This window comes from Dryobates pubescens, chromosome Z (assembly GCF_014839835.1).
Source record: "Dryobates pubescens isolate bDryPub1 chromosome Z, bDryPub1.pri, whole genome shotgun sequence".
Classification (NCBI taxonomy): domain Eukaryota; kingdom Metazoa; phylum Chordata; class Aves; order Piciformes; family Picidae; genus Dryobates; species Dryobates pubescens.
Window position 1 is genome coordinate 16024933 of NC_071657.1, and position 107572 is coordinate 16132504.

Here is a 107572-nt window from a genome sequence, read left to right on the forward strand (position 1 = left end):
TAGTTTTGCACACACTTTTCAGGATATAAACTGGTTTAGGTCCTGTTTCTTTTAGTCTCTGTCTCAGTACAAACCTTCAATGTAATTTGCAAAACGTTTGTCTCTAGGCTATTTTATGTATACAGTGCTGTCAATTTTTTTGCCTAGATATAATTTAGTGCTATACAGACTGACAGGTCTGCTTAGGTACTCAGGTGTTAGACCACATCCTTTCACAGTGCCATGTCTACTAGCACTGGTCTTTTGCTCAGCTTTTCCTGAAATGTAAAACAGAGACATGTAAAGCTTAATCACTAGTCATTGTTTCCAGAAGGAAATTGCCCCTAGATTCCTTGTTTGCATTCTTTATCAATGCCCAGGGTATTCCTGTCTCTTAAATCAAATGTCCCTTTCTAGCAGTTTATGTCTTATGGACAACTAACAGATGTTATTCTCTTCTTCTCTTCTTCTTTTCTTTTTTTTTTTTCTTTTATTTTCCTTTTTTGTTTTTGTTTGGTCTGGTGTTTGTTGTGTTTCTTGAAAAGACTGTCAAAATACTGGTTCATGCCTCTTTGTAGGTTATACTGTTTTGAATGATTTATCCAGTTAAGTCCACTTAATGTCAGCATCTATTTTCCAGAATGTTTTGAAATTTTCTGAGATATTTCAGTAAGTGATCTAACTTTGCTCAGGTAGAAAGTGAAATCTTAAAAGACTACATAGTGAAATTTTAATTACATTCTTCTTGGGTAATTTTTTTTCCAAGATTTGTAAGAATATATGAAATATTTTGGGTTTATTTAATAAAAGGATAATTTTAATTAGTTCACTAATCAAGCACTTGAGGTATCAAATAATAATGATTTCTTTTGAAACAGACTTCATGTGGGAAACTGTTTAAAATATAGCTTTTAACTGGCTTTAACTATAGTGTATTTAAGGTTGTATTTTTCATTGTCTCAGATATTTTATATTGCATTTGTTCTGGCTTCAGTGCAGCCAGTCCTGAAAATCTAACCTGTGTTCTAAAAGCAAATCTGCTTTTTTTCTGATCACACCATATAACAGATAATAAAGATTACAGATTCAGAGGTTAGCTAATAAATCTGCTTATCTTACCTAAATGAATAAGTATCCAGCTCATTCTCCCACAGCTGTGCTGATTCTATGCAACTACCAGGAATTAAAAGTGGTAAAGAACATAGAAAATAGAAGGAAGAGCAGCTATGACTCAATACAGACCAGGCTGTTGGAAGGTGCCATTTTTATATAGTCACTTTGCTGACCACAGTCACACTTTGATTTTAAGCAAATACAGTTGTACCAGTCTTGGTGAAAAAGGACTGGGAGTTGCTTCCACTACAGTGTAGACTTCCCACTGAATAGGCTGATATTAAGTATGCCTGAAGATAACCACCTTTTTGAAATTCTATCTTGCAATTGTTTATTCAAGCTAAGGGGAGGTGACTATATTTATCTAACTAGTCTTTTTGTCAGGTATTTGATGTTGGTCATTTGTGAATATGTTCCAAAATTCTAATGTATATTAAACCAGATCTCATAAATCCAGTACCATAATCCGGTTTATGCAGACTGTGTTCCTTTTGGCTGAACCTTTAAGGATTTCCAACACACCTCTTAGGATAAAAAGGTAACATATCACCTAACAATCAGATTAATTTCCAGAATCCTGTATCTGTCGGTATGGGCAGATTTTAACAGGAATTAATGGAGAGAAGTGTTTTGTGAATCAAGTTCAAGCTATATTCAAGGAAGAGTATACTGCCTACACACACATCAGTATACTATTTTTGTATCTGGAAAATTCTCTTATATAAACAGTATTACAGAAAACAGCCATAGAAAGCACTCCATGGAAGACACACTCTGCAAATCACGTCTTACAATGTTTCATTCAAAGCCTAAAAAGGCTTTGTGGAAAAACTGAATTCTCCTGATGAACATGAAAGAGGTTCTCAGGTTACCCTGAATTCAATCTGTGAAAGTTATAGCCCTTTGTAGATGATTAGGCAAAGTTAAAAGAAGTAATAGTGATTCTGTCATTTTTTCAAGTCATGTGGCTTTAGCTAAGAAATCATTTTCCCTCTAAATCAGTGTTCAATGGAATTACTGTAGTGCTGAACCATGGCATAAATCTACATTAAAATTATTCTTACTGATTTTGTCTGATGTGATCAAAGAATGTAAAATGTCAGTATTTTCCAGCAATGGTGAGAAGAACAACAAGTGCTTCATTTAAGAATGGAAGCTTTGACCTCTGTGTATTCAATAGGGTTTTTATTATAGCACTTGTCCTACTAAGATCAGGAGGACTTGGAATGTGCTGATTGCTTGATTTTATTGTCTCTGGCTTCACTTCTCAAAATTCACACTTTGTCTTTGCTTAACATACTTACTTACTTCCAGCCCAATTATTTTTGCCTTCAAACTATTTATATAAGCAAAAAATAAATACTTTAATGTAACATTTTTATGGTCTGTAGTACTTAAAGTGTTGTGCATGTGCAGAAGGAAGTATCATGCTATAGTTCTGTGTTAAATGTTTAAAGACTTTGTTTTGAGGCTTTACAATATGAAAGAATTAAGAGGTGCTCAGAAAAGCATCATCTATTCTTTTTTCCTACACCCCTTATACACAACTTCGGTGCCTTTACATTTCTTGATGCTTATTTCTGAAAGCAATAATTAGGAACCCACTTGCTGGCTGCTCAGCTCTTCTGCCTCTTCCATAATTTTTCCACAAATTTGAAGAACTCTTGGGAAGTTTAATGAAAAGCAAGACTGAATGGTGGGCAACCAAATTTAGTCAAAATGGCAGGACGAATACATTTTGAAAGGTACATGTCAAGGTTACTCAGGGAAAGGGAAGTTTAACAGAGCACAAGAGTAAGATGAAGAGTGTACCTGCTTTGCCTTCTTGAGATGTAACTAAAATCCATTGGTCATGAACAGAAAGAACAACAACTGGGCAACAGAGCAGGTAAGCTTATTTTTTGCTAGAATCAGCCTTAACTTTAAAAATGCTACAGGTTTAATTTAGATGGCTAGGACAGGCCAGGGTTTAGATAAGTTGGATTTGTGCAGTCCATTTGTTTCACCTCTGTAAAGGAGCTCGTTTGTCCCCTAAGTGAGTAAAAAGTATAAGCTAAGATGCTGTTAATGTTTTGACACAATCAGTTGGGTTTAGGGCATTTCACCTTAAATAGTGCCATTGTATTGAAGTGTCTGGCATGTTTTAATAAGCTATGTAGATGCAGAATAGACAGGAAAATATTTGAAATGTAGATTTTTTCAATGTCAGAAGACACCAGGTTAATTGACTTGTCTGGTACACATTAAAAGTCTGTTCTAACAGAGAATGGGTGATTTTATATCAAAAGTAGTGATACCAATCCAGAATGTTATGAATCTGGTTCAGATAAGTAGCACTGTAATTCATCTCTGTAGTTTGGTTGTGTATGTCTGAAAAGAAGCCATATGAGTAATGATTAATCTCAGTTTTGGAAAAAAATCAACTGAACTGCATACACTACTTGCCATTTAAGTTCCTAATCATACATTATAAGGACAGCCTGACACCGAATTTCTTGTATTTTCCCTGAAAATATAAATGTACTAGGTTGAAAATACTGACTTCTGGAAAATTAAAAATCATAAAGGCTCTAGTGGAAATAATAGTCCTTACCAAGAGCTTCGCAGTAAAAGAATAAATGCATTTATATTACTAATTAGCCTAAAATGGGGTAGCAATAAACAAATTTTCAAGTTTAGTACCAAGCACATTCTGTTTAATGGATCTTTTGTTAGAGAAAGAAATCTTAAAAATAATCCCACAAGCCTTTCTGGTAGAGTGATAGAGGTCAGTTTTCCTCCTGGACCCATCTTCTATATGTGACCCATCTTCTTCAATGTCACACAAAGAGCATACACAGAGAATTTCTTCTTGATGTAGGTGTGTGTGTGAAGAAATTGCCAGCTATGGTTTGTTTTTATCATCTGACAGCTAAAAATTACAGCATTTTCAGCCAGCACAACAAATCATGCAGAAGGTCCCTTCCATTCAGCTCAAGACTAGGCTTAGGCTTAAGGTTAGGGTTAAGGTTAGGGGTTAACCTGTCTCTAAGAATATTTTACATTAACCTGCCTGATACTAAATGAATAAGGATGAGATTCCTTCTCCTACTTATGTCTGAAAACAGTTGGTCTCTTCTCCCAGGCAAGCAGTACCAGAACAAGAGGACACAGTCTCAGGCTGCGCCAGGGGAGGTTCAGGCTGGATGTTAGAAAAAAGTTCTATACAGAAAGAGTGATTGCCCATTGGAATGGGCTGCCTGGGGAGGTGGTGGAGTCGCCATCATTGGAGGTTTTTAGCAGAAGACTTGACGGGGTGCTTGGTGCCGTGGGTTAGTTGCTTGGGCGGTGTTGGATTGGTTGATGGGTTGGACGCGATGATCTTGAAGGTCTCTTCCAGCCTGGTTTATTCTATGTATTCTATGTATTCTAAAAAAATTTATTAGTAATTTTAGGACGATAGTTTATGCTCTGAGTACAAATTCTGAAGCAGAAGTGTAATCTATGGTTAGGTTATCAAAATAAAAAACACCTGTACCTTACTACTTACATATTGGCCTACAGATGCCCTGTATGGACTGTTGAACCTGTTTTGAAATGTGCTTTCTCACAGTGTAAATTAAATAACCAACAGAAAAACAAATTCCGTAGTTTGAATACTCCAGGACCTTTGGTCTATGCTGTTGTGAAGGTATGAACACTGTGTCTTGAGGTCTCTGTAGTGGGCTTTTCTCACTGGAACAAAAGCAGCAATGGTAGACCTTTCCAGATTTGTTGAAAGGATGCTGCTAGATGACCTGTTTGTGTAGCAGAAGTGGTGTGAGAGAATGAGTGTTCCAAGGTTTGCTCTCAGCTTTGGGAAGGAATCAAGGTCTTGTGATCACAGTAGTGGCTGCAAGGGATGAATCAAGGGTATGGATTTGACACTCTTGAGAGTGAACAGGGTTTTTACAGTTGTTCTAATATGTGTGGCTTGTCTACAGTGGCTATGAGGCAGAAACTTAAACTCTTGTCCAGGCAATTTTACCCAGTCGTCTACATAGAACCCTCACATGAAGTCCAATATCAGTATAGACTTAATGATCTTTGAGGTCTTTTCCAACCTTGTTGATTCTATGATTCTATGATTTTGATCAAGTTCCTTCTGCCTTTCACAGCCAGGAGCTGTTCTATAGGCACTTTGCACAGCAGGGACAGCAACTGCTTATGTCTTTGCTGTTACTCTGCACAGTTTGTTGCCAAGAAGTCAGACAGAGTTTTATAGTTTGATGGAGTTTTATAGCTTGTTGTTTGATTCTTAACCCTTTGTTTTCTTCAGTGGTTATTCCAGACTGCCAATACAGCTGTTACCTGATACCAGCTGCTATAGCCTAGCTTGCACTTCCTTTGGACTTCCATTATATCTACATATTCACCATAATGGGGTAGTTGGCCTTGTTTTTTCTTACTTTTTCTTGATGCAAAATTGTGTTCTGGTAAATTATTTGCATTTGTCTTTCTTTCAAACACTGGAAATTGCTACGAGCATACTAATGTGCTTATTATCTTGGAGGGTTCTCAGTTTCTTCTGCTCAAGATTTTCTTTGTTTATGAGATAAAACTGACTCATATGTTTTGGTCTAGTGAAACCTTTTCCTGTGGTTACCAGTAACTGCTAAGGACATTTTCACTTCCTCTGTTCTGTGTGGGACTTTCTAAGGTCCCCTGTGAATTTTCACTTAACCAGTTCCTTTCCCAGCGTAGAGGCCCTTGGCATCTCCCATCTTTCCCTGTCTTTACCTATGGTATATTGCGTTCTGAGTTTTTTTTGTTTTAGTCTTTAATACTAGAAATCTCAAGTTTGCTATGTGTTATTTTGAGGGGGAGCAGGAAAGAGTAGGTCTCTTACAACTTTTTTGAATGTTTTTTAATGATTTGCTATAATGGTAGCAATCTGAACTTGGTGCCAAAAGTATTTCTTTCCTGTCTATGTCTTCTTTCTAAACCTCAGAATTAGTATTTGCATTGCCAGTGTAGCAGAACACCTAACTGGTCCAGCCAAAATACAGAATAGCTCACGAAATCATGTATCAGTAAGAGCTTTGGGGTTTAGGGTTGTCTTTTTTTCAATGTCTGTTCAACTGGGTAGAGGCTAAGTACCTGTGACAAGATACAGAGAGCCTGCTTGTTTTTTCCAAACAAGAGAGTTATCTCCCAGTATAGGTTTAGCACAGACAAACAAGGTGAAATAATAAAGGCCCGTCTGGTTGTCAGAAGTCAAGCAGGAAACTAGAAAAACTGCTTCTTGTTAGTGAGAAAGGAAAGGAAGAATTCAGGATTTCACAATGGGGTGCTTAGGCAGGTTTCTAGCCTAAAGTGTCTGGTTATTCCATATATTTCCACACATCAGCTGTTCTGGTTTTGGCTCCCTTGCCATGAATAATTTACTCTGGAGGATGTCAGAGAGTAAGCCTTGCTGCAGAAAATTGCCAACTGCAGTATGATTGCTCTATATTGAAAAGCCAGTTTTATCTATGTCATTTATTCTTCGAGAAGCTGTATTTCTAGACTTAGTTCTCTACTTCAGTTGCCATGAGCCCATAGTTCTATGTAACATTATGAGAAGTACCTAACTGCACAGAGCTGAAACAAACTTTTGTTCATTAAAGCATCAGAAATTTAAATAGAATAGAATAGAATAGAATAGAATAGAATAGAATAGAATAGAATAGAATAGAATAGACCAGGTTGGAAGAGACCTTCAAGATCATCGCGTCCAACCTATCAACTAATTCAACCCACCTAATCAACTAAACCATGCAGCCAAGCACCCTATCAAGTTTCCTCCTGAATAAATAAAGTAAGTGTTGTGGATTGACAAGAACTCTACTATTATTAGTGAGTTATTTCAATTCTTTATTTACATATTCCTCCTTGAGAGTTCATCTTCATATCCTGTTCAGTTTTATTTATTTGTCTGGTAAACTCCATTGGTCATGAGATGCTATTTATTAATACTGCTGCAGCAGCCTAAAATTTTCTATTTGGTGCTAAAGATGTGACTAAACATTTTTCACAGTAGGCATGGTATACACCACACATCTGTTACAAAAGAGCTATTACCCTCTCCCCAACTCCTTTTCTACATAGGAAAGTTTGCCAAAATAGCTATTCCTCAAAGATTATATCAGAATGAATACTTGTATTCCAAAATTTTACTTACTGAAGTAATGGGCTTGTTTTAAGCAAAAAATAATCTACCAAAAATAGTCCAGCAAAAAATTAAGCACATGATCAGGGCGCATATTTCAGACATGTTCCTGCAATCTTTTGCTACATAGTACACAAAGCAAAGGAAGACACAATACTTGCTTTGAACTTGCTGTCACTCATTCCTTTTCCCCTTGAATAGATTTACTGCTAATTGATGATGGAGACCAAAAAAAAAGGAAAAAAAAAAAAAAAAAAGGCGGGGGGAAGAAAGGCAGAAAGGGAAGGAAGGCAGGAAGGAAGGAAGGAAGACAGGAAGGAAGGAAGGAAGGAAGGAAGGAGAAGAAAGAAAGAAAAAAGAAAGAAAGAAAGAAAGAAAGAAAGAAAGAAAGAAAGAAAGAAAGAAAGAAAGAAAGAAAGAAAGAAAGAAAGAAAGAAAGAAAGAAAGAAAGAAAGAAAGAAAGAAAGAAAGAAAGAAAGAAAGAAAGAAAGAAGGAAAGAAGGAAAGAAGGAAAGAAAGAAAGAAGGAAAGAAGGAAAGAAAGAAGGAAAGAAGGAAAGAAAGAAGGAAAGAAGGAAAGAAAGATTATCAGAGCATAGGCCTATAAAAATCTGTTGGAAAAGTATACATTGTGAAAAAGCAGTTAAGGGGGAAACATAAAGTGTGAGGTTTTTTGTTAAAAAACATTGAGCCATTATTATGACACTAAGCCAGAACTCAAAAAGAACCCCATAATTTCCATTTATTTCTGCAAACATTATGGTAAAACCATAGCCTTCTCATGGCAATACTAACTGTTGAAATGCTACTATTCTTGAGTTTTGTCCAGACCTTATCATTTTCATGTCACATGCAAGCAATCATTTTTAATAGATTCCATATTTTTGAGAGTTATTTTTAGATAAAGTACAGGAAAACTCTCTAGACTGTGTTTTGCTGTTTGAAGTAGCCACCCAGTGTTACTTGAGCATTCAGACTTTGAATCACTTCATTTTGGAAAGTTTGACATCAGGGATTGTAAAGGGGGTCTGCCATTCAGGGTGCTTCCTTACACTATTTCTGAAACCATGGTGAATTAACTACATGCAAGCCATGCAGGAATCGGAAAAAATCACAAAGGCTGTGCTTAAAGATGTCAGATGCACATTTAATCTTGTTATCTGGTATAACCCAGAGAACAGATTTTAAATTGTATAGTCCTATCCATAAAACCATCCTAATACACTGCATTAAACGAGGTCTTTGGTTTAAAAAAAAAAAAAAAAAAAGGCAAAAAAGCTGAAAGACAAACCCCAAACCCCATATCTGAATGGTAAATTTAATTCTGAAATAACTGAGAAGACTTTTGGATGGGCTGTGCATGAAAGCAGCAAATAAATGTACTGAGATTTATCGTGTTTGAGTTAACTTTATTTGTACCCCAACCTGATATGTTTTTACTTGGTCTTTACAGCTGAGTAATTCTTCCTCTCAGCCTATCCACAGTGTGCAGTTTGGAGCAGTTTGTTTTGTTCAGGGACATAAATATTTGAATCTGTCTGGGAGGGGAACTTGGTGGCTGAGGGAACTGGCAACAGGCTATAGAGCATTTCACCTCAAGGGTCACTAGTTCACAACCGTTATCAGGTCAATAGTGGCAGAAAGTCATTATGCATCTGGCTGGCATCTGCTCGGTGCCATGGCCAAATCGTTTAATAATCTTGCTCCGATCCCACGTGGCCAGGTGCTTTCTGTTCTCCTCAAAGCAGACCTCCTCGGCCAGTTTCTTGCTACCTCCTGCCAAAGAATGATCCCGATCTCTCTTTGTGAGGGTCTCCGTTCCCCAGACACCTCAGCGCGCTCAGCAGGGACCAAGTCCTTCCCAAGGCCTGACTCACATCAACACCCCCAAAGAGAAGGTTACAGGAGCTGCCTCAACCGCGGGGCAACTGTTCTCTTTGCCATCCTCCGGCCGGGGTGGGGGCGCATGTGTGGTGGTATCCCTCGCAGCGACATCTCCAGGAGCCGCCCCCAAGCCCCGCGGCGCCTCCGTCCCGGCCTCGCCCCGACGCCGGGAGCGTGGGCGCCCTCTGGGGCCCCTCCCTGACGCTGCATGGCCCGTGGGCCGGCGCGGCCGGGCTTTCGCCCGGGGGCAGCGGAGCACCTCCTGGGCAGCACTGGCACCGGCCGCGCGGCACCTCCTCCGGAGTTCTCACCCTCCTCCCGCCGACTCTTCCCCACGCGGGACACCGGCCGGAGCGCCAGCCGTGCCGAAGGGTGGCTGCAGGGTGCTCTCCTTCACCTGTGACAGCTCTGGCCGCGGGGCGAGCCCGCGGGCGTCGGGAACGCGCCTGGTGCCTGTAGCGAGGAGAGAGCGCAACGCACTGCCATCCGCGAGTCCGGGCTTACGGGAGCAGGACCTTCTACCTCGACCTTGTCCCGATACACGGTGTTTACCACCGTCAGCCCGAAACAGCCCTTTCTGCTCCACAACCTTTGCCAGGCCCTGGGGGCGTGCTGTCAGTGACGGGCGGGCGTGGGGAAACGGCTTTTTTTAGGGTTTGTCCGCTCTCGCCACGCTTTGATCGCTTTCCAGTTTCGAAGAAGGGGAAGAGCCTGGCTTCAGTTCAGGGAAGGCTCGAAAAGTGGCGAAGACCGCCAAGCCACCCCGCCGCCCGCCACTGTCTGCAGAGGCCAGGGGCGCGGCCCCGCTCCGCAGCGGCGGCAGCACAGCGTCGGGGCCGGCAGCAGCGCCGGCGCCGCTCGGCCTTGTGGAGTTCCGACAGGTACACTGACCCGCCCCGGGAGGGCTCTTGCTGAGGGTACCACGTTCTAATCACGTGTGTAGAAATAGGTCCGTGCATCGCGTAGAGCTTTCCTCCACATCCCTTCCCCTCCCCCTCTTACTTCCCATAGAGGGAAACTGAATCCAAAGGATGGGATGTAAGAAAGCGAGGATCCCCGTGAATCCCATCTGAATAAATGTCTATATTAATGAATTATTAACTCAGCCGCTCATGACCTTAAAACTGAATTGAGGAGACGCCTAGGGCAAGAAGGAAAGCTGCTGAATCCCTTATCGGACTCCTGTCAGAGGTAACCGACCATTTGTCTTCTCCAGATCAGGAGAATTAATTAATATGAAAGGCAAACTTTTTAATTGTGTGTCAAACGAAATCAGATAGGGTGTCCCCTATTCAATCCTTTCTTTAGAAGGGTTTAGCTCCCTTTTCTACCCCCATGTCTAAAGTAAAACCTTCGAGTTTCCAAAGAGACGAACATCCTTCCTAAGGGTTATTTACAAAACAACAAACACACACACACACAAAATCTCAGAGAAAATGATGAATTTGGGTAGTTAATTTATCGATCTTGGCTCCTCTTCCCGCTTGTTTTATTTTAGAGGTCATTAATCAATGAAGAAAAACACTACCGTGTTCCCCCTTTGCATTTAATACGTTTACCTTCCTTATTTATTTCTTTTGAACAAATTCCTAGCAAATATTCACCAATCGATTTGTAGGCGATGGATTTTTATAAAGGTTTGATCGCTTTCTAAGCGGTCAATGTGATTTGTTTCAGTGCTCGTCTTCTAAATAATGAAAATGCCTGAGACAAGGGGATGGAGGAGGCGGTAGTTAAGAACTCCTGTCTGTATCTTTACACACAGAAGTCACAACAAGGAGGAAAAATTGAAACTAAAACAAACGAACGAACAAACAAACCCAACAAACCACAACCCAAACAAATAGCCCCTAGGTAAAGTCGGGGTAGACAAAAGGGTCGCACACCAACCGCTCTGCCTGGGAAAGCGAGACCAGAGGTCAGGGCTGGCTAAAGCCGTCCCAGGGAGGGGCAGGTTCAGCCCTGCTCCCAGATCTGCCTTTTTCTGAGCGGGGCAGAGAGGCCGGGAGCAGAAGTGTTTTGGAAGGCTGAGACCGGAGCTGTTTTCTGTCCCAACAGGACATGTCACTCCCTTCCTTGTCAGCGCTCTCCCCGCTCTCCCCTCGGCACTGACACAGCCCCTGCCCCTGTGCTCACGGAGCTTCCCCGCCGCTGCTCTCCTGCTCTCCCAGCGTGGATCGAGTGAATCCGGGGCAGAGAGGGTGCTTGCCGTTCAAACGACGAAGCTCATGTGGTTCGCCGGCCTCCGATGCCCTCCCCCGAAGGACAGGGAGCGCCGGCGGGCTCTGTCCGGTCGCAGAGTCCCCGACTCTGAGTACAGCCAGCGGCGCGGTGCCGAGCTGCCCGCAGAGACCGAGCTAACCTGCCCGCTGGCTGCCTCTTGCCCTCCGGCGCTCTCTGCCCGCTGCCCACTCGGCCCTGAGGACTGCCGAAGGCGGCGAGCCTTGGACTTCTTTCTGCCTATTTCCTCCCGACTAGGCTGGGTCCCAGCGTGTCGCGGAGTCTACACATTTTGTTCTACTACCTTGATCGCTCGAAGCGCTGCTTTTCTTTAATATTTCTGTTAACAACTCAGGGCAAGTGCAGATATCGACAATGTACTTAAGCCTATTAACTACGAGCTTTCCCCAACTTCATCAAGTTTTTCCAGCGTGAAACGAATTTTCAGAGATTACTGCCACTAAAATCAACTCGGTAGTTTAAAATTATGTCATGTAAGGAAAATTGCAGTAACGCAGGAGTAGCAGTTTAAAAAATGAAAAAAAGTCGAAAAAAACGTGGAATGACATTGTGACCAGGAGAGAGCTGGCCAAGGACGAGGCACTGAACCGAAGGGGAAACAGAGCAAAAAAACCGCGCCCATCTGCAAGCGAGTGAGCCCAGTAAGTCTCTGGCGAGTGTGTAGACAGACTCCCAACCCGCACCTACATCCCTCATGTGAACGGCACTGATTCAGAACTTCAGAAAGTGGATTAATACAGCGAGAGAGCTGAAAACACATTATATGTTGCACAATGGAGTTGATCAAAGACATAAAGAAGGTCTTTATAGCCAACTTTATAACCCATAAACATCGAGGCTTTTTCCTACTATGTTTGCCTTTAACTTAGGTGTTATCAATCTATACAGCAGATGACGGATGACCTTGTCAAAATGACGCCAGTCAAAACAATTTTTGCCCTTAGCCCTGCTTAAATTTGTGTTAAAATGTCCTGCCTTAGACACAGACAAAGTCTAAACAGCAGCAATTTTCCCAGGTTTTGAGTAAATGAAGGGCGAGAAAGAAATAAACTAGAAACAGGATGAGAGGAATGGCAAGAACAGTTTATAGGCGCAGACGTTATGTTTGTAAGCAAGTGTGCGCTTAGTGATAGCATGACACCTTACAGTGGGGGTTTTCTGATGCTGGAGAGATATTCTGGTGACATAAACACTTAGTGTCAATATTTTCTCTTAAATGCATGGGATACTATGTACATGCATATACCTAAGAGACTGTAGTTCTCGTCTAGTTTTTCAAACGGTGTAGGAAAGAAACTGAAAACAAAACAAAACGTAAAATGCTCACTGGTATGTGAGCTCAACAACTGAGTAGTGCGGGAGGAAAAGCCAGGTTTTAAGCCAAATAGAGGGGGAAAGTCTCCGGAGATGAGAATTGTCTCGCCACAGGTTGTATCTTCCTCTGCGTACTTCTTGCCCTGTGTTGTGCCCGAGTATAGAGAGCGCGAGAGAGACGCGCTGGTGGACGAGGGGAAAACGTCTCCGGAGAGAGAAATTCTGGGGTAGTGAGTTGCCTAATCTGTGTTTGGGACTTTCTGGGCATGTCTTAGGTAGCCAAGGGGAGCGGAAGACCAGGCATCACAGGAGACAAGTAAAGTAGACTCGACAGTATCAGGACAACAAAATGGATCAGTGAGGTCTCTAAAACCCACCTTAGCCCCCGAGGAGCAAAGGCAAGTGAGTCAAGGCCATTCCTCCCTGGGACCCGGCAGGGTGCGAGGCGATCCCCAGTTTAGGTTCCCACCACTGATACACAGTCCGGCGCTGGGGACCACGCAGCAACGCGGATCTCTCTCGGGGCCGCTCTGGGCTATCGCTCCCCTTCCGCCAGGATGAAACCCCTGCTCCTCCTGGGGCACCGTGCACCTGGGGCTGAGGAAGGGGAAAAGAGAAAGGAAAGGAGAAGGAAAGGGGGGCGGGGGGGGGGGAGGGGGCAAGTGAGGGAGGAGGGAAAGAGGAGGGAAGAAAAGAAAGGGACACCTTTAAAAGTTGAGCGAGGAACAAAGTGGGGGAAGTTGCCAAAATTTAAAAAAAAAAAAAAGAAAAAAGAAAAAAGAAAAAAGAAAAAAGAAAAAAGAAAAAGGAAAAGCAAAAAAAAAAAAAAAAGGCTCTGTGTTCAGGCTCGCTGGTAACTTCTCGCTCCCTCCCCTCCCTCTCGTGCACACCACACACACAGACTTGTATTTTGCGCTGTCGTAAAACCCACGTGTCCAGCCCGGAGTCTGCCAGAGCCGAGCGAAGAGCCCGGGCGCGACTGCGATGCGCAGCCACGGCAGAGGGAGCCCGGAGACTCGGAGCTAGCCGGTCCCCGGCACCTGGCAGTTAATCAGCCCACTTTCCTGTGGACAAAGACCAGGAAAGTCATTCCTCTCAACCTTCCTCCGGCTTGGAGGCTCCCCGGGACTGCCTACACCTCCGCACGCCGACCGCGCCACAGACCTTCAAGGCGCACGCCTCTCAGGTAAGGCAGCTGCGGGACCGGTCGACCGGCGAGGCGCATGACCCCGGCCCCCCCGCCTCTCCCGGCGCAGTCAGCCCGGCCGGCGACGCAGTGGGTATGTTTGCCCGGGGGCAGAGTACTGCCGGGCCTTTTCCTCTTCCTGCAAACGCTTGTGTGGAAATCAGAAGAGGCTGGAGAGAAAAGACTCTCGCCAGTGTGCGTGGGGCTGAAGTTTTCTTCTCCTCCTCCCCGTTGTCATCTTTGAGAGGCGTTTTGCTCATGCGGGAGAAGGGAGGGAATTAAAGGGAGAGACACAGCCTGCTCCGGGGACTGGGAGAGCTGCGCTCCTTTGGGGACAGCGGGCTCTGCGACCGCGGGTGCGAGGGGCCCGCCGCCGCTTCGCCCTGTCCGTGCTGCGGGAGAGGCAGAGGGGAAAGCCTCGTCGTCTCCCCGGACAGCACACTTCTCTCGTGTCCGCCGTGGTGCTTATCGGGCTCAGGTTCTCATTTGCCACGCGTGACAGGGGAAAGGAAGTGGAAGGGTTACGGTCTCACTGCCCACCCCGGGCAGCCGGCACGGGAAGTCTAGGGCCAGCGTGTCGGAGCGTTGGGAGCGCTGCGGGGTCGAGGCGGCCCGGCTGGGGCGGGGCGGGGGTCTCACGTCTGCTGTCCCCTTCCTCTCCGCTCCGCAGGCAGCGCGATGCTGAAGCCCGGTGACCCCGGCGGATCCGCGTTCCTCAAGGTGGATCCCGCCTATCTGCAGCACTGGCAGCAGCTTTTCCCGCAGAGCAGTCAGCTCAAGAGCAGCGGGGCCCTCGCCCAGCTCCAGCCTCCCGAAAGAGCCGAACCTTCGGCCGATAGTCTCCGCCAGCGCCCGGCCTCCCTTTCCTCCTCCTCTTCCTCATCTACTCCGTCTTCCTCTTCCACGTCCTCTTGCGTCGCCGCCGCCGCAGCTTCGCTGGCCGGCCTGGCCTCCCTGCCGGTGACCCAGCTCCCGGTCTTTGGACCACTTCAGAGCTCCGAGCCCCCGGCCGGGGGAGCGCCCGCTCCCCTACAGGGCAAGGACTTGTGCGGGGCCGGCAGCGGCGGCAGCAAATGCGGCGAGCGCGCTGCCGCTCGGTTCCGGTGCACGGCCGAGGAGCTGGACTACTACCTGTATGGGCAGCAGCGCATGGAGATCATCCCTTTGAATCAGCACACCAGTGACCCCAACAACAGTACGTATCGTGTCCCTTCATGCACTCCCCGAAGTCCAGCCTTCACCTCTCTCTGTACCGTGTCAGCCTAGGGACCGCAGTCAGTGCCTGTATCCCTCTCTCCATCAGGGGCATCCTCCGATCTGCCCTTCCCTCCCTTGAGCTGATTTTGCGTGGTTCCCAGTGCTTTCAGGAGGTAACCCCGTGGTATCAGCCTTCCTTGTCTGAAACCCAGTTCATTCCCTGAAGGCACACTTCCTGGGGAAGGATGCTCTGGAGGTAAATTTCTGTTGGAAGAATGCTTAAGAAAATTGTTTCAGAAATGGTTCAGAGAAACTTGCTGTTGCTTTCTTGCCTTTCTTGTCTCGCTGGGTTAATGCCTGGAAAGCCCGGGCTTCTCTGAGTATCCAGTCCTCCGAGCTGGGTAGGGGAACAATTGCAGTTTTCATCAGATGGAATAGGGCAGTTTTCCTCTCTCTTATCTCGGTTTTCCTTTCAGACCTCGTTAACACCTCGCTGTTTCTAGTTTTCACCCCTACAAGAAAGTATGACATGGTCATTTAATAAGAAAAGACGATTTTCTATACAAAAGAGGTCCTCCAGATGAGTGTTCAGAATTCACATAGGTCTTGGTGGTTAGAAAATGTTTAATACTGCTGTTGCCAGTTACAGTGTTTTGAGGGTAGAGGTCCATCCCTATTATTAATCATCTGTATCAACTAGAGGTTTGTGATTTTAGAATTTGGTTCTTCCTGTCTTTTGTTCCTGTATCTGGCAATGCTACATGACCAAGGAACTTTACAGGTGAAAATAAGTAGATGAACTCTATTATTTAATCAGATTCATTGCTAATATTCAGATCACACAGATGAACATTGGAACAAAACTTCAGCACGTGCACTTTTCCCTTAATGTTTCTCAAAATTCTACATGGTCCTTCTCCTTTCCCCTCTCTCCACCCCCCCCCCCCCCAAATGTCTGTTTAAGGAAGGCTATTGAACAGACAGCTGATACCCCAGAACAGCAATTCATAACCATATGTCCAAACAAAATGCAGAATCATTTCATTTCAGATGTGGAGTTTGTTTTGGAAGTTTCCATAACTCTGTTGTGTATTAATTAAACTGCATGAATACTATCATAGTCTTAATTATTTTGCCTATGTCTTAAAAAGCAGAAGGAAAGTTGATTCTAAATTTGATGGGGATTCCTCCTCCCCACCCTCTCTTTCAAACAATGCAAATATTGGATACCAACTTTGTTCTGAGCGACCTCCTTATGCTTAGCTTTACATCGTTGTGAAACATGTTAGGATATTTTTTATTTTCGGGTGCAGAAAGCATAATTTCACTTAATTCCACTTAATGGAATCTGAAATGAACTTTTAATCACCAGGTGAACCGTTCAGACAATACATGTTTTACTTCTCGGCGCAGCTCTGTAAATCTGCAAGATAAAGGTTTTAAAACGAGAAGGAAAGATAAAAAAGCGATTTGGTGGGGGAAAGTTTTTAAGGAGTGAGTGGAATAATAGCACGCTGCAGAGTCCCAGGTGAAGCCTGCAGGGTTTCTTCTCCACCGTGATGTTCAAGGTGGACTCGCGAAGCAAACGGTCGATCGCGGGGAGGCCGCGCGTGGGCCGCGTCCGGCTGGGACAGGGCAGCGCTCACCATCTGAAGGTCGGGGCAGCGTGCTGCCACAATGATCTCTCCCGTTTCTAATGCAACGAGATCTGAATAGTCTTTTAATTGAACCAGTTTGCAAGGCAAGTTTTGCTCCAGCAAAACTTTTTAAGCTGACAGTTCAGTCTTCTGTGTTCACTCGTTCTTAACGCGCACCAAAAAAAAAGGATAACTGTGAGGAAGGGGCCCGGGAGCTGCGGTCTGTGCCGTGCCACCCACTCTGCCCACACGCACCGTGCGAGGCGCAGCAGAGCAAGATGCGGGGAGCGGCCTGGCCACCCCTGCCCGAGCGCCTCGGGCGTGACACAAGGAGCAGGACTTTCAGCTGCTGTGACTCCGTCCTTCACACCTCGTTCTGTACCCGAGGAGGTGGCCTTTGGCGGGAAAATAGGTTGGGGTTGAGGGTGAGAGAAGAGAGCGAGAATGAGTTATACTTGCTTGCTGTCTGAACTAGTTCCAGGCAGTCCCATGGAAACTCCGAACAAACGGGGTTCGCAGCCTGGCACAGAGACCCACCGCGCAGGGTACGATGCCTCCGCCTTGGCCTCGCCCGGTTGCATCCGCCGATTTGTGATTGCCGTCAGGGCCCTGGCTGCCGGCTGTTTAGCGGCTATTAGTTTTAGACGTACTTTCTGCGCGAACCGAGCAAGAGCCCCGTTCCTTTTTCTTTCCCTAGTGCTTCCACTCTCCCCCAAGCATCTCCTTCTTCTCTGTGGCCGATCACATAACCCACTCACTCTCGCGGCAGTATAAGCCCGTCGTGCTCACGCTCTCGGGAGAGGCGCCCGTAAATTTCGTTGGTGTCTTCGACCGCTCCCCGGGCGCCCGCCCCAGCGTCGCGGGGCAGAGGGAGCCTGGCAGGCAGGCGGCTTCCGATGGAACTGTGGCGGAGCGGCCTTCTTTCCCGAAGAGCTCGTAAGGCACCGGGGCTACCGGCTGTTCGCACCCTGCCCGCTGGGCTTCCCAGTGCCTGGACCAGCTGTCCGGCTCTCAGCCCAGCTCCGCAGCGGCCAGCCCGATTTCCCAACGCCCGACCCGGCTCCTCAGGTCCCGGCTTGGTTCCCCAGCGCCCGGCCCGGTTCCCCAGCGCCCGGCCCGGCCTGGCGCCGGGAGGCCGCCGTGGGAAGACGGATGGGCGGCGGTTTCCCTATACACGCCTTGATCGTCATATATCTTTGACTATGGCACTATCTTAGGCGAGGGAGGGGACGACGAGGGCCGCCAAGGAGCTGTGGGTTAAGTGTCTGTATGTAATTGTTTTAAACTCAAAGAGGGTAGAAAAAAAACCCCAACAAAACAACCAAGAAACAAACCCCTAATTAGGGCCCTGCAGCCTTTGCTCCCAGGATAGTAAAGGGGATTATGTTAAACCCCTGACAATGCGTCAGCCAGCTGGGGACCGTTCTCTTCCCAGGTCTGAAGCTGGAAGGCTGAGGGTGCTTCTGGGCGCCGGAGGAGGGGCGCTTGCGACGCCAGAAGCTCTTCTAGGGTGAATTCAGGGGGTGTGAGGCGAGCTTCCTCCCGTGTAGATTTTCTCTCTCCCCCTGGGTGCTGAAGAGAGGCTTTTGCCACGGGAAATCTGTGTCTCCTTTACCTTCGCCAGAAAGCGCCAACCTGCCACTTGTAATAAATACGCTGTGTAAAACAAAACTGTCATGCAAGCAAGCAGTTTGCACGCCTCTTCCCATTCAATTTACCGGGAGACAGTGTATATATAACATGTCGTGAGGTGGATCGGTGTGGGGAATATTTTGACTTTTTTTTTCTTTAGACTGCTGGTAACCTGTATGATTTAGCTATTTTACATCATTAGTTACCCAGCACCCTTAAACATAGCAGATAGCCATACATTAGATTGAGGTTAGAGAAGGTGGTGACTGTTTATTTAGGGTGATAAAATGGTCCATCAGCAGTAATCTCCATCGATATGTGCCACCAGGAGATGAAGGATGAGGGGACAAGCCACAATTAATTGCCCTATAGTTTTGTAGGAGAGAGTGGAGCTGGTGCGGACTGAACTTCGATCTCCTCTCCCTGAGCCTATTCATCATCTCTACACGGTATATGGGGGTCTCTCAGGGGCAGGGGGTGGCAAGGTTTATCTACACACAATATTCTCCTTCCCTTTTAATACCTGACACAGAAATTTAATTCATTCATACCTTCAGTCGAAGGCAGGGAAAATCAAACTCACCTCCTTCAATCCGCCCCTCACCCGCCTCGCGAAAATAACCCGAAAGCCGCACGGCGAGCGGGACGGTGCCCCAGAGCCTCCGTTCCACGGTCCAGGATGTCACACACTGTCATCCTCGGGGAAGCTTACGAGGCTGTGCCTGACCCCTCGACCGGGGGGCGTGGGGTTCTTTCTGACTGACCTCCCGACCGGGGGGCATGGACCCTGCGGCAGTTCTTGCGCCGAGGCGGAAACGCTGCTTGGGGCAGAGCAGTGGGGCCCAAGGTTCGTCTCCATCTCTCCGCGGTGGCGGCTCCACTCCGGCCGGGATGGGGCGGGGCAGTAAAAGCCCGGGGAGGAGGCGGTCCGGGACCCGGGAACGGTGGGCAGAGTAGGGCCGGAACGGCTGGATCGCGGTGATGGCCGTGGCTCTGCACCCCTGCGCCTAGATGCGCCCCCTGGGGCAGCGGTTTCGCTCTCCGCAGCAAATGTTTAGAATGAAAAAAAAAAAAAATTACATTAAAGGAACCCAAGGGGAAAGTGCATCTGTGTTTCGTTCACTCGAAAGCTTGCCCTTAAATCAGGTAGTTTGAGAAATCCTGTGATTTATTTAGTCGAAAGAAAGAGGTGCCAGCTCGTCGATGAGGAAACTGAGGCATGAAGAGACCGTGATCCTTAAGCAGGCTCTGGACCGCAGGAAACGAAAGAATACTGCCTCGCTCAGCCTGCCCTCTGTTTTAGCTAGGTACTTGGGCTCAGGCAGGAATGAAGGGCTAGCTGCAGTGATTTATATTTGCAAATGACTAATACCATGTGAAATGATGGCCACTTACACTGGATACCTGCATGCTTCCTGTGAATTATGAAGCAGAGGGTCAAGAGGCCACCTTCTTTAATACCAGCAAGCTGCAGGTATCCACTGTAACTGCACCTTTGAAGCGTATTATTGCCAGGACAAAAATGTATTTCTTTCATTTATTGTTACAGCTGGTTTGCTGGTTAAAACACTGTGTTGAACCCTACCTTTAACTGACACAAGCTTTCTCCCCTGAGATTTCCTTTAAAATATGCAGTATAAGTGTTACTTAGGTCAGACAATGCTTAGAATTATATTTTGGGAGCAATGATATGTCTTATCCCTTTTGCTTAGGTTTAGTACTTGTAAGTGTACTCATGTGGTGTTACAGTGCTAGCATTACACTGTGTTCACTTTTATGGAGGCAAATAAATGATAACATATTGCACTCTCCCAAAAGAGCCACATGAAATAGCTCCACTAGGATTTTTTTTTCTTGCTTCTTCCTTGCTTTAATGCTCCCATCTATAGAGCATGAAGACATAACGTGAGAAAATGACCTCTTTCCAAAGAGTCTGGATGCATCTAGGCCTGCAGTGGAACAGTCACAATGACCTTACTTTCTGCATGTCCTGATCTTAGTAGAAGACATTCTGCTCTGGCTGCAGTCCTTCTTGCTTTCTCCAGTTTCCCCCCATTTCTTGCTTCTTGTCTTGACTTGGAGCTCAACTGATGTTATTACAACAAGTGGAAGTATTAATTTCAGCAGTGATTGGAGGCCTGTATTCACACAGGCTACTCTGAGGCTGAAATAGAAGGAAGGGCACAGTACATCTCTCCTTATTGCCCTGTGTGGTAGTCCTCTGGAAAGCTCTTTCTTGTCTCACCACATCCTTGTTACCTGAATTCCCCACACATGTGTGGGTCTTGATGGTTGCCATCCAGTTTGGAGACCCTAGTGAAGTCAGCGGGCCATAGCACTCTTCTACTCAAACTCCACTCTTCTATGTACTATTAAGCAAGTTGATTATACCTGGAAGTATTCAAGAAGATGATATTATCGATCTTTTATGTGAGAGAGAATAGCGTGCAAGTCTTGAAATGCTCCATTTTTTCCATTGTCTGATACTAAAGATTTCATTCCCCTGTCCTTTGAGGCAGACTGATCCACTACTTATAGTGACAGTCTTTAAATGGGTGACATACCATTAGTGAAAGCGTGCTTGGGTCAAAGTCTTTGATATATCATTACACAAAACTTTTAGTCATGAAAGAGAAAAAGATGATAGTAACTTTTTATTCAAGGCATGGTGAAATATATCTAGCAGGGATTCCACTCCTTATAACATTTATGGAGGGTTTTTTTTTTTTTGTTGGTTTGTTTTTGTTTTTTTTTTGTAAGTTTTACTTGTACAGTTTCAGAAAAACTAAAATTAGATGTATAAAGTATTCAAGCAAGACAAATCTAATTACTGCTTAGTATTAAAGACAGATCCTTTCCCTCTCATTAACAAGCTATAAGCCAAGCACTTTCAGAAGATGTCCACTTTTCCAAATTTTCACCTTTGGCAGGACAAAGGGAAAGGAACACAGCAGGAGATTAGATACTGCTGCTGCCAAGCTTAAAGACATTACAAGTGTTTTTGGATAGCAGAAAATAAATATCACCATGTTTGACTTGATTTCTGTAAAGGACAGTGACACAAGGTTCATTTATGCTCTTCATCAATGTCTTAATTTCTCTTCCTTAAAAAGGTAGAAATAAAATGCTTTATCCACACTCATGCACACATATTGCCAGGACAAAGTGAAGAAATCCTTGTTCTCAGAAGATAATAAAAGCTGAGTGAGTGAAAAATTATGCATGTGTGGTGGCAGAATGCAGGAAGATGACCCTGAAATTGCCTCAGTTGAGTCAGGAAGATGCTGTAGTACATTTCATGTAAGTTGCTACAGAGACAGGGTGTCTCCAAGAAAGTAATTAATAATTGGGTAGTTGGGAGCAGCATTACACGTCTAGAAGATGGTGTCATACAGTGTAAACAGGAGGGTTCATGGTCCTGCTCTGCCTTCTAATTGTCATCATGGTTAGATATTCTCTCTAAGCCCTCAGTTTTCCTGTTGGATATTTTCTGTTTTTCTAACTTGCATGGTAAGACATCAGACTTATTTAAAGTGTATCACATACCAATCTGTTTGGGGTTGTGTTCCCCCCTTTTTTTCCTATTAGAGATCCTTTCCTATAAGATCAATGCTAAACTCCAATGCAGCCAGCCGCTGAGGTCTCTGGATAAGCCAAAACCACAGGGTTTTTTGATGCCTGGTTTCCAAGAGGGAAAAAAAAAAAAAAAAAAGATGTTGTGGTGATACCTCACTTTCCAAACCAGCTGTGGAAATAACAACAATTAAAAAAATAAAAAAAGGCAAACAAACAAACAAAAAAACCCCTGACATGTACTTGCTTCTTTTTATTCATCATGCTTGGGAATGGTTGTAGGAATATCTGCCACATAATAATCTTCTCTCAGAGCTAACCAGAAACCTTTTCCCTGGAGTCCTGCAAATTTCATCCTCCAGCCACCTCTAATTGACGTGGCTGAATGAGCAAAACCCCTCTGCAGTTGCGGCTTAACCCAACAAAAGAGTCATTCTGCGACAGGGTTTATATTGTTAAGGAAAGGCTGTAACCGTCCAGCCAAAAGCACATTTTTGGCCAGTACAAGCATGGTCCCCACCAAGGGGCTTGTCCTGCGGCTGCTGGGGCATGCTGTCATACCAGCAAGGGCTCTGTCTCCTCTGTGTAGCATTTTGTGGATGGCATGGGGTGAGTTCCACACACAGGCCTTCTTCTGTAGGGACACCATCAGGATAATGCACAACTCAGGGCTTGCTTGCTTGCTTTCTAAGACCTGTGAACAATGTTATGGGTAGAGAACTTGGACAAATAACCACTGAGTAAGGACACATACATTTCCTGCAGGACTGGAAGGTGTAACAATTTTGAGGGAAATTATCTTCCACATGTAACTTTCAAATACTGTCTTATTGCAGAATGCATCTGTTTTTATGGCACAAATTAAAAGAGGATGACTGGACATAGTGCTTAGAAAGTGTATCTAAACTTGTAGCACAAAAATAGAGGCTGTATGTTGAAGACGCAGCTTTTATTACCTGTTAGTAGCTTTTTCTGAATAGAGAGGAAGGCTTTCCTTTGAAGGCTCTGTAGGAAAGAAGACTACATAATGCATAGTATATCCACCTCTGAAGAAGAACAGCTTAGTCAGTCCCCCTGAGAATTGAAACTGGTTACAGGCAATCTAGCAAGCCTAAATATGTGGCTTAGACCAAGAAGTTCCAGCTTCTGTGGTGAATACTGTGCTTTAGCGTTATAAGAATGCGTATAGGCTGTAGAAAGTATTAGGGGAAAGATCTAGGACTTCCTGCATGAGTACTGTGGTATAGTTATTGTTTTTCCTTTGTATTTCTGGAATAAATGTATATGAAAACCTTTACTGTGCTAAAAATCTGGACTATGCAGAAGATGGTAACCTATTTAGACACATTTATTGTTATGTTAACTCAACATACTTCCAGAGAAATGGCTATCCTGAGCATGAAACATTTTCCAGGAAGTTGTGTATTCATGGCAGACATGCAAGTGTACAGTGGAAACATTTAACCAGTATTTTCTTTGCTCAGAAAAGAATCACAGTAGGATCTCCCAAAATAGAGAAATATCATCCATTATTAAGAGCAGCTAGGGAAATTACCATTTTTACAAACTGGCCTTTTTCATGGGAGCTGCTCACAAAACTAGACATCCTGTTGTGTTTGGTTTTTTGTTTGTTTGTTGTTCACACCCCCCCTTAGCATCAGCTGTATGTAACAAACTGAAAACATGCATTCACATTCATTGAAAATTTTCAAATCTAAGGTAGAAATCAATAATATTTGCTACATAATTTCAATTTAAAGGTTAGATTCAGCTACAAGAAAGTAAATGTCCATGCACACTCTGTTTGTCATTCACGAGGTTCTTCTTATTTAATTTTTTAAACAGACAGTCATGCACATGCATGTTCACTTAAAAAAGAAAAGTAGAGCAAAAGTTCATTTTAAATAAAGTTGACATTAAATTCTGTTCCAGTTAAATCCTTGGGCTGAAACGTGGTAAGGCAAATAAGTGTGTCTGTAAGGCATTATGAGTATGCTTTAGAATGTCCCACCACAATGCACTGTGATGTTTTAAACGGGTTATTTATATTGTCAAAAAAGGAATTTTTAAAAACTGTGCTAAAATAAATGTCTTGGTAGGTGTGTGAACACACTGGGTTTGCAGATTGTCTACAGGGTTTCTTCTCAGCCTTTGGGATTTCTTATTAAGGGCTTTGGTGAGATTAGGAAAGCCGTCCTAAGTGGCATACAAAAGGGCATGTTGTCTATGAATGCTGAGCTGCTATGAAATGATAGGAAAAGTAGAGGGATATGCATGACCTTGTCCATTGCAGTGATCCTGGCCAGCAGCACCATATTGAGGGTGTTTTTTTCTCTGTGTCCCTTAGGATGTGATATGTGTGCTGATAACCGCAACGGTGAGTGCCCCATGCATGGGCCCCTCCACTCCCTGCGCCGTCTGGTGGGCACCAGTAGTGCTGCTGCAGCTGCCCCTCCACCTGAGATCCCAGAGTGGCTCCGGGACCTGCCCCGGGAAGTGTGTCTGTGCACCAGCACAGTGCCTGGGCTGGCCTATGGCATTTGTGCAGCACAGCGGATCCAGCAAGGTACCTGGATTGGGCCCTTTCAGGGAGTCCTGCTCTTGCCAGAGAAGGTTCAAACGGGAGCCATCAGGAACACTCAGCATCTGTGGGAAGTAAGTCATCATTTTCCCTTCCTTGTAAAACTTCATTGTTTTGAAGTAGGCGCTGAGCATAACTGTATTTAGTACTAGTACTGGTCACTAGCTGTGAAAAAAACAAAACAAAAAAACCCCAACTTAATTATGCTAACCTTGAAGAGCAGAAAATGTAACCAGTGCAAGCAAAATCCTGGCTGCACTAGAGGTAGCCAGAAAACCAACAGAAAACTAAGAATTTCAATTGGTTTGCATAGGAAAGTAGAAACAGATTGTTGCAGGTACTGTAATGCAGAATAGAAAGATGTGGCCAGAGATGGCTTAAAGTTGCAACATACTGCTCTGAGTTATAAGCACGCTGATGGAGCTCTCAGCTCACAGTTCCAGCTGTATCATCTTAGTCTGTGTAACACATGTGGATTGGAGTGGCATATTGTATCATTGTTGTGGCCTGCAGACAATCCAAGAAAGCTTCTGAATCAAATGCAATGTCCTACAGCTCTGCTGTTTGCCCATAGTGGTTGTACACAATTTAGTTCAGCTCTGGTCTCACACTGACTGTACATTGTCTTAATGATTCTTTCAGTGCTTCTGTGTGAAAGCTGCTTTCAGTCCTCTATATTCTTTTATGCATTTTTTGCCATCTTAGAGAAGGTAGCAGTGCTAATTAATATGAAAATATTCAGGCTGTGATAGTTTGGTTTGGTTTGTGACGGACACTGACTGTGGTATGCCAGAACAGATCACAAACCTGTCACTGTTTTCCTTTGGCTGTATAGGGACATTCATGTCTGTCACTGTTTGTAACCACGTACATTTTCTCCAGTGAAGCACTGGAGTTTTGTGCTTTGGTATAGTTTGTGTGCAGATGATAGCAACAGCATCTTATGGTAAGTTAATTTAGAAAGAAAAGACAGCATATGCTGATTTTACAAACAGATCTAACAATAATTAAGGGGCATATCTAATAACTGTATGTATCAGCTACTGTCTACCTCATCTTTTCCCATTAATTTCTTCTTTGCTTTATACTGGAAACCATAGTTTCTTAGTTCTGCTTAGTCCTTTGTAGATGCAACTTCAGCTCACCTCAAGACTAACTGCTACAGAGTCAATAGAAATGTGCCTGTAGTTCTGCAGGTGACATTTATTCATTTAGATTAAATTTGAATCTTCAGAATGTAAGGGGGATGTGCTTGCTGTTTAGAAACCTGACAAGGATCCCATAGAATCATAAAACTGTTTGGACTGGGAAAGGCCTTTAAGATCATTGAGTCCAACCATTATCTAACTCTACTAAGTCTGCTGCTAAATCTTAGCACCATAACTATGTGTCTTTTAAACACCGCCAGGGATGGTAGTTCAACCATTTCCCTGGGCAGGCTGTACCAGGGCTTGACAACAATTTCAGTGAAAGATGAATATGCAAAGAGTGGTTTTGGTCTTTTCAATGGGTATACAGTAAAAGTGAAAGGACTTTTAAAAGATATTTGGTGTTGTGGAGCTAGGATCCTGTGTATAGAACTTGTTCACTGCAAACTTGTGACTATTTCGATTATCAGAACTTTAGGACTGATTATTACCTTTTCTAATAATCATGTTATATTTTTGCATACCATCCAATACACGTGACTTCCTTCTGTAAGAGCTCCTATGCATTTCCTATATGCAAATGAATAGTAAATAACACATCAGGGTCTTTGCTTCAAATAATTAACTCAAAAGAATGATTATGGCAAGAGGGAGATTTTCACATGAAAGACTCTCAGAGCACACCTAAATGTACTCAGTAAACGGAATGACTTGCAATCATTGGGGAGTTCTGTTGTTGCTTTCAGTGGGGATGAAATCTCTCTTGTATACCAGATATTCATAAATTTGACTTAAATCTGTGCCCATTGGAACCCAGGGGTGTTATTAATATATTATTTTATACTTTTTAATGGAATAATGACTCTGGAGGCTTCATTTTTATTGCTAAAATGGTTTTTAGGATTTAAACTATGCTAATTAACAGAACATAAAATAATACAATGAGCTCACCTGATCATCAAGCTACACAAACCATTGAAATTTATCTTTGAAAAAGAAGGAATTAGAGAGTTCCACATTACCCTTAAATATTTACATTATAATTTATTTTTTTACTTTTTTTTTTTTTTTTGCAAGTTAAGTTCCAAATACTGGTAATACTTCTTTGAAACAAACAAATTTTTTTAGCTTAATTTCAGGCAAACTTAAAAAAATTGTTTAAAAGCAATGAAAAAAAGAAGGTTGCTGGGGGGAAAGCCAAAAGCAAAGAAGAAAAAGATATTGAGTAAAAATAAAAATACCGATGTGTGCCAGACTCAGGTCATTGATGGCTGTCTGCTGAGGTTTTGTGTGGGTTTGCTCTTCTGTTCTTAACACAGATTTCCTGTTGGCTAAAAAAAAAATTAGTATGTGTATTTTAAAGTAATTATCTTTAAAATAATTCAGGGGGGGTTGGGAAGATATTGTGAGCAGCTCATGGTTTTGGGTTATTTCTACTACTGGCAAAAATTGGTGGCAAGAATTGTTAGTGAAAAATTGCGTGCTTTCAGCCTTACATAGAAGTTTTGGGCATTTACAGTTTCTTTTGTATATCAAGTTACTATGTTTTATCTAATAGAGAACTGATGTTTAATAAAGAAAAATGTACAGCAAAAGAATAATATAAAGTGCATGTGATTTTATAAAGTTGATCTATGAAAACAAAAGAAACTGAAAGTATGCATCTTAACAGTCTGTATTCTTTTAGTCTGTATGGCATAGGAGTGCGGATTAAATACTTGTAAACATTAAAGGACTATCTCATCATTGTCCCTTTGCTTTAGTCAATTGTCTTCCATCAGTCTGTCAGACAGCTGCAAATAAGTTACTCAATGTTAGGTCTTGGTGGACCTTGCAGAGAGAACTTCCTTTTCTTAGTTCTGTAGATAGTATTCAGATATTTCTTCTCTCGGTGCTGCAAAGTAAAGTTGATAGATATTTGTTTTCATTTACAGTTCTTTGTTTTCAGTGTACAGCAGATAAATAGAAGGGCTGTTACAGAGGCTTTGATGCATAGTTACTGATTTGGTGGCTTTTAAAATTCTCTTTGTTGTGGGAAACATCAGAAGTATTGCATTTGGTGTATAGTTCAATGCTATGGAAATATGCTTCAGTCTGTCTGCACAAATGTTCCTGCCATGCACTCAATGTTTGCTTTGTATGTAATCCGTACAGCAGAATGTACAGCAATTCAGAGTAAATTACATACCAGTCCATTACCTCACAACAGGCCTTGACACCTATGGGCGTTCATGGGAAATGATAGAGTTCTCTTGCAGTCAACCAAGATAACTTTTTATAACTTGAAGAAATATCAGCCCTTCAGAAAGCTAAAAATATTAGCAATTCTTAGTTGCAGTTCTTTATTTTCCCCTTTGGCCCACTTCAATCCAGAGTTTGCTCATATTGTATAAAAATACAATAAACTCTGATTTTTTTTTCCCCCTAAAGCAAAAGCAGGGCTGGATGTATTAAGCAAATACCCTCTTTGGTAATACAAGCATTTATTCCAGTGCTGCTTGATAATATTTCTGATTTTTTAAAAATCTTCTTCTGTTTTATTTTTTTTTCTTAAGTAATGAGAACAATCCTTTTGTTATTGCAAAGAAAACAGAGACTTTCTCAGCAATTAAGTCTCACTGATGAGAATGAGATAATTTTACCCTAATGTGTTTTCTAATAAAGAAGTGAAAAGGCACACTCGATTCCAACATATATGAAAACATTATCTCAATTATTAATGTGTCCTTGCTCCCTGGAGATAAATTAATCTGGTTGCACATGTTTTCCCCTTTCTGTTTAACATCAAAATTTAATAAGAGTAGACTTCAGGAATGTATGCTATATACACTTAGATTCTGTTAGAATAAAAGACAGAGGTTTTAAAGGCTTATACATTATAGTATTAGAAGTTTTTCAGGCTCCAAACTAAACCGTGAGTCCTGGAAACAGCTAAGTTGTAAATGGACTTTTACCATGCAAATTCAGGTTGGCTGAAAAAAGCTTTACTGATAGACATATCAAAGATAGAAACTAAAAGCTTCTTTTATTCATTTTTCTGATAAAAAGTTTGCTGTCTCTCTTCATTTATGTATAGCAGGGCATTCATTAATAACTACAAAATGCTAAACCTGTGTTACTGATTTTTCCCTTAAATGGGTAGGATTAACTGGCACTTCGAGAAAGTGTGCATGCCATTTTAATAAAGTACCACTTGCTGGTTTTTTTGTGCCTCATCTGAAGTCAAAGAAAACAGTACCTTTGATTTCATGATTTCTTCTGGACCACGAAGAGGCATTTTGCTGGGACACAGGCTGGCCTGAGGCCATGCGGCGGTACTACACGTTTCTGTACAAATTAATATGCAGAGAGAATCCTTATCTTTCAAACAAAGCACTCATTCCAGTTATGGTGATAGAGAGGTATTCAGATTGTCTTGGCTATTCTTCTGGACTAAATTCATAGCAAAGCACTGGGGGATAAAGTTTTTTGCATGTTGTAGTTCTATGAAAGTGAAAATTATGTTTGTCAGGACTCCATCATCTAGTATTCTAGGCTGCTTGTGTTTCAAGTATGTCACGTTCACTAAGTTCAAATAATTTTGTCTTGGAAAGAACCCTTAGTTATATTACTATTATGCTATTATATTACTACTATATCTTAAATTATGGAAAGTAACAGCTGGTGCCATTCTTGTAGTTTCGCCTTTTCTGAAGATTTTGTGTAGTGTACCGCCTTTGCATTTATTTTCTATTAGAAGACCCAAATACAATACTTTTTACTTTTACATGAATTTTAATATTACATACTGCCTACTCGAAATACTACTTACTTGAAGTCAATAAAAAGTTAGCTTGATCCCAAATAGAAAAACTACTTTGTGTTTGATGGTTCTTAGAAAAGCTAAAATAAACCTTGATTTTTGTTTTAGAAACCCTGTGATACTTTTCACACCTTTCCTTCATGTATCTCTGCGTCTTTGGCATGTTTATTCCATGTACATGTAGTATTTATTGTACGTCCGAACAGATAAATTAGCCTAAGAACACAAGCAACAGAATCTATCTAATTTGGCATGGGAGCCAATTCTTTTCCTATTTAACAAAGTGAAGTATGGAATAAACTGTCATGGGGAGTAGGATATAGCCCCAGAATCTAAACAGTGTTACTGAAAACAATAGTTTTGTGGACTGCATGGAATGTGTACGCATGCAGACACATGCTTTTCCCACAAACCCCCAGTAAATTCTAAATTGCCAGATCACGCAGGCACTGTCTGTTTTCCCATGGCATGTAATCTCACCTTGAAGATTTTATTATATAATATGCAAAAGTACTGAAATGGGGCACAAATAATTAAAAAAAGCTGATTTCTGTTCTTATTTGACCACTACCTTTCCATATTGCTGAGAATTGATTCAATCACCAATATTACACTTGACTTTTTTTTTTTTTTTAGTGCCAATATTACACTTGACTCTTTTTTTTTTTTTTTTTTTTAGTTAGTGGAATCAATTTCCAGTGTTGGATCAAATCTAGTTTGTAAGGCCTGAAACTACTCTTAATTTATGATACCATTAACAGTGAATTATTTCTATTGACTTTTGATTCAGAGTGGGTGAATAAAGGCAGTATTTTAATGAGATATATGGATAATCAAAATGTGTTGCTTACCTGATGCCAATAATATATTGGTTATAGATTTGATAAGCTGGAACTGCAGCATTTGCTTTTGGTGGTGATGTTCAATATTTTGCTGAATTGTCTCAGTATCTGCATTATGTGGTTTGGTCTCCCAGGTTTCATTGAATCAAACATGCATGGACTTTAAAATGCAAACTTTTAAGTAGCTGCTTACTATAAAAACTGAAAATTCAGCCCAAGGTACAATTTCCTTCCATGGCTTTGGCACCTTTTCCAGATAAGTTACAGAATTCCATTATCCAAATTGTTACACATGTGTGACAGAGGTTGACCTTTAGTCATGTCAATCCTTTTTGTGTAGGCCTCGGGCTCCAGCCTAATGGCTCAAAGCCTGATTTACTCACTGTAATAAGGGCAGGAGGTCGAGCAATTGTCAGCTTCCCTGCTCCTACTCATCTCAGAGCCTGGTTGAAGGCTGTTAACACAAAGCTTTTCAAAGTGAATTTACAACCACCACCACTGACAGAGGCCAATCAGTACACCATAAATGTCAGGTTAGTGAGATTGAGCAGTAAGTAAAGTACTGGCAGCCCACTATTGGCTGAAATCAATTGCTTAAGGTTTAACTCAGAGTAGCAATCCATGTATAAATACATCTGCAGAACTGACTTAAGCGTGAAGAGCAAGTTGGTGAACGTATTAGGTAGAATTACCCACCAATAACAGCCATGGCACCAAACCTTGCATTTGTTCTCCTTCCATACAAATAGTGCCTGCACTGAAATGATATTGGTCAAAAAGATGTTTGACCTGCCTCTTAGTTACAGAAATAAGATTTCTTTATTTTATATAAGGGAAAAATAATGAAAAAAAGGTAAATGAGTGTGCTATCTTGCCTGGACAAAGAAAGCTAGGACATTTTTTAACATATTAATTTAGTAATACTCAATTATCTTTAGTCATTGACTTCAGAGAATGCTTTTCATAGGGAAGTTGTGGCTTTTTGCTGTTGACTTGTAACTGGAAACTATCACAGAATTCACTAATGAGTGATTATGTACCTGATGGTCTGAATATCCATGAGATGTAGTTACCCACAAGACTGAATGTTTTTGTCATTTTGTGTAGTGACAGCTTGGACAACAATTCATTTGGCTTTGAAAGCATCAGCATTAAAACATGGGAATCCATTAAAATTCTGTATGCCAAGATTTATAAATTAGGCAATTTCCTTGATTATTGCAATCATTTACAAAATTGATTGTCCCAGTGTGGTATAGGCAGATTTCAGCAATGATCACTGACAACAGCACATCCTCTAATATCTATTCTCATTGTTCCCTAAAAGAAAAGCCACTCTATTACGAGATTATTCTCCATCTCAAGGTCAATTGTGCATTGAAAAAGTCTACTAATATAGAAGAGCACGTATCTTTTAAAGGAGAACCACATCAGCTATTTACAGACCATAATGATAGTCAGAACACTTTTTTTCTTCTGTTTGTAATTTGTTTGCTGATGACCAAGGCATTCAGTTGAGTCTGTAGTGCATATTCTTTTTTGATCTGTTATTGAAAGGTAAATAATTCTGGCAAATTGCAGCTGTAAATATTTATTTGATTGAGGATTTAAAAGTCAATACTGTGTTTTATTTGTTGCATCTTAAAGCTCTAATTAGCCAATAGATATAGCGTATAGTAACTTGATTTGGCTCAATTATTTCTGCAAGACATAATAAAGACATTATGTCACAGAGCACATACACTCTAGAAGTTTTCTTATATTAAATCATACAATAAAGCCTCAATAGGCTAGCCACCAACCACAAAACCACAGGGCTTTCTGCTGTATGTACAATATGTACACTAAAAACATGTAAATGCTAAACCTTAAAATGTAGAGGACTGCATAAGAATCTTTTTGCAAACTGTAAATGAGGTCCAGTCATAGCTAGCAGCAAGCTAATTTGTATCAGGCCTCATGAAGATCATGAGCCTCCAGGACTTACTGTGCAGTTGCTAACCAGTCCTTGCTCAGGCAAGCTAGCCATTGATGTCACTAGGAGCTTTGATTTAAGGAGGTCTTCAGGCATGACTGAATAACACAGTATCACTTTAATCACAAATCTTAAATGACTTTTTTCCAAGATGGGCAAACTGTTCTTTCAGATCTGCAGAGCCACCTGTGTGTTGTCTGCCACTGTCTACACAACAGTCATGCACAGTTAACATAGAGTCATAGAATCACATGGGTTGGAAGGGACCTCTAAAAGGCATCTAGTCTAACTCCCCTGCATAAGGTACCCGTGTATAAATTCATTAATTTCACCTGAAGATAGTATTTTACTGTGAAGAAAGGGAGGACTGCATTGCCTGTGACTATGTAGTGGAGCATAGTACTTAGTTAACACCAAAGAAAAACAATGTTTTGGTATCTTGTAAAAAAATCTCTGACTCATAAATATATTGTTTGTACTATATTGTACATCTGCTGCATGGATTTAGCAAGATCTATGTAAACAATTCCCTATTTTATCAGTAATTCAACCTGGTACTTTCTATGTAGGACCCAGTGGTGTGTAAGCAAGCAAATTTATTGACCCCAGGGCATTTATAAGGATGTTTTGATTTAATCTGTGGAACTATAGAGAAAAGTGGATATCTCATGAGTACAGGAACATCGTACTGAAACAGAGGCCATGTGAAAGCTCTGTTCTTATTATTTTCACCTGTAACAGAGCCCCAGATCTGGAAATAGAGCCATGATCAATATTTGCTACAGTCCTAAACCGGGAAAAAAGTGTCCTACATTAAGTGAACTGTAAGGTTTAAAACAAGTAAAGCTAGCAGATCCAGGGTTCACGATTTTTTGCCTAGGCTAATCAATCAGATGTGCAAAGGAGAGTATTTTTAAAAAAATAGTTTATATGCGCATTTTGCCTGATGCCATGTCACCATTCAGTATGGAAAGCAGTGTATTAGTTTTCATCAGTCTGTCAAAAGAACTTCTATAGCAGTACCAGTTGGTGGTTGATTCTATTTTTAGACCACCATTAAAAAAAAAAAAAAAGAAAAAAAAAGAAAGCTTACCATTGAGGTAATATTAATAATTAAAAAATGTTCTATTTTCTATATGCTATTTCTATTTTAAGTTGTCTTGAATTCTGTCCCCATCTCTGTTGCTGCAGAAAAAGGAGGTAGAGATGCACAGTGAGGAGGATGTGGGTGTATATTTTATTTGTAAGCTCAGTTGTAGTAAAGCACATCTTATGTTCCAATGGGAGATGTGAAGCTTTGCTGAGCTACAGATATTTCCCTGGCTTTCTGTTAATTAATTTGATTACAACCATCAAGATTTCAGGGTCGGTTGTGGTAGCAAAGTGACATTTGTCTACCTCTAAAAAAAATTAGTTGTCTTTAAATGCAAGCATTCTGAGAAGGATTTGACATTTGATGGGAAACAAACGTAACTTAAAGAAAATAATTTCAATCTCATCTGTGACATGGGGACCTTCCTCATTTCACAGCAGGAAAACTGGTGTGTAGGTCAGTTAGGTGACTCTAGATTGAAGGCATTTGGAAAGTTCTGGAAGAAACACTAACATTTCTTCAAAATAAATGTCTCTGTAAGTAATATAAAAATATAACCTGAATACTTTAGTAAAATGGATAGATTCCTGAAAAGACGGGGAAAAAAAAAAGAGGTTGATTTTTAAAACAGTATTTTTCATGGAGAAAAGAGGAGGCTGCAGATAATTTTTTCACCAGCTCTACTAGAAATGCACAGAAAGTTACAAAGCCTTACAGATTTCACTTAAAGCTGCTGTAACCCATTGGGGAGTTGGTGAGATTTATCAACCAGTACCTCATCTGTGTTTTCAGCAGTATTCTCTTTTTCATCATCCTAAACCTGCAAACACTCTGACTCTGGCATTTTGCTGGTGAGAAATTTGAGGTCTTGTTTCCATGTTGCCACCAAACTTTTCACCTAGCTAAATCTCTTCTGTTGTTCATGAACAAACAAGTGGAGCTTAATTTTCTGTAAATATTTTAGCATGTTTGGCAGTCAAGTAAGGAGTATAGCAAGCTCAATTTCTGATGCAGTTTTATCACAAAGATGGCCAAGGTGAAGGTGGACTTTGATATTTCCTTAGACCACACACTAGTCTTGAAGATGTTTAAGAAAAAAAGGGTACCATATTGATGTCCAGATCTTTGTGTCAGTGTTATCTTACCTGAAATTATTTTCTCATCAAACCAGGATCACATTCAAGTTACTTGAAATATGAAGTAGTCTTTAGGAACATTTACTAGCTTCCTTGTTTGTCCAGGATGCTACCTATTGTATCTTCAGTCTAGGGATATTGTGAATTTCCAGCAGTGAGAGTTCTCTAGCAAAAACTGCATGGGCTGGTTCAGGGGGTTTCTCTAGACCACCATATGGTGGAACATGCATTAGAGCAGGCTAAATATCTGAGCCTGGGTGGGCTCAGACAGTGACTCTGTCTGAGTAGCTATTTGACCTTGGGGTCTGCCATTCCCAACAAAAGATGTCTGAGGGTCAGAATGAAGTCTGCAACCTCCCTTTCCTCAAAAGACTACATTTGTCTGTCTCTTTTCTTAACCTTTGTAGGTTTTTGTTTATTTAATAAAATGTTAATTTTTATGCCCTAATTACCAAGAAGTGACATGTCCCAAAGGCAATAGTATTGCTGAAGTTTTACTTTGTTGCTTGAAATAGATTTTTCCTTTACTTTTGAAAGGCTAATATGTGTACATTTTCAATATTTGCTGCCAAGCTAAATTAGAAGGCTTCTTTTTTAAAGATCTGGCAACTGTCATGTTGGATTACCTTAAGGACTTTGTAGGATCTTAATCTGCTTAATCCTTCATTCATTTATATTTTTTCTACATTATTACTTCCCTCTTCTGAAATCTCACAGGTCTGCACACTATATGCTGTTCATTCCCATTCTATGCTCTGCGTGTCATAGTGTCTGTATTTATGATCAGAAATAGCTGGCAATCTCTCTCAGGACCCTATCAATCACAATTTTAAGTAACAGCGACAGCCACTGAAGAAGCCTGCACAAGGCCCTCCCTCTCTGAAGCTGACCAGCACACTGCTGCTATATTGCATCCAGCCACTGGTTGGTGGGTCATTCAGGAAAAATACTTTTTCTCTGTCATATTTGACTTTCAGGTCATCTATTTTAAGGGATGGAAGATACCAAGAATTTAAACTTGTTGCTGCACCCATGGAGAAAACAGCTGGCTACAGTGATAGTTAAGCCAAGGCAATTCCATGTCTTGGCAGTAATTTATGATTAGAGCCAACCTGGTGAAGGTATGGACCACCACGGTGTTTTACTATTTATCAATTCTCATTTTAATTTTTTTTTAACCTTTAAAATAAAATTCTTGTTTATTTTATTATTTATTACTCTTGACAGTCTTACATTAAAAATGCTTTTGGTGATTTCTGAAAAGATAAATGTTTGTCTCAGTGCTTTCTACTAAAAGAGAAAACAGTCTTGTATTTCCTTTCGGTGAGGGAGGTGATTTAATTAATTTGGAGAATGAAGAGTAAGTTTGCTGTTGAGAGCATCCATTTCTAGTTCTAGCCATCTTGCATTAACTGTGCAAGAAAGTTTTCTCTTTCACAGACAAAGCTGGACTGAATGTATATTAGGATTTTGATAGTTAATTCCATTATTTTAATAATGCTACAGTCAGTCACTGCAGCTTTATGTTGTCTTCTATGATAAATATCTAAAAGAATAGACGTTGAGGAATTTGGGTGTAAGAAAGACTTTGTAATACAGAATCCAAATTGCCTCAGACTGAAAGTCTGGCTGAATTACAGAGTTAGCAAATTTGTGTATCTTTGGAGGCTGAAAAAGTACACCTTTAGATCATAGGGGACATTGGGGCAATAGACAGATGCAGGCAGCTGAAACAGCATGCTTGAAGAAGATAGAGAATAGCAATATAGTCTGGAGAAAAAACTAGGGCCTTCTTAGGCAATGACTTGTACAAGACTACTGCCATTCTCTCTCTTTGTTCTTAAAGATCACAGATAATTTTTCCATGCTCTCGCAAACCGGGCTAGACTTGTCTCAGCATTACAGTTACAAATCTACTTATTACTCAGTTTTTGAGCTGGCACTATCTGATGATGAGTTGTGACTATCCCACAGAAAATCACAGGCAAAACGTTGAGGAAATTTGGAATTAATAATTTCATTCCTCATGTTCTCATGGCTTTCTGCTCTGGTTTTTCCCCATTCTCTGTTGAGTAATTTAAATATTTTATCTAGTTTAAGGATTAAAAAACTTGAAAGTGCTATAAAAGGTAGCTTTGTGAATACTCTTGAACATGCAAAGCAGTTTTGAGAGATCTTTTAGTGTCTTTAGCGTTGGACTAGGAAACACAGTACCATGCCAAGGATGGACCAAGAGCAGGTGCAACAGGGCACAAACTGGCTGGCTGTGGTCTGTGCTGAACAGATAGAAGCCTGGAAGCCAGGGAAAGAAGTCCTAGCAAGGTTAATTGTCTTGTGGACCTCTGTGCCTTCTGGGGCTAATTTTTGTGACTATTTGAGCAACATTTTACTAGATTTTCTGAAAACTTACAGGCATCCACTTTAGCTGCAGGTGATTTGTCCTAGCAGTAATAGTGGCAGTCCTTCTCAGTGGCTCCAAGTGAACCAATGAGCACAGAGTGCAGTTGCAAATACCAGAGAATCATGTGCTTTACAACAGGGCAAGTTTGCACAGACACACAAGCCAAGCCAGTGCTTACATTTTCTAAAACTGCTCACAAATCATGTGGTTGAAAGTTGAATAGTTTAATATTTATTACTTAAAGTCTTGTAAATGTCTCTGTTTAAACAAAAAATCAGTTGCTGTGCCAAATTGATCAGTTGTGTAAGGCTATTCTCTTCCATGTATGAGAGCTATAAATAGTATAAATGGAGGCCTGGGTATGGTAAACTCATACCATGACACAATTGCACATTTCTGACCTTTCATTTACTTTCTTCAACCTTGCTGTGAGCTGTTGGTGTTGAGGAGCTTTCAGAAAACGTGGAGCAGCTGTAAAATCAGGACTCCTGAGATTTGTTGCAGTGTCAGAATGCATGATTTTTTAAGTCTTTAAATTTTCTGTTTCATGGTGAATGTACTTGCAAGTAAATACAAGGACTCCAACACTCCATCCAAATAAAAATATCAAGAATTTCAAAGAGGGCATGCATTAGTCTCTTATACTTTCCATATTGGTGGAATCTGTTGGAAAGGCACCAGAGGATGAAGAGAGAAACATTGCCTTTGTGCATGAGTATGGTAATTTTTGTTTGATCCACCTATATGCATTATAGCATTTAACTCTCCAGCAGAAGGGTTAAGTTGTATAAATGGAATAATGTCATGTGACTAAAATAGCATTCAAGAGTTACCTTGTGTCTAACGTTCACAACCAAAGAACTGAGGGAAAAGAGAAGAGAGTACGATGTGGCTGTGGAAGTGATCAACTTCTGAAAAAAGTCTTTGAATTGAATTCTTAATGGCTCGTAATATATTTGTCATTATTATAGGGAGCTTAAAGTTGATTTCAGTTTTTTGTATGGGCACTTGCACATGGAAAAGACCCAAGTCAGGCAGGAGGGCTTTTCTACTCAGAAAATGAGATGGGATACACACAATACCACAGCTAGAAGCTCAAGTTAGAGACAAAATGCATCTCAAAATGAAATAATTCTGTTTTGCAGTAGTTAAACAAGGGAATATCTTACTAAAAGTATCAGATACCTTATTTCGACTCTTTAAATAATCATTAGGCGTATTAAGGTTTTGTATGAATGATCTAAGCCTCTGTCTTCATGATCTGTGGACCTCTAAATGCTTTGCTTTACATCCTGGGCCATACATGAAGAGACAAAGACTGTCTGCATCTTCCTTGTAGCACTCTACATCAGGGGCTCATCTTTGCTGGTGCACTTCCTGGGAACTTCTTCTCTCAGCTGTCCAAGTAGATTCTACTTTCTCTTGTTTTATTGTGGGGCTAGAGAATTGCCTCAGGGACTGGGCCAGAATAGTGTTTTCAGGGGTCAGTCTCTCATTTCACAACTAGAATATTGATGCTTTGTGCTGCCTGGCATTGACATTACAGTTTTGTCATGATTTCTGCAGCTTCCTGATTCATCTGGGCATTTCTTACCTTAGAAATTCTCTGTCATTATGAAGTCAATATGTACTCATGGCATACTGGTCCTCTCCCATTTTTCTGTGCCTTTTCCTGGATAGAAGCTAATGGCCTATGAACTATGCTCTGCAGCAGATGATTGAACAGTCTCTTCTGGCTTTAAAATCCATGGAACTAACAAGAGAAGTTACTGTGTCTGTGTAAACCTTATCAAAACTGAGCTCTGTTCATTCTCCCAAGAAAGAGTTTTTGTGCTTATAAATTCCTCTTAGCCTCCTTTTCTGACAGAGTGCAGCACATCAGAGGAATTGTCTGATAAAGAAGGGACGAGAGGAGAGGGATTATTATAAAAGCCAGCCATGTGTGCATAGAAGTCTGCATATTTCCTTTATACATGAAGTGGTGCATACAGACTACAGTTTAACCCAGAGCTGTAGAGAGAAATAATATGGAATAAAAAGAAACAGTAGTTTTGAATTTTATTTCGATGATCCTACTACAACAACACTGGATGGACATGCAACCATATACCACAACCCCCACAGCTGTCACTTTGGCAAACCTTTTGATGAATTGGATCTTGATATTTACAGAATCTATTAAAATACAGCCCATCATGTGTTTGTTTATATGTTGACAAGATGATGTACATCCTGCAGGTCAAGGGTGATGTGAACTGTTTTGGTGTTCTTGTCAAAGCAGCTAAAAAAAGAGCATTTAAACAATTTTTGTAGAATAATTGCCTAAGAATGAAAAAAGCAACATACAGAATTCTTACTTTGAAAAAAAATCTCTACTGATCTGACACAAAAATCTGAGCTTGTTATCAATCAAAAAGACTTTCCTACTTCTTCTCTAATATGTTAGAAAATTGGCAGCTAGATAGAAAAACAAATAATGAAATTAAACAGAAAGGAATTGATTTAACTCCTTGGGTGGTTTATCCAGTACCATATAAAACTTTTCACTTGGACTTGTCACTTATTAATTTTTTTTTCTTTTAACAAATAAGGCTATAAAGCACATACAAAATCTTGCATCTGATACTCTCATAAAGCTAATCTGACTTAGTAATGTCTTTGAACATTGTTCCTACATTTGATTTTTCCTTGCAGTTATGTAGAAAAAATGCTGTCTGAAATTCAGTCATTTCAATATAGTTGTCCTTATATATATGCCTTGTAAATCTAAATGTGGCTGTATCAAGTATGTTACCTGTGAAAAATTTGACCTCAGACTCATACGCTGAAGAATTCCAGCACCTTCTCCCAACTTCACTGTATTGTTATTAGATCATATTAATATAAAGTGAGCTAAATGCTAAGACAACTTATTGCAGAAGAATCTCTTTCTATCTCACATATTTGTTGCTTGTTTTTTCCACACCTTGGAGGCATGTGCCACCAAAATAAATAATTCCTGTCCCAACATAAAGCTAGCACATGGTCATGTCAGTGTTGTAAAATAAATCACAGAAGAGTGCAGATAAGGACAGAGTTTCAAAGGAATAATAAAAAAATTAAATCCATATATATTTCCCAAATTTGTTATACATGCACTGTCATAATGTTGAGATATCCAAATCCTTGTCTGTTTTAGGAAGGAACAGATACATTTGGAACTCAGAGTGGAGCTGAGGTGAAAAGCCTGAGAGACAAGAAGAATGTGTGAAAGTGAAAAGGAAAGAGTGAGTGGTTACATGGGGAAAGGAAGACTAGGCACTGTGGGAGAAGAGGGATCAGAATTATTGTGTGTGAGGATCACAGGGTGACTTCTGGACATGAGCTGTCCTGATACGTTGTGCTGAAGAAGTGGTAGTGTTTGCCCTTATGTTCCTTTGAGGAGAGGGACCTGAGAACAGCTTTTGCAATCTTTGGGTTCCCTCTCCATAAATGGAACAGGCTGTGCTGGTTCAAGTCTGGTGAAAGCTTATTCCTGGATCCTGGAGTCTCTTGATCAGGTCTGGCAAAGGAAGCACAGCCTCCTCTTCTTTTGCTCTTATTACGGAAAGGAGATTCAGGCCTTTTCCGAGCTGAAATACTGCTAGCTTTTTTTTGTCTTCTTTTGTTATATATTTTTAAGACTGTTCTGGCAAACTAAAAGTGCTTGTAACTTGTTTCAAAATGAAAGCCAAAACCCTCCTTCATATATCTGGGAATTTCTCTCTTCCTCTCTATTCCATAACTTGCCTTAACCTTGTTCCAGAAGCATTACTTCAGACATTTTTTTCCTTTTTCACTCTTTCCCCCTTGACTTTTCTGTAGTGATTGCCAATAATGAAGCAGCTAGAACTAGTTGTGAGATTGCAGCCTGCAGATACTTTCCCAGATAGAGCTGAGCTGACACCTTAAAAAGTAAAAACATGTTCATGAGATCATAGAATCAGGGCATTGTTTTGGTTGGAAAAGATCTCTAATATCATCAATTCCAACTGTCAACCTAACACCATTGTGACCATTAAACCATGTCCTGAAGTGCCTTGTCAGCGTTTCTTGAATACCTACCTCTAAGGATGGTGACTTCACTACCTTCCTGGGCAACCTATTCTAGTGCCTGCCCAACCAAGATGCTACCACCCTTTGGTCAAAAAGGATCTACCTACCCTCTACAATGAGATGCTAGGCTGGGATACTTCTGAACAAGGTACTGCATCTGGATAGCACCATGTAGCTGAGTTTTGAATACTGTAAGGTCTGATGCATCATTGCCATGTGTCCAGGTGTGACACATTGGGCTGCATAGTAACATATTGTTAGTGAAGGCTGAGATTCTGTTCCTGAAGCCACCCACATGAGCAATCAATGATCTGAGCAAAACTCCATGGTTAGACTGAAGACAAGATGTTAGTGTCCTAGGAAGGAAAAGCAAAGTGTCCAAACTTGCCTGTTGCACAGAGCTGTTTATTATTATGGTTTCTAATTAGATTCCATAGATCTTTCAGACATATGGTATACACAAACTTCAAATTTGAAAATCTGAAACTGGATAGTGGTGCTGATGGTGTGTTTTTTTGTTTTGTTTTGTTTTGTTTTGTTTTTAAAACCTAATTTTGAGTGTTAAACTCACAGCAGAATCAGCAAAAAAATTATCATCAAACAGATGGCAAAACTTGTAGTTACCTTTCTGGAAGCTTACATTAAGTTTCTCTATGTAACATGCAATTGTTTAGGTTGAAAAAAAATTGCAGACCATCAAGTTCAACCCTTAGCTTAGCATTACCAAGTCCACTACTAAACCATGTCACTAAGCACCTCATTTACACATCTTTTAAACACCTCCAGGAATGGTGACTTGTTCAGTCCCTTGGTCAGCCTGTTTCAATGCTCAATAACACATTCTGTAAAGAAATTTTTCCTGTTATCCCATCTAGACCTCAGTTGGTGCAATTTGAGGCCATTTCCTTTTGTCCAGTACCCACCCAATGACAGTCTTCTTTCAGGTAGTTGTAGTGAGTGACAAAGTCTCATTTCAGCTTCCATTTCTCCAGGCTAAATAACTCCAGCTCCCTCAGCTGCTGCTCATAAGACTTGTGGTCCAGACCCTTCAACAGCTTCTTTGCACATGTTCCAGCACCTCAATGTCTTGTAAGAGGGACCCAAAATTGAACACAGTGTTCAAGATGCAGCCAGTACAGGGGCATGATCACTTGAATGTGAATTGAAACCAGAGATGTATGCAAAAAGAAACCCCCAAACCCTCACAACCACCACCCCACCCCACCCCCCAAAAAAGATAAACAAAACAACAAAACCCCACAAACACTCCCCCCTCCAAAAAACCCACAAAAAAAACCCACAACCCACCAAAACAAACAAACCAACCCAAACAAAATGAAACAAACAAACAAAAAAATCCAATTATCTTAAATTTTTTTCTTTTTTTTTGGTAAAGAGCTCATAAGGGTTAGAGTGAGGTTTATAACCCTGTAAACTGGAACATGAATTACAGATAAGTGTCACACTCACATTACATTTTCCAGATTTTCCAAGTTTGTCAGACTGAATGCTCTTTGGACAATGTTTCTGACAGTTTAATTAATTATAATGGAAATAAACCAAAAATGCTCATGCTTTAACTGTATTCTTTGGCAAGTATTACACTTTGTGGAGAACTTCATAACTCTAAAAAGGAAAGAATCCAATATATTAGTTAAGCTTTTTCATTTTTATTAATGATCTTTGCTATGTGCTTTCTTATGTGGGAAACAGGCTTTCAGGCAAGAAGAATGAAAACAAGAAAGAGCCAAAGAAATGCTCCTTTTAGTGTCATTCTAATGGTCTCTCATAAGCCCTATGAACAGATTGGTTCCCATTCAGTGAGTGTACTTAGAACTAAGGAGTTACGGTACAGGACTTAGTCACTGGTTATAGACCCTTGGTGTTAGGGTCAGATGCTAAAAAACCCCAAACAAACAGCCAAATTGCCTACTCCTAACTGTTGTTTCTTCCACCAGAGGCCACTGAGCTGTTGTCCATGGCTCCCTGGTGGTCTGCAGGACCTTGCAAAATGTTCTGCAGATTACAAGGATGACTAAGTTCAAAGGAGTCTCACTAGGTGGTATAATTGTGATCTGTGTTTCAGCACAATCATGACAGATGATTTCCCTGACACAAGACAGGACATGCACCATGCTTGGTGTTGGCATTCCACTAGAATTTCCACTTACACAGTTAAGGATGTCCATGTGCTCCTCAGACACTTGCTTGCAAGTGTCATATTTGTGTAGGCAGTCACTCAGTTTGCCTGTGAAATCTTGTCATAGCTGAAGGCCAAGGGTCAATATGGAGTATGGTCACATCTCATTTCAAGTGAGTAAAAGCTGGCCTTCTGTGTAGCTGGTGCTGGATAATAAGATTATGGCAAGAGTCACTAGATGACACTGTTACATAGTTTCACACAATCCTTTTTCTTAGTGACTGTGTTCAGTCTTTGAAGATATGCTGTACTGTCTCTTGTGTTGCAGTTCATGCTTACAGTAGTGCAAGCACCAGGACAGTTTTCTGTCTGATTAAATCTTTCTAACTCAACTTTGCAGGAGAACAGAGTTGGCATTTCAATTTGGACAACACTGAATATAATTTGCATCCCCAAAACACCATTTTGGCTGCCATGACTCCCTGTTAAGAAAAATCTGTAAAGACCTCTGACTTGGAGGAAATCAGGAGATACTTACTTCTACCAGGGGTCAGGGTTATGGTGGCAGAGTCTGCTGAGTGATCTCACATAGTGTCTTTTGAGAAAGTAGGTCAGCAAGGGGAGCTCCCAACTGCTTTACTGAAGCCCACCTGTCCCTGAAGTTCAACCTGGGTCCACCAGGGTGTGATGAGCTATTTGGAGCCACTGTCATTTCCATGTCTGGAAACTATTCTTTCCCTTGTACTTTCTCTTGGTGGAGGGGTAAGAGCCTATAATCTGAAATAAAGCCATTTTGTCTTCTCCACTGAATAAGGCTGAAATAGTTAGGGGTCTATATTTTTTGTGCTGTCATTTGCAGCATTAAGATTTTGCTGCAATGCAAGCAGTGCTGTGCAGTTGTTGTCAGGTTCCAGACATATTTATGTTTTTGCCACTTGCATGTTATCTCAGAGCTTCCAGCGAATGACTTGAGGCATCTCAGCTAGAAAAGTCTTGAAATTAAAACTGAGTGGAAGAGGCATGCTTTTTCCCCCCCTTCTGCTTCCAGCCCCCCTCCCCACCCCCTGTACTTTTAAGCATGTATCTGAAAATCTTTCCCAACACAGTAGTTTTGTAAGTAATATGACAGAAGGTGATGATGCTTTTTTTTTTTTTTTTTTCCTTTTGAATTGCCCTGCCAGAATAATTTACTGGGTAGGAAAGGTCATTTTAGGGAAGCAGCTTTCAGCAGCATTACAAGGGCAGCTCTAAAAGCTGTGGCTCCTATTCACTGTACAAAAAAAAAGAGAATAAAATAAAATAAAATAAAATAAAAAAGAAAAGAAAATAAAAAAGAAAAAAGAAAAGAAAAGAAAAGAAAAGAAAAGAAAAGAAAAGAAAAGAAAAGAAAAGAAAAGAAAAGAAAAGAAAAGAAAAGAAAAGAAAAGAAAAGAAAAGAAAAGAAAAGAAAGGAAAAGAAAAGAAAAGAAAAGAAAAGAAAATAAAATTGTTTTTGAAAGATAGCTGAAATTAAGAAAAAGGAAAAATGAATTATATTCCTTGCATCATTTCTCCTGACTGGTTGACAACATGATTTTGTAGTCTAGTCATAATGAAGGCTAATAATTTTTAAGACTGATGCAATGCTACTCCTTTACTTACAGTTGTATATATGCAATGACACTATTCTAGTTTTGCTAGTCAACAATGCACTATGGTATTCACACTCAAGTGTTAAGATGATAAAATTTATTTGCATGGGGTGTTATTATTTTTCTTAAAAAGAAAAATAAAAACAATTAAAAAAAGATGACTTGAGTTTTTCAACCACTAGTCACAGAGTGAGCTCCACCCAGGATGTGGAAATTTGTAGAATGATATTTGCACACTCAGTCATGAACATTTAGTATCAGTAAGATAAGTATCTGGTCTTAAGTCAGTCAACCTCGCTTATGATGTGTTGCCCTCTGATGCTGCCTGCTTCTCTCTGTTGTCCCTACAATGTCATTGGACAATAGGGTTAGGTTAAATGCTTAGCCTTAGTTCCTTAACATTATGTGAAATGAATCCTACCTTTAAGACACAAACAAACCTCCTTTTACACTGTATGTGAACAAAGGGAAAAATCAATAGTGCCCCAACATTTATTATCAGTTCACTACGGGCATTGTGTTACATTGTAGTCAAATTTTTGTCTGCACCTCTGGTCGGATACAAGACACCTAGCTTTAACTGAGGAAATTGTTTCAGCCTTATAAATAATGTAATAGCAATACTGAGCTTACCATGGGATGCAAGACTCACAGTAAAGCATGGTAAATAGCCTTAAGTACCTCCAGTACTGCTGTGATTGTCCTGCTGTGGTGACTCAGCTGATTTACACCTAAAGAACAGGTTGCATCAGTTGCAGTCACTTTGATTGCAGTGTAGACATGCTCTGTATCAGTAAGATTTTAAATCTGTGATTATAACTGATACATATGAAAGCAAAACAGGGTGGATATCTTTTCCTATGCAATGGATTTGATATATCTAAAAGCAAAGGCTGCTTAATTTAAGCATTGTCTGTTTTGCAATTGCAGAGCCACAAATATTTTCTTGGATAACATTTGTTCCCAATTGTAACCATCAGAAGGTCAGAAGTTCAGAATGACATTATGGAGTTTATTTGTTTGGAAAAATGATCTGGTTATTGCCATAACAAATTATGTTAAATTGTTTTGGTTGTATGATATAGGGTTTTCATATTAATGACACATTTAAAATGTATTTATAAAACAGTTGAGCTTTGACTATTGTAGTTCAGATCTGTGCAGTTTTATAATTGAGATATTTGCAAATTTGCAGTTCAAATTATTTTGGCAGAGACCGAACATAGGTGCATTTTACAATAAAAACTTTGTATAATTGCATCATGATGGATCTTTTGAGCCCTATTCATTTCTACTCCCAAAGATATGAAATCAATACAAATCTCATGACTGACTGTATGCAATATGTGAATGATGTTTGTGATGAGCGTTGGATTTTTTTCTCATTTATGTGCACAGTATATGTAGATGTGCCATTAAAGATCTAGATGAGGGGATTGAGTCCATCATCAGTAAATTTGCAGATGACACCAAGCTGAGGGCAGGTGTTGATCTGTTAGAGGGTAGGAGAGCTCTGCAGAGGAACCTTGACAAGCTGGGCAGATGGGCGGAGTCCACCGGTGTGAGACTTAACACATCCAAGTGCCGAGTTCTACACACTGCCACAAGAACCCCATGCAGTGCTACAGGCTGGGGTCAGGGTGCCTGGAGACCTGGTGTCTGGAGGCAGAAAGGGAGCTGGGGGTACTGGTTGACAGCTGGCTGAACATGAGACAGCAGTGTGCCCAGGTGGCCAAGAAGGCCAATGGCATCCTGGCCTCTATCAGGAATAGTGTGTCCAGCAGGAGCAGAGAAGTCATTGTGCCCCTGTACTCAGCACTGGTTAGGACATACCTTGAGTCCTGTGTCAAGTTCTGAGCCCCTTAGTTTAGGAAAAATGTTGAGTTGCTGGAATGTGTCCAGAGAAGGGCAACAAAGCTGGTGAGGGGTTTGGAGCACAAGCCCTATGAGGAAATGCAGAGAGAGCTGGGGTTGCTTTGCCTGGAGAAGAAGAGGCCCAGAGGAGACTTTATTGCTGTCTACAACTACCTGAAGGGAGGTTGTAGCCAGGTAGGGGTTGGTTTCTTCTCCCAGGCAACCAGCACCAGAACAAGAGGACACAGTCTCATGCTGTGCCAGGGGGGGTGTTAGACTGGATTTTAGGAAGAAGTTCTTCATGGAAAGAGTGATTGGCCATTGGAATGGGCTGCCCAGGGACACAGTCTCAAGCTGCACCAGGGGAGGTTTAGACTCGAAGTGAGGAGAAAGTTCTTCACTGAGCGAGTCATTCGTCACTGGAATGGGCTGCCCAGGGAGGTGGTGGAGTCACCGTCCCTGGAGGTGTTCAAGAGGAGATTGGACGTGGCACTTGGTGCCATGGTCTAGTCATGAGGTCTGTGGTGACAGGTTGGACTTGATGATCCTTGGGGTCTCTTCCAACCTTAGTTATACTGTGATACTCTGATACTGTGTTGGAGTCACCATCACTGGAGGTGTTTAAGAAGACACTGGATGAGGCACTTGGTGCCATGGTTTAGTTGATTAGATGGTGTTGGTTGATAGGTTGGACTTGGTGATCTCAAAGGTCTTTTCCAACCTGGTTAATTCTATTCTATTCTATTCTAGTCTAGTCTAGTCTAGTCTAGTCTAGTCTAGTCTAGTCTAGTCTAAAGCTGATAGTGTTTAAGAGAGTTGCAATGTTAAGGGCATGGTTTACTTTAGGTGTACAATGGGCATTGCAGCACATACCTTTTGTAGCATTACAGTTAAACCATGCTATGATTATTTCTTATGAATGAGGCAAGGTCTTTCTGCTCTTTCTATCACATTGCCATAATAATTTATAAATCTGCCAGCGGCCTGCATGCCTGCTGGTACTGTAGAAGGACATACACTGTAATTAAGAAACTGAAGCATAGAAGGCCTACATTGTGAAGCATGATGTCTTTTAACTCTATTTGTAGTCCTTGTGTGGAATTTTCTGTGTTGAGTTGCTCTTGTCAGTATTCTTTTCAGGCTGATTCAGACCCTGTTTACAACATTAAAAACTTTACTAGACTCTGAGGGGTTTACTGATTTTGGCCATTTTTAGAGAAATCAACTTTTAAATTGAGAAAATGTGTTGCCAAATATGATATTTAATTTTGATGATTATGAAATGTGGCTACAACTAAGCAATGTTATTTATAATTATTTATCTATAGTGCTTGGAACTATTTTAATTCATAGCCATAGCTGTAGTCCAAGAAGACAATGACCCCTCCTTCATTTTAGCTAAATTTCATGTAATAGCTGTATAAGTTAAAGTTCCTGAAATATGGGAGAAGTAGCAAAAAAGTAAATGACAACAGGAAGTGCCATCTTCTTCTTTCAGGACTGCCAGGCATTCTGTATAATGCAGGATACCCTGTATATGTAGTGAAGTCAAACATGAGAACATATAAGGCACACTCTTTGCTGGACTGTGACGGCAATTGTGTTTTTCCACACATGTAGCAGATTAAATTTCCAGAGATTCTGTAGAACAGCAACTGCATCTGGATCTATTGCCTATCCAGTTGTCCTAAGTTTGTTGTTCATGTGCAAACTGTACACTGTGATTTTCTGTCCAGCACTGTTTGAGATTTCACCTTCATGCTAATTCACATTTCATGACATGACTTCTAAAAGTAGTCATATGCTTTTGGGGTGCTGTCAGTAAGATTATCAAAGATGCAGGAGGCTATTAATAGAGATCTGCAAAGGTCACTGACCCAATCTATATCTCACTGTCAAGCAAAAGTCACTGGGTGTTTTGGTGAGCATTTTTTTATCACTACTATACCTCTTCACTACTTACACATCACAAAGCCAAATACCCCAGAATGCTGTTCCTCTTGCATCTGCAGAGGAACTATATATTTTACTTTTCTCTGCACTAAAGCTTCACTGACATCAATGACAATGCCTAAGTGTGTAGTAACTGAAAAATATTTGGATATCAGTGTTATACACCAGAGCTGGTGTAGAAGTGGAGATTACTACAGCAGTGAGTGTTCTGGGGACAAGGACACACACGAATACCAAACCCAGGCTTCATTAGTCCTGCTCACGGAGCAACTAGCCTTTAAATTATGGAATGCTATTGAATGTACCTCATTATTGAGCCTCTGGTAAGTGTCTTTTCCTCTTAGTCAGTTTGTTTATTCACCCTTGATTCCAAGGATTTGCTCAATTTTCTAGTAAGTATAATATATTTCCTATCCAGATGCCACATGGGATTACTAGACAATTTACTTATCTGGACAAAATAAATGTCTTTGCTTTGAAGCCTGGAGTAACTCACATCCTTCTCAGCTCTCTACTGGAGAATGAAAAGTCTTTGTGAATAAGAAGCACAATCTTCCATGGTGACATACTATCATATTCTGTTGGATGATCCTTGGTATTTTTTGACAGAGTGAGTTGGCAGAGGCTAGAATCATAGTGCATTAACCTCTCCCATCTTACTCTTCCCATACTCCCAGTTTCTTGGAGAGTTTTTAGACTATTTTGAGCAGACTAAAATGGCAGTCTTGGGACTGCAGCAGCTGTTGAAGTTGTCTCAGTATAGTATCTTATCTAAAGTCGGTCGTGACTCTAATAGCAGTGACTCCCTAATGCCAAAGTACTTTTTCATCTTCTTCTCTCACCTTTTACTTTGATTTTTGGCTGAAAACATTGGCCTCTTTAGTTTACTGTTGTTAGGTGGAGTGAGTTCAAGATACTAAGCAACCAAGGGGCTTGAGTTTAGGAATGTTTTCAAAATAACTATAAAATATGAAATTTATGTTATTCACAATATGCTGGAGGTCAGTTCACCCTCAAAACATAGTGTCTGACAATTGTGCTTTCATAGTGTGGGTTAGAAAAAGAATATAGTAGACTTAGGAAAACATCATAATTTAAGAAGTGACACATTTCAACAAAGACATAAAACTGTAGGCAGTACAGAAAAGAAGCAAAACCTTAGGAAACCATTACTTCATTAGGACAAATATTTTATGTCTTTTAAAAGACTCCTTATTAAAAAGGGTGAGCTCTAGGACATTCGTGTTTGCATGAAATCATAAAACTGCCCTTTGAGAACAAAGGGTGCTTCTTTCTATAACTAAATTGATTTTTTATTGCAATTTCATCAGATTCTTTGAAAACAGTCAAACTGAGTGTATGACTTAGAGCCTGCACACAGTTATTTTTAATATTCTCTTATCTTACAATTATAGTGGTCAAGCCAGTCAGGAAAGTCATCACCATACAGCAAGTACACAGTCTGTGAAGCATAACAAAGAAGCGGAACAAGGGCTCCTTTTCTTGTTATTACCAGGAAGGTTTTCATTTGCCCTATGCCACAGAACCTCATATTAAATACACAAATGTACTCTTTTATTTCACACATTGCTTAGCTTCTCCCACCCTTTCTTTGGCATGCCTCTCCTTTCTGCTCAAATGTATGGGCTAATATATATGACTTAAAATTTTCTACTTTCCCTATGAACTGGAAGTCAGGGGATACTAGCAGAACAAGAAAGGGTTTAGATTTCAATGTGGCTGCATGTAGATTCAGGATTTATCTTCTCTATGAATGGGAGGGGGCTGGTAGAACTCTGTATACTACGTGAAATACCAGGGCTTTTCTATTATAGCAGAGAAATGTGGCAGTTCCTGCTTAGCTCATGAAAACTGTGAAGTCTCATTCCCTATTAATACCCCTGAATTTCAGCAGAGAATTTTTGTGATTATGCCTGAAGGAGAAAGAGGCAGGAAAGGCATGGGGAAAGCTTACCCTTTTGCCAAGCTTTCTGGGTCTCCAGATTCATTTAACCTCATCTGTGTATTTTAGATTGCAAGCTCTAAGGTGTCATAAGCCATTTTATGTATGCCTTTAACCCATCACTGGCATACAACATAACTACTTACAAATTGTTGGCATTTTCCAACATTTTTTTTCTTCCTCCCCCTCCCCCCTCTTTCTTTCCAGAGAATGCTGAGAAACTAAAACTGTTTGCATAAAGGTGTCAGTTTCAAGGAAACTACTGGTGAATGAAACTTTGGGGAAAATGGTTCAAAAATCTTCTAAACCTGTTTTTCCTACATTTTCTGAACAGAAAGTTAATTTCTCAGTTCAGAACCACTTTCAGTTTTAAAGCTCAGTACGCTTATAATGGAACATTTTATTGTGTTTTATAAAATCTTGAAATAATCTAAATGACATTTTAAAACCAAAACAAAACAACTTGGTTCAAAACATTTTGTTATTGCTTTACAAACAATGTGAGATTTTGGCTATACCCAGTAAAATAATTTTGCATGCAGCTCTGCTAAGCATTGATTAATTTCCCCTTTGTGTTAAACTGTGAGAATGGTGGGAAAGTAATCAAAATAACTGGTTTATTTTGCTTTGGTTTTAGAATTCAGACTTGAGAAAAAATAAACCCCATTTTGAATGAATCACTTTACTATTAGATTTTTTTTGGCATGGATTTGAGTTCTGGTTCTAATGGTTTCTAATTAATTAATTAACTGACTTTGAGTTACTGTGTAACAAAGTTTACATTTAAGGCTAGTACACTTGCTGACCACGCTACTCTCCTATTTCTAAAATATACCTGCTCTGTCTGTTTTAGCATACATAAGATGACTAAATATTTTCACTTAAAATTGTTTTGAACAAAAAATGCCCTTTTACCTAAAACTATTTTGGCACAGAAAGCTGAGTTGAGAAAGGCTGTAAGGGTAAAGGTAAGCTGCATGGTGTTAAAGTTGAAACAGAAAAAGTGTAGGGTGGAATGTAGAAAAAGACAAACACAAACCTTTGCAGTCACTTCTTGGTTTTCATTCTCATGAGACACTCCTGGGTGTTTTTCTGCTGCCTTGATAAAATAAGAGACAGAAAAAAGGAGCATGCGAAGATAGTGGCTGATGGGAGAGTAGAGAGAAGGAGATTTTGACTAGAATCGGTTATATATGGAAGAGAAAGTTGAACTTAATAGTAAAAAAACCCAACCCCCCAAAATCTTAATCTATTTAGAAATAAGGACAGAGAAGAGCCATGAATAGAATAAGTGATATTCTTGTAACTAGGTGCTATACAGTTGTGGAACAGCACAATACATAGATCCAAACGTAACCATTTATGAAGCATGTATGTGTGTTGTATGTGCTTTTATGTGTGGCAGTGTTGGGTTCACTTCAGAAACAAAGACACATTTTGGATTGCCAACACTCTTATTGCCAGCATCTCCATGTTGCTTGGGTATCTCCAGTCCTGGTATTACTTTTGTAGGGTACCAGATAGCTTTAGAGAACAGACTGAAACCTTGTGGCTCTGTGCTCACCTCTTGAAGAGAGGTTAATTTATATTTATTTGTAAATCCCTATAATTTCATAATTTTAAAAACTGAGTTAATGAGTTAGATCTAGTGCCAATGAAGAACAGGCTACATCATTACTGCTTCTTTCTGGATGAAATCTCTCTGGAGTGCAGTTTCTCTTAGCATGAATCTAGAATGTGGATAACTAAAGGGGAAATGCTTGGTTTTTGTTATCATCTCTGTAATTTTCCAAAATAAGTATTTCCATTATCATCCATTGAGGCTTTCAGTCAGGTTTTAATTTTCACAGTATGAAGATGTGATGAGTACATGAGCAGTTACTCAGATTTGCTGATCATAGTTTGATGTTAATTACCAAGCATAGATCTGCAGCAGTGATGCAGCCAAAATCTATCAAACATTGATCCTTTTCCATGTCAGCAAATATGGAAATGAAAAGGAAAAAGGAAAGCTTGAGCTGAGGAGCAGTTGGAACCTGTTGCGTTTCATGTACTCCGATAGATAAGCAAAACACTCCAATAGATAAGCAAAACACTGCAATGATGAGTCCACCCTCTATTTACAGTATACACAATTCATGACAGTGTTTTTTATAACTAAAAATTACACTTAATAAATATGAAAAGATACAGATTTTCCTGATTACTTAAACCTAAATGTTTATTCAAGCTTTCATGAGAAGTTTGTCTTAATTTAAACAGAGCTAGGGCTGCTGAACGGTTGCCATTTTTTTGATGTGGGCTCAGTACACATGAAACAAGTTTTAATAACATCCACACTCACTTAACTGGTAAATGTATTCTACAGAGGCTTTGCTTCAGCAGAGTTTGCCTACTGAAATCAGAATGAAAACGAAGTCGACTTTTTATAGGTAGATTGTATTTAAAGATTTTATTCTTTGTTTCATGTAATAAAATGAATGATTGCTGGCTTTATTAAAAAAACCCAACCAACCAACACCAAAACCCTCAACAGAGGAAATGTGTATAAATATTGCTGCTCTAGGTCAGAGCAATGCAGTATTACTTGTATTTTCCCTTTTAGTGTTGATGTTATGTAGAAGTTGGAGACACTAACACATTGTGGATATTGCTGCTGAGAAGGAGAAAGGAAAAAGATAGGCTTGAAACACAGCCTGTGAGATGGCACCAAGCCAATGCACTGAAAAATGGCAAACGTCACATTTAACAGCTGGACGCAGAAATATTTCTCTTTAATTTGGAAGGAGAAAATTTTTTTCACAGCAGGGCACTCTCAAAAGAGCACAACATCAAAGAGGGTGGGTCTCTCCAGTCAAACATCATCTGGCTCCAGTGATGGAGCAAAATGAATGAACTGTCAGGACTTTTTTCCAGTGTGTATGTTTTTGCCAAGTGAAAAGTAAAAGGTTCAGTGGCTCGTTCTGATCACAGACCAAATCCTGATAATGGAAAGCTGATTCCCTAAAGTCTTCCTCTGATCAGCTGACAGGCAACCTCTGAAGAAGACCCCAGATTGATTGATGGTCCACTTTGTATTGATGGCCCCTGCCAACCTTAGAGATAAGTGAGATATGCCAAATGCTTAACAGCTCTGGAGAGCTGCTGTGATTGTGACTCAAGCAATGTTCTGAGCTAATGTTATAATCCTCACAGAAACAAACTCTCTTCCAAAGAAACTTAACATGATACTTACCAATACCAGGCCTGAACTCTGGCAAGAAAAAAACCTATTTCACATTCTCCATTATGCATCTACTAGCAAGACCTGCACCACTCCTTAATGAACTCTTTCATCTGCGTCTTGACTCTGACTTCAGCCCTGAAGCAGATGCAAAGTATTATCATGCTAGTTTTCTGACAATCCAATAATCTTACAAATTTGAAGGAATAATACAACACAGGCATATTTTCAATATAAAAACATAGCAACACAGTTTGTACAGCCATTACTCATTTGTTTTATGAGGAATCTCAGGCACAGTTTATCATATACTTTATTACTTGACCTTTTAATCATCATCTGGGGAATTTAGCATTCCAGACATTCCAAAATATTTCAAACTAAAAATATCAGCGTGCCTCATTATTTAAAACTCACAAAGGAATTAAGTATACTTTTTAAAATATGCCATTTTTACTGAAATTCCTCATTTATGGTGAGCCTTAAAGAGATGTTTAAAAAACGAATTGAAAGAATTATCTGTGGAGTTCAGATTACGGCAGTAAATGGGTGTTTTGTTGAGATAGATGTTCTGTGCATTGGAAAGAGTTCCTACACATATTTACTTACAAACTCAGAGTGAAGATAAACAAATGGTGCACTTAAAAAAAAAAAAGGTATCAAAATCCTGGTTTTCTGTAGTCAAGACACAAATCAGTACTTGCTGTTATGTTACAAAACTTTTTGCAGAGCAAGAGCTGAACCCAGCCATCTGCAGAGCAATTAAAGCGTCTGAACAGAGGTTCTTAGTGCCATGTTAAATCTTGGAAAGTATCTATGACAATACAGAGCAGGCTGACAGGTAAGGCAGAAACTGGGGAGATCTGCCTGCCTTCTGGAGCAGTCACCTGATGCTCAGTGGGATACTCAGGGCCATCAGAAACAGCAGAGGAAACTTACACTCATACACTGGATTATTATTCCCAGTTCAAGAGAGACAGGGATCTGTTGGAGAGAGCCTGATGGAGTCCAAGGATGATTGCAGGGCTTGAACAACCCTCCTGTGAAGAAAGACTGAAAGGATTTGAGCTGTTTAATCTTAAGAGGAGAAGGCTGAGGGGGATCTTATCAATGCCTATGAATATCTGAGAGGTGGGTGTTAAGATGAAGGTGATAGTCTCTTTTCAGTGGTGCCCAGTGATGGGACAAGGAACAATGAGTACAAGCTAGAACACAGGAGGTTCCACCTCAGCATAGGGAGACACTTTACAGGGTGCTGAAGCATTGGAACAGGCTTCCCAGAGAGGTTGTGGAGTCCACTTCTCTGGAGACTTTCAAATCAACCTGGATGCACTCCTGTGCAGCCTGCCCTGGGTGATCTTGCTTTGACAGGGTGTTGGACTCGATGATGTCTAGAGGTCAGGTCCAACCCATAACATTCTGTGATTCTGTGATTATTCTTTGCACTCTAGTCCAGCACCAAACCCTTATCAGTTGGTCACAACCATGACACTAGGCAGCTATGCTTTTGCCAATATTCTTGACATTGCTTGAAAATGAGGTCACTTGTGGATAGGGTTTCCTTTCATTTTTTTGTTTGTTTATTTGTTTGTTTTGTTTTGCCTTTTTTAAATAACGTAACTCATCTCTGAATTAAGGTCAGGCTTTTTTCAGTTCCTTTTTTTCTCTTACAATGATCATGAAATATTAATCAGGAATTTCAAAGTGAAGATGGTGGAGGTCATCACTGTCTTGTGAGCTGACAAGATGATCTCCAGAGATCTCTTCCAACATCAGTAACTCCATAATTCCCTCAAGTGTTCCTGGCTTCAAATGAGACCATACCCTCTCATGGAACTTGCAGAAGAAACAGAAAAATTTCCTGTCCCAAGACAACAAGTCTTGCTTAGTAAGTTAGAACAAATTATGGCTGCCCTTACCTGCCTAAAAATCAGACAGTATGTAGGATTTCAAAGCGTCCAGGTTAATAGGAACTTGACCCTCACTGACTTCAGTGACAGTTTTAAGTCTAACTTGCTAAATGATTTTTGCCTGCTTTATTAATGGATTGAGAATGTCTCTAGGAGAGATGTGCTTAAGAAGATAAGTACAGGAGCGATGTGCTTAAGAAAATAAGTACCTTGGAAAACCATTCCTTAAATCTTAGTGGGTTGTGGCATAGGAAATTTAAGAAGTCCTAAAATTAAATAAAAGGATGAGAAGCCTTAAATGATTCAAGGTGAAATCAAACAAAATCCCTGGTCTAACAAGCTTCATTAACAGAATGATAGCTGTGTCATGTATTCTATGTGTTTTACCTTAACGTGTCTGAAAGTGCCACTGGGTATTGAGGTTGGTAGGTATTACTAGATATTGCTGCCTCCTTGGAAGTGCTAATTCACTTGTGGATTGACAGTGTCATGCACAAAGATATGAAAACACAGTTTTTAACTATGTTTTGATTCTCTCAAGAGAAATTACAAGATTGAGGGATCAAAAAATGGTTTTCTTTTTGTGCCATCAGGTTCCTCCTGGTAAGCAGTAAAGTAAGCCCCAAGACAGTCACATTTGAAAAACAGACCTTCAGTGCTCTCTCTGCAGCTTCCTTCCACCTCCCATTATTAGAATCAGGGCAGTTTAGAATGATTTCTATTTATAAGTATCTTTTTGTCCTGAGTGTTTTCTCTAAGGTCACTGAGTTATCACTAAGTCACCTTACAAGCTACATACCCACTGACTTGTGTCAGCTACACTGCCCCGCTTGATGTTGAGTGATGAAATCTGCCAAAACTTGGTTTTGCACATGCTGCTTTTGAGTTCTGTCTTCTGTCACATTCTGTTCATGGTTAGCTATTCTACCCTTTTAATTAATTGTCCAGCTGCAAAAAAATGGCCAGAGCTCTGTCATTACTTTGCAAAGAAACCAGTAATGTTTTCAGAGGTACAAGGGTAACAAAGATCACCATAACTGTCTTGATTCTCTGTCTCAAGAGTATCATCCTAGGAGGTTTATTACTCAGAAAATTCACTGAGGCTTTCCAGATGAGTGAGGGTTTTCAGCTTCAGGCCCTTACAAGCTCCTTGAAGCGTCTTCCCTGATATGAATACTGGAATATACACCTACCACCCAACTGATGTGAGTCTTCTCTTTGGGTTATCTCTGCTTTGATCATTTGCCTCCCTTCTTCTAACTGTCTTTTCCTTTTTAGTCTGCTTTTTATCTGATCTCTTTAGATACTGAACCTAGATTGGCAGCAGTTTTTCTCTTCATGCTCCATATCCCACATAAATGAGACTGCAGAGGACAACTTCAGTCTGTTGCCTCATGGTCTTTTGCTACCAGGGCTGCACAGGAGTGTAATGTAGTGAGCAGGGCAGATATACCAATGCCAATCAAAAATGTCTCCATTGCAGAATGGTCCACATCTGAAGTGCTACTGCTTTTTTGTTCCTGTCTCCTATCAGGAGATGCAAGAGCACACACTGACGACACCATGTTACATAGTGGCTACTGCAAGAGAACCATCCCTTTACATATTTGATGCAAGTGTGCAAGTTCCCAAATTTGTGTGTGTTTTCTTGACTTCCTTTTTTTGTCCTTCTGTTGCATAACACTGGTTTATGTTATGTGCAATTTTTCCCTATTCCAGAACCTCTATAAGCTAGTGTCAAAACAAACCATTGAGGCTTGACTTAGAAAAAATAATTTAATGAAGCCTACATAATCAGCAGGGCATTGCTCTTGTGACAGTTTTTGGAGTAAAGCCTCAATCCTCCAGCCGCTTACACAGATGCTTGATTTCACACACGAGTAGTCCCATTGAGATCAATGGGGCTACAACATGTGCGTAAGTGTTTGCTGGACTGGGGTCTAAGTGAGAGATGAAGACTTTCACCTAGCACAGACAGTTCAAAACAATGTTTATAGTTTCATATGCTATAATCCTTTGAGAAACATTAAAACTAAATAGCTTTTAATATTATTTGGCAAGTTGGTGTTTTGGTTTTATTTTTTTAATAATAAAAATCTGCTAGATGCCTGGTAGATTAAAGAGAAGAAACATTAAGCAGATACTGCAAGATGTTCACTCCATATCAGATATGGCTAATTGTAGAAAATTGCTTTGAATAATGTGAACAGTTAAAGACCATTGGCTGTCAGGATATATTTCTGTGTATTTTCACAGAGCTGTTGTGTTGCAGGGAGATTATTGCCAACAAATGCTGGAGAACATTTTAGTCTGTTTTTAACCAAAAAGGCCTCCTGATGTTTCCTCATTGCTCACTTATTTCTGATTTATATTCCAGTAAGAGTTTGCAACAGTTCAAAACCCTACAGTACAGTTAAAAACATTTGAAAACATTCATGCTGATACAAAGTGCAAAGAAATTTACACCATTTTTCATGTAATACAAAGACTACAGATAAGAAAAAAATCATTCTCTAAATGAACTGTTGTGTTTTCTGCATGGTAACAAAACATTATCCAATTATGTAAAATATAGAAGCAAGTTATTGACATGGATCCATTTCACATACATGCAAAACCTGTAGGAATCAGCCTTCATTATCTGCATAATAATAAAAAAAGACAATAGCAGAGGTGCCTGAGGACTGGAAAAAAAGCCAGTGTCACTCTGGACTTCAAAAAGGGCAAGAAGGAAGACCGAGACAACTACAGACCAGTTGTCCTCACCTCCATCTCTGAAAAGGTGATGGAGCAGCTGATTTTGGAGGCTGTCTCTAACCACATGGAAGAAAAAAAAGTTTATCAGGAGTACCCAGCATGGATTCACTAAGGGGAAATCTTGCTTGACTAATCCGATAGCCTTCTGTGAAGGCTCGGTGAAGGGAGAGCAGTGGATGCCATCTACCTTGACTTCAGCAAGGGTTTTGATGATGTCTCCCACAACATCCTGGTAGGTAATCTCAAGAAAAGTGGGTTAGATCACTGGACTTTGAGGTGGATTGGAAACTGGCTTAACAACAGAGTTCAGAGGGTTGTGATCAATGACACAGAGACCACTTGGCGGCCTGTGGTCAAAGGTGTTCCTCAGGGATCAGTACTGGGTGCATTTTTGTTCAACATCATTAACAACCTGGATGAAATTCACTGATGACACAGAACTGGGAGCAGTGTATGATACACAGGAAGGCTGTGCTGCCATTCAGTGAGATCTAGGCAGGATGGAGAGCTGGGTGAAGGTGAACGTCATGAAGTTTGATAAGGACAAGTGTCCTGCATCTGAGGAGGAATAACAGCAGACATCAATACAGACTAGGGGTCACCCTAGAAAGTGGCTCCATGGAGAAAGTGGTCGGAGTCATAGTGGATAGTACATTATCCATGGCACAGTAATGTGCCCTTGTGGCTGAGAGGGCTGATGGTATCCTGGGATAAATCAAGAAAAGAGTTCCCAGCAGGTCTAGGGAGGTTCTCTGCCCCCTCTACTCTGCCCTGGTGAGACCACACCTGGAATATTGTGTCCAGTTTAGGGCTTCCTGATTCAAGAGAGACTGGGATCTGCTGGAGAGAGAATCCAACAGAGAATTAAGAGGATGTTTGTTGGACTTGCACATCTTTCCTATGAAGAAAGACTGAGAGACCTGGGGTTGTTTAGTCTTGAGAAGAAAAGACTGGGAGGAGAGCTTATTAATGTTTATAAATGCCTGAGGGGTGGGTGCAAAGATGAGGGCAATAGTCTCTATTTGGTGGTTCCCAGTGGTAGGTCAAGGAATAACAGGTACAAGCTAGAACACAGGAGACTTCACCTCAACATGAGGAGAAATTTCTTTACTGTGAGTGTGATGGAGCACTGGAATAAGCTGCCCAGGAAGATTGTGGAGTGTCCTCTGGAGACATTGAAAACTCTCCAGGATGCATTTGGTGTGGTCTTCCCTGGGTGATCCTGCTTTGGCAGGAGGTTTGGACTAGATGATCTCTAGAGGTCCCCCCCCCTCCAACACCTAACATTCTGTGATTCTATGGTCCTATGACTGTATGATTATTATTTTTTTCATAAGCCAACAAGCTTAAATGTTATCTGTAGCATCTTTGTATCTTCCATTCTGATATCTGTCCATAAGGAATATGAAGGCATATTTTAAGTAATGAAACAAAACAGTCAGTCTATTGAAGCAGCAGTTTGAGTGTATATGAGGCATTTATAACTAATGCCTTCCTGAAATAGTCTCCGTACAGATTAATAGGGAACCTGTCCAAAAATTTCCACTTACAGTAGAATGACATTGCTGACATGCATACTGCATTTTTCTTCATACTGGTTTTATGTGTGTAGTTGGTTATAACAAATTCAGTAATATTTATTAGGCAACCAAGTTACAGTTATCATAATGTCATAAATAGATATTTCTTTGTACTGGCTAAGACTAATTTGCCTGTTTACTGTGTAGGTAATGTAAAAATATGTCATTTACAAAGAATGTCAATGTTTGAGATACATTCTTTGTAAAGGATGTGATTATGTTTCTATTATCTATCAACACCAGTGTTTCTTTTTATTAAGTTACATTTGGAGACTTTTCTGTATGTTGCAGTGCAGTTTGCTTCTGATTTTCATTATATTTAATACTTTCTTTTATATAGACAGACTAAGACATTTCCTTGAAATGTTTGCTGAACAGCCTGCTTTGTTCATCAAGCTAGTGAATGAAAGGAGAAAGATATGATGGCTAAAGGCGTGATTGTTTCTATGCAGCTTTCTTATTTGTTGTGTAACAGGGAGAAGACACATACTCAGAATCATAGAATCACTAAGGTTGGAAAAGACCTTTAAGATCAAGTACAACAGTAACCCAACTACCTGACCACATCTCCATGCTTCTTGAACACCTCCAGGGATGGTACCTCCACCATCTCTCTTGGCAGCATGTTCCGATGCTTGACTCAGTAAAGAATTTTTTTCCTAATGTTCAATCTAAACCTCTGCTGGCATAGCTTCAACCCATTTGCTTTCATGATATAGCTAGTTTCTTGGGAGAAGAGAATGCCACCCATCTCACTACAACCTCCTTTCAGGTAGTTGTAGAGAATAATAATTTCCCCTCCTCTAAATTAGGTGACCAGCTCCTAACGTTAAAGACTTTTAACGTCTAAAAACATTAACTACTCTTCAAACATTTTTTTTTCTTCATTGAACATGAACCCTTCTGTAGTTTGATTTTTAAGCCTAAACTATATTCCTTAAATGTAATCTACTCTCTTTCTTTCAGTTTCTACAACATCTTAGGAATACTTCAAATATTCTAGATAAAGAAGTCCTGTGACAATGTGCTGAGCTGAAATGGATCTAGGCAGCAATGTACTATAGTGAACCCAATTTAAATTATTAAGTTACCAAGTTAGGGATACAATCCTGCTTGGTTTCAATCTAACATAATTCAAAACCATATAAAAGAAATAAGGTGCATGTTTTATAATAAACACTAGCTCTCATTGGCATTTTGCTTAACAACCACTGCTTTAGGCAAGCCAAATCACTGATTTTACTGGTGACTTTCCTGTGTTGAGTTTCTCGGACAAATGACTGCTTTATGGAAGAGCTAACCTTCCTTTGTCATTTGTTAAGAGCGTTGTAGAGCTCTGTTCCACCAGTAATGCCTCTGAATATTCTCCACCAAGCTATCAAAGGTTAAGTGTATTCAACTCTATTTACAGTATTAGTTTATTCCAGGGGATTAATATAATGCTGCAAAGCAAATAACTGAAAAAAAAAACCTAACAAACAAAAAACAGATTTAAAATATGGCAATTTCCATCAAAGAAATAATTAAATAGTGGAACTAGCCCTGAAAGACCACAGCAGACACAAAAATATGGGGCTTTTTTCCCTGTAACTTTCTTCTCCTGTGGCTTTTCTTGTCCAAATGAACAAAGAAACATGGCCTGAGTGGCTGAAGTGTTGTGGGCCTTAGAGAGGAAACTGGTCTCCAAGGTTTGGGATGTATCAGAAGGATTATATCAGCCAATGGGTCTCTCTGGCTTTGATAAAGAAGTACCAGGGCTGATCTCTTTAGCATCAAGCAGGCTGTAATCTTCTATAATTGAATATCTTTTACAGACTGCCAGGCAAGTACCCAGGCTTGTAAATACTGCTCTTTTTGGCATTGTTTTCAACTTTTGTTTAGGATACAGTCACCTGGAGGTGATACTGCCAAAAGGAAGGTCTCATGGTAATGGCATTTGCCTAATGTAGAGATTATTCAGTTCTGACATCCAAGCCAGAAAAGGAAGAAGCTTTCTTTATTGCTTCTGCTTGTAGGTTCATATATTGGGATAGAAACTCCTATGTATAACATTATACCTGACATATCAGTCTGTTTCATTAGAGTGCTACAAGCTTTTCCTATGCATGTCCAGTAGTTTAGAATACATCCATGGTTTTTAAATGCACAGCTGATCATCTACCTGAAAGGAGGTTGAAGCTGGGTGGGGATTGGTCTCTTCTCCCAGGCAACCAGCACCAGAACAAGAGGACACAGTCTCAAGCTGTGCCGGGGGTGGGGTGGTGTGTGCTTAGGCTGGATGTTGGAAAGAAGTTCTTCACAGAAAGAGTGATTTGCCATTGGAATGGGCTGCCCAGGGAGGTGATAGAATCACCATCACTGGAGGTGTTTAAGAGGGGACTGGATGAGGCACTTGGTGCCATGGTTTAGTTGATTAGATGGTGTTGGGCGATAGGTTGGACTCGATGATCTCGAAGGCCTTTTCCAACCTGGTTAATTCTATTCTATTCTATGAACTCATCAAAAGTACTCCTTGCTGTCTTGACTCTTCCCACTCAAGACAATGGTAGACCTCCTTGTTGGAAGAAAAGGCTGATGGTGGTGTGAAAGTCCTATGATCTTATGCATGTGATATCAATAGAATACCAGCAAACAACAGAAAGAAAGGTTCTCTAATAATGGTAAGAATTAATTATTGAATATTTTTGTTTTCTTCATAGCTCTTTTGATGTCTTGCAACATAGAAAATTATTCTGATAATCACTTTTACATTAAAAACGTGCATGCAAAGAAAAAAATTCCATGTCTTTTCTTCTTCTGCCTGCAAGGAAAATGAGAGGTCAATTAAATTGTATGCTAATACCCTTTTTTATTTGACTACATGAAAAAATCAAATGCAGTCAGAATTTTCAGGGACAAAATTCTTTATCAGTCCATGGAAGAGAACAAAGGAAAGCAACAGACAGAGAGGAAAGAACTCCAACAAACTAACCATTTTTGCTCTCCATGTTTTCTCTGTGAATTTGCTTTATAGCTTGGCTTTCTCGGCAGCTGTACAGAGAGTTCCTTTATTCTAAAGTTCTGTGGCATTTATGCCAGATACTGGAACAATGTTTTGTGTTGGACTTACATTTGCCCCATCTACCCAAGTGAGCAATACTATATTGGTACTGAAGAAATTGAGAGTTCTCAGAAGGCTCTTTAGCACTCCGCCTTATCTGTTAGTACTACTTAAATCTTACATGGTCCTACCTAGACTTAGTATGTTGCCAGAGTTGCAGATGTTCCAGCAGCTGTTGTTTATTTTACAAACAATAGTTATGGTCCTTCATTGACTTTAGAGCTTCACTTATGAGATGCTGTGTGCTTGAGAAATTATATTATTGTTGAGATTATGTGGTGCTATTAGCATTGCGATTATAAGTTTCAGTATCTACAGCCTCCAAGTGATTATTAATACCCAATCCCACAAAAAATGCATCCAGTCTTTCATGTTCCTTTTATATTTGCACACCAGTTCATGATGAACCATGGCAGTACATTGGGATCCTACCTGCTTATTCCCATTTTCCCAGTTGGAGTGCATGCATAAGTCACAAAGAATATCAGTGGTACACCGTAAGAAATTTCATCATATACTTCATACCTTTCTGCATTTTGATAATTGAGTAAACTGGTGTTTGTAAGGAAATGAATAAATAATGGAAAAGGGAAGACATAAAGTGAATTGTTTACACTTTGGACTTGGTTGAAAAATGAAGCTGTTTCTATGTATTCTGAATTTAAAGGATGGGATTAATAGCATAATAATAATATGCTTCACGTTCTTAGTCCCTTGATATGTAACACACCAGAAAACTATCCTGACATAATCAAGAACCTATTAAGAAGTTAATGAATTATATGGGAACTGCTAAGGAGAAACTGAAGGTGTGTAAACGAGAATATGACTTTGGTTTCTACCAGTAGTTTGGTGCATTCCTTAATATTGGAACAGAACACAGAGAAACTGTAAAGCTTTAAAGCATTTAAAGCAAAAGCAAAAAACTCCAACCAAACTAACAACAACAACAAAACCCACTTCACTACAAACTCTTAGAACTCAGCAAAAACAACAGTTAACAAGTACTTAGGGTCAGAAGAGGGAAATGATCCAGTAAGCAGTTGAGGTAACGTTTCCAAGTATAATCAAAGTAGAGAAATGAAATAACTGATTTTGTCTCCACTGCTTAGATCAATGACTCTTGTGAGATATGGAGGAAAACAAACCATGCATTCTTCATAAGGACTTGGAGAAATGGTATTCTACTTTGTTACGGGGCTGTTGATATATGTTTAAAATTATGCCAGCGTAGATATGTGCAGTGATCCAGAGATACAATCAAAGATTTTCAGTAACATCAATTTATCACAGGATTCTGCAGTAATTTTTGTAACAGATATATGAGTGTGTAAGTATGCATGCATGTGTAATACAGAGGCAGGTGAATATGTGCATCCCTATTGTTTGCTGCAATATCTGGGTTAACAACTTGTGCTACAAGTTTGTATTTCCTCTGTTACGACCATGGTTTGCTCCTTTAATGTGGTTTCCTCAGGCAATTATATAGTGGTTGCTAGTCGAAAGCCATTTTAAAATGACTATGAACTTATACCCAAGGGTAATATGAATAATAATAACCATATCAGTTATTTTTTCCCCCCAAATTTTAGCCTGTACCTTGCAAAGTGACAAGTAAACAGATTTGCTATTTCTCTTCTAGGGTTGGGGTTTCTGCTTCCTTACAGCTGGGTTTTCATTCCTGTGAGAACAGGGGGAAGAGTGCCATGGGATGGATTCTGACTGTGCAACTTTATTTACAATATCAGTAATATTGCCCTAGGAAAGGAGAGCATAATGTCACTGATACATTAGTACTTGCAATAATAAACTATTTGAAAATATTTAGTCCTGCTCATAGAGCAGGCCTTTCTACTCCAGATCCAGGCCTGCAAGAGGTCCAGTCCTTCATTTTCATGGCAAGCTTTTGCTTAACATCTCAGCTCATGGCTTCCATATACAGAAAGTTCTGAGTAAAGCTCCCGTGTGTCCAGATATGGCTGTCAGTACTGACTATAGCAGTCTTTGTCTTTCCTGTTTCATATCATCTGGGGATTAAGAAGCTACCAGCTTTTTATGTGTGGGAATTGTTTTTGCCTCATGTTAAGCCACACATTTTTGTGTTAGTAAGCCCCATGTAAAAGAACAGATAATAAACACAGTACTGAGCCTGTTTGGATAGATACTGTCAAAATGGTTCCAGCTAAACACTGTTAGTCATTAATTTTTAATTATTGTCCTTTTCCTAGGCTGGTTTCCTGTAAAAATAACAGCGACTACAAAACCCCCTTCCATTTCCACTACAAATTTTTATTGTTTAGCATATTTTTCTGACATATTTGACATACATCAACAAGTATACATAAGAACAGGTTCTTACTGATAACCAACAAGCTACCATATATAAAAACCAGGAATATTTGTACTGGAATATTTGTTTGCCTCTGAGGATTCCTTCTGAGTTTTCTTTATTCCTCCACTCAGCGCATGTCGGGGTAGCACCTTACTTCTCCAACCCAGGAGCATCTGGCTGCGTTCCACTTGGTTCTTGTCACAGTCACTCAAGAACAAATTACAAGGATCTCTGCATATGCTTGATTTCCCTGCTGCTCATGGTCTAACAATGGCTATATTGCTCCTGATTACTCCCAGTCCTTCACAGTTAAAAGCAAAAGCTTCTGAATTTGAGATTTTTATGTAGTGGAGTAAGGAACTATATTCTGATTCCTGTGTATGTTTTGTGTGCATTGTAGGAAACACTTTTTTAATAAATCAGAAATATTCAATATTACCACACCATTTCTAGGATTATTTTCTTGATATTGAGCTAGAAATGCAAGATTGTTAATTTCCTTGCTTCAGAAATGTTCAATTCAGTGCAATATATGTGCTTCCTCTTCAACTAGCAGAATTAATGCTTTCAAGAAGACATCAATGTAAGCTCATACAATTTGAAAAGGGATTACATTATTGGGGTAGAATTATTAAAGTGTACAGCATCTGTGGAGGGGCAAAAGACACAAAGACCAGATTTGATTGAGACAAGCACCTACCACAGGCATTTCTGAAGTTTACCAAGGCAACTGCATAACAAGGAAAAATCTTGTGAGACCACCATATGGTGGATCATCACTGCATAGTTAACAATTTCCAAGCATTCAGGACAGGTGTGCATGGAACGTGTATATTTTATTTCAGAGCCTCCAGAGCAATTTTATTCTTTGACTTTAGAGGCAGCACCAAGTTCCAAATGGAGACATAGTTTTTTTTTAAATTACCATAACTGACTTTCCTGTCCTTATCAGCGATGTCATGTTTAGGAAAACCATGATTGTCTTAGGTCTGATTTCTCATTTACTACTTCAAAAATTATATGTCTCAAGGGAGACATCTTCATCTCTTTTTTCCTTCTAGTCTCATTTGTTTTGGTATTATGGATCTTACAACTCCCTAATTTATCATGTGAGGTTGCTGAAGTACATACTGTTTCTGCAATTGAAATGTGAAAGAAAGGATACTTGTTTAGGGGTTGTTACTGCCCCTTGCTCAGATGTTCCAGCCATTTCAATGCAGGCTTTGCATCCAGATTTTCTTGTTTATCTGGCAGTTCATTATTTAAGGCCAGCCTGTCAAAATAGGTTAAATATTCTTTGGGAAACATGGTCACATCTTTGAGACACCAGAAATATGTTTGATACAAGAAGATTGGCTTGATAGAAGAAACATGATTAACTTGCATCCCCCAAAATACTTTTCTGCTATTCAATGTAGATTTCTAAGACCATCAGCACGTAATGACAAATCTCATGGCAATAAATTCCTGGAAAAGGCACAGAGAGACACCAGAATAGCAGTGAAAATGATTGTTGATGATTTGTTCTAACTACTTGACCTTGTGACATCTCCCCCAGATATATGACCAAGATGGGACACTGCAGCACTTTATTGATGGTGGAGAACCCAGTAAGTCAAGCTGGATGAGGTATATCCGATGTGCAAGGCACTGTGGGGAACAGAACTTAACTGTGGTTCAGTACAGGTAAAGTGCCTTTTGATTTACTCAATGCAACAAAATAAAAATGTCTTTGGTGAAAAGTTAGACTGTGTCACCAGTACTATTGCCTTTGATTGCAGTGACAGTAGTACGACAGTGCTCATTCTGGGCAATGCAAAAGTTGCACTGTGTGGTAAAGATGGGTTTCACTTTATTTGTCCTGAGCTGAGGCCACTGTAGTAGGCATGCTAGACCCAAGAACAAGTACAGCCCACTGTCACCCATGTTACCACCACACTGCACAGAGCCTCTGCAAGTTTTCAAATGGTCTGATTGGAAGCAAGCCGACACAAGCAATCTTCTACCCTTAAAGATTCAAGTGCCAGATGAGGCAGAAAAACAGCAGGCGTTTTAAACCCAAAGGCTTTGTGAGAGTCAGTCAGTCAACATACACACATCTAAAGCTTATGCATTGAGTGCACCTGCTAGCCAATGTCACTGCACAGAGAAGGTCAAAATGTTAGGAAAAAATGTAAAGAAATGGTGGTGCATTTTACTTTGTACTTGCAAACATACCCAGAAAGCCCAGACAACCCATTACATAAATACATGATCTCAGCTATAAACAAACATTTTGCCTCAGAATCAGAAGCAACTGCTTGGCCTTATTCAATGTGGTAGGAAGCACATCAAAGAATGCCCGAGGCTTGCCAGTTGCAGTGAGCAATCCTGGTTTTTGCTGGTTGCTTTAGAGAGTAGAGTTTCTTCTCTTGAAGGAGAATCTTAAATTTATTTAAAATACCTTTAAAATTAAAAATAAAATGTACAAAAGAAAGCTAAAATGAAATATATATAAAGTTTGATTACACCATAGGGTTTCAATTTAACAGTGGTAAAATTGTTCAATTGTATTTTCAGCTTTTTTATTCTTTGGCCAGTTGACTAAATAATGCCCTGTTAAAAAAATAACAATCCTATTTATACTTTACAAATCTTTTATTATACCCTTAAATATCTGATATCTATAGCTAAAATCCCACTGGAATTTAAATAAACACATGGGATAATGAATAAATATTGCTATGATGAAAGAGTTTTTTGTAGGTATTTTGTGAACTATTTATCAGTGTGGTGGTGTGTGCATGCACATGTATATATATATGAGCATGCATGGGGGGTGTGTGTGCGTGTGTGTATATATATATATATACACACACACCAAGAAAAAATCATACATGCATATATATAGAGAGAGATATGGCGAAGCTAAATGAAAAGTGAGCATGAGAAAGTCATTACACATCTGTCAGTATTAAGTGGATTTTACAACTCTCCTTTCATGATGGAGTTTTTACTTAGAGTTCCCTCTGTTGATCTGTTTTCGATTACTTCAGATCTTTATAAAATGAACTACAAAAACACAATTTAAAAAACTGGCATCCATCACCAGTGACTGCATCCAAGTGTAAGAAAATAGAAAAGTTGGACACTGAAAAACTGGTCTAATTTTTATTGTACATGGATGTCCTCCTCACAGAAAGTCAGCTGGTTTAAATTCGTTCTGTTATGATTTGTAATATCTAAATGGAATTTTCTTCAAAGTGCTCTTGATTGATTGACCCTTAGCTGAACGTTTTGTTTTTATTTTGAGGCTGACAATAATGTTTGTTGGCATGTGTTCTGCTTCAACTGTGTTGGGACGCCATGAAGCTATCTTTATGAGTCATCCAACCACAATACTAAATACATGTCAGCAAAGGAAATATTATCCGAAAAGGGAAAAATCCCTTTGATGTACTTCAGCATGCAGAGATTTCTGCGAGTTTTGGAAGCTCTGTACGCTTGTAAGGGACGGTGTACACTTACACTTTTTTTTTTCTCTGCCTACTCCAAGCCTCACAGACCACCCATTGCTCAAAAACAGTTCTGCTCTTTCAGCGGCAAAGTGTGTCATTTGGTTTTAGCACATTCATTTGCTGGGCTGCTGTGTTTATATTGAGGGAAGCCAAACTGAGAGATGAAATGTTACAAGGGTGAAGTACAAAGTAGACTCAATTTTTCTCAAGTTAGGAGATGCTAGTAATTTATAGCATGGCTCCAATTTTCATTTTTATGTAACAGTGGAAAGAATTAACAAAATGTGCAGCTCTGGGAAGAAAGAGATGGAGACGATGAGAGGAGGAGCAGGGAAGGAGAGGGGGAGACACAAAGGGGAGAGTTTTTGTCAGATATTCATAGAAGGGTAGGAAAACCATTCTGCTTAGCTAGCAGTGCCCTCCTGAGACAGGGTGGCAGCAAGCGAGGAAAATAACAAGATAAATGAAATTTTTGCAGCTGCTAGTAAAATATTGAGAATCTGCACTTTTTTATTGATCTTTATGATCCTGTTGCCAAGAGCCACTTTGCGGTGACAAAATATGTTGACAAGTGCATATCTCACTGCCATGAAAAATGTGGTAAAAGATTCTCCTTATGTCTGCAGTGTTATACAAGGAACAAATTGCATTGCTACAGCCAATTCTTTATAGAAAGTCTAAATTTAAGACATACCAACCCTAAACACTTTTATCTTGAACTTCAGGCTAACGTTTGTAGCAATTCTTCACTCAGAAAACCAGTTGAGGCCTAACATTTTTTTTTTTTGGGTCTATAGATGCTTTTCTGCCTTACATAAGCTCTCGTAAAAAATGGTCATTTCTTGGTACTTTGACTGTATCATTTTGGTATGTAATCCTTCACCAAGAGTAGAGTGTTCTTGTATATATTGAATTTCTATCCATCTCACAGGAGTATGTTTTACTGTTACATGTGAAGCCTAAGGGAAAAGTCACTACAAACTGATAACATTTTTATTTTATCTTGTGTCCGATTCTAATCTTACGCAGTTTTTGGCCCCCATGTAAATCTGTTGACTGTAGGAGTATCACTCTGAAGCTATTTACATCTGTGCAAGATCAGGACAAGGCTCTTGTTCTTATGCTAGAGTCTCCAGGATTCCCCCGACCGTCAACTTTCAATTCAAGTAGTCTAGGAATATCTATAGTCTTTTCCCACATAGTGACGTGATGAGATAGCACATTTATGGTAGCATTAATTTGTACTTACTGAAGGATTGTTGACATTACCCTCATGTTCCATACAGGCTAAGATTTTATGGTTGTGTATTCATATTAAACCCCTTTCTAATTTTCCCTAAACCAAAGTCTGCTTTACTCAACACCCCATGATCTCTCTTTTGGTGGTGTGTTGCTGTAATGAAAGGCCACGCCATGCTACTTCAAACATCTTGTTAAATTAACTTATTCAAATGAAAGAACTGTTGTCTATTTACCCCTAAAAAGTTGTGCTAACTTTATCTTAGATAGCAAATGTGAAGCTGTTGACTGAACTGCATGCATCATTCTGATGCCTGTACTGTGTGGGCAAAATGTAAAATTTCTAAAGTCACTTGAAGAGGGACATTGCAAGAAGATATCTGTCTTTTAATAAAATCTTGGTGTTTGTAAAATCTTAGTGTTTAAAATAGGTTAGGTAGAAAGTGCCTGCAAGTCCTGTATTACCCTGTGCTACAGAAACAAATTCCTTCCCTAATGATAGATTTAATTTTAAAATAATCAGAAAGTTATCATTTACTTGATTGCAAAAAAAGCTTTAAAAAAATAAATAAAAGGATTTGTGTTGTAATGCTGTGTCTGAGAAGAGGAGAATATTCTGTTCCTAAATTAGGTATTTTTATTTTTCTTTTGATTAGGTCAAATATATTCTACCGGGCTTGTATAGACATCCCAAGAGGCACTGAACTGTTGGTGTGGTACAATGACAGCTACACATCTTTCTTTGGCATCCCTCTCCAGTGCATTGCACAAGATGAAAACTGTAAGTACTTCCTTGGATTTCTGCATGTGTAAGCCAGCTATACTCCTGAAGTATTTTAAGACAAGTGAAAGTGGTTGTATATTTAAGGTAAACTTGACATGCACAAAATAAACCCCTGACACTGGTACACTTAAGCTGTGCAAAAGCATGGTATGCTTACCTAAATAAATGGAGGTGTTTGGAAGTGTGCAGGTACATGCAATTAAGTAGCAGATTTTCCACCATATCAAGCCCACATAGCTGGGTAGTGTGAAGAAACACTCTTCCTTATAAATTATTTATTCCTTGTGTATTCTTAACCAATTTTCTTGACCCTATCCACTGTTAGATCCCTCACAAGACACTGTCTTGATGAAACTGCAATGCATTGCAGGTCCATGAGGCCTATGGTAATGATTTTTCATTCTGTTACCACTGAATATGTCAAGGAAAGCTTTCTCTGACTGTTGACATGAGATCCTTGTGGTTAAAAGGTGAAAGACAGTTTCTCCATAAAAAAGCACAGTGTAAGTAACCTGAAATGGCAATGACCCTCCATTCCATCATGGCCATCCCAGTTTACACCTATTCTACCCGTTCTCAGTATTTTGGTTTTAGTTTGCTAGAAATTGTCACAAAATTGTAGCTTGTAACATAGATCCAGCACGATCCAGTGCTTGATATCTGTGTCTGTAATGGTTGTGGGTGATCCAAGCACCCCCTTTAGTTTCACTGTTTGTGTGTGGAACTTGATTAGAGCTTGCATCAAAGACTTCCCTTCCATTTTGACAGCTATGTGTATCTACGTGGTGGAAAAAAGCAATAATGGATGCCTGACCGACTTTGATCAAGTCACCTTGTGGCTGTCCATGCTTACTCTATCGCATATTAAATATATTTCTTAGGTCAAGCACTTGGATTCTTAAACAACAATGCTAGGATGAACTTGTATCTCATAGCAACTTAAATACTGAACCATGCAGCAATAAACTAGCAAGAGAGCAGGGATTAAACTGTCAAAAATAAACATCCTTTTTCATCTTGAGTTTTCAGATCTGTTGGGCTTGAGAAAAGCTTAAAAGAAACCTAATTACCAGCAGTAATGTTTGCTGATAAAACTCATGCTCTGCAGTGTACAATATAGAAATATTATTTTTTCTTTCATGAGCTGAAGCTTACAAAACATTTATTTTAAAAGCAAAGCATTATGGCTGAAATCTCTAAATAGTGTCACTGCTGTGAGAGAAACCATACTTTTATCCACAGAGAGACTGACTAAGTAGATGAAATTAATGTCTGAGCATCGAACCTGCTGCTGGCAAGTATGTGACATGTGACACAAGCCCTCAAAGTAGACTTTCTGCTCATTCTCCTCCAGTTGGATTATTTTCACCCAGTACAAACTCTGCCTATATTCCTTAGGCCTTTAGCATTCTGCTCTTACTACTACAGTGAATTTTTATGAATATGATTTTTTAAAGAAAAGATTTTCTTTGAGAATGTTGGGGCAAAATAGAAGTGTACACATTGCCCCTTTTACTGAAGGGACATAGACTATGTGTAATATGTCTGGAAACTTGTAATAGAGAGCCCCATAGATGTAACTCTGCTTAGCAACCAAGTCCTCAGATATTCCAGAAAAGAACAGCCTAGGAAGGACCTCAATTTCAGTAAGTTAAATACCATGCAATATTATAATATTGGAGTAACTTTGATTAATGGAAGATATTAGAATACAACGGGGATTATTTAAAGTATTACCAAAAGATCAGTTTGTATTACATTTTTATTGTGCATTAAATAATGTTGGATGAGTCCAGCTTGCAGCTGAAATTTAGTTATTGTATTTTCTCTTACAAATGTGCCATCATGACTTACCTAAACAGACCTGAAGTTTCTAATCTTCTGTTTAGAAGGCGCTATATACCTATGTGTTTGTGTATGCATAGAAACTCATTGTGACAGTAACTGAATGTAGGGACATATGTAGGCACACACATGTAAGTGCAGCATATTTAGTTTTTAAATCCATGTTAAGGTATTATCTTATGAGATTAAGCATGCCAAGATTAAAAATCACAAAAAAGTACTGGGCTTTTTTTTTTTTTAGCCTTTTTTTTTTTCCTCCTTCTCTAATTTCTGGCACCATCTTTCATTAGCTGACTCTTTTATTTATTATTTTCTTGTTTATTTATTTTTTTCTTGTTTTCTGTATGATTCCTGCTTCATTCAGTGCACAATCTAGGTGGTAGTCAAAGAGTGAGGCAGCCGTTGAACTATATGTTTGACCTCCTGTCTTCCTTATCATGAAAGATCCAAATTCAACACTAAATCACTTCTTTGAGAGAACATTGTATTGCATTTGTTGCTGAAATACCTGAGTGTTTCATAAGCCATAGTTAACTGGGGATCATAAGACTTTGACGAACTTGAAACAGTTTTGGTTCCTATTTTGTAGGTGAGAAATTGATGCACAAAGATACCTCTGCCTATACTTTGCATTGTCTTGTGGTTGTCTGACTGCTGTTAGCCTTAATCATATGAGCCAATGGTGAAATCACTGGCTTTGGCTGTGTGACTCTTTGTGAGGTGTAATAGTAAAATATCTTTAATGGCTGCCTTTTAAAAGGGTAAGGGAACTACTGATGCAGTACAGACCTGCTGTATTGCAAGGAATGTCCAAGCAAGGATTCTTTTCCCCAAGCTCTCAAAATTCATGCTTGTCTGTCATATAACAATTGAGCATGCTGACTGCAACATGCAGAGTCAGGGTATCATGAGCGCAGCAGCATTTTCTTTCAGATGGCAATCCTGTTGTGCAATCAATGTATAGCACAGTCAGGTTTCTCTGGGTCCTTTCAGTCTCAGACACCCCTTTGCATGAGTTTTCAGTGTCACAGAATACGGATCATGCATTCAGATCATTGTCTCATTCAAGCTCATATTTTTTTGGTGCATTGTTAAAATAAAATTGTTTAATTCCAGTGTCAAGGAAATGGATATTGTTGGGGGTTTTTTGTTTGTTTGTTTTAATATTTTTTTTTGTCTCCCAACACTGTATTAGTTTTTTAAAAAGCATAAAAAGGATCTTATTTACTTTTCTTGTTTTCTCCCAGTGAATGTCCCTTCGACTGTAATGGAGGCCATGTCCAGACAAGACACCCTACAGCCATTTAATAAAAGTAGCAAACTATCCCCTGCCACTCCACAGCGATCCATAGTATTTCCACAGACTCCGTGTAGCAGGAATTTTTCTCTCCTGGATAAGTCTGGGTCCATCGAGTCAGGATTTAACCAGATCAGTGTCAAAAACCAGCGAGTTCTTGCAAGCCCAACTTCAACAAGCCAACTAAATTCTGAGTTCAGTGACTGGCATCTTTGGAAATGTGGGCAATGCTTTAAGACTTTCACCCAGCGGATCCTCTTACAGATGCATGTGTGTACGCAGAACCCTGACAGGTAAAGCCCAGGCTCTCTTTATTTCTGTATCTACTGATAGCCAGATCCACTGCTTTCTTCTTTTATCAAACTGTTATCATTTCCAAACCCAAACCATTATTAGAAGAAGCCTGTACAACATAATTCATCCACAGCTGTGTGAAGTAAGCCGATAAAAACTATTGCTTGACTTCACTATTTGTAAAAACATTTGGTGCCTAAATGTGCAGATAAAAGGAAATAGCTAAGGATATAATCTTGTTTTCAGAATGGTTGGGTACATCTGATGGAGGCAACAAAATAGAAGGAAAGTTTATTAATATCATAGATGGAAAAATGAGGTCAAGATAATTAAAAGTCTCTCTGTCTTCCAAAGATAATCTAACTTGCTGCTCAGTGGCTGTCACAGTCATTTCAGGGTTCACCTATAGTGTGCAATGTGTATGAACTTAATTAAGTACTAAGAGGTAATGAATTGGAATTTTTTGCTTAGTACTATTTTTCTTCAGAGCATGCAAACCCATAAATCGTGCAAAGCTGTCAAAAGGAAATACCTACTCCACTAGTGATGTGGAGGAAAACAGATGCCACTTATTCAATAAACTAATATCCACACAGAAGAAAAATGTTGACTAGATACCTCAGAGTCAAAGTTGGTTTGAAAGTTTGTCAATACAGAGTTTTATGGCCGTGAACTGAGGATGAAATTTAGCTGAACAAGTGAATTAAAATTTCAGGTACTCTGACCGGTGGCACAGTAAATATAATGGAAACATTATTTATGAATCAAAGCTGGTTTATTTGACAACTTTGATAGCTGGCAGGACAAAAGACAAAAATCAAATTAATTCAATAAAAAAGACTGCCCATGTTTTGTCTCTTCTTCAGCTGTGAGGAAGGTTTGAGCAGAGCGGTTGAGTCCCTGGTGGAAGGTTGTTCTAAAAGCAGCATTTAATTGTGAATTACATTTAGCCAAAATACTGCCAAAAATAGCCAGGCTCTGTGTGTGTGTTTGTATGCATGTCTGTGTCTGTGTATGTGGTTATCTATGTGTACACCTATACTTGTACAGTCCCGTGGGTGTAGAGATTTTGGAACATAAATCACATTTTCCAGGAGGAAACATGAAGCATGCTACAGGCAAACTGGATTCCATGCAAATCTTCATAGAACTTAAAGGGCTGATAATATTACGAATGCAAACAAGCCCTTTCAACATTTTCTGAATTTTATGCTGGCCTTAACATAAACAATCAGCATACTAAGGAAGCTGTAGGACACAACTGCCAATTGAAGTGCCACGATGTGGAAGTGCTGAAAGGCTTGCTTCCCTAAGTGTTGTGGGCTCTTATACTTCCAGTACAAATGCTGTGTCAGGATATCTAGAGCAGACATGTTGTGAGGCTACTTCATGTACCTTTTCAGTGATTTATGTAACTAAGTATGATGCCTAGATTTCATTCATTCCTTCACTTCAGCTAAAGCCTTCCCTTAAGAACAAGGCTGCAAATAGTTAATGCAAGAATAGTCTTCTCTCTTGGGGCTGTTCTGCATTCTGAGGGATAGTTAAAGAGTAAATGTCGGTAAGTCTATCCTACAACTGGGTCTGTCATCTTGGAAGTGAGAGATTTTGAGTTTTATTTTTTAAATTTTATTTATTTACTTTAATCTTCTCCTAAGTATCTTGTATCTTGAATCAAGTATTACCAAAACCAGAGGCTGGATTTTCAGTCTTCCCTCTTAGAAGTGAACACCCTGATTCATGATTACAGACTCTTGACATCTTACCATTTTGTTTCTCCTGTTCCCATCCAATTTGTCCATGTAGAACAGCTTCAACAAGAAAAAGCAGAGCATTTTTAGCTTAGAATACCCTACAGCTTAGCAACAGAAAATTATCTTGATTGGAAGAAATGTTGGTTCCCCTAGGAGCAAAGAGTAGACAAAGGACTCAGCACATCTGAGGAGGTTTGGGGTGGAGAGGAGGTAAGTCAAGATTCTGACTTGAAGTCTTGAATCCCAGAAGTTTTCAGGAAGATTTAAAACATGTTAGCATGTTTTTCTCAATATTGACACTGGCTAATTTAGTTTATTTCCTCTTTGTCTTGTTGGGGTTTTGTGAATCCTGTTCATAAGAAACATTGTATCTTGTGTTTATATAGAGAGCAGAAATCTTAAATGAGCTTCCAATATACACTTAGGATCAATCTGTTGCATAAATACTACATACTGCAGTGCTCTGTGTTGTGACATCTATGTGCCCACTGTACTGAAAAATGGCTTACATCTGTATGTTCTCATTAAACAAATTGTGCAGACTCCTTGTGGAGGCCAGTTTTGTAATGCCACCTGTGTTCCTGTGAGGTGTGCCATCAGCATTACTTCTTTAACAGCATTTCCCAATAGGTCTTTAGAGTATTATATGGGATGTCAGTCATGTGAACCTGTTTAAGCTCACTCCAATTCATTCAGTGTTTGAAACTACCAGAACGGTTTTGCAGATTATAACTGCTAAAGGATCTGGATTCTCATATCCCTGTTTAGAAATCATTACAGGTTGAGCTTACTTCACAGAAAGCTTTTTATACCAATGATTTACTGGCACAGTGGCTGGAAAGAAGATATCTTTGGTTTCTTAAGCATACTGCATTATTCTGAAGGAAAAATTCCTGAAGTGTTGTACAAAATTTCCTGGAGACAAGAAAATGGGGAATAATTTGTGAAAACATACTTGCTTGCTAGCCTGAAGTACTGGGTGCAACTCACTGATTTGTATTTTCTCAACACTACCTGCAGCACCTCTCTGGCTGATAAACTGTTTCCCATTTATTGTCAGCGATTTGTGAGCAGACTAGCCACTGTATCTTTGATGTTATTGAATCAGTAGGGCCTGGCTGCTCTAGGAAATGATTTTAGACTATCTGTTTTGGCTTGGTATTTGTTTTGCAACAATGTTGGTTACCTACAAGCATGAGGTGCAGGGAAAATATCTCTGAATCTCTTCAGGACTCCAATTCATGGACTGATATTTGAAACAAGCAGACTATTTCAGGGTTTAGAATAAGAAAGAAATGTGAAGTCATTTAGATTCAGAAAACACCTTAATGACAGCAGACATTTTAAAAAAGCTAAGATACACTTAGCTCTGTTAAGCAGTAAGGAAGAAATGGTCCTATTTAACAGGTAGGTGATTTAATAAATAAAAATATTTTAAAAAATTATTAATACAAAATCATCTCCTGTGTTTGCTATTTTTTATTAAGATTATGATTTTAATTTAAATTAAAATGAATTTAAAATCGTTTACTGGCTTACTTATAACTGACATCTCCCACAGAGATATATATTTTTTAAAAGTTATATTTTGTAGGGCTTCTCTCCAAACTTCATGATAACTGGGGTTGGAGTGGCTGTCAAAGGTGAAGATTTAAATCCATCCATCTGAGACTTTCTGAGCCTTTGGGAATTTTTTTTTCTTGGATTTGCCCAGACAGAAGCATTTTTAACAATTATCACTTGAAGCAGGATACAGAAAACTATTTTGTGTTGGGTTTTGTTTGTTTGCAATTTTTTGTTTTGTTTTGTTGGGTTTTGCTTCCCCCTGCTGCAGAAATTCCACACAAGTGTATCTGGGGAAGATCTAGAGAGGGGTAATCAAAAGCCTGTGCTCACAGTGATTAATTTTTAGAGAGAAAAAAATAAATTAACAGCAAACATTTTTCTGATATGATACAGTCTCTTTCAATGACAGCTTGCTTCTTTCTCACTGTGATCACCATATTCAGGGTATTGGTGCTGATGGAAGGCAGATGGCTGCAGTTCCCAAAAGCTCTCTGTGACATATTTTCATATACATTATGTACATCCGTGGGAGATACAGTCTCAGGGACTGGCATGTCAGTTTGAATGAAAACTCACTCTATAGGTGTGCTCAAGGTGATAGATAGTGGATGTTAACTGGCCCTTGCAATTATTAGACATAATTTTACTCAAGTCTTTCTGTAGCGTCTCAATTTAACAAATTGACAGGGTTTTGGTTTTTTTTAAGCAGGAGCTTGAAGTTCAAATTTGCCAGATTAATAGATCTTTTTCTCTTAAATCATAGATCAGCCCTTTGGGTTCAACAGAGCTCTGTCCTGCAGTTTCAGACCCTCACAAGTTCTTATTTTCACTTCTTCTTAGTCTTCAAGAAGGAGAAAAAACACATTTAACTGCGTGCCATTCCCTTTGCCTTCAGTTAGTTCTTTCTAGCTTCTCTAAGGTGAAAAAATTACAGCAATATGCTAATTTGTCTCCCTGATTTGACTGAGCTTCATTGATAGTTGCAGGTATTCAGGAACACACCATTAGATGCAATTTCTCTTGTAAGGATTGCAGTGAGATTCCACATGCTCCTTGAAAACAGCAAATTCACTATTGAGGAGGCTTCACTGGCAACTTCTTTATGAGACAAGAACTTAAAACAAAGTTTGAAAATTCAGTGGAAAATAACAGCAAGATTTTTCAAGATTCTAATAATTCAAAGCATGAATTATTTACAGTTTATAATATGTTTGTATCAGTTGGTTGCATCTAGAATTCAGGAACTGGGAAATGTATTGTACTATCAGATAAATATTAGAAGATAAATAACTAAAAGCTGTGTCACTTCTGCTAAATGAAAATCCAGAAAGAAACAGTTTAAATACACAGTTGTCTGTCAGCACCTATTCCAAATTCAAAGTGTGGATTTTTTTCTGTTTTCCTCATGATAAGCACAAAGTATGAACTTTGGTGAAGTTTAATAAACCTTACAGGCTAGCCTGGGTTTTCTACTGCTTTTACACATCATGTAGTTTTACCCAGAAAAAAAGTCAGCTACAAATGTGAGAGAAGTGAGAAAATGGTAAGAAAATGTAACTTCAAAATTTAAATAACTATAAAACCTGGAAACTATTACAGTATAGTTACTGTTTTCTGAATTTCAACTTGAATGCCTTGGGTTCCTATCGTGATCTGATATATGTAGTCAGGTTTTTCTAAGGACCCTATCATGTAGTCAATAACTGCCTGCATGATAGGGTCTCTAGGAAAGCCTGGTGGACTCTACGTGTTCACAAACCTAGATAGCTGCTTGGTGATACACAGTGTTAATAACAACACTGTTATTAACACAGTGTTTTAACAGAAGACTTTGCTTTTAGGTAAGAAGGTTCCCTTTCGTTTAGCTCGGACATGAAGGCATTAGGTGTTCAAGTAAATTTAATTTTGAATTTTTTAATTTTTTGAACATTAATATTCTGGAGCATCAACAGACACCTGAGCTGTGACACAGCTACATGGACATTCACATGGGTGCAGTGAAGCTGAAAAAAACACAATATGTTCTTGGTTATTCTAGTGGAAGTCAGTTTTCTGGGCTGGGGCTGCATTCAGTCTAGCAGCATGTCTTTGAAAATGCAGCCTATAAAGATTACTGGTTTTGTCACTGTGTCCCTGCTCCTTCTGTCTGTAAAGCACTGCTGTAAAGAGGTAACTGTCTTAATTCATTGTCTCACTGCAGACTACAGTGATGGCAGAAGACATAACAGCTACATCAAAGAGAGGCCTGCTCCACCCATGCCAATGCGCTCACTGAACTGAGCATTGCTCGTGCTTAGTCCTTCTGCACCATTTTAATTTTCTTTTAAAGCAACATGTTGGTTTTATTTTCTGCCAAGAAACATTTCTGAACACAGTAAAAAGGTTATCAGGGAACAAAATGATAACTTTTACACTTACTTAATTATTTGTTTTTTTCTCTTTGAAAAAATAGTAGTATCCAAAAGTTTTGGCATATTTGAACTTGCAGTTGTGCAAAACAGATACAGTATTTTTACATTTTTTATAGTGTTTCAATGCATTTGTAGGATTTCATTTTAAAATGAGCTTTGTTTAATGTGTGCCGTGTATCTAGCTTGAAAAATTTGCTTCACATTGCCCATTTTTGTGGTGTGAACCAGAATCACTTGTATATAAACTGAAGAAATGCATTCCTTGTTAAGAGGAAGGTGACATCCTTAATTATTGTTTTTCCAAGACATGGATGAAGGGGGGAAAAAAAATAATCAAAGTGGACTAACAATAGGTGATTTTTTATGGAGGTTTTTCTTGAGCATCAACCACTGAAGTGTGTACTGAGTACATTGGTTAATATCCTTTGCAAACATGAAACTTGTTTTGAGTCAATGTAGGAGGCAAAAACATTTTACTTGGCATGACAATGTTTAATTATAACTGTTTTGGAATTTTGACTATTTACAGCCATGTTACAGAGTAACTTTACACTTATGAAATTAATCACACTAACTGTTAAAATTTTAGAAGATTAATTTGCTTTATGTACTGTTGTATCATTTATTGTGGTAGCTGTTAAAAATAGATAACCAGAGGCTAATAGTTGTTAATGGTCCCTTTCACTATTAGAAAATCAATGTTTCATGGGTGCAGAATATCTTAATGTGCCCTTTTGGCTTAAAAGTGTTTGAATTCAAAATATGCAAACAAATAAATTTGTATTCACAAATCATCTTTGTTTGCCAGTATGTGCACTTTCATGTCAAGTTTAACAAATATTTGCTGTGCACATAATAAGAGAAACAGATATCCAGTACTTAACCCCCCTACCACCACTTTATTTATATGTATATTACATTTTTTTTGAGTGCCACATCATCTTGATTAAGTAAGCTTTCCACAGCTTTTAGACATTTCTTTGAAACTTGTTGGAGAGGAGTTAGATTTTCAAGTGTAAGTAATTAAAATTGTAAGCTATTGAGTTATTGACCAATACTGAGCTATTAATCAAGCTAAAAAATTCTACAATCAGGGTTCAGTGCTTTGAAGCACTGCAAAATAATAGTATTTGTGTTCAGTCATGCAAGTAGCCACAATTAAGCAGTTCACTTGACAAATGAGATAGTTCACATTATTTTGCACTTAATTGAATTGTACATGCTTGGCCACCATTGTCTCCTTCCCTTTAATTTTGGTTTCTAGCAATTTAAACATATACATTTATTAAAGAGAGTACAATTAAGTTCCTATTGGCCACTGGCTCTAGAAATGCAGATATCAAGAGCTGTGCCTTAAAATGATGTACAGGGTGGAAATCATTAATATCCCCCTAGAAAAATGCTTAATTTTGTCAGCCAAAAGTTTGATGAGCATGCCACTGACTAAGTCAAATGTGAACAGGATATTGATGCTAAATGACTTTTACCAAGCAGAAATATACAGATATTTGGTCTTTACACTTTATCTTAGCTAGCAGTGATATTTGGATTTCAGCAGTCCTGTGTAAACTTGATGTTTTGTATCCTCTTCTTTCTCTGTTTACAGTCTGTTCTGATTCTAAATTTGTAACATATCAGTCAGTTTTATTTGTTTGCTGTGTTTTTTTTAACAAAATATGTTGTTGAAGGCCTAAGTTCTGGATTTTATTTCAAGATCACAAAAAGGCTCTTACAGGCTGAATGGGAGAAATGTCTTCATTAAATCCAAATATTCCAGTAAGAACGTAGGAAGGCAATCATAACACGATGGTTATTTTTTTCCCAGTGTCTCTAATGAAAAGTGTGATCTCAAAAAAAAAATAAAGTCCTCCAAAGCAATATGAAGAATCCACCTAGACTATAGGTATAGCAGCCAGATACACATTTGCAGGTGAAACTGTAGCTGAAGATTTCATTAGTATCTTGCTTCCAATGTGTGAAGAAATTTTTATGCCTAAGGAGCGCTCTGTTGAGTCTGGGAGATATAAGGCAGGCATGTGATGTGTAGTGCAGGCTCACAACTTTGCTGAATTATGTTTTGAGGGGCATTATGTCCAGGGACTCTCAGTCAATTCCTGCACAATCATTTTGCATTAGGTAAGGAGGTAATGAAGCTTTGCATATGTATCTCCACCAGAGAAGTACACCTGCAGTTCTTTCTGGAAATTAATGGGAGACCAGGTGCTACTGCCTGTATGGTTTCTTGCTCACATCAATAGAAAGCATTGATGGTATGCTTTTTCTCTTTCCTATTGCAGGCCCTACCAGTGTGGTCACTGCTCCCAGTCTTTCTCCCAACCTTCAGAGCTGAGGAATCACGTAGTTACACACTCCAGTGACAGGCCTTTCAAGTGTGGCTACTGCGGTCGTGCCTTTGCTGGTGCCACAACACTCAACAATCACATCCGGACACATACTGGGGAAAAGCCCTTCAAGTAAGTACTTGAAGCCAGCATCCCTTGCCTGCTGAGATTAGAGAGTGAAATGCATTGCTTCTGTTCACTGGTATCACTGCTCCACACCAGCACATGTAGAGTTTCCCTTGAAAGCCAAGGTCAGACCACCACATAAAGCTGTTGTGGTGTGGCTGAAATCAGAATTAAACCAGGCTTGATTTTGGGTGCCTTGCAAGCCTTCAATGATTTTCTGTCTTCTAAAGAGAACTTGATTGTTTTAATTAAATGACAAGCTGCTACTGGAGAACCATAGCTGAAAATACACTAAAGACTGAGACAGACTGTGCTGTAAAAGCATTAAAATGATTCTTTGTTGCTCATATACTGAGGTAGATAGAGCTTCACGTAAAAGCTAATTTGGAACTGGTTAAATAGAGAGGGGAAATACACTTCTTTTTTTTTTTTAGTCTCAGAATTGCTGAATAGAAAAGTAACCTTGGCTTGTGGTTTATGTTTGGTATGATCATAATAATGAATTGACGGTGTCCAGCTGTCCAAATTACAAGGGAAAAAAAGTAAAATTGCCTAGTCAGGATTGTTTTTAGTTAAAAAGACTGCTTATTTCTGCAGTTTATGTTTACTGAAATTACAGCCAAACACACACCTGAGCCTCAGAATTTTTCCTCACCTCCAGCCATAGAATAACAGATCCAGATGGATTTTGCCTTCTATTGCACAAGACTCTGCATACCTGACAGGAGGTGTTCTCCAAAACAGAATACATGTTTTCCATATTTGTGTCTGTGCCTTAGCTGAACCAACAGGCACAGATTTTACAGAGATCGGACTTGGAGTAATCCCAGTCTGGAAGAAAAATAAGGTACTGATATCAATGTATTATATATTGATACCACTTCTTTTGGAAGCAACCCAATGTTCCTACAAAAAATGGGAATTAATGCAGAAGAAGGAGTGTGTTTCTCTCCAAGAAATGCTCATCCTCCATCTGCTCTTCTCCATTTGTTTTTCTTTTCTACTTTTACTGTACTGTGCTCTCAATCTGGTTAATGTAAGAGAGCTCAGCCATGGGGCCTGTCAGAACCCCTCATAACAAGCTCAGTAGAGATACCAGTACAGATGCTTTGCCTCCATATATGGTTGAAAGGAACCCTGGCCTTCATACATGTCTCTGCTGGGGGCAAGCAGACAGAGCCAGGAACCAAATACTGCATACCTAGTACGGAAGAGCTTGCATACCAGGAATCATGGCAGGATAGTGCTGTTGGTGGCAAAACTCAGAAACTCAAAACATCTAAACTTCTGCTTCTCTAAAGCCAGTCTGTTGAATGTTCAGAGCTCATGGAAAGTGAGCCAAAAATAGTGTGAGCAATCAGATTGATTTTATCTAGTTGCTGTGTAAATAGATTTTAGTAATTAATGGAAGAGGTTTCCGGGTCAAAATGGAAAATAGATTTCTTTTAATGTTAAGGTGTTACTTATGTGTAACCTTGTTGACTCCACTTAATTTTTTTCCTTAACATCCTGTTTTTGTCATGTTTCCAATAGATCTGCTATTTTACCCCATTTAGAGTCATTATTTTTCCCCTTTGGTTTAGTAATTTTTTTTCCCCTTTTCCAAAGTGGCCTTGACTACAGCACAACTTCATTTGTGGAGGGCTTAACGTGTGTGCTGTAGTCAACAAATGGTTTGGGATTTGTTTGTTCATTTTGCCCTACTGTTTAAATAGTCTTAAAGCTGTAGGGAAGAGCAACAGAAAATGTGGATGCTTTGTGCTGTTTATTTGTGATGGCTTAATTTCATTCTTTTAAGATTTTTATGAGTCTCTTCCTTAAACTCAAGAAACAGTAGTACCAGTTTCTCTCTGGAAGACTTGTTGACATATTTGCAGTAAGTTGACCAGTAATTTCACATGAAGCTAAAACTGGAACTGCAGATCTTCCCATCCCTACTAGTCAGATAAGAGGACACATACGCTCTGATCCTGCAAGCTATTCAAAAGTGACAGATTTGCCTCCCATGCAGGACTGCTTGCATTTAAGAGAGAGGAGGGGCAGAAAACTTATCCAGAAGTCGATACGCTGTCTCTGCTGGAGGAACAAGAGATAGCTGCAGCTCATCTTGATGTCTCATCACCATTTAGATCCTCATTTGAAAAGGAGGGGTCAAAGACCTGGTATTAAGTAAGCTTAGGGAAAAACCTTAACAAATTCTAGTAAACAAGAATGATAAAGCGGGGACAAAAACCCCAAGACTTCTCTCTCTTGATTATGCAATTTAGATTTAAAGTAATTTTTTTTACAACTGGATTCTGAGTATTCACTTACCAAAAAAAAAAAAAAAAGAAAAAAGAAAAAGAAAAGAAAAAAAAGAGTGCAGAACCAGAGAAGCCCATTGAAATAGGGTTTCTGTATATCAAAAAATTCTACATGTGTGATAATATGCATTCTTCTGTCAAACAATGTTTTTACTGTTAGCAGTACTTAAATTCTAGCTAAATTATTTGTCAAAGGCATAACAGTAAAGGTATTACTGTGCTGGATTTCATATTGAAAATGGGTAGTTAGCTGAATAGTCAGCTTACCTCTACTGTGTATGCAATCTCACTATTTCTAATGCAGTAAGGCAGTTTTGTAAGCAGTATTTGAACACATTACAACATGCATAGATTAAGTAGGCAATACGAAACACTAAGTATATGTTTGTACACCTATTTTTTTCAGGTGTTTTCAACAATGGTGAACATGAGATGACAGTATTTTTCACTGTTATTTAAGATGAAGTCTGTGATTAGTTAAAAAAGCTTTTTCTGTGGGAAGGCACTTTCTTTGTAAGTCTTAGGTAACTATGGATGTATGGCCGAAGACTTTTCTATTTGCTTTTCATTACAGATAACAATGCTAAGTGAGGTTATCTGTAGTCAAAGCTTTAGCTGTATTGCCTGGACTGCAGGTCCAGTTAGAAGGGATTTCTTTTCATGTCATCACAAGCTATCAAGCTGGCCTCACCACTGTAAAGTTTTTGTGTATTCTTATCTTGCTGAAGTCTCCACTATGGCTGCTAGTCTGGGAACAAAGCTCTTAAGGAAATTAAAAGGTAGGAGAAAAAGGAAAATCATTGGCCATCCCCATTCTCAAAAATTCTCCTCTCCCAGTCTCTTCCTTTTCAGTAAAATTTGAGAATAGTTAAGGGACTTCGCAGAATCAGGGTTATGCAAACTTCTAAAGTTCAAAAGTCAATCAAGAGAATCAGAGGAAAAACTACTTTGGATAGGGATAACCCAGGTGTTTTCCAATGTTGCTACTAAAATACAAGTAAACATTCATTCCCGATTGAATGTAGATGGTGTACCTACAGTAACATCTCAGCTTTGTCCTGGATTTTATTTGTTTTGTTTAGTGTACTAACACTTTCTAATGAGTGTAAAATGTGATGTAAGAGTAGTTCCTGAGTGAAATCTCAAAATGTTTGCTTTGAAGATAGCAAATTAAGACATTATTTCCTAAGATAGACTCTCAACATTTTCTGCAGCCGAAGCCTTTTATAGAGGATGACATAGACTTAGGCATTAAACCAATCCTGTTTGTAATCCTCATTGTCAGTGTTTTGAAAGTACTGTGAAGCAAATAAGAAGACCAGTGACAATGAGGGCTATCTAACCAAAAGCAGAAAACCCAGTACCTTAGAAATACTTAAAACCCATTGATGTTCATGTTGTTTGTGAATTTAACAACCACTTCGTTTACAACCTCCGCCTGAGAAAAAACACCGGGAAATCTTGTCATAGAGTCTGGTGTTTGATGAGGTTGGATGGTGTAGTACAACATTGCTCCTTACAATAAAAAGGCACAGGCATTTTGTAAAAAAAAAAATTTAAAAAAAAAAATCTGTTTTTTACTGATGGCATCTAATTGTGTGAGGACTCTTGAATTTCTTCTTGATATCTGCATTTATTTCCAGGGCTGTTTAAATTGCTCTTAAATGACATAAGATGGCTGAAGTGGAAATTAAGTGGTTTCTCATTATTGCCAATACTTGCATCTGCACTTGAGGCTCAATCCAAACTTTGACCTATATTTAAAAGCCTGGGCTTGGGCTCATTCCCATGTTTAGTTTGTGAGTGGTGCCTTGAGATGGGACTATTCCATTCTGACTGTTTTGCCTTCCAACACAAAGCAAAAACATGCACACACATGGCCATTAGTCTTAAAGACACAAGTAATTGCTGTGATTATTCTGCTATGACAGGCTGGGAAAGAATGGCTTATAGAGGGAAAGAATCATCAAAATTAAAAAGAAAAAATATTCTTCCTTTCCCTCCCATTCCTACCTATCATGAGATAGTTATACTCACTGCTGTGACAATTGCCTTCACCCTTCCTCTTGGCTTTGTCCGGCAATAACTTCTCTGGATCACACTGAAAAGACGAGTCAGGGACCTAATACAGTACCTGCCTGTAAGCCAGGTACTTATATACCTAAATCTATAGTCCTGAAAACACTCTTTTCATGTGCCTAGGAAATACTAGACAGCTTAGGTACTATTTGAAGTTTACCTAGGTTCATGAGAAAGCCAAGGGTATTAGATGCCTTGCCAAAGGCTTTATTCTCACTTTTGCCCAAGGGCTGTATAAAGTCGAGAACACAGCCCAACCAGCAGCAACATTTGGCACCCATGTCTCCTCTTTCCAAAGGGCAGATGCTTGTAGCTAGAGATTTAATCATTCCTGGTTTCTATTTAGCATTCTTCTTTCCTGTGTCTACATGAAAGTGTCCCAGAACAGCCTGTAATTGGGAAGTTAGAGCACTCACACGGCTGAAGAAGCTTGTGGATAAAGGATGGGAACTTAACATTTTAAAGAAATACAGTGAGCCTTGCTCTGTGCTTTCAGGAGCAGTGCAAGGTGCCGAGTGAATGTGGCACCCAGCTTTAGAATCCCAGGCAATCTCCAGAAAGTGTAAGGAAGCCTGCCACAGCTTCATGGCCAGTAGTTTTAAAGAGTAACTGTCATTTAATTACCTTATCGTCTTTCTCTGATTCACATATGGCCCCTAGGCATCCTGACATAGCATGTTTCATTTATTTGGTCTGGCACTCAGAAATCGAGCGTTGCCACGCCTGATTTTGTAGGTTATTTTGCAATTGTGCCACCTAAGCTCAGTTAGGCAAGGATCCAAGCCTCCTACTACTCAGCAAGGAAAGCACTTGTCTTTGCAGACATCAAAATAACAAAACTATCAAGTTCAAGTAGATGGCAATATCTCATACAGACTAAGTTAACCCTGCAGCCTTAAAATTGATTCTAATGCCTCTGTGATAGATATATATTTATGTATATAAAAATAATACAATAATTTGCAAGTTTGTCAGGCAATGAAAGGTAGTATATTTTGACACACTAATCCAGTAACTAATCAGTTTTCTAATAAACAATCAGCAGTACACTAATGTGTCATCAGCACTTCAGGAGCTCTGGAGAGTGGATGATCTGCACATAGACGTTAATGAATACCCCAAAAATCATTAAGTGATCAATACTTCTGAGTTATTTTCATTGAGCTGATAGGTCTGATACATTAAAGCTGACATTTTACATTTGTCAAGATCACAGTGCAGTTTTTAACAGCAGAACAGGCTGCTAAAAATATTCCATGAAAGACAATTAAAGAAACACAACTTAGAAGTGTTGACATTTTAGATTGGTACAGTAGCTTGAATGAATGACTCTGTAATGTCTGTGCTAAATGCTCCTGGAGCAGAACTTGCTTACAAAAAACTACTAATGTGAAAAATATTCCACATTTATGCATATGTGAAAATATCTTTATTTCTTCTTCTTCTTCTTCTTCTTTTTTTTTTTTTTTTCCATAGCAGCTAGATCAGTGACAGTGCACTTCAGTTCACATCAGTGAAGAGAGAAAGATGAATATGAATTAGCTGAGCCTTTTGTTTTCCTCACTTCTCTTTTGAAGGTGAAAAATTTACCATAGTGATGTTTTTATGATAATCTTCTTTGAAGATAAAACATCACACAGTACCATTAAATCAAATCTGACTTTCAGAGCAAGCACCATAGGAGCTGTATCCGTATTTGTGAGTCATCAAACATTCCTATCTAGTGTTCAGAATGCAAATTAAAAGGGCAGTGTTTGGGAGATTAAATACTCTTTAGACACTCTTTCAGAGAAGAGACAGGGAATTCATTCCAAGCTAATGATAACTCCCATCCTATCCCCTCTAAAACGCAGTGGCTTTGTTCATTCATTCACACATTATTTTTTTGTAGATTATGGTTCACTAAATAGAGTACAGGGTAGAAAGAGAGACAGCATAAAAGACAACAAGCCAAACAGGGATGACTGTATTAAGTTCATGATCAACCCACATATTTGTCAAGGATTGTGGGTATTTTCAGATGGTAAAGCAACAACTAACTCTGTGGTGCCTATTTAAAATGAACCCCACTTCATAGTCAGATCAGATAAACAAAGAGTTTTCTCTTGTTCTAGCACTGAGCAATTATTGCTTTGTGATTTCTCTTCTTTCAATGGGCAATTGTGGATTTTAAATTAGCAGAAGGTGAAATTCTATTTGTCATCAATTTCTCCTAGGGGTTACAGAGCAGAAAACTGCAAACAAGCTGCTTCTTTGATGGCTCACTCCTAAAAATCTCTTTTTGTTCTTTATCTATTTGAACTGACAGTGATCAGAGCTACAGCAGGACAGGTCTCTCTGGAGAAATCACCTTCCCCCTGTCTATTGACAGATTCCTCTGCTCTGAATCAGACAGGCCTTGTCCCATCATAGGCATCAAGGCCTTGGAAGTAGCCACCAATTAAACCTCTTGAGCCAGTAAAATCTGAAGCCACTTTTGAGTGTCTGTTCTGATTAAGCAGGATGAGACAAAGCCCATCACCCTCCCCCAGAGCAGCTCCCTGGTCTCAATTTTCTCTCTTGCCTTCACCAGGTGCGAGAGGTGTGAGAGGAGCTTCACACAAGCCACCCAGCTGAGTCGACACCAGAGGATGCCCAATGAGTGCAAGCCAATAACAGAGAGCACAGAATCAATTGAAGTGGATTAACTGATTGACTGGTTGGAATTAAACTGCAAGGAAAGTCATGATTAAATGTCACGGACACTTAAGCAAAACCAAAGATTTCCTCTGAGCAACTTTCAATCAGTCCCAGAAAACCAAAAGCAGTAATAAAATAAGTAAGATGTTAAGAGATATTGATCCTGGCATGGAAGTGAGACCAGGAAAGAGATTATTTATTTATGACTAGGGATGAGTCTTATTTCAATTGACAAGTTACTTGGGACTGTTACCATTTCAAGTCCCACCATGTATTGCTTTAATACTAGAAGCCTTTATAATTGTTATTTAATGCCAAAGTGAGGAATCTCAAGGGTTCTTCTGCTCATAGTTATGACTGAGAATGCACATGGACTTGTTTATTGTTGCACCTTTTTTTGTAGCATGACTTAAGGACCCAGATGTAATCTGTACATTTGGCTAGGCTGGTCTAAGCTGATCTTGACAAGCTGTAACAAAAATTGCTGTGAGTGATCAAGAGCTGTATCTGGGTCAGTGTCAGCCTCCTCAGACCAAAGGGCATTTCATTTCCATAGTCTCATGCCTCACACTGTGTGCACTTTTTCATGAAAGTAGTTTCATTCAAACACTGCATTGACATAGATATTCTGGGGGAAAAGGAAAAAAAAAAAGGAAAAACAAAAAAGAAGGGAAAAAAGAAAATGAATATTGTGTATCTGCAAGCAGGCATTTCATACAGAAGCCAGCAGGAAAGTAGTGTTATGTTAATAGAGATCTCAAATTCAGTCTAACAGCTATGAAAGACAGAAGTGGTAGAGAGTATTTTAAATGTTTAAGATTCAAGTCTACATGCAAATTGTGTTATGAAGAACAAAAAAACAAGATGATGGTTTGTGTCCGGATTATTGATTTAAAGGCTTGATGATTTCTAGGAAAACTGATCAGAAATCCAAGCTGTAGTTCACTGATATTTCTACTTTCTTGGTTTGGAACAAATTGAAAATGCTCCTGTATTAGATGAAACTTTCAATATGCTTGGACTGAGCTTCAAAACAAAAGCTAAATCTGAACTCGGATACTTTGTAAATGACTTGGAAGCTTCGTTGAAGTCACTTCATGGAAACTTGCCTGGTACGGTCATGAATGAAAGGAAGCCAAAATATTCCTAACATCAATGTAAAAAGCTCAGATGTCATTACATTGGTTCAATTTAACAATTTCCATATGGGCTTTTTTCAAGCTTTTATCGTTGATGTATTTCAAATTTCATGATTTTGTCTAATCAAAGAATGATTTTCACTTTTAGAGACCAGCAGTGTTTGCTTATATATTGTATATTGATTGTCTCAATGCTAGACCTGTCATTTAATAAAAATGTAAAAAGAAAAAAAAGGAAAAAGGAAAAAAAAAAGAAAAAAAAAAAAGAAAAATCACCAAAAAATTCCAAACCAACAAGAAGAAGAAGCAAAACCTGAACAGTTCTGAGGTCATGCTATATCCTAAGGTAAAACTGCAAAATAAATGTATGGAGATTATGGGGATTAAAACAGATTAATTCAGTTTTGTACCAAAACTGGAGTGCTGGGTTGCTCATAAGGGCTCAGTTGATTATATTAAATATTTTAAAAACATTTATGGGGATGATTTTAAATATGTAGAGAATTAAGTACCCAGTTCTGTAAAGGGCTAGACAGAATCAGCTACAAACTTAGTAATAGGTTCAGACCACTTGTGAATTCTGCAAAGAGCTCAAGCAGAAAATGAACATACAGTAAAATTAAAATAATTCTAAAGTGAATTCAGGATGTTGATTTATTATATTACAGAAACTACACAGCAGAATCTGGACTTCCCAAAGCTTTGCAGGGAATTACTTCAGGACTTACTGTATTTTTGTTTGGCCATTAAAAATGTAAAACATGGTAGAAAAAAAAATTAAATCATTTTTCTAGCAACTATCTGATTATCTCATAAAGAGGCTTCAGCCTTTTGAGTTTTTCAGCTCTGTTTCTCAGTGCAGAGATGGGGAATGAGCAATTTTGTCATCACTTGCCTGATTTTATCCTCCAAACTCTAAGATTCTTAGCTGTTCTATAAATGTGTGTGTTTGTTTGTTTGTTTGTTTTTTAGGTTCAAAGATGCATGGGAAGCTGGGTAAGAAGAATTATAACTAAAAGGTGACTACTTGAACACTGCTTTGTATCTAGTGAGGCTAATCAAACAGAAAAAACTGAAATCTCATCCCAAACCACCCAGACCCTCACACCTGGTAGTTCACAACTTCCCTTATTTAAGAGACCTAATGTAAAGTAACATCTTGGTGGGGCAGCAACTTTTAGTCAACATTTAGTTTACAGAAGCTCTAGGTCCCTAGTTAATTCTATTCTATTCTATCATTTTGCAAGCAAACATATACTCACCAAAAAACCCCCAGAGTAAGTGGGAAAAGAGCTATGTCATTCTCTGAAAAACAAATCTGTTAGATCACTGGCTTGTACTCCTGCACTAACAGTAAACTTCTGTTTGGGGATGTAGTTAGTGGTAGTGCAGGGCATTCAGTCTCTTGCAGAAAGGGTTTTATATTTGAATCCTATGTGCTTACAGATACTGCAAATTCCTTGATGAATATATTTAGGCTTACTCATATGTTTTAGTTAAACATGTGTCTAGATATTGTCCTGAATGGGCATGAGGTAAAGAACAATTATTTCAAGATTTTATTGGATTTTAAAAAAGAAGCTCCAGAGTAGGTCTTCTACAAGACTTTTTAAAAACCTTTTTAATTTTTATTTTTTAACCCAAGTTGCCTGTGTAGATGACTGTGTTGTGCCAGATGCCCAAGCACAATTTCAGTTATTACATTATTTCATACATGTCACTTTCACAACAGATTTGGCAGCATACAAAAGTGAAACCTGTAATGCATCAGTGGGCTTTTCTGGAGTGTATCATTTGGCATTTTGTCAAAATGTCGCAAATGTAAAACTAACAGGAACAAACTAAAATCTATCCTGGGTTTGGACTAAACAGAATCAAGTTTCTCTCTGCTCTTCCCAGATGCTAAGTGAGTTTCTGTTCATGTGTCAGCAGAATAATCACGCATTTAGGTCTATTATGAATGTGTTTGCACACAGTAAACAGAAAACAGTAAGTGTAGTACAATTATCTTTAAATGTAGTGATTATGTGCCTGCCATTTCAGAATTTCTGATCCTCTTGATGTCTCTATTTTGTACTCTGGTAAATAAATAAAAACTTGGGGTTTGTTTTGTTGTTGTGTTGTTTCATTTTGTTTTCCCCAGACCTGAACATGTTTGAAGTGATATTTTAAAATTGTGCCTACTTTTTATTTTATTTCAGTGTGGAGTTAAATTGTATACATTCATAGAGTTATTTCTTTCAGAGAGATGTTAGGTCCTTTATGAACCTGTAGTTACAGATCCCAGATTTGATCTTCTCTACTGCAACTTGATGGTCTTCCCATGAAAGAAAGCTGAGTTGGGGATAATGTAATAAATGCAGCACATTACATACTAGAAACTTACAAGATATATGTGTGTATCTTTTCTTTTGGTAACATCATCTCTCCTTTTAATTACTATTTATTATTTTTATGGTGCCATTACACTATGTAATGCTGTCTCATAGATGACAAAATGATGCGATTTCAGATTAATAAATACCTGAAATTCTAAAAGTAAGTTCTTATTGCTTTTGAGTCATCAAGTGATACATTTTTAAATTTTTATTTTTATTTTTTTTTTTTTTAGTTACAATTACAAGTCTTTCTGTGGATCAGCTTCCAGAAAATAAAATATTCTGGGACTTCATGAAGCCTTTTTTAAATATTTTGTCTAGATATTGGAAGTTTTGACATCATTGAACCAATCCCCCCCCCAAAAAAAGTGCATAAATTCACCCAATAGATGTTAAAGTATGTTGAAGGTGTCCTCCATTGTAATAAAAATAATAATGACACTGTAATTAGACAGGTAAACAGCTTGCTTGCATTTTCTAAACTTCATAAAACTTCATCTTTTTTTTTACTGCAAAGGACCAATTAGTCATGCATGTAGCTGTATTCTTGTGATATCAACTGTAAAGATTACACCTTGTGTAAATGAAAATAACAGTCACACATTTAAAAAGAAAATGAAGATATGTAAATATATTTGATTAATAAAACATTTCTATTACCATATCCTAAGCCTTGGTTTTATTTTAAGGTTATGTATGGAATTTTGTGCTTGCTGTGGAGCAAACTACACATGCTTAAATGCATGTACGTTGAACACAGCCTCAAATAGTCACAGTGTCTTGCTGTAGTCTTCATTACAAGCTTCCAAAAAGGGTTTGCCTCTTGGATGATGTTGCAATCTGATTTGCAGAGAGAAGAGAGTGAGAGCAAATTCAGTTTTCTTGGTGACTGGGTCTCAGTACTCCTGTTAATGCAGTGCTGAGGGAATATTTCAGGCATATGCTTAAGCAATTTCTCAGTCCCACTTTGCAATTTGTTTGTATATGTTTATGATGCAAATCACATTATACTGTAACCAAGGTTTTCTGCTCTGCTTACTACAGTGTGTGTTTGGTTTTGTTTGTTTGTTATTTTGGTGGTTTTTTGTTTGTTTGTTTGTTTGCTTTCTATAGCTGATGACCCGAGCCTTGTTTAGTTGCCTGAATCCTGATTTACACAAGGATCACCATCTAGTGGACTGAGACAGAATTTCAAACCTCCAACTGATGTGACATCTGAGCTAATTAAAAAAAATAATTGTTCTAATACCAAAGTTAAAAGTACCACCATGCTCCACTGTAATGGACCTTCAGTGCCTTTTTAGCATTATTTCACTGCCATTGTGTATGTCAAAGAACAGTGATTAGTTCACTAAGCCACCCCTTGTTCCACTCAGAAAAAAAAAAACAACAACCTCATGAGTATGAGAAAAATGTGCCAATTTATGTCATTTTTCATGTTGTATGACCTTTTACATAAGCACCAGAACCACCACGGTAGAGTAATTGTGCAAAACTACTGTACTTGAGAAAATACTCAGGTAAATTGGCCAGCAGACTGCCTGCTGGTTTGCAAGTAGCAGCGATAGTCAATCATTGGAGGCAAGCTTCTATACATCCAAGGAAAATTCTTTATAACAAGAAATTGTATTGAGTCATGCTCTATGAGGTTATACCGCCAAACCCACATAATCTATCATGAGTTAATGAGACACAAATGTCTAAAGGGGGTGGTGAGTGGAGAAGTCTTTTGGCTGATGGCCCAATCTCCAATATAAAAGAGTCTTGGGGTCCACCTTCTTGCAACTCTTTGGGTACATAATTTAGAAGGGGTGATGCTCAGGTCTGCTAATATTTTTCTTTTAATTCATTTACTGAACTTTTTTTTAGCTGGGCTAAGAGCTAGGAGTCTGCTGACTTCTTTGTTCCCTGTATGTGTTCACTTAGATCTGGGGAAGAATCAATGAAGTATTAAAGTAGAGAAAGACAACATCAATTTAATTGCTTAGTTGTTTGGATCCAAATTAAATGGACACTTGCTCCCTAACAATTATATAGACATTATCCAAGGCAATGCATACACCACATCGCTTCCTTTGCACTGCTGAGCATCTGCCAGTTAAAACAAGTCCAATGACTTCTTAACACCAGAAACCCAAGCTATACTTGAACTGATGACACACAGATGTTGGAGTTGTATTCTAACCTCCATATATTGAATGTTGATTTTCTCAGACTCACTTCTTTTTTTACTTGCTAAAGGACAATCAGCAAAACATTTTGACAGCAAACATGTTCAATCTCATCTTCCACAGTTTCAGGGAATTTGGCAGCCTTTTAGACTAGACTGATAACGCAGAGTGCTTAACATACTCAGTTGTGTGGTGAAATAGAAATGTACATGAATTAATTTACAACAATAACTATGTTGCCAGGAATAAGATTTGTAAAAGTCAGGGTATTGTATGGGGGCTTTGTCTTACTTCTCCATATATCTTGGATGCCATTCTGAGGTGGATCCCTGACCAGTCAAGAGATGGCCATAGGTAACTTCTTCATTCTAAATCTAAATCATTTGCATGGACATAAAACCAAATAAGAAGACAGGGATGACTGGACACAGCCACAGATGGTTTTGTAACTAAAGCCATTAATAAAGTAATGTTGTAAAAGACCTTGGTATACAAACATAACTGAAATTAGTTCAAAGATATGAAGAGGAAAGCAAAACATAGTCTGTCAGAAAAGGGATCAAAATCTTTACATTCAACTCACTAGGTCTCATGGTGGAACACAGCATTGTCAAATCTTTTTTTTTTTCTTCTTTCTATTTATTTTTATTACAGATAGAGTAACTCCAGAGACACCTACAGCTTGGAAAGCCACTGCAGTGATTGCTAGAATATTCTTTGCACCCATAGTTGGATCACCCTGGCTTTCTCCCAAATGTCTTCGTCTCCACCAACCACTACAGAAGACTTTTACCAGTACTTCCCTATGGATTTAAACCTTTTCAGACTTTAGCCATTTCTCCTCCCACCTTGGCTCTCACAATTTCCATTTATTATACTTTTATTTTTCTCTTCCCCTCTGCCATTACTGCATTCAATCACTCTCCTCATCTGCAGAGTTTCTCCAAAGAAGCTTGCAAATGACCAAGGAAAGAAGTTGGAAAGAACTCATATTTGTTTATATTGGCACAGTAAGTCACCAAAATAATTTTTTTTTTCTATAATCTCAGCCTCAATAGAGTGAGTCAAACTATAATACTCATGCAGATCCTTCAACCTGGAATTATTTTTTTTTAGGGAGCCAAGAACATTTTGGACTACAGCACACACACTACTAGTGATCAAATATTCTTTTGGAAGATAGTTACTTTTATTCTTTTTTCATTAGTCATTTATCAGGGCAGTGGCTCTCTGTTGTTCCCCATAGCATAAAAGGTAATTAGAGATACAGTAAATTAAAATTTTAATAGAGAAAAAGAGAAAATAAGTTAAAAACATAAAAAGAAAAAAAACCCACAATTGAATGCATACACCAAGCCATACTTGTAATGCCTGTATATTTGTCTTAGTCTTCACTTTGTCTCTTTTCTTTGAAACATTAAAAGCTGGTTTCTTCTGTTTACACATAAGATCTTCAAGAATGAGGATAATACATTGCTGTAAGACTGCACCATAGTTCTGCATAATGAAATGCTGCTGTATTGTCTGATCAGTCAGTGATAAGAACACCATGTAACTCCCATCTCAGTTTCTGAAATTGCTTATATGATGAAGATGTATGCTCCATAAGTAGAGAGGCAGATACAACTGAACACAGTATCTGATTCATTATATTTGTGTTGTTTACCTCATTTTTACTTAATGAGGTGATGATTGAAAAAGGCTGCACATAATGAGAGATAAGCAGATCTGATAAATTTAAGCTCTGCATGAAATTAAGAAGCATATTGTACCTGCCTTCCATCTGACTAGTCATCTTTTGTTCTGTGCTAAGAGCAGAGATCCCTGATAAAGATGGTCTTCCAAGTGCACATTTTCAGTAAGATCGTTTAGATTGTTTTTCAGTTTTCCCTTCCAGAAGGTACTCTCTAGAAAAGCAAAGGGCTTATTTGAAGATGTTTCTTATCAAGATCGAATTACTAGAGCAAAAAATTATGACTGTATACTACAAGTCATGGCTCCCTGTAGTGTCTAATGGTTGGTACTTCTGTCAATGTTCTTAGTAAGAGTGCTGATTTTTACATTAATTGTTTTATTTTTTGCTGTGGCTGCAAAGATAATTTACCTTATTCAGACTTACATGTTCACATAGTCTTAATTCACTCCAAGTTAAGTTGTAGTGAAAGTACTGCATTGTACACTTTATAATTTGTATTAACAAGTCCTACTGTAGATTGTGGAAGAATTCTAAGCTGTGTGTAGCTTTTATCTGTCCTCTCTTTGCTTTGCTAGTACCTTTCAGTTGTAAGATTTTTCTGTGTTAAATAAAGTTGCTTGTGAGCTCCCTTTCTTCCAAAAGGCTGAGGGCTCTTGGCCCACAAAATCCCAGGACAGTCTCAGAGCTATGTCAATATGCTTCCAGGTTGCCTTCAGGCTGAAAAAATCCTTGATCTGCTTCTATCCCAGTGGACAGAATAGTCTCCTGTTTATTCTTAGCTCATTAACTAAAACCAAAATTCAGCAGCCCTGTGGTAATGACTCAGATGTTGGTTTGGTTTAATCTGCCTAATATTTGTTTTTCATTGCTATTTTTATCATCATCAAACTCACACATTTCAGAAATTGCAGAAGAGAAAGGGAATCTGTATCACTGTTTATCACCGTATCACTCTTTATCACTGTATCACTGTCATTAATCTTCACTTCTTGGTGCTGTAGTTTGGTTTGCATCCTCCTCACATTTGAATGTGTCATTAACAAACATGCACGCAGCTACAATACAAATTACAAGGCTGAAGTAGAGTAAAAGCCTTAATAAAATAATACATTAAATATTTGTTAATAGAGTAAAAATGTTAAAAATCATAATTAATTTATGTTAGACCAAAGCAGAGGTGTTACTGTATTGGGATTTTATTATTATTATTATTTTTTAATCACTGCAGCATTTACATATGTACTAAATTAATTGTACCTTGGAGTAATGGCTTGCCTTTCTTTTTTTTTTTTCTTTTTTTTTTTTTAAGGGAGAGAGAGAGAGATGGGGGAGGGGGAGGGGAAGGCTGTTTTTCACAAAATGCTCAGCCTACTTAGTGAGGCTGAGATGATGCAATCTATCCCCAAATCTGTCACAACCATAGCTGTAGTCATTTAAAATAACCAATCCAATCATCCAGCTCTTGATTGTTTGATGTTCTTTCTGGCTTTACACTTTTGATTAAGAGGCTCAGCAAAGAGGTGAAGTTGCAGAATAGCAAAGGGTTCCTTGACCTATAGAACTTGAAGTCAGAAGGTCACTTATAGTGACTGTGATTTATTGAACAATAAACACAGCCTCACCAAGCCCTTTTTTCCCCTCACTGGCTTATTTTTGCAGACATCATATTTTTGCTCAGAGTATATAAGCAAGGAACTTTTAGAAAGACTATTCAATCTCAGTATCATAAAATGTATTTTGTGATTTTGCCTATCCCTAATAATGTATTTTAATAAACCAATTCTCAGACATGGTATAAACTAATAGTGACTATCCATGATACTTAAGAGTTTTAGCATGCTCTACTAAAACAAAGAAAAATACTAATCTCATTTCATTAAAAAACAAAACTTCAACAATGAGTCTTTTCTGGAGAGAATCACGTGAAATTCTGGTCAGAGAATAAGGAATATTTTTCTTCTGTAAGATTCTGTTACTGTGATCCTGTGCATAGTAGTAGAACAAGAGTTTGAAAGAAGTAAAGATAAACATGCCTATTCAAGCTAAAATATCCTCTTTTGTGGGGCATAAAAGAGAACATAAATGAAAGAAATTAAAAAAGGTAACAGGAAAAAGAATCCTGATTGTATGTAAATAAAAGTTTTCACTACTGTGATTCTTGGAAATGTAGTATGATTTATAATGATTTTAGGAGACGGCTTTGAAGCACAAGTAAATTAATCACACTTTACTAAAGATCTAAGCCAGATTCAAGCAGTCAAAACCTATGATGATTTTTAAACTACTTTTGTCTTACACATTTTTCTTAATAAGTGTTTCCTGTGGCGTACGGTCTTGTTGATCTATGTAACTTATGGATGGCAAGCACAAGCTCTTTTCTGTGTATATACAGGTATAGATACAGGCATTCATCCTAATTCCCTCTCTCCTTCAAAAGATACAAACTTTCCTGAAGTGAAGGGAAAGTGTAAGCTGAAAGGGAAGAAAGTGATAAAGTTGAGCATTCATAAAAACAAGAATGAAACTTTCGATGCAATCTTACCCTAACTTTAATAAGCTTCACCAGCAGAACATGAATATATCACACATTTATTTATTTTTCTCTTTAAAATTACTTCTCAGATTAGTGTTTTACTTGCATTTTGCCATGCATTAAATCAAGGTAATCTTCCACACAATAGATAATCTTACTGCTGTTCTTACACTCAGTAGTATTGGGGGCTTTTTGACAGTCTTTATCCTGTGTTTAAACTCAAATGTTCTGTAAAGGAATTAAAAATATACATCTTTTAACCAAAACCTTTCTGTGGGAGACAATTTCTGCTCTGCCCTGAGAGGTCACATCTAGCACGTGCTTCCCCAGAAAGGGTGATTGCAACCTCACTGCTTTGCTGCCCTACACTGGGGGCTCTGAAAGAGATGCTCAGTAAGCTCTGATTCCTAACAGGTTGCCAAGCTGGCTAGATTCTTTCCTAAATGTGAAGCTTGCAGAGCAAATAAAAGCAAGGAAGAGATTTCTTCCCAAATTTAATCACATATAAAATGAACTTGTATATGTAGATAAACAAAAAATACTTTTAAATATCAGCCATGTAACAAAGACAATCATGTTTTCATCAAGGTTTAGAAGGTCAAATTTCTGTTTATTTGTTTGCTTGCAATAATGTTTAAAAGAATGCAGCCTGAAGCTCCAAAGCAGTAATCCAGGGGCTGGCTCTCTATTTTGTTCAGAGACTCTCTGGTTTCTGTGCCTGTACATATCACTACAGATCTGTGACGTTTGAGAGGAAATGTGCCTACCGCTAGTTCTGGGGCCACTTTTGTGAACATGATTTATATTCATAATGGTCTTCCATGGTACCCTCATATTTCCAAATATTTATGCTGCTAGGAGTAAATTATTTCTTTCCACTACTGCTCACAGTGCCAGAAGGCAGGGCAAGTTGAAACACAACTAAGATCAACATTGTGAGTTTACTTGGCCACCACATCTAGCAACACAGTCATAGGCTTCTTATTTGAGAATTAAAAAAGCTTTCTAGATTTGGTAAGTTTTATGTAATGACGCTTCTATATGTCTTACAAATGTTGGAAATTCCAGGAACTGCACTTTACATTGTATATAATCAGAGGGTTCCTAGGTGACCAAGCACTTTTGCATTTAGGTAGTTTTCACTGTTGACCATTGCAAGGATGGTAACATCAGAATACTGCAAGGAGGAAAGAATGGTGTAATTTGAATTGTTAATCTGCTTCTTTCAGATACTGTTCCTGCTTATTAGAAACAGTTTTTCTCTTCTAGATCTTTTTGTCCTTACCATCATCTGTTGCCCCTGCTGTGTACTGCCACATCTAAGGGTGTTGCGTCTGACCTTCCAATACTTAAAGCCCCCAGTATTCAATTAGAGCAGATACATTATTATTGGCAGGAGGCAACTGGGCATAGTTTTTGGTAAGGCCTCTTAATGTGATGAGGTTTATGGAAGACTTATTTCACATTCACACTGGCAAACCCTGACACCAGCAGTCAGTCTTTGACAGTGTAGCATTCAGCCACCCAAACACTGATAATTACTTTGCAGTCACCAACTGCAGTCTGTATTGCTGTACACCATATAACTAATGATGTTGTTCTGTGTGACTGTGGTAACATGGAATCTTCAGATGGTCAAAATATGGTTTAATTCAAAATGTTCTTTATTGTAGTAAGTCCATGCAAGCTTCTTTACCCCCAGCTGCATTACAGTTTCCTCCTTAAAAACAAAAACATGTTGTGGTTGAAGTTAGTGGAGCATTTTTACCCAAGTTCTGCATTATGCAATATGGAAAGTATTTCTCAAAGGGTCCACTATTGTTTACTGTGAGCCTCCTAAGGAAGGATAATACTAGGCACTCAGGCAATATAAAGAATCCTTCAGCAGTATTGTCAATAAAGACGATGACAGTAATGATTCCTTCTTCCCCTCAAAGACAAACAGAAAACATTCTAAATATTCTAAATATAATGCTACCTCAAAACAGAGAAATGCAGTGAAAAATTATTAAAATAGTTAAAAATTATTAAATTATTAAATAAATTATTTAAATTGCATTATTTGAAAAATTATTACAATCTCAGGCATCTGTCCTTTCTTGAAGTCCTTGCACAATTACTGAAGTGCAAGAGAACTCTGAACCATGGAGATATATTTTGCAGTCATATCCCTAGATTTCCTGAGGCCCAAGTACAGTGGAAGGTTCAAACAACGGATACAGAAAAGCAGAAAGCTTGTCCAACAGCATCCATTAATTTCTTTCACCCCAGTGGCATTGGCTTCAGTCTTGGCTTCATGAGTCATCATTTATGATCTCAGTAATTTATTGCAATGGGCATGAGATATACCACAAAATCAATGAAAAGAAAGGCAAATTCAGAACTAAGATCAGGACCTGTAAGTCACTGATGTTTGGAAATATTGGAGTGAGAATTATAACACAGATTCCTATCAGCCTCAACTGTCCGTGCTATAACTTGCCTGAGTGTTTCATGCACAGACTCTCTACTGTACAGGAATCAAGCTGCAGTCTCTACTGAACTACCTGACCTCCTTAGCACATAAAGATAAACTACAAATCAATTATGAAAATAGAGTTTTGTCTGTATTTATGGGCTGAATGTCCCCACTAGCTCTAAGGAACATTCAGAACAGAAATACATTTCAGCTGGTCTTTTAAATAACTCATTTTCCTCCATGAAATCGTCATGACAATTCTTGGTTCCCTGCAGATATTTCCAAATACATCATCCTGTGGTACTACAAACACAATGAACCACAGGGTTATGCTGATGGTGCTTAAATGTCTTATATCCATGAAAAGTATGTTCAGGAAATGCAGTTTCTCTGTGGAAAGGAAAGCACACTCCCTCTGTATCAGATGCTTCTACCTGTCATTTCTTGAGGACAGTTTGTAAAGATACGTGGTTCTTATTCTCTGTTTATATTTCTTTTTCATCTAAACTTTAAAATATTAAGTAATTACTCTCCATGAAAATCACAGTAGAAATGTTTGCCATTTCCTCTACTGCACCAAACTGGCAATCAAAGTGTTCAAGTCTTGGATGTTTTTAGAAATGGAAAATCACCAGCCATGAGGCCAATGAATACTATTAGCCCAACAGTGTTATTTGTCCTCGCCAGGAAAGCTGTTCTCTAATAGCACCACTCCCCAATGAGATTATTAAGGCTCACATTCACTAAGGAAGACCAAAGCAAAGGAGTTAATTCAGAAGATACAATTCCCATTCTTGCAGTATTTTGCTGCTTCTTTTGCTTAGTCTCATTTCCTGCCCCGATAGCACAAAAAACATTCAAGCACCATCTGCAATGTGAAAGACTTTGTTAGTCACTCTCTCCTAATCTCAAAGTCCATCTGGGTATCCACTCACAGAGCTAAACAAGGCAGCAAAGAGAAGAAAGAAAGCTGCTGGTGGTGTGAATCTGATGCAAGAAAAGTGATTGTTTCAGAAATGGAAAAAGTAAGAAATAGGAATCAGATTAAGAAATAGAAGTGGGGGAAAACTGAGAACACAATTGAAAAGTGTAGGCAGTGTGATGGAAGAAAGCTCTTCCATATGTGGAAAGAGCAAGAAAGGTGTACTCTTAGGGAAATTCTGTTTAATCTAATATGATGGAAGAAAATAGTTGTAAACCTACTTCAAAGCCTTTATTTACTTTGTAGAGAGTAAAACAGTTTTTCAGGCTCTGACAGGGGTAGGTACCCTGCATGGCACATGCCACACTTTAGGGTCTCTTCTTCATCTGGACTAGAGATGTGGATGGAGAGTACAGAGGTGGAAAACCTAAAGGAGAAGGATGAAGGGAAAAAGGGTCAAAAGTGCCTGGACTACAGCGCACCTCATGATCAGATGAGTCACTGCTGCAGACACCTGACCTGGGAACTGGGTAGTGTTACGAAGTCCCCCAGGGTAGGCTGAGGCTTATCTCTGGAAGGGTCTTGTTATTTTTAACCCTACAATGCCAGAGGACAAAGGATATTAAGAAAAACAAATTCCAAATGGAAAGTAACATAAGACCAGTACTTTAATAAGTAAACTCTTTTTATTTTATTTTCAATCACCAGGATGCCTGCTCTGCCACAGAATCTGATGAGATCCTTAAATCTATTGTAGCTTAAATAAAATTATGGAAAATAAGGGAAAACTGAAAAGCAAGTCAGGAGTCCAACAGTTATCAAGAGTTATAGGACAGAAGGAACTTTTGTCATTTATTAGTTTTCCATTGCAGGCCCTCTTTTAGGAACAAAATAATTTCCACGGATTTCATTTAGCGTTTGTATGTTCTCAGCATTATGTAGCTGTGCTCATTTGTCAGTAACATGACATTGCCTGACTTAGAGCCTTTAGTCCACCTTATTGAAAGCTATGTGCATGCTCCAGAAAATCATCTGATAACCCCAACAGTAACATTATATTTGTTCATAATGCTGCAGCACTCTGAGGGGTGCTTGGATTTATATTTTGTGCCTTAGTTGTAATATCTCTATCCAATATTTTGAGATTACTGGAGGATTTTCATAAAAGAAAGCATGCCTTTGGCTAAACCACAATGAAACATATCCTTTTGCCTTCACTCACGGTTACTTCTAGTATAAATTTGTTTGTTCCAGAAACTATAAAAAAAATAGAGGAAAATAATTTTTGGAATATTTTCTTCCAAGGTTTGCGTTAAAAAAAAAAAAAAGGTAAAAATGAGTGGAAACAAATTATGATCAGTATGTTTCATTTTGTGCTGCAGAAAGGGAAATGTCTCTGCTAAGAGGCTATGCATAACCTTAAGCAATGCCAGATGTGGTGTGGAAAGAAGTATTAAGTACTACTCACAATTTGGATTTTCTTTCAAGACAGCTAAGAACAGGTAACTTTGATGAGTGAAAGCATTATGCCAGAAGAAGCCAATTAATGAAGCAGAATCAGACCTGCTATAAAAACAGCTACAACACAAGGCTCATGCAATCTGTAAAACACTATGTTATCCTTTGGAATGATGATTATGAGAAATATAGACATTAGTTTTCTAATTTTTTAAAAAGTTTTGACCTAGAAAAAGGGAAGTTTAGTACAATTCTGTGAGGACATGACAGTGGTTTCATAAATTACTCCCCTCTTCAACTCCAGTCAGACCAAAGGTGGTTTGTAAGCCACCTATTTGCCAGGAACAATTCAGAGGACTGAGCCTGCAAAATCCACACAGCAGAGAAAATCAGAGAGACAGCACCCACTACAACCAGGTTCCTTAAGGGATTTCCTCTCCCTACAACAACCTTTTCTGGACAGGCACTATGGAAGTCAACCTGAAGTGCCACTGCATTCCTTGGTGCCTGAGTAATTAAGAAGCAAGAAAGCTGTGGAAACTTTGGAGGATGTTTTCAGCGTGGGTTTTTTTCACAGTATGCTATCTGAACTGCTGTTGCCAAAAGATTGCTTGAGGGTTTTTTTGGAGATGGTTTATGTGTGCCCATATTTTGATGATCTAGGAAGTGCTACTGCAGTAGCAATACTAAATTTGCACTCTGTGACTATTGTGTTACATTATTCACATGTCATACAGTAGTTTTTAATTTTCACCTCAGATGAAAATTTTCTTAGATGGTGATTAGAGCTGCTTCAGATCTGTTACAGGCTATCACAGACGTCTTCTCTTAAGCCTAGGTATAGAGAGAAGTGCTGGCGGGCTGTCTAAATTCTTGTCTGTTTCACACAGTCAAAATAAACATCAACAATAACTAAAAAGCTCTCAGACAAACCACTTGCCATAAATGGCAGACTTCTCTGGGCAAACTTTCCCCTTTTCAATAGTTCTAGATTGTGTTATGAATACTACAAAACCAGTCTCCAGGGAACAATCCTTTACAGACAGACAGACTAAATGTGGTAAGGTTTTTGCCATCTGTAATTTCTCTGATCTGTGGTCTGTGCAGTATATTCTAAAAATCCAGGAGTATCCACATACTCTCAGAGAATAGGTCAGACCTAGATGGAGGGCCAAGAAAACTCCACAAATTTCAGCTTCAGAGCTGGCTGAGATAAAGGATATCAAGCTTATTAGAACTACAGCTCTGACGCTGGGTTTCTTTGAAGCTCCTGCCTCCAGCTCTCCTTTTCTCCCATCCCATCCCAGAAGAGGCTCTACAGAGGCTCTGCAGAGGCTCTGCTTTCAACAAAGGATGACTGGGCTCACAAAAGCCTCTAACAGCTGCTGTACATAGGAAGTGATGTGAAACTGTATGAAAATGCAGATTAAAGTAACTCAAATATGACTAAAAATAAATTTAAAAAACCTGCTGTATAACTTCCATGGTACAATAGCTGGTGAACATGTCTGCTCCAGTTCCAGGGCATGACTCAATCTCAGTGGAAGTATGGACATGGAGACTTAAACTAAGGGTGGACATGACTGCATATACAAAATCTTAAAAAGGTTCCTCTCATATTTCCTCTGTAATTTAAAAAATGCACCCAAGTGCATTTTTATACTGTTGCAGTAGGTTAGCAGCCCAGCAAAACACACAGAATCCCACTAAATGTAATAATTGGAGTCATCGTTCCCTTCATATATATATTTGCAACAGTCCTGTGTTTGTGTGGTCCTGCTCATAGTCGGAGGAAAGTACTAAATAATTTCTGTGTACTCACATAACCTCACTGCCATCAGAACTTGTTTACCCATTAACCACTCCCAGCTTGTTAGGTAGACGGTATTTCTTTCAAAAGGTTAATTTCATGTCTTACATCTTAGAGATATATTTGAGAAGGGATTAGTTTTAATCATGTTAGGAAAGCCATTGCCATCCTTCTACTTCCCTACATTTTTATTTAAAGAAAATGGAGACTTTTATATAAGAAATCATATCTAAGTAATATTCAAGATATTCAGCCTGAATCCTTCAGTCCTCATTCAATCTTTATCCTGGCACAGCTCTTACTGAGGTCAATGGGCATATAGCCTGAATAAAGACTAAAAGCTGTGAGATGAGGCCCACTGGGCAAAAGTACTAGAAATGGACAAATTAATTTGGATAGACTACCAATGAAACAAAAATTGTGCCTAAAACCTAGACTGAGTTGAAGCAGGTCCTGTGCATTGAGCTGTGGATATACCTTTGGTGAATGTTCATATTCACAGCTTGGTTCCCTCCTTCCTGACCTCAAGCATGTGTGAATTCCTACAGCCATCCTTTCTTCCTGCCACAGTGGCCTCATCACAGGAGAAGGCTTCCTCTCTGCAGGAGCTCAGTTCGGGAGACAGGCAATTCTGGGACATGAACAAGGCAGCTCTCACTGTAGGACCTGGAGCTGGTCTTTTGCCTGAGAAAATGTTGGTGTTTTAAAACAAAACTTTTTTAAATGAACCTCAAAAAACCCCAGCCATCTGGACTTCTGGTAAGTGGTTATTGACGTAGGCATCTTTTCCAATTCTGCTTTTCTTTTCCCTCTCTCATCTGCTTACACAGCTCTGCCATTCTAAGAGAGATGCCACCTCCAATGCCCTTTCCAGATGTCCATTAATATCCCTGTATCTTGTTACCTGGGACAGAAAATTTACTTGTTTTCTGGATTGGGGTGAGGGAAGGAGCTTTTCCTTCCATAGCCAGGGCATAGAAGAGCTGTTATGATGCATTGCCAGCCTGTGCCAACATGAGGTGCCAGGAGATATTTTCTGACCAAAGTGGCAATGCACATTGCTTTGACTTTTGTGCTTTGGTTTTGTATATTCAAAAGGACGTGTCCTTGCCTACATGTGCTTAACTTTGAAGTGGATGATTGAACCCTGAAACATTTATTCCCATGTGTACTTACTTGTGTGCCCATCAGTGGAGATGAGAGTGCAATGTGCTGGTGCTGGCAGCACGACAACGGTTTCCTCACAAAAAATAGAAAGTTCAGATGAAAATCTTGTTGTTGTAAAGAATCTACCTGTATTTCATGACCAAAGATGCTTAGAAAGGGCAGAGAAAGTATCAGACCTTTAAACACATAGAAAAATGGAAACTGT

The 107572-nt window shown here is 39.0% G+C and overlaps 1 protein-coding gene across 2 annotated transcripts; it reads left to right on the plus strand.

Moving 5' to 3' along the window:
- The first annotated feature begins 13636 nt into the window (after positions 1-13636).
- On the plus strand, positions 13637-91967 carry PRDM6 (PR/SET domain 6). 2 transcript variants are annotated; one of them, XM_054178923.1, is made up of 8 exons: positions 13637-13885; positions 14556-15080; positions 24272-24579; positions 66978-67105; positions 70812-70936; positions 74032-74374; positions 82404-82580; positions 91747-91967. In XM_054178923.1, exons 2-8 carry the CDS (start codon positions 14564-14566, stop codon positions 91772-91774), a joined length of 1626 nt encoding a protein of 541 aa, XP_054034898.1. In that variant the 5' UTR covers positions 13637-13885; positions 14556-14563; the 3' UTR covers positions 91775-91967. The 2 variants fall into 2 exon arrangements, with proteins under 2 accessions (XP_054034898.1, XP_054034897.1); XM_054178922.1 differs by lacking the exon at positions 91747-91967 and adding an exon at positions 89529-90262.
- The last annotated feature ends 15605 nt before the right edge of the window (positions 91968-107572 follow it).

Excerpts from the sequence above, each read along its gene's own strand:
- PRDM6 (XM_054178922.1), top strand. The coding sequence starts at position 14,564 with ATGCTGAAGCCCGGTGACCCCGGCGGATCCGCGTTCCTCAAGGTGGAT. Across the intron at positions 74,375-82,403 it reads TGTACGCAGAACCCTGACAG|GCCCTACCAGTGTGGTCACT; the intron begins GTAAAGCCCAGG and ends TTCCTATTGCAG. Across the intron at positions 82,581-89,528 it reads ACTGGGGAAAAGCCCTTCAA|GTGCGAGAGGTGTGAGAGGA; the intron begins GTAAGTACTTGA and ends TGCCTTCACCAG.